Source organism: Oncorhynchus masou, chromosome 1 (assembly GCF_036934945.1).
Source record: "Oncorhynchus masou masou isolate Uvic2021 chromosome 1, UVic_Omas_1.1, whole genome shotgun sequence".
Lineage (NCBI taxonomy): Eukaryota > Metazoa > Chordata > Actinopteri > Salmoniformes > Salmonidae > Oncorhynchus > Oncorhynchus masou.
Genome location: NC_088212.1, coordinates 52,162,026 through 52,306,204, shown reverse-complemented (window position 1 = coordinate 52,306,204; position 144,179 = coordinate 52,162,026). Strand labels below are relative to the sequence as shown.

At 42.7% G+C, this 144,179-nt stretch overlaps 2 protein-coding genes across 2 annotated transcripts; both read left to right on the top strand.

Moving 5' to 3' along the window:
- The first annotated feature begins 39,772 nt into the window (after window positions 1-39,772).
- Window positions 39,773-94,820, top strand: LOC135546339 (rho guanine nucleotide exchange factor 28-like). The gene is made up of 28 exons (XM_064974686.1): window positions 39,773-39,894; window positions 40,085-40,362; window positions 44,301-44,496; window positions 44,746-44,857; window positions 51,690-51,732; window positions 66,742-66,837; window positions 68,125-68,248; window positions 70,837-70,990; window positions 71,261-71,316; window positions 75,714-75,765; window positions 76,235-76,355; window positions 76,436-76,560; window positions 76,860-77,000; window positions 77,249-77,499; window positions 77,651-77,776; window positions 78,019-78,136; window positions 78,489-78,749; window positions 79,205-79,281; window positions 82,743-82,921; window positions 83,240-83,328; window positions 83,623-83,814; window positions 83,950-84,078; window positions 84,309-84,442; window positions 84,621-84,668; window positions 84,846-85,121; window positions 88,884-89,135; window positions 89,843-90,191; window positions 90,636-94,820. Exons 1-28 carry the CDS (start codon window positions 39,781-39,783, stop codon window positions 90,830-90,832), a joined length of 4,290 nt encoding a protein of 1,429 aa, XP_064830758.1. The 5' UTR covers window positions 39,773-39,780; the 3' UTR covers window positions 90,833-94,820.
- A 435-nt stretch (window positions 94,821-95,255) lies between these two features.
- On the top strand, window positions 95,256-134,562 carry osmr (oncostatin M receptor). The gene is made up of 17 exons (XM_064974674.1): window positions 95,256-95,459; window positions 95,616-95,782; window positions 97,697-97,853; window positions 98,455-98,748; window positions 110,874-111,003; window positions 111,183-111,331; window positions 111,537-111,715; window positions 111,889-112,036; window positions 112,127-112,209; window positions 112,353-112,566; window positions 130,426-130,611; window positions 130,792-130,893; window positions 131,027-131,194; window positions 131,292-131,444; window positions 132,156-132,237; window positions 132,357-132,441; window positions 132,672-134,562. The coding sequence occupies exons 1-17, from the start codon at window positions 95,372-95,374 to the stop codon at window positions 133,230-133,232; spliced, it is 2,946 nt and encodes a 981-aa protein (XP_064830746.1). The 5' UTR covers window positions 95,256-95,371; the 3' UTR covers window positions 133,233-134,562.
- The last annotated feature ends 9,617 nt before the right edge of the window (window positions 134,563-144,179 follow it).

The window sequence follows — 144,179 nt, the reverse complement described above, 5'->3', positions numbered from 1 at the left end:
CACAAAAACCAGATAACCAAATAAATAAAATCATTTACCTTTGAAGAGCTTCGGATGTTTTCAATGAGGAGACTCTCAGTTACATACCAAATGCGCAGTTTTTCCTGAAAGCGTCTGTGTGTAGGAGAAATCGTTCCGTTTTCTACATTGCGTCTGGCTACCGAAACGAACCGAAAATTCAGTCACCTACAACGTAAAACCTTTTCCGGATTAACTACATAATATCGACCGAAACATGGCAAACGTTGTTTGGAATCAATCCTCAAGGTGTTTTTTCACATATCTCTTCATTGATATGCAGTTCGTGGAAGCTTGCTTTCCTCTCTGTATCGCATGGAAAAATACTGGCAGGTGACTTTTGCGCACCAATTTCGGCGCAGGACACCGGGCGGACACGTGGTAAATGTGGCCTCTTATGGTCAATCTTCCAATGATCTGCCTACAAATACGTCACAATGCTGCAGACACCTTGGGGAAACGACAGAAAGGGTTGACTCACTCCTCTTGCATTCACAGCCATATAAGGAGACAATGGAAAACAGAGCCTCAAAAATCCTTGTCATTTCCTGGATGCCATCTCATCTTGGTTTTGCCTGAAGCTCACGTTCTAGGGCACGCACAGAGAATATCTTGGTATTTCTGGACACGTCAGAGTGTTTTCTTTCGAATGGTATCAATTATATGCATAATCGAGCATCTTTTTGTGACAAAATATCTTGTTTAAAACGGGAACGTTTTTCATCCAAAAATGAAATAGCGCCCCATAGATGTAAGAGGATAAACAGAGTTACGGTAATGTGGCTGTATTGTCTTTCATGAGGTCACAGCCTGAAACAAAACGGACCAGGTCGTAGCTGGCTATTCCACCGACCGGTTACACATTCTCCAAAACATGGATATTGTTCAGTTCTCAAGTTCTGTGGTGTAGAAGAAGTTATTTTGTTCTACTGTGAAACTCTCTCTATACTGCCTGGCCAGGGGTATAGAGTCTCCTCCAGGAATTTATGACCTGAGATAACAGAACCTGGGTGTATGAGAGGGAGAGAGAGGGGGAAGGTACACCCAAAGAGGGCCACGTCATGATATATATATATATATCCTGATCAGTCTTGGCATACAGACAGACAGGGCAGGGTGAGTTCAAAATGGTACCTTATTCTCTATGTAGTGCCCTACTTTGACAAGGGTCCATAGTGTCTCTAAACGTTCTCCAAATGTCTATTTGTCTGGATCAGGCCTGGCAGTTAGACAGGGCATTTCCAGTGAGAGTTCAAAATAGCACCTTTTTTGCTTTGAAGTGCAGCACTTTGACAAGTGTCCACAGGGTCTGTAAACATTCTCCAAACCTTTATAAAACTGGATTAGGCCTGGCAGGCAGACAGGGCAGGTCCAGCATTAGTTCCAAAATGACATCTTATTCTCTGTGTAGTGTACTTCTTTGACAAGGGTTATTCGGTTCTCTAAACATTCTCTAAACATTCTCCAAACCTTTATAATTCTGGATCAGGCCAGGCAGGCAGACAGGGCAGGCCCAGTTTGAGTTCCAAATGGTACTCTATTCTCTATGAAGTGCACTAATATTACAAGGGTCCATAGGGTCTCTAAACGTTATCCAAACCTCTAAATAACTGGATCAGGGACTGTGAATAGACACAAACAAAGGCATAGACATATGCATACACACACAAGATGACATATGCACTATACACACACGTACACATGGATTTTGTGTTGTAGATATGTGGTAGTAGAGTAGTGGCCTGAGGGCACACACTTATTGTGTTGTGAAATCTGTTGTGAATGTATTGTAATGTTTTTAAAATGTTATAACTGCCTTCATTTTGCTGGACCCCAGGAAGAGTAGCTGCTGCCTACCAAACGGGATCCATAATAAATACAAATACCATGGCTAGAAGAAGATGTCTCTGTGACTTTGAAAGAGGGGTCTCAAAGGATAACAGAGGGTTTAAAGTGTGTGTGTGTGTGTGTGTGTGTGTGTCTCAGTCATCAGATCTCAACCTAATTGAACACTTATAGGAAATTCTGGAGCGGCGCCTGAGGCAACGTTTTCCACCACCATCAACAACCCAACGTTGTTGCCACGTCATTTCAACCCCAAAACTAATTGGATTTGCAAAAAGGAATCAACTTTAGGGCATTTCGTCTTTTTTTCACCCAAATTTTAATCTAAATAAAATGACATGGTGAAATGTTTTGATTTATGTTTTGAAATCACTTTAGTTGACAACTCCACAAAATGTAAATCTAAACTAGACGTTGAACTGACATTTGTACTTCGTGTCAAAACACCAAATAAATGGTGTTGGATCCCTCCAATAGAGTTCCAGACACTTGTAGAATCTATGCCAAAGTGCATTGCATCTGTTCTGGTAACCCAACACCTTATTATGACACTATGTTGGTGTTTCCTTTATTTTGACAGTTACCTGTATGTCATAGAGCAGTCTTTGAACAACCACTGGACTTGTTTTGAATGGCTGTCTGAAATGTTATGATTTCTGTATGACCATATCATCATCATCATGCTTATTTTACCATTTCTTTGTCGAGGTTTGTATCCTGTCATCACTGCAGGCAGTACCGCTAAAGTAGACAATGTGAGTAGTGACTAAGAAATACCTTTTATTCTTTGAGTATTACCTATATTATGACCCCAATGTCTTTACCTTACTCCATGTTACATGCTGTATATGAAGGTGAATTCAACCGGCTAAATGGTAGAATGTTGGGGATTTGTGTTCTGATTCAATAATCTACATTGTTAAATTCTGAAGTATTGTTAGGGTGTTGAAGTTGGCATCAAACTGGTGAAGTGGCTTGTATGAGAGGTGTGTGTGCTCGTGTTTGTGTTCATGCTCATAGTGTGCTTCATCCTTCAGGATAGATTTATGTGATGCAGGTGGTAGGAAATTGACTACACACACACACACACACACACACGAACACACATGAACACACACACACACGTGCACGCACACACAGACATGGGCGCGTGCACAACACACACACAGAGAGTCCAGAGCACAAACTTACTTCTCACTCCCATTTTTCTCAGTGTGTGTAGCATTGTGAAAAGCCTCTTTGTGTCTCCATTCAGGACTTGGAGGAGCATCTCATGTTTTGTCTAAAAGAAGAAGAACAAGAATCACTGACATGCTCTGGTAAGGCTTTTTATGTCTCATCAGATCACAGTATTTCAGGGCCCTTGTTCATAAAGCCTCTGTGAGTAGGAGTGCTGTTCTAGGATCTGCCTGTGTAAATGTATTCATTATAATCTAAAAGGCCAAACTGATCCTAGATCCTTCTCTGAGACGCTTTATGAATACAGGGCCAGGTGTATCATGAAATAATTCACACAAAATGAATGTCACCGTGAATGTGGCCTATAGCTTCCTTCCTACCATAGATTATTATGTTTGTAACTGAACCTAGAAGGAAAAGAGAGAGAGTTGAAGTGTCAGACTTTGACGCTGCTCAAGTGAGGAGACCTCATCTGCAGGATCTAATTGGCGAACGGAAAAGGAAGATTTAAGCTAGCAGACTCCACAAGGGCACCATTACTGTACTATACTTCAGAAAACCACACACTTCTCTCTACCTCTCTTTCACGTACTCTCTCACCACTTCTCTCTCTCTCTCTTCTAGTCTCTCTCCCTCTTTCCTTTCCTTGTCTCCCCTAGCCATAATCTCTCCACAAAATGTAGGATCATGTTTCTGCTTGCTGGCCTACACTGGGCCCTTGCACACATTTCCTGGAGTCCTTTTGCTCTGCATTAGCACAGATATGGGATCAGCTTCCCCTTCCCCAGATTCTTACCTTTACCATTTGAAGAGAAAACACAAAACTCACCTTAGATCAGGGTCGAGTGGTACTGAGTTTGGCTGACCTTTGGTTGGAGACTGTGTGAACATCCTGCGAGTTAATGATTGGCTGGTGAACATCCTGCGGGTTAATGATTGGCTGGTGTGAGCTGCGTCCTAAATGGCCCCTTATTTCCTACATAGTGCATTACCAGCCCTGGACAAAGGTAGCGCACTATGCAGGGAATAGTGCGCTACCATTTAGGAATCAGACACATGTTTCTGGGTAAGAATGTTGTGGCTGCCTGCTCAGGGCTCGGGTTTTAACACTTGGCACTGGCAACTGTAATTGTAATATCCTGCGGTCGGTGTTGTTTTCACCCTGTATGGTTAAGCCATTTTAGTGTGTGCATGTTTGTGTGTCGATGGGTGTGTGTATGTGAGTGCAAGCGTGCGTGCGCATGTGTACATTTTATGTATGTTTTAACAGATTTACTAGTCTCTCTGTTCTTTGTATTGGTTACCACACATACACTATCACACACACAACTGTAGTGGAATAAAGTGGACACACACATGCAATCCAATGAAATTCCTTATCACAAATACCAAACATGACACGTTCAAAATATGTGTCAGGCTCTCAAAGCGTTACAAATGACCTCCAGTATTTTTGTTAACAAGTTTGTGGAGTATGACAAGTATCCACAAAGCAATATGTATACCTGCAATATGGTGCTCTGACTGCACTTAATTTGGTAGCTAATAGACAAACATTACTCCAATAGATGAAGGTTCAGGGGATGAGGTATCTGGAGTGTAGTTTTCATGTTCTTCCTGTTCCTCTCTTAATAAGCTCTCTTTATTGCTCTATACCTCCAATTAACACATGCTGCTCTCTAACCCTCTGTCCCTATCCCTTAGCCCCCTCTTGCTACTACTCTCCCTCCTTTTGTTTGCTCTCATCCTCCTCTACACCTTGATTTTTTCATCACTCCCTCCCCAGGGAAAGACAGCAAGTTGTTAAAGTGCCCGACTTTGACGCTCCCTCTTTCCTCTCCTCGTCTACTCTTACGGTTTTTGTCTGAAGGGTTGTTGCAGCCAACTGTGGTGGAATAGAGTGGACACACATGGTCTCTGTTTTTAACTCTCGATCAGACCTCCAGGGGGAGTACAAACTGTGTTTGGATATAGAATACTGCACTGGCAACTTGGTGTGTATGTGTGTGAGAATCTCTGACAGTCTCTTGGTTTCTTTGTGCTGCTGCTGCCTGTTTCCACTTTACTGACATGGCAATCTGCCTTGAAACCCCTCTTTTTCTCAGTCACTATCCTCTCCAAGAGCTTTCTTCCTTTCTGAAGACTGCTGAAGACTCTGGTTACTTTGACCCTATGGGCCCTGGTCAAAAGTAGTGCTCTGTATCAGGAATAGGGTGTCATTTAGGATACAGCCTCTCTCTGAGGATTCATTTAGAACATTTCTCTGTGCATATGTGTGGTGAGGCCGTGTGTTTAGTGAGTAGTGTTGTGCCCTGGGCTTGTGCAGTAGGGGGATGTGTAGTGTTGCCGTGTGTGTTGTGTTCTCTACACAGCGTTAACTCTAGGACTGAGATTCATTATTCTTATCTCTGACTCGTCTCACTCTAACTGACCTCCTTGTGGATTCCTCAGGTCAGGACCAGCTGTCTGGCCCTGTGTTTGTCTTTCAAGATGGTCTGAGGCGGGCACTCCTCTCTACTCTGTTTCTCTCTCTCTCCTTCGCCTTTAGTCATTTTTATCCCTGTCACTCGTTCCTCCTCCCCTCATGTTCTGGTCTCTCCCCCTCTCTGCTGAGCGTGGTGGGTGAGTGAGGGAAAAGGAAAAAAAGAGAGACTGGACTGGAGAGGGTAGGATAGAGCGAGGGTTGGGGGAAGAAGGGATTAAAAAGAGAAAAGGAGGAGAAGAAGGAAAGAGACTGGACGGGAGAGGGTGGGTTAGAGAGAGGGTTGGGGAAGAAGGGAGAAAGAAGATAACAGAAGGAAATAAAGAGAGACTGGACAGGAGAGGGTAGGATAGAGCGAAGGTTGGGGAAGAAGGGAGAAAAAAGAGAAAAAGATGAGGAGAAAGACAGGACGGGATAGGGTAGGGTAGAGTGAGGGTTGGGGAAGAAAAGGAAAATAAGAAAAGGAGGAAGAGAAGGAGAGAAAGAGAGACTGGATGGGAGATGGTAGGATAGAGCGAGGGTTGCGGAAGAAGGGAGAAAAAAGAGAAACGAAGAAGGCGAGAAAGAGAGACTGGACGGGAGAGGGTAGGATAGAGCGAGGGTTGGGGAAGAAGGGAGAAAAAAGAGAAAATGAGGAAGAGAATGTAAGAAAGAGAGGCTGGATGGGAGAGGGTAGGATATAGCGAGGTTTGGGGAAGAAGGGAGGAAAAAGGAGAGAAGGAAAGAAAGAAAGAAAAAAGAGAGACCGGACAGGAGAGGGTAGTATAGAGCGAAGGTTGGGGAAGAAGGGATAAAAAAGAGAAAAGGAGGTGGAGAAGGTGAGAAAGAGAGACAGGACGGGAGAGGTTAGCATAGAGCGAGGGTTGGGGAAGAAGGAAGAAAAAGGAGAGAAGGAAAGAAAGAAAGAAAAAAGAGAGACCGGACAGGAGAGGGTAGTATAGAGCGAAGGTTGGGGAAGAAGGGATAAAAAAGAGAAAAGGAGGTGGAGAAGGTGAGAAAGAGAGACAGGACGGGAGAGGTTAGCATAGAGCGAGGGTTGGGGAAGAAGGAAGAAAAAGGAGAGAAGGAAAGAAAGAAAGAAAAAAGAGAGACCGGACAGGAGAGGGTAGTATAGAGCGAAGGTTGGGGAAGAAGGGATAAAAAAGAGAAAAGGAGGTGTAGAAGGCAAGAAAGCAAGAGAAAAAAGACAAAGTGAGCAGTCTCGATATGGATGATTTGGAGTTTTGAGGGGAACAGGGTAGGAGGGGCGTTTGGAGTCGGGGAAGGGGGAGGGGAAGATGTGGGAACATGCTGGCTCACTGCTTAAGTGTCAGTGTCTGCACTCTGCTGAGACTCAGACAGAAGGAAGTTCAACTTCAGTCCAACCAAGACTCCTGAAGATCTGAAGAACACACTGAATGTACAAGAGATAGTCAGGAATATCCAACCTGGAGGACAATTGAGGTTCAGTAAAATATGTTTATTTTTTTCATTAAAAACAAAGATGTTTTGGTGTTAAAGCCTTGGTCAGGCTGCATGGTGCTCTGAGACTCATAGACGAAACACAGAGTCATGGATTCATACTCTGACTCTCCTTTTAACTACTCCTGGCCCTCTTTCCCCAAGACGAGGATACACAAGAAGATGGACAAGCAAGGTAACACTGGGACTATTTGACATATTTTCATTTAATTTTATGAAACTTTTATTCATCCAGGTTGGTCCGGAATAACTGTATTTTCAAGAAAGACCTTGGAGTCTCCTGTGCTTTAACTATCCATTGATTGCAATTTACATTGATGGTTAGATGTGGTTCAATGGATTGTGAGAGGATCACTTTCCATGTGGACTAAATGCTTGAATTTGGAATCTTTTTCAGAATGTGTTTTCCCTTTCTAATGTTTTCCCTTAGTGGAGCATCTCCTTGAAAACAATCTGGTCACTGACATGTTGAGAGCAATGTCCAAAGATGTGTGACTGCACCCTTACTTTCTTGCAGAGTATGACCAAGTTGAAGGGATAGTTCACCTAAATTACAAAATGACAAATGGGTTTCCTTACCCTGTAAGCAGTCTATAGACGAGGTATAACAGCCGTCAATGCTTTGGTTTTGATTACCTTGATACTGTCTCCAAATGCTATTTATTTTTGCCCCCAAACCCATTCCAGTCAATATCCCAGATATTATGTTCTGTTTGTAATTAGTTGGTATATAGCAGAAGCTGTGCAGTAAGTCTGTGTTTCCTTGCCTATCCTTCATGTCCCTAAGTCATACAAGGTTTACAGGAAAGCTTAGAGTGGTAGTCACAATGCTATATTCCACAAAGACATCAGCAGAATGAAGAAGATAATCAGTCTTTTTGGCAGTGATGTTTCAATGTTTTTTTCTTCTTCTTGTTACCCATATTTAGCTGTATACAGTTGCAGTGAGAGTGTGTTTGTAACTGGGATAGCTGACAACTAATAGTGGAATGTCAGACATTCTGTCTAGGATAACGGATTGGCTTGTATCTTGTGGACAGACATCTCCTGAGGCCAGATCATACGCACTTCCTATGATGGCAGGGAGAACATAAATGTTGCCCTCTGCATGACTGTTGTACTTCATTGACAGTGACTGACACTGTCTGTGGCTACTCAACCCAGTTGAACTATTTGTATTTTCTTACTATAACTGATGTCCCTGATCAGCTGTTTTACTATGGAATGTTTTCTTGCAATGACTGTGCTATTCGGTTGTCTTACCTCCCGCATTTTAGTTTAGTTTATTAATTTGACACACATAAAAGCCATACATGCACATGAGTAAAATCATTGAGGATGACACAATAAAGTCTGGGATTTATATCAATTGTGGTCATCTTGAGGCAAGATAGCGAGGCAAGATCGAACATGTTTGAACACAGTATGTTTGAAAACATAAAAACAAAGAAGAAGAACATCTATCTCATTGCAGTTACACGGAAGACATCAAACTGTTTTTAACTTTATTTTTAAAGCTGCCCAGAGAGGACATCATTTTTATGGGCAGAGGCAACTCATTCCACACTGATGCTACAAGTACCTTTCCTAGCATTACTCCTGAACTTGTATAAGCACACATTAGCAACACCTGATCTGGTGCTGTGATTTTGTGCATCCCTAACATTGGGAAAGTAATCAGTTAGATATCTGGGTGCAGAACCATACATTCTCCTGTAAACCAAACCCAGTCTTATCTGGGACACACTAACCTCAACATGCAGTAAGTTGAGTTTCTGAAAGCAGCTCCTACCTTTGTGACTATGTGGACTCAACTTCAATACTACCCTGATCAGCTTATTTTGGTTACCTGGAGTTTCCCCTTCAGAAGCTTCAATAAGCCCCCAAACCAGGAAGCGTAGTCAAAATGGCATTGAATGAGAGCAGTGGCACGCACTCAAAGATTCCTTATCAAGCAGCTTGGACATTCTAGACAAAAACTTGTTTCTGGCATAAACCTTCCCTAGCACTTTAGTGACCATGTTCACACCCCCCAAGCAGAAGTAAATTAAAAGAGTTAAATTCATTGGCAACCTCTGCTTTGTCATATACCATCTCCGCCCTGATGCTCAGTCCAATACTGTTTAGTTTGTTTTTTGTAGTAGTACTACAGCCTAGTTCCTTAAATGATTTCCAAAGCTTTTTATGTTAATTTTTGTTCTCAATGATTTTATCAGCAAAATAACCTCTTAGCTTCATCCATCCTGCTCTGTGCTTCATTTCTGTGACGTTTACAGAGCATTCGGAAAGTGTTCAGACCCCTTAAACTTTTCCACATTGTGTTACGTTACGGACTTCTAAAATGGATTAAATGTAAAAAAAAAAAAAAATAATCCTCATCAAGCGACACACAATTCCCCATACTGACAAAGTGAAAACAGGTTTTTAGAAATGTTTGCAAATGTATTACAAATAAAAAAGCTCAGATGCATCCTGTTTCCATTGATCATCTTTGAGATGTTTCAACAACTTGATTAGAGTCCGCCTGTGCTAAATTCAATTGATTGGACATGATTTGGAAAGGCACACACCTGTTTATAGAAGGTCCCACAGTTGACAGTGCATGTAAGAGCAAAAACCAAATCATGAGGTCAAAGGAATGGTCCGTAGAGCTCCAAAACAGGATTGTGTCGTGGCAGAGATTTGTAGAAGGGTACCAAAACATTGAAGGTCCCCAAGAACACAGTGACCTCCATCATTCTTAAATGGAAGAAGTTTGTAACTAACAACACTGTTCCTAGAGCTGGCCGACCGACCAAACTGAGCAATTAGGGGAAAAGGGCCTTGGTCAGGGAGGTGAAGATGGGAGAACCTCCCTCTGTGGAGATGGGAGAACCTTATAGAAGGACAACTGTCTCTGCAGCACTACACCAATCAGGCCTTTATGGTAGAGTGGCCAGACAGAAGCCACTCCTCAGTAAACATCACATGACAGCCCGCTTAGAGTTTGCCCAAAGGCACATAAAGGACTCTCAGACCATGAGAAACAAGATTCTCTGGTCTGATTAAACCAAGATTGAAAAGAGCAAAGTACAGAAAGATCCTTGATGAAACCCTGTTCCAGAGCGCTCATGACCTCAGACTGGGGCAAAGGTTCAACTTCCAACAGGACAACGACTCTAAGCACACTGCCAGGACAACATAGGAGTGGCTTCGGGATAAGTCTCTGAATTTCCTTAAGTGGCCCAGCCAAAGCCCATACATGAACCCGATCAAACATCTTTGGAGAGACCTGAACATAGCTGCGCAGCAACTCTCCCCATCCAACCTGACTGAGCTTGAGAGGATCTGCAAAGAAGAATGGGAGAAACTCCCCAAATACAGGTGTGCCAAGCTTGTAGCGTCATACCCAAGAAGACTCAAGGCTGCTAATCGCTGCCAAAGGTGCCTCAACAAAGTACTGAGTAAAGGATCTGATTACTTATATAAATGGAAATGTATTTAATTTTATACATTTGAAAACACTTCTAAAACCAGTTTTTGCTTAGTCATTATAGGGTATTGATGAGGAAAAAACAATTTTATCAATTTTAGGATAAGGCAGTAACGTAACAAAATGTGGAAAAGTGAAGGAGTCTGAATACTTTCCGAATGCAGGAGAAAATCAGGCTGCTCTTGAGTGTTCTTACACTTCTTAACCTCTTACATCTATGGGGGCGCTATTTCATTTTTGGATGAAAAACGTTCCCGTTTTAAACAAGATATTTTGTCACAAAAAGATGCTCGACTATGCATATAATTGATAGCTTTCGAAAGAAAACACTCTGACGTGTCCAAAACTACCAAGATATTCTCTGTGCGTGCCCTAGAACGTGAGCTTCAGGCAAAACCAAGATGAGATGGCATCCAGGAAATGAACAGGATTTTTGAGGCTCTGTTTTCCATTGTCTCCTTATATGGCTGTGAATGCGAGAGGAATGAGCCTGCCCTTTCTGTCGTTTCCCCAAGGTGTCTGCAGCATTGTGACGTATTTGTAGGCAGATCATTGGAAGATTGACCATTTACCAGGTGTCCGCCCGGTGTCCTGCGCCGAAATTGGTGCGCAAAAGTCACCTGCCAGTATTTTTCCTTGGGATTCAGAGAGGAATGCAAGCTTCCACGAACTGCATATCAATGAAGAGATATGTGAAAAAACACCTTGAGGATTGATTCCAAACAACGTTTGCCATGTTTCGGTCGATATTATGTAGTTAATCCGGAAAAAGTTTTACGTTGTAGGTGACTGAATTTTCGGTTCGTTTCGGTAGCCAGACGCAATGTAGAAAACGGAACGATTTCTCCTACACACAGACGCTTTCAGGAAAAACTGCGCATTTGGTATGTAACTGAGAGTCTCCTCATTGAAAACATCAGAAGCTCTTCAAAGGTAAATGATTTTATTTATTTGGTTATCTGGTTTTTGTGAAAATGTTGCGTGCTAAATGCTACTCAAAATGCTATGCTAGCTTTGCATACTCTTACACAAATTAGTCAATTTCTATGGTTCAAAAGCATATTTTGAAAATCTGAGATGACAGTGTTGTTAAGAAAAGGCTAAGCTTGAGAGCAGACGCATTATTTTCATTTTATTTGCGATTTTCAGAAATCATTAACGTTGCGTTATGCTAATGAGCCTGAGGCTTTAGTCACAAACCCGGATCCGGGATGGGGAGTTTCAAGAAGTTAAAACCTTTTTGGGGATAGGGGGATAGGGGGCAGCATTGATGTTTTATGTTAAAAACATCCTAACGATTGATTCCATACATCGTTTGACGTGTTTCTAAAGGACTGTAATGGAACTTTTTGGGGTTTTGTCTGGATGAAATGCTTGCGCCTCATGAAGATGGATTACTGGGCTGAACACGCTAACAAGTGGCTAGTTGGACATAAATAATGTAAATTTATGGAACACATCAGTCATTTATTGTCGAACTGGGATTCCTGGGAGTGCCTTCTGATGAAGATCATCAAAGGTAAGTGAATATTTATGGTGTTGTTTCCAAAATGGTGGCTATTCCTCTGGCTGTTTTGGGTTCTGAGCGCCGTTCTCAGATTATGCTTTTTCTGTAAAGTTTAAAAAAAATCTCACACAGAGGTTGCATTAAGGAGAAGTCAATCTTTAAATATCTTTTATCAATGTTTATGAGTATTTCTGCTAAAATCACCTGATGTTTTGGAATCAAAACATTACTGCGCGTAAGGCGCCAATGTAAACTAAGATTTTCGGATATAAATATGCACATTATTGAACAAAACATACATGTATTGTATAACATGATGTCCTATGAGTGTCATCTGATGAAGATCATCAAAGGTTAATGATTAATTTTCTCAGTATTTCTGCTTTTTGTGACTCCTATCTTTGGCTGGAAAAATGGCTGTGTGTTTTTACGACTTGGCGGTGATCTAACATAATCATATGTTGTGCTTTAGCTGTAAAGCATTTTTTAAATCGGACACAATGTGTAGATTAACAAGATGTTTCTTTAATTTGCTGTATTGGATTTGTTAATGTGTGAAAGTTACATATTTCTTTAAAATATTTTTGAATTTCGTGCGCTGCCTTTTCAGCGGAATGTTCTCAAGGTGTAAGTAATCTTTAATGTATGATAATGTAATCCCATGTTTTGTTCTAGATGAACTCCACCAGAATAAGGTCAGTTTTGACAAATGACGGAAGGGCTGGTAGTCCTGTGTAAATTGGGGGGTTTGCACAGCATGATCATGACTTGGCTGATAATAGGGGCCTCGAGAAGCCGGTGTGGGGGCCTCAAGGGAATCAACTGGGCTGGTGTCTGTTAGAAATGCACATGTCGATATCTGTAGTGTATGGAAAGAGTTTTGTAGAATCACAGTATTTTGGTGTCAAGATATTCTCTCTGTAATGATTTAAATAGTTCACCTTTGGGAGAGATTAAGTTACTGCCATGTCTGTTTCATCACTGTTGAACTCTCTTCTCCTCCTGTAGCACTGCTGGATGTGATAGGCGATAACACACATTATTGCCTCATAATTGAGAATGATACTGTAAGATGATGCTGTAAGTGGTATTTCTGTTATTCATATGAAAATTAGGTGAATGGAATCCAGCCAACATTGTATTATTCTTAATAAAATGTTATCTGCATAAACATGACTGGCGGACTAAATGATGATATATGTCCAATTTAAGTGTTCATTTTGTGCATGCAAAGAGTGTGGAAATCAGTTTTCCTGTAACATCAGGTGTGCAAAAGTGTATTTCTTAATTATTTGTGAATTTGAGCTTTCCGACTGAGAAATATGTGAAAACGCTTAAACAGACACATTGTAATGATCAGGATTGTTTGACTGCACAGGTGTCATAGCACAGAATAGTTGCTTGGACTTTAGAGGTTGTTTGAACGATTTACCTATTCCCAAGAACAGTTCAAGTGGAAGAATTATAGCTATATTTTATCCAAGATGTTGTTATTTTGCATTCTCCCATTTCAAATTCCATGATGTATGCTGGTCTTGAGCAATTGTAACGATTCACTCTATGATATTGTGATATTGATATTGTGACACTGTGTACTCATTTGATTTCAGAGTCAAATCAGGTTTTTACAGTCTTGATAAACAAGCCCCACAGGTGATCATTGTTTAAATCTTGTGTTTTTCCAAGGGGTTAATTTCTCAAATGAACCACAACATCTTCTAAACAGAACAGAACCTTGGAAAAGGCCCGTGACAGCTCTGCCCCCTCCCTCTCTTTTTCTCCCTCCCTCCATCTCTATCTTTCTCCCGGGGGTCTGTAAGCTGGTTGGAGGGCACGCTCTGTTTTACTGGAAACTCTAGAAACCTGGCTGTCTTTGTCTTTGCCTCTGTTGGCTGTTGGAGCTCTAGAAAACTGGAAAGTTCATGCTCATTCTACAGTGGGGCAAAAAAGTATTTAGTCAGCCACCAATTGTGCAAGTTCTCCCACTTAAAAAGATGAGAGAGGCCTGTAATTTTCATCATAGGTACACTTCAACTATGACAGACAAAATGAGAAAAAAAATCCAGAAAATCACATTGTAGGATTTTTAATGAATTTATTTGCAAATAATGGTGGAAATTAAGTATTTGGTCACCTACAAACAAGCAAGATTTCTGGCTCTCACAGACCTGTAACTTCTTCTTTAAGAGGTTCTCTGTCCTCCACTCGTTACCTGTATTAATGGCACCTGTTTGAACTTGTTATCAGTATAAAAGACACCTGTCCACAACCTCAAACAGTCACACTCCAAAGGCAACCTGTAGTCATTTAGACAGGTTGCCTTTGTGTTCCTGGGCACAGGGACTATGGTGGTCTGCTTGAAACATGTTTGTATTACAGACTCAATCAGGGACATGTTGAAAATGTCCGTGAAGACATCTGCCAGTTGGTCAGCACATGCCCGGAGCACATGTCCTGGTAATCTGTCTGGCCCCACAGCCTTGTGTATGTTGACCTGTTTAAAGGTCTTACTCATGTCGGCTACGAAGAGTGTGATCACACAGTTTGTGTCACTGGGCAGCTCGTGGCTGTGCTTCCCTTTGTAGTCTGTAATAGTTTTCAAGCCCTGCCACATAAGACGAGCGTCGGAGCCAGCATAGTACGATTCAATCTTAGCCAGCGTAGTACGATTCAATCTTAGCCCTGTATTGACGCTTTGCCTGTTTGATGGTTCGTCGCAGGGCATAGTAGGATTTCTTGTAAGCTTCCTGTACCTTGAAAGCGGCAGCTCTACCCTTTAGCTTAGTGTGAATGTTGCCTGTAATCCATGGCTTCTGGTTGGTGTATGTACGTACAGTCACTGTGGGGACGACGTCCTTGATGCACTTACTGATAAAGCCAGTGACTGATTGGGTGTACTCCTCAATGCCATCGGAAGAATCCCGGAACATATTCCAGTCTGTGATAGCAAAACAGTCCTGCAGTTTAGCATCTGCATCATATGACCACTTTTTTATAGACCGAGTCACTGGTGCTTCCTGCTTTAATTTCTGCTTGTAAGCGGAATCAGGAGGATAGAGTTGTGGTCGAATTTACCAAATGGAGGGCGAGGGAGAGCTTTGTATGCATCTCTATGTGTGGAGTACAAGTGATCTAGAATTTTTTTTCCCGTCTGGTTGATGATGACTTGATCATTTGAATACGCTGTGCAGTGCTAAGGCAAAAACAAAGACGACCTTTGAGTTCCCAGAATTAGGACTGAGAAACGCTGCTCTTCATTGGAAACTCTTAGTCTGCATACACGCTTTCATAGCTCTCTGTATCTGAGGACAGAAAACCTCACAAGAAATAGACTTCATTATATTCTCTCTGTCACATGGATGACACTGGAGAGACGAAGCAGGTACGGGGAGCCAAACATTTAATAAGGAACGAACATGGAACGAGACAGTAACAGCGTCAGCATACAAGAAAACAAAGAAAAAACTATCAATGTATCAGCAGGGAATAGAGCAGGGAAACTGACAAATATAGGGTATTAACCAGATAAGTGAGTACAGAGTCCAATATCGCTGAAGCGTGTGACGAGGGAAGGCAGATGTGAGTAATTGATGCCAGGAATGCATGATGCAGGGCAGCCTGGCGCCCTGTTAAAAATATCAGCCTAGTAGCTGGTCATATGTAATTAACTTAGCTAGCTATCTATACAGTATGTAAATTAGCTAGCTACGTAAGTAGCTCATTTGAGTTCAAATGCACTGTGGCTATTTACTGTAGCTAATAATTAATCTCTCAAGACTTCCGCCGAAGTTGGTGCCTCTCCTTGTTCGGGCGGCGTTCTGCGGTCGTCGTCACCGGCTTTCCAGCTGCCACCGATCTACGCTTCTTTTTCTATTAGTTTTGTCTTGATTGTACACACCTGGTTCCCATTACATTATAATTATTTTCCCTATATAACCCTCTGGTTCCCAATATGTTTTGTGAGTGATTGTTCCTTGTTGAGTGTTATTAGACTGCTGTGTTATGGTGTGTTTTCCCTGCGTGGAATTTTATGGTTGTTTCTTTTCGTGTAAAGTATGTTATTTTACTCAGTTCTGTGTCCTGCGCCTGATTCTATCCTCACCGCTGCACACTGACACTTGACAGAATCACGCAACAACTAATATGGAGTCAGCAGGTGCACCCAGTCCTCCGGTACCAGTGGAGGAAGGTGTCCAGCAGCACGTGACGATGCTCCAACATCTTGGCACAGCCATGGATCGCATGCTGCTCACCATGGAACGATGGGAGAGAGGGGGTTATCCCACACCCCCATCAACTTCACCCCGACCAACACCACAACCCACACCGCTGTCCACTCCTCCGTCAAATGGACCCAGTGGGATTCGGCTCTCGCTCCCAAGCACATATGATGGGACGGCTGCCGGGTGCCAAGGGTTCCTGCTACCTGGTGACCATCCACCCAGCTCCCTCGTGATACAAGAGCATGTCCGCCCTCATCCCCTGTCCGTCGGGGAAGTGCTTGAGTGGGCCAAAGCTGAATGGGGAAGTATAGACGCAGCGTTGGTCTGCTATGAGGATTTCACCCGCCGCTTCCAGACGGTCTTCGATCATCCCCCTGAGGGGAAAGCGGTGGGGAAACGCTTGTTCCATCTCAGACAGAGGATGAGGTGCGCACAGGAATTCGCACTGGACTTCAGGACCCTGGCTTCCAGCGCGGGATGGAGGTTTACGTGAAAAAGAAGGATGGAGGTTTACGCCCGTGCATTGACTATAGGGGTTTAAATCAGATCACTGTGAAGTATAGTTACCCGCTGCCTCTCATAGCCAGTGTGACCGACTCATTGCATGGGGCGCGCTTCTTCACCAAATTGGTTCTCAGAATTGCATACAACCTGGTGCATGGAAGACAGCATTTCGTACCACTTCTGGGCACTATGAGTACCTCGTCATGCGTTACGGGTTGATAAATGCTTCATCCGTCTACCAATCCTTTCCAGATGAGATTTTCAGGGACCTGCACGGGCAGTGTGTAGTTGTGTATATAGATGACATTCTAATATACTCCTCTACATGCGCCGAGCATGTGTCTCTGGTGCGCAAGCTGCATGATCGACCGTTGGAGCATGACCTGTATGTTAAGGCTGAGAAATCTCTGTTCTTCCAACAGTCCATCAACTTCCTAGGGTACCGCCTGTCCTAGTCAGGGGTGGAGATGGAGAATGACCGCATTTCAGGGTGCATAATTGGCTGACTCCAACCACGGTAAAGGTGGTGCAGCGGTTCTTAGGGTTTGCCAACTACTACCGGAGGTTTATCCGGGGCTTTGGTCGGGTAGCGGCTCCCATTACCTCTTTGCTGAAGGGGGCACCAGTGCGACTGCAGTGGTCAGATGGGGCGAACAGGGCTTTTGGTCACCTGAAGGCTATGTTTACCTCGGCTCCTGTGTTGGCTCATCCTGATCCCTCCTTAGCGTTCATAGTAGAGGTGGACGCGTCCGAGGCTGGGCTAGGAGCCGTGCTGTCTCAGCGCTCGGGTACGCCACCAAAGCTCCGCCCCTGTGCCTTCTTTTCGAAGAAGCTCAGCGCAGCGGAGCAAAACGATGATGTGGGGGACCGGGAGCTGTTGGCTGTTGTCAAAGCTCTGAAAACTTGGAGGCATTGGCTTGAGGGAGCTAAACACCCTTTTCTCATTTGGACTGACCACTGCAATCTGGACTACATCCGGGCGGCGAGGAGAATGAATCCTCACCAGGCAAGGTGGGCCATGTTTTTCACCCGTTTTGTTTTCACTCTATCCTACAGACCAGGTTCCCAGGCAGACCCACTGTCCCAGATGTATGACACAGAGGAACGGGCCATGGATCCCACTCCCATTCTTCCGGCTTCTTGCCTGGTGGCACCAGTGGTATGGGAGGTTGACGCGGACATCGAGAGGGCATTACGTGCGAAGCCCACTCCCACCCAGTGTCCAGTTGGACGTCTGTACGGTTCCGTCTGATGTTCCTGATCAGAACGGCCATGGTCACACCTATCGGTCACACCTATCGGTGGATTTCGTGACGGATCTTCCTCCTTCACAAGGAAATACCACAATTCTGATTGTTGTGGATTATATTTGAAAGTCCTGCCATCTCATTCCTTTGCCCGGCCTCCTTACGGCCCTACAGACTGTAGAGGCCCTGTTTAAACACGTCTTCCGGCACTATGGGTTGCCTGAGGATCGGGGTCCCCAGTTCACATCAAGGGTCTGGAGGGCGTTCATGGAAAGTCTGGGGGTCTCGGTCAGCCTGACCTCAGGGTTTCACCCTGAAAGTATTGGGCAGGTGGAGAGAGTTAACTAGGATGTGGGTAGGTTTCTGCAGTCTTATTGCCAGGACCGGCCGGAGGAGTGGGCGGCTTTCATCCCCTGGGCAGAGATGGCCCAGAGATGGCCCTACTCCTCCGCTAACCTGTCTCCATTTCAGTGTGTACTAGGTTATCAGCCGGTTCTGGCACCGTCAGCCAGATCGAGGCATCTGCAGTGGATGAATGGTTTCGGCGCTCGGAGGAGACCTGGGACGCTACCCATGTGCACCTGCAACGGGCCTTCAGGGGACAGAAGGTGTATGTAACGGGAGACCGGGTCTGGCTCTCGACCCGAAACCTGCCCCTTTGCCTGCCCTGCCGGAAGCAGGGCCAGCGGTTTGTGGGGCCATTTAAAGTCCTGAGGAGACTGAACGAGGTATGTTATAGGTTACAGCTTCCCCCTGATTATCGTATTAACCTCTCGTTCCATGTGTCTCTCCTCAGACTGGTGGTGGCTGGTCCGCTCCAGCAGTCTGAGGTGCGGGAGGTTCCTTCGCCCCCTCTGGTAATCGAGCGGGCCCCGGCATATATTGTGCGAGCCATCATGGACTCAAGGTGTCGGGCGAGGGGCCTTCAGTACCTTGTGGAGTGGGAGGGGTACGGTCCGGAGGAGAGATGCTGGGTGCCGGTGGAGGACATCCTGGACCCTTCCTTACTGCAGGAATTTCACCGTCTCCACCCAGATCGCCCTGCGCCTCGTCCTCCGGGTCATCCCCGAGGCCGGTGTCTGCGTGCTGCTGGAGGAGGGGGGTACTGTCACGACTTCCGCCAAAGTTGGTTCCTCTCCTTGTTTGTTCGGCGGTCGTCGTCTCCGGCTTTCTAGCTGCCACTGATCTGCGTTTATTTTTCTATATGTTTTGTCTTGATTGTACACACCTGGTTCCCATTACTTTATAATTATTTTCCCTATTTAACCCTCTGGTTCCCAATATGTTTTGTGCGTGATTGTACCTTGTTGAGTGTTATTAAACTGCTATGCTATGGTGTGTTTTCCCTGCGTGGAATTTTATGATTTATTTTCGAGTAAAGTACATTGTTACTCAGTTCTGTGTCCGTCCTCACCACTGACACTTGACAACATTTTATTTTACATTTTCTAAATCCATTTACTTACTTTAATAGGTTCTCCCAGCCATGTGGACAATTGAAAACAGGGCAGCAATGTTTGTTTGTCACCAGAGCAGTTTAGAGCATATTACTATTTGCCTGTGAATAACCAGACCTTCATACAAACTTTCTATGCTGAATTCTTGACTCACAACCGAAGGTGCTGCCAGCCCACAAGCAAGCCACTCAGGTGGAGAATAACGCGTGGAAGACGGCGAGGAACAAGATGGGATATTAGCTGAACAATAGACTATTCAACCTTTACTAAAGAATTGTCTAATAGCCAAGCTAGGTGTGAAAATAAACCCTCCCCAGCTTGCAACAAATCATTTGTTTCGACCTTTCTAAGGCACTGCATCTCAGTGCAAGAGGAATTACTATAGTCCCTGGTTCGAATACAGGCTGTATCACATCCGACCGTGATTGGGAGTGCCATAGGGCGGCGCACAATTGGCCCAGTGTCATCCGGGTTTGGTTGGGGTAGGCCTTCATTGTAAATACGAATTTGTTCTTGCCTAGTTAAATAAAGATTACATTTAAAAAAAACAACTGGCGGCAACCACAGCATAATCAATAGGAGGTGAACAGTGGTGCTGAAAATATACAGAGCCTTGTTTGACAGTGGAGATGGTGTGTTCAGGGTGATGAGCTGTGTTGCTTTTATGCCAAACATAATGTTTTGCATTGTTGCAAAAAAGTTCAATTTTTGTTTCATCTGACCAGAGCACCTTCTTCCACATGTTTGGTGTGTCTCCCAGGTGGCTTGTGGCAAACTTTAAACGACACTTTTTATGGATATCTTTAAGAAATGGCTTTCTTCTTGCCACTCTTCCTTAATAACCTCTTGAAACTCCCCATCCCGGATCCGGGATCGTGAATAAAGCCTCAGGCTCAATAGCATAACGCAATGTTAACGATTTCTGAAAATCGCAAATAAAATGAAAATAATGCGCCTACTCTCAAGCTTAGCCTTTTCTTAACAACACTGTCATCTCAGATTTTCAAAATATGCTTTTGAACCATAGCAATTCACTAATTTGTGTAAGAGTATGCTAAGCTAGCTTAGCATTTTGAGTAGCATTTAGCACTCAACATTTTCACAAAAACCAGATAACCAAATAAATAAAATCATTTACCTTTGAAGAGCTTCGGATGTTTTCAATGAGGAGACTCTCAGTTACATAGCAAATGTTCAGTTTTTCCTGAAAGCATCTTTGTGTAGGAGAAATCGCTCCGTTTTGTACATCACATTTGGCTACCGAAACGAACCGAAAATTCAGTCACCAACAACGTCAAACTTTTTCCGAATTAACTCCATAATATCGACCGAAACATGGCAAACGTTGTTTGGAATCAATCCTCAAGGTGTTTTTTCACATATCTCTTCATTGATATATCTGAAGTTCGTGGAAGCCTGCTTTCTTCTCTGAATTCCATGGAAAAATACTTGCAGCTGAGTTTTGCGCACCAATTTCTGCGCAGGACACCGGGCGGACACCTGGTAAATGTGGTCTCTTATGGTCAATCTTCCAATGATATGCCTACAAATACGTCACAATGCTGCAGACACCTTGGGGAAACGACAGAAAGGGCAGGCTCATTCCTCTCGCATTCACAGCCATATAAGGAGGCAATGGAAAACAGAGCCTCAAAATCCTGCTGATTTCCTGGTTGCCGTCTCATCTTGGTTTTGCCTGTAGCTCACGTTCTAGGGCACCCACAGACAATATCTTTGCAGTTCTGGTCCTGGGGCATGGTCCTCCGGTTACAAATTGAGACAGCAAAGTCATCATGTGTTTTCTTTCCAAAGCTCAAGATTATTTTGGAATCAATTATATGCATAGTGGCCCCACCCGAGACACCTCCGGACAGGGCCAAACAGCATCTTTTTCCAAAGCACAGTGACAAAATATCTTGTTTGAAAAAACAGACAGGATCATCAGTGGAATTTGACGCACCCCTTCATTTATCAGCATGAGATACCCAGCAAGCCAGTTTCCAAAAATGAAAGAAGGCAGAGACAGCAAGCGCTTTAACCTTCCCACCCCTAACGCAAGAGTTTCAAGAGGTTAATTAGCACAACAGTTTTCAGCTGTGCTAACATGATTGCAAAATGGTTTTCTATCTCTTTGTTTCTTAACAACAGTCATCTCACGATTTTCAAAATATGCTTTTGAACCATGCAAATCAACTTCCTTTGTCTAAGGAAACATTGCAGATGATAGCACACAACTTTTCACAAAACCCAGATAACCAAATAAATCAGCTTCGGATGTTTTCAATGAGGAATTAAGCATTTTAAAACGGTAAACTTGGATTAGCTAACACAAAGTGCCATTGGAACACAGGAGTGATGGTTGCTGATAATGGGCCTCTGTATGCCTATGTAGATATTCCATTAAAAAATCTGCATTTTGGGGCTGTAATAGTCATTTACAACATTTTATGCCGTTTTATTTGTGGATTAATTGCCGGAGTAGAGGACCTTGGGCATTTCAGGTAAAATAACAACTCAATGTTTATATCCCAGGACAAATTAGCTAGCAACAGAAAGCTAGCTAAATAGGACAAATTAGCTAGCAAGCGTAAGCTAACTAGCTAAATTGCCATACATGTATAATGCTTTTCGACCTGTCCCCAAATTAATGTCAGTGGTTTGTTTTGATATTTTAACCTGAGTGTCGTGATCGCGTTTGGTGTAGGGGGACAAAATATATTTATGTACGATAGCGCACGATGGCGCACACGCGTAGACGGTTTGGGTTCTGTGTTAGGTTGGAGTCATTAAAACTAATTTTTCAACCACTCCACAAATGTCTGGTAAATAAGCTATAGTTTTGGAAAGTTGGTTAGGCCATCTACTTTGTGCATGACGCAAATAATTTTCCACCAACTGTTTACAGACAGATTATTTCACTTATAATTCACTGTATCACAATTCCAGTGGGTCAGATGTTTACATACACTAAGTTGACTGTGCCTTTAAACAGCTTGGAAAATTCCCAAAATTATGTCATGGCTTTAGAATCTTCTAATAGGCTAATTGACATCATTTGAGTGAATTGGAGGTGTACCTGTGGATGTATTTCAAGGCCTACTGTCAAACTCAGTGCCTCTTTGCTTGACATAATGGGAAACTCAAAAGAAATTAGACTTCAGAATAAAATTAACGACCTCCACACATTTGGTTCATCCTTGGGAGCAATTTCCAAACGCCTAAGGTACCACGTTCATCTGTACAAACAATAGTACTCAAGTATAAACACCATGGGACAACGAAGCCGTCATACTGCTCAGGAAGGAGACGCATTCTGTCTCCTAGAGATGAACGTACTTTGGTGCATAAAGTTCAAATCAATCCCAGAACAACAGCAAAGGACCTTGTGCAGATGCTAGAGGAAACCGGTACAAAAGTATCTATATCCACAGTAAAACAAGTCCTATATTAACATAACCCAAAGGGCTGCTCAGCAAGGAAGAAGCCACTGATGCAAAACCGCCTTAACAAAGCCAGACTACGGTTTGCAACTGCACATAGGGACGAAGATTGTACTTTTTGGAGAAATGTCCTCTGGTCTGATGAAACAAGAATATAACTATTTGGCTATACTATAATGACCATCGTTATGTTAGGAGGAAAAGGGGTTCGGCTTGCAAGCCAAAGAACAACATCCCAACCATGAAGCACGGAGGTGGCAGAATCATATTGTGTGAGTGCTTTGCTGCAGGACGGACTGGTGCACTTCACAAAATAGATGGCATCATGAGGACAGAAAATGATGTGGCTATATTGAAGCAACATCTCAAGACATCAGTCAGGAAGTTAAAGCTTGGTCACAAATGGGTCTTCCAAATGGACAATGACCCCAAGCATACTTCCAAAGTTGTAGCAAAATGGCTTAAGGACAACAAAGTCAAGGTATTAGAGTGGCCATCACAAAGCCCTGACTTCAATCCTATAGAATATTTGTGGGAAGAACTGAAAAAGCGGGTGCGAGCAAGGAGGCCAACAACCTGACTCAGGTACACCAGCTCTGTCAGGAGAAATGGGCCAAAATTCACCCAACTTATTGTGGGAAGCTTGTGGAAGGCTACCCAAACTTTTTTACCCAAGTTAAACAATTTAAAGGCAATCCTTCCAAATACTAATTGAGTGTGTGTATACTTCTGACCCACTGGGAATGTGATGAGAGGAATACAAGCTGAAATAAATCATTCTCTCTACTATTATTCTGACATTTCATATTCTTAAACTAAAATGGTGATCCTAAATTACCTTAGACAGGGAATTGTTACTAGCATTAAATGTCTGTAATTGTGAAAAACTTAGTTTAAATGTATTTGGCTGTGTATGGAACTTCAACTGTATGTAAATGTGCATACATTTGCATAAAATAACCCACCAACAATAAGCCACCAATGTTGGAGATGGCTTATGGTGGAGAAACGAACATTCAATTTTCTAGCAACAGCTCTGGTGGACATTCCTGAGCGCGGGCATTTCAATTGCACACTCCCTCAACTTGAGACATCAGTGGAATTGTGTTGTGTGACAAACTGCCCATTTTAGAATGGCCTTTTATAGACCCCATCACACTTTGTAATGATCATGCTGTTTAATCAGCTAATTGATATGCCACACCTGTCAGGTGGATGGATTATCTTGGCAAATTAGAAATTCTTACTAACAGGGATGTACACAAATTTTTCCACAACATTTGAGAGAAATAAGCTTTTTGTGCGTATGTAACATTTCCGGGATCTTTTATTTCAACTCATGAAACATGGGACCAACAGTTTACATGCTGCTTTTCTGTTTTTTGTTCAGTGTAAATTTAATCAAATAACCTTGTACACACATCAAAACATTTCACATTTTCAAATCAAAAGGCACTGCACATAAAAACATGGACAGTCAAGTGCATCGCAAATTCAGTGCCACTGGACAGCAACATAATACACTAAAGCACTGATCATTGGGAAAGAGATCAGAATTACTACTAAGGCTTAATCCATTAATTAAATAGGTAGTCTAGTCTACCAAACTAAAACAATCAAAATGCTTAAATAAAAAGGCCTGATTAACATTTTATCAGGTAAGTTGACTGAGAATACATTCTCATTTACTGCAATGACCTGGGTTATAGTTACAGGTGAGAGGAACGAGACAATTGGGTAAGCTGGGATGATTAGGTGCCTGTGTGAGGGCGAGATTGGGAATTCAGCCAGGACACTGGGGTTAACACCCCTACTCTTGCGATAAGTGCCATGGGATTCTTTAGTGCCCACAGATAGCCAGGTCACCAATTTTTTATGTCCCATCCAAAAGACTTGTCCCCAAACACCACCATGGGATATTCTTTTAGACCAGACGAAAGGGTGCCTCCTACTGGACCTCCAACACCACTTCAAAACCAGACCTGCTTAGCTTCAGAAGCAAGCCTGCAGTGGGATGCAGGGTGGTATACTGCTGGCTAAATTACATTAATAACACAGCCACACCCCAAGTGTCCGGTGCTGACATATTCAGAAATAAAAAATATGGTTTAGTATTTAATTTAAAAGCTCTGACAAAGGCCAAGAGAACAATAACCACTTTTCAATGAGAAAACAGATATCCACTTTAAAGCTTTAGTTTAAAAAATGGACTTATTTTTTACAGAGATGTAGCTTATGATGCAATACTCGTGATAATTTTAAGGAGAACAAAAACTATTTAGCCTACATTTGAACACCACCGTGGAAGTTTCACTATTCGACGACTTCCTTTTTGTCACTCAACCACAGTAGTTCTGTGGTTAAGGTCACTAGTTTCGTTGTAGTTGTCAGTAGTTTTGGTCAGGAGTTTTGTTCAGTAGTTATGGTCAGTAGTTGTTTGGTTGTTGTCACTAGTTGTGTTTTGTGGTCAGTAGTTGTGGTCAGTAATTGTGTGGTTGTGGTCAGGAGTTTTTTTCCAAAGTTGTGGTCATTGGTTGTGGTCTGTAGTTGTGGTGTTGGGGTTAGTATTTGTGGTCAGTTGCTGTGGTTGTGGCCAGTAGTTTTGTGGTTGTGGTCAATAGTTTTGGTCAGTGATGTTGGTCATTGTTGTGGTCAGGAGTTTTGGTCAATAGTTGTGTGGCTGTGGTCAGTAGTCGTGTGGTTGTGGTCAATAGATGTGATGTTGTGGTCAGTTATTTTGTTAAGTTGTTGTGGTCGGTTTTGTGGTTTTGTAGTTCTGTTCAGTAGTTGTGTGGTTACTGTAAGTAGAAGTGTTGTTGTGATCAGTAGTTGTGTGGTTGTGGACAGTAGTTTTGGTCAATGATTTTGGTCAATGTTTGTGGTCAGTAGTTTTGTTCAGTAGTTTTGTGGTTGTTGTACGTAGTTGTGTTTTTGTGGTCAGTAGTTGTGTGGTTATGGCCAGTAGTTGTGCGAACAGATTTGAGTAGCAGTCAAAAGTTATGTTGTTTATAAAAAATTATTGAAGAAATGCCATTAAAGTGGAGGACGTCAAAAATAAGTGGTTGTGGTCAGTAGTTTTGTTGTTGTGGTCAATAGTTGTGTAGTTGCGCTTGATAGTTGTGGTCAAAAGTTGTGGTCAGTAGTTATTGCCTGTAGTTTTGCTGTTGTTCTCATTAGTTGTTTGGTCAGTAGTTGTGTGGTTGTTGCTGAGGTCAGTAATTGTGTTCAGTAGTTGAAGTCAGTAGTTGTGTGGTTGTGGTCAGTAGTTTGGGGAATTATTTGTGTGGTTGTGGTCAGTCTTGTGGAGTTGTGGTCAGTAGTTGTGGTCAGTAGTTGTTGACTGTAGTTCTGCTGTTGTTCTCAGAAGTTGTTTGGTCAGTAGTTGTGTGGTTGAGGTCAGTAATTGTGGTTAGTAGTTGTGGTGTTGTGTTCAGGAGATGTGGTCAGGAGTTATGGTCAGTAGTTGTGAGTATTGTGATCAGTAGTTTTGCGGTTATGGTCAGGGGTTTTGTTTATGGACAGTAGTTTTGGACAGTATTTGTGTGGTTCAGTAGTTGTGGTCAGTACTTGTGTGGTTGTGGTCAGTAGTTGTGGTCAGGAGTTCAGGAGTTGTGGTCAGTAGATGTGTGGTTCAGTAGATTTGTGGTCACAAGTTGTGTGGTTGGTGTCGGTAGTTATGGTCATGGATTTTGGTCAATGTTTGTTCTGTTCTGTAATTGTGGTCAGTAGCTATAGTCTGTTTAGTAGTTGTGGTCAGTAGATGTGTTGTTGTGGTCAATAGTTTTGGTCAGTGATTTTGGTCATTGATTGTGGTCAGTAGTTCTGTGGTTATTGTCAATAGTTGTGGTCAATGATTTTGGTCAATGTTTGTGGTCAGTAGTTTTGTGGTTGTGGTCAGTAGTTGTGTTTTTGTGGTTAGGAGTTGTGCTCAAGAGTTTTGTTCAGTAGTGTGATTATGGCCATTAGTTGTGTGTTTTTGGTTAGTAGTTATGGTAAGGGATTTTGGTCAATGTTTGTGGTCAGTTGTTTTTGTCAGATGTGCTCAGTAGTTTTGGTCAGTAGTTGTGTGGTTCAGTAGATTTGGGGTCACTAGTAATCTGTTTGTGGTAAGTAGTTGTGTGTTTGTGGTCAGTATTTGTGATCAGGGATTTTGGTCAATGTTCGTGGTCAGTTGTATTTGTCTGTAGTTGTGGTTTTGGTGAGTAGTTGTGGTCAGTTGTGGTGTGGTTATTGTAAGTAGTTGTGTGGTTGTGGTCAGTAGTTGTGTGGTTGTGGTCAGTAGTTGTGGCCAGTAGTTGTGTGGTTTTGGCCAGTAGTTGTGGTCAGCAGTTGTGTTGTTTTGGTTAGTAGTTGTGTGGCTGTGGTATGTGATTTTGATCAATGTTTTTGGTCAGTAGTTGTGATCAGTATTTGTGTGGTTCGGTAGTTCTGTGGTTGAGGTTAGTAGTTTCATCACAGTTGTCAGTGGTTTTGGACAGGAGTTTTGTTCAGTGGTTTTTGTCACTAGTTGTGTTTCTGTGGTCAGTAGTTGTGGTCAGTATTTGTGTGGTTGTGGTCAGGAATTTTTCTTCTGAAGTTGTGGTCAGTAGCTATGGTCTGTGTTGTTGGGGTTAGTTTTTGCGGTCAGTTGTTGTGGTTGTGGTCAGTAGTTTTGGTAAATGTTTGGTCAGTAGTTAAAAGATATCAAAAAGTTGTATGTAAACCCACTGTAAGCCCACTCCTAGCCAGTCTACACATTTTAAAGTTTGAATAGCATTTCCTTCCTGTTAAACAATAACAATAATAATAATAATAAAAAAGTCAAACGTAAGTTGAAGATGTAAGTATTTTGAAGATTTAAGTGGGGGGTTTTGCTTTGCAACCACCAAAATAATAATAATGGATGGAGGGATTAACAGATGAAAGGAGGTTAAATTGGACTGATTGGTACGATAAAGGAATCAATGTATTGTTAAAGGGAGGTTGGGGGGGATTGGTAGTAGTTATTGCTGTTCTGATTTCAGATTTGAATATAATAGAAGTAAAGCAAGGTGTCATACCCTTTACTTTTTGTCTACGAAACGTTGTTGGGAAAGGTGGTCAAGGTAGACAAAGTCACAATGTTTACTCATTGTCTCATGCTTAGAATGTGCTCCCCTGTTGTTATAATTAAGTGTCTGTGTGTTATAATTAAGTCTATGATTTGATAGAGCAGTCTGACTGAGTGATGGTAGGCAGCAGCAGGCTCGTAAGCATTCATTCAAACAGCACTTTCGTGCGTTTTGCCAGCAGCTCTGCTGTTTATGACTTCAAGCCTATCAACTCCTGAGATTAGGCTGGTGTAACGATGTGATGTGAAATGGCTAGCTAGTTAGTGGGGTGCGCGCTAATAGCGTTTCAAACGTCACTCCCTCTGAGACTTGGAGAGGTTGTTCCCCTTGCTCTGCATGAGTAACGCTGCTTCGAGGGTGGCTGTTGTTATTGTGTTCCCGGATCGAGCCCAGGGAGGAGCGAGGAGAGGGACGGAAGCTATACTGTTACACTGGCAATACTAAAGTGCCTATAAGAACATCCAATAGTCAAAGGTTAACGGAATACAAATGGTACAGAGGGAAATAGTCCTATAATTCCTGTAATAACTACAACTTAAAGCCTCTTACCTGGGAATATTGAAGACTCATGTTAAAAGGAAGCACCAGCTTTTATATGTTCTGAGTAAAGAACTTAAACATTAGTTTTCTTACATAGCACATATTGCACTTTTACTTTCTTCTCAAACACTTTGTTTTTGCATTATTTAAACTAAATTGAACATGTTTCATTATTTATTTCAAGCTAAATTGATTTGATTAATTTATTATAATAAGTTAAAATAAGTGTGCATTCAGTATTGTTGTAATTGTCATTATTACAAATACATGTTAAAAATCAGCCGATTAATCGGTATCGGCTTTATTTGTCCTCCAATAATCAGAATCGGTATCGACGTTAAAAAAATCATAATCGGTCAACCTCTAGTTGTGATCATTAGTTGTGTTGTTCAGAAGTTGCTTGGTCAGGAGTTGTGGTCAGGAGTTGTGTGCAGTAGTTTTGGCCTGTATTGCTGATGTTGCAGTCAGTATTTGTGTGGTCGGTAGTTGTTTAATTGGGGTCCGTAGTTGTGTGCTTGTAGTCAGTAGTTGTGGTCAGTCGTTATGTGGTTGTGGTCAATAGTTGTCGTTCAGTAGTTGCACGGTCAGGAGTTGTGTGCAGTAGTTATGGTCTGTAATTGTGTTGTTGCCGTCAGTAGTTGTGTGGTCAGTTGTTTATACAAAAAAATATATGTTTTCTCCGTAATTTTGTGGCATCCAATTGGTAGGTACAGTCTTGTCTCATTGTTGCAACTCCCATACAGACTCGGGAGAAGCGAAGGTCAAGAGCCATGCGTCCTCTGAAACATGACCCTACCAAGCCACACTGCTTCTTGAAACAATGCCCGCTTAACCCAGAAGCCAGCCACTCCAATGTGTCGGAGGAAACACTGTACACCTTGCAGCAGTGTCAGCTTGCATGCACCTGGCCTGCCACAGCACGATGGGACAAGGACATCCCTGCTGGCCAAACCCTCTCCTAACCCTGACGACGCTGGGCCAGTTGTGCACCGGCCCACGGTTCTCCCGGTCTCAGCCGGCTGAGACAGAGCCTGGACTCAAACCAAGATCTCGAGTGGCACAGCTAGCAACTGTGATGCAGTGCCTTAGACCACTGCGCCACTCTGGAGGCCTGTATGTATGTGACCAATACAATTTGACATGATTTGAAATATGAAGAATGGTAGGCAGTGGTATGTTGTGTTTGCCCCAAAAATAACATTTTGTATTCAGGACATAAATTTCTTTGCCACATTTTTTGCAGTTTTACTTTAGTGCCTTATCGCAACCACGATGCATGTTTTTGAATATTTGTATTCTGTACAGGCTTCCTTTTTTTCACTCTGTCATATCGGTAAGTATTCTGGAGTAACTATAATGTTGTTGATCCATCATCAGTTTTCTCCTATCACAACCATTGCCTTCATGATGAAATCCCTGAGCGCTTTCCTTCCTTTCCGGCAGTTGAGTTAGGAAAGACACCTGTATCTTTGTAGTGACTGTGTGCATTGATACACCATCCAAAGTGTAATCAATAACTTCACCATGCTCAACGGGATATTCAATGTTTTTTATTTTTTTTGTCCCCATTTACTAATAGCAGTGGTGGAAAAAGTACCCAACTATCATACTTGAGTAAAAGTAAAGATACCTGAATAGAAAATGACTCAAGTTAAATTCATCCAGTAAAATTGTACTTGAGTAGAAGTATGAAAGTATTTGGTTTAAAATATACTTAAGTTTCAAAAGTATCATTTCAAATTCCTTATATTAAACAAACCAGATGGCACCATTTTCTTTTCTTTTTACGGAAAGCCACAGGCACATTCCAACATTGACATCATTTACAAACGAAGCATGTGTGTTTAGTGAGTCCACCAGATAAGAGGCAGTAGGGATGACCAGGGATGTTCGGTTGATAAGTGCGTGAATTTGACTATTTTCCTGTCCTGCTAAGCATTCAAAATATAACGAGTACTTTTGGGTGTCAAGGAAAATGTATGGAGTAAAAAGTACAATATTTTCTTAAGGAATGTAGTGCAGTAAAAGTAGTCCAAAATATAAATAGTAAAGTGAAGTACAGATACCCCAAAAAATTACTTAATTAGTACTTTAAAGTATTTTTACTTAAGTGCTTTACACCACTGACTAATAGGTGCCCTTTGCGAGTCATTGAAATACCTCCCTGTTCTTTGTGGTTGAATAGGTGTTTGAAATTCACTGCTCGACTGAGGGACCTTACAGATGTATGTGTGGGGTGCAGAGATAAGGTAGTCATAAAAACATTCTCCCGAGTCAAATAATTTCCTACATTTAGTGTATATTTGTACTGCAAGAAATGCTTAATTCTGTGGAAGTTAATAATATTTAGGCTATGAGAAAGGTTATAGACCAAGAGTCAGCGTCAGTTTTCATTTGACCCTTCTGAACAGTAAGCTTCAGGTCCCTTGACTTGACATAGGCCTGTTTGAATTCTTGTGACTGTCGAATTTGTATAGCAATTCGACAGTCACAATCATCTCACATAACATAGCCAGCACCGCTATCATTCTCTTTTAACACTTCAAACATTACTTTTCTGGCTGTACCTTCTCTTTATTTTCAACACTCATTTCACAGATTTTATCTTATTGAATTAAACTCTGACATCGTCCTTTTTGCCTCTGTGAATGACGTTAACTTTTTATGCCCATTCCCAAAATCATTTGGCAATTGTCATGTGGGCTATTTGGCTCGTGTACAGTTAGGCCCTAAGGTTTAGGCTTACAGGCTAAAGCCAGATAGCCTAACATAATGTAAGAAAAAACTAAAGGTAGCCTAAAGACATAAATTGCACAAGAATTACACATTTATGGATTTTTTAAGGTATTGTTTTCTCTGTCCACATATTTCATGACCCTAAACCTTCCCGCCCAGCATATTTAACTGTGGGACTGTGGGTTATGAGTCAACCCATGTATCACTACCCTATATAGAACCGATTTTAGTTCAGTGAATAAGAACTCGTGGGGTTATGATCAAAGAACCCTTCAACATGTGTTCTATATAGAACCATTAGGGGTGCTATATATGAAGCAAGCAAAATAACCCTTTTTGGTTCTATCCATAACCTTTTTTTTCCGAAGAGTGTGGCTGTGGTCAAATGTCTAAACTGCAGTTTTTGCGTGTAAAATTGAATGAAGTGCGATGAGAAGTTACCGGTTGAAATATGAAGTAAGTGAATGGATACAGCTTATCTCTATCTAATCAGAGCAGCAGGATCAATTTACAGCCTGCGCTTCCCTTTACAGACAGGCAAACTAGCGTTTGAGTTATTTCGAGCATGGGGGATGATCCTGGGAAGGAGGACAAAGCTAGTGAGCATTTATACATTTTCTCTGTATCATTCCAAGGACGTTGATTTTTGGTCCGGTCCGGATCAAATCTGAATCAAGCATAGACATCTATTTTCGGTTCAGATTTATTCTGATCCGGAACAAATTACAGACATCTTTGTTTCACAAGTTTGAACAGCACAGTACAGTACAGTAGAACACAGCAGTACAGTCGAGCACTACATCACAATTCAGTACAGTAAAGAAAGGTATAATATAGTACAGTATAATACAGTAAATCAAATCAAAATCAAATGTATTTACATAGACCTTCGTACATCAGCTGATATCTCAAAGTGCTGTACAGAAACCCAGCCTAAAACCCCAAAGAGCAAGCAATGCAGGTGTAGAAGCACAGTGGCTAGGAAAAACTCCCTAGAAAGGCCCAAACCTAGGAAGAAACCTAGAGAGAAACCAGGCTATGACGGGTGGCCAGTCTTCTTCTGGCTGTGCCGGTTGGAGATTATAGCATGGCCAAGATGTTCAAATGTTCATAAATGACCAGCATGGTCAAGTCAGCACCTCAGGAGTAAATGTCAGTTGGCTTTTCATAGCCAATCAATAAGAGGATCTCTACCACTCCTGCTGTCTCTAGAGAGTTGAAAACAGTAGGTCTGGGACAGGTAGCACATCCGGTGAACAGGTCAGGATTCCATAGCCGCAGACAGAACAGTTGAAACTGGAGCAGCAGCACGGCCAGGTGAACTGGGGACAGCAAGGAGTCATCATGCTAGGTAGTCCTGAGGCATGGTCCTAGGGCTCAAGTCCTCCGAGAGAGAGAGAGAAAGAAAGAGAATTAGAGAGAACATACTTAAATTCACACAGGACACCGGATAAGACAGGAGAAGTACTCCAGATATAACAAACTGACCCTAGCCCCCCGACACATAAACTACTGCAGCATAAATACTGGAGGCTGAGACAGGAGGGGTCAGGAGACACTGTGGCCCCATCCAATGATACCCCCGGACAGGGCCAAACAGGAAGGATATAACCCCACCCACTTTGCCAAAGCACAGCCCCCACACCACTAGAGAGATATCTTCAACCACCAATTTACCATCCTGAGACAAGGCCGAGTATAGCCCACAAATATCTCTGCCACAGCAAACACAGGGGGGAGCGCCAACCCAAACAGGAAAATCACGTCAGTGACTCAACCCACTCAAGTGACGCACCCCTCCTAGGGATGGCATGAAAGAGCACCAGTAAGCCAGTGACTCAGCCCCTGTAATAGGGTTAGAGGCAGAGAATCGCAGTGGAAAGAGGGGAACTGGCCAGGCAGAGACAGCAAGGGCGGTTCGTTGCTCCAGAGCCTTTCCGTTCACCTTCACACTCCTGGGCCAGACTACACACAATCATATGACCCACTGAAGAGATGTGTCTTCAGTAAAGACTTAACTTCTTGCATCGAGCAATCCCAGATCCGGGATCCTATTTATAGCCTCAAGCTCATTAGCATAACGCAACGTTAACTATTCATGAAAATCGCAAATGAAATGAAATAAATATATTTGCTCTCAAGCTTAGACTTTTGTTAACAACACTGTCATCTCAGATTTTCAAAATATGCTTTTCAACCATAGCTAAACAAGCATTTGTGTAAGAGTATTGATAGCTAGCATAGCATTAAGCCTAGAATTCAGCCAGCAACATTTTCACAAAAACAAGAAAAGCATTCAAATAAAATCATTTACCTTTGAAGAACTTCAGATGTTTTCAATGAGGAGACTCTCAGTTACATAGCAAAATGTTCAGTTTTTCCTGAAAGATTCTTTGTGTAGGAGAAATCGCTCCGTTTTGTACATCACGTTTGGGTACCAAAAAAAACGAAAATTCAGTCATCAAAACGGCGAACTGTTTTCCAAATTAACTCCATAATATCGACTGAAACATGGCAAACGCTGTTTAGAATCAATCCTCAATGTGTTTTTCACATATCTCTTCATTGATATATCGTTTGTGGTAGTCTCCTTTCTCCTCTGAATCCCTTGGAAAAAGACTTGCAGCTGAAGATGACGCACCAATTTCGAAGGAGGACACCGGGCGGACACCTGGCAAATGTAGTCTCTTATGGTCAATCTTCCAATGATATGCCTACAAATACGTCACAATGCTGCAGACACCTTGGGGAAACGATAGATCGGGCAGGCTCATTCCTTGCGCATTCCTTGTAGCATCAGTTCTGGGGCACTCACAGACAATATCTTTTCAGTTTTGGAAACGTCAGAGTGTTTTCTTTCCAAAGCTGTCAATTATATGCATAGTCGAGCATCTTTTTGTGACAAAATATTGCGCTTAAAACGGGCACGTTTTTAATCCAATAATGAAATAGCGCCCCCATAGATGTAAGAGGTTAAATGTTGAGACCAAGTCTCTCACATGGGTAGGCAGACCATTCCATAAAAATTGAGCTCTATAGGAGAAAGCCCTGCCTCCAGCTGTTTGCTTAGAAATTCTAGGGACAATTAGGAGGCTTGCATCTTGTGACCGTGGCGTACGTGTAGTTATGTACGGCAGGACCAAATCAGAAAGATAGGTAGGAGCAAGCCCATGTAATGCTTTGTAGGTTAGCAGTAAAACCTTAATCAGCCCTTGCCTTAACAGGAAGCCAGTGTAGGGAGGCTCGCACTGGAGTAATATGATCAATTTTTTGGGTTCTAGTCAGTATTCTAGAAGCCGTATTTAGCACTAACTTAAGTTTATTTAGTGCTTTATCCGGGTAGCCGGAAAGTAGGACATTGCGGTAGTCTAAGTAACAAAAGCATGGATACATTTTTCTGCATCATTTTTGGACAGAAAGTTTCTGATTTTTGCAATGTTACGTAGATGGAAAAAGCTGTCCTTGAAACAGTTTTGATATGTTTGTCAAAAGAGATCAGGGTCCAGAGTAACGCCGATGTCCTTCACAGTTATATTTGGGACGACTGTACAACCATCAAGATTAATTGTCAGATTCAAGATCTCTTTGATTCTTGGGACAAAGAACAAGCATCTCTGTTTTGTCCAAGTTTAAAAGTAGAAAGTTTGCAGCCATCCACTTCCTTATGTCTAAAACACAGGCTTCTAGCGAGGGCAAATTTGGGGCTTCACCATGTTTCATTGAAAGGTACAGCTGTGTGTCATAGTCAACATTATGTTTTCGAATGACATCCCCAAGAGGTAAAATATATAGTGAAAACAATAGTGGTCCTAAAACGGAACCTTGTGGAACACCTAAATTTACAGTTGATTTGTCAGAGGACAAAACCTTCACAGAGACAAACTGATATCTTTACGACAGATAAGATCTAAACCAGGCCAGAACTTGTCCATGTAGACCAACTTGTGTTTCCAATCTCTCCAAAAGAATGTGGTGATCAATGGTAGCAAAAGCAGCACTAAGGTCTAGGAGCACAAGGACAGATGCAGAGCCTCGGTCTGATGCCATTAAAAGGTCATTTACCATCACAAGTGCAGTCTCAGTGCTATGATGGGGTCTAAAACCAAACTGAAGCATTTCGTCTTTTGTCTTTTGTCTTCAGGAAGGCAGTGCGTTGCTGCGCAACAGCTGTGCAACAGCTTTTTCTAAAAAGTTTGAGAGGAATGGAAGATTTGATATAGGCCGATAGTTTTTTATACTTTCTGGGTCAAGGTTTGGCTTTTTCAAGAGACACTTTATTACTGCCACTTTTAGTGAGTTTGGTACACATCCGGTCGATAGAGAACCGTTTATTATGTTCAACATAGGAGGGCCAAGCACAGGAAGCAGCTCTTTCAGTAGTTTAGTTGGAATAGGGTCCAGTATGCAGATTGAAGGTTTGGAGGCCATGATTATTTTCTTCATTGTGTCAAGCGATATAGTACTAAAACACTTGAGTGTCTCTCTTGATCCTGAACAACTGAGCTCAGGAGGAATAGGCAGATTTAAAGAGGAGTCCATCATTTGCTTTCTAATTATTATTTACCTTTATTTAACTTGGCAAGTAAGTTAAGAACAAATTCTTAACAGCCTACAAACAGTGGGTTAACTGGCAGAACAACAGATTTGTACCTTGTCAGCTCAGGGGTTTGAACTTGCAAACTTCCAGTTACTAGTCCAACACTCTAACCACCCTGGCTACGTTGCCGCCCAGGGTAGCTTCAAAGAAGTTCTTGAATTTATTACTGCTGATTGGTCTGGCGCCATTTCCGTTACAATTTTCTGGAAGCTTGCTTCAGAGCTTGAGTATTTTCTGTATACCAGGGAGCTAGTTTCTTATGACAAATGTTTTTAGTTTTTAGGGGTGCAACTGCATCTAGGGTATTGCGCAAGGTTAAATTGAGTTCCTCAGTTAGGTGGTTAACTGATTTTTGTCCTCTGACATCCTTGGGTAGGCAGAGGGAGTCTGGAAGGGCATCAGGGAATCTTTGTGTTGTCTGAGAATTTATAGCACGTCTTTTGATGCTCCTTGTTTGGGGTCTGAGCAGATTATTTGTTGCAATTGCAAACGTAATAAAATGGTGGTCCGATAGTCCAGGATTATGAGGAAAAGCATTAAGATCCACAGCATTTATTCCATGGGACAAAACTAGGTCCAGAGTATGACTGTGACAGTGAGTAGGTCCAGAGACATGTTGGACAAAACCCACTGAGTCGATGATGGCTCCGAAAGCCCTTTGGAGTGGGTCTGTGGACTTTTCCATGTGAATATTAAAGTCACCAAAAATTTGAATATTATCTGCGATGATTACAAGGTCCGATAGGAATTCAGGGAACTCAATGAGGAACGCTGTATATGGCCCAGGAGGCCTGTAAACAGTTTCTATAAAAAGTGATTGAGTAGGCTGCATAGATTTCATGACTCGAGCTCAAATTGAAATGTGCTATCGTAAATGTTAGCAACACCTCCGCCTTTGCAGGATGCATGGGGGATATGGTCACTAGTGTAACCAGGAGGTGAGGCTTCATTTAAAACAATAAATTCATCAGGCTTAAGCCATGTTTCAGTCAGGCCAATCACATCAAGATTATGATCAGTGATTAGTTCATTGACTATAACTGCCTTTGAAGTAAGGGATCTAACATTAAGTAGCCCTATTTTGAGATGTGATGTATCACAATCTCTTTCAATAATGGCAGGAATGGAGGAGGTCATTATTCTAGTGAGATTGCTGAGGCGAACACCGCCATGTTTAGTTTTGTCCAACCTTGGTCGAGGCACAGACACAGTCTCAATGGGGATAGCTGAGCTGACTACACTAAGCAGGCAGGCTGGCTAACAGCCTGCTGCCTGGCCTGCACCCTATTTCATTGTGGAGCTAGAGGAGTTAGAGCCCTGTCTATGTTGATAGATAAGATGAGAGCACCCATCCAGCTCGGATAGAGTCTCACTCCTCAGCAGGCCAGGCTTGGTCCTGTTTGTGGGTGAGTCCCAGAAAGAGGGCCAATTATCTACAAATTCTATCTTTTAGGAGGGGCAGAAAACAGTTTTCAACCAGCGATTGAGTTGTGAGTGCTGTAGAGCTCATCACTCCCCCCTAACTGGGAGGGGGCCAGAGACAGTAGAGAACAGTAGAGCTGTAAAGTAAAGAAAGGTCAAGTATAGTGTACTGTATTGTACCCTACCTTACTCTAATGGACTCTCCTCTACTGAACTTTACTGTACTGGACCTTATTGTACACTACTGAATTAAAATACACTGTACTCTACTGTACTGAATAAAACAGAACTGCACCGTACTGTACTGTGTTCTACTGTACTCTACTGAATAAAACTTGACTGTCCTGTACCGTACTGTACTGTACTCTAGTTTGTTCTAATGTACTAAACTGTGCCGTACTGTAATGTGATGTTCAAACTGTTTAAACATAGCCTGGACATTTGGATTAATTCAGATTTGGATCTGGGCCACAACGACCAAATGTGTACTTGTTTGGGAGCTGAGCTCATTGGAATAATTCCCAACATGCTTTGCTTTGTTTGTATTTACATTTTGGTCATTTAGCAGATACTCTTGAGGTTATCTACATTTAAGGTAGTACATTTTCTTCATCTTCATTGGCTTATTGCTCCCAACTCATAGGAATCCCCACCCAGTTGACTCCTCTAAAATGGCAATGTCCATGCTTAAACATGTTATATCCATGATGAGTCCTCTATCTATCTTCATGACAACAGGCACAACCCCGAAATGCCATGTGAATCAACTTATGTCAGTGCATTCGTAACAACCTAACCATTACGAAAATGATTTTAGATCAAATAAGCCTCACGTAGCAAATTAGCAATTACATTTCTATTGACCAAATTCTACACTTATTGAACTCCATTCAAAAAATATTATTATTTATTTTTGTGGACAGACTTTGGGCTCCGTAAAACCTTTCGCTTCGCCTCTTCCGCTATGTGTTATGCTTGAACCAACGAGGAAGTCTGCCGCAGTGTTGAGAGCGGTTGTATGAAACCAATTGGTATATCAAGCAAAGGTCTTAAGCGTGCCAGCCCGTTCTTAATTGACACTGATCAAAAATATAAACGCAATATGTAAAGCATTGGTCCCATTTTTCATGAGCTGAAATTAAAGATCCCAGAAATGTTGCATAAGCACAAAAAGCTGATTTCTCTCAAATTTTGTGCACAAATTTGTTTACATCCCTGTTAGTGAGCATTTCTCCTTTGCCAAGATAAACCATACACCTGAAAGGTGTGGCATATCAAGATGATGATTAAACAGCATGATCTTTACACAGGTGCACCTTGTGCTGGGGACACACACAAAAAAAGCCACACTAAAATGAGCACATATGTGACAAGTTTTGAGGGAGTGTGCAATTGGCATGCTGACTGCAAGAATGTCCACCAGAGCTGTGTCCAGAGAATTTAATGTGAATTACCATAAGCATCCTCCTCCTTTGTTTTAGAGAATTTGGCAGTGCGTCCAACCGGCCTCACAACCACAGACCACATGTGCAACAATTTTACCTGTTTCATATCAGGAAATCAGTCAATTGAAATGAATTAATTAGTCTATAATCTTTGGATTTCATGGGAATATAGATATGCATCTGTTGGTCACAGATACCACAGATAAAAAAAAGTAGGGGGGTGGATCAGAAAAGCAGTGTCTACTGTGACCACTTTTTCCACATGCAGTGCAACACATCTCCTTAGCATAGAGTTGATCAGGCTGTTGATTCAGGATATCGTCACGGTATCTCTGTGCATTCAATTTACCAACGATAAAATGCAATTGTGTTAATTTTCCATAGCTTATGCTTGCCTGCCGGCCCATACCATCTTTTGAGACATTTTTTTTGCTGTACTGTGCTGTCCAAACTTGTGAAACCAGACCCAATCTGAACCAATCATAGACATCTACTGTATGTTTTGGCTAAATCAAGGCTATGTCAGTTGACGTTGAAATCAAGGCCGGTCTGGACCGCACCAAAAAAAAGACCAAATTAAGAAAGGGAACCAGTGACCCTGTTGTGCACAACCTTCTGAGCCATTAATATCAATATCATGTTGGTAGGAGGCCATAGATGAGAGGAGAAGGGAAGTGAGGAGAGGCCACCTACATTACTGAGGTACAGCCCTACTCTGGGTTGGAGTCATGCAGAAACACTGGGTGTCAGCCTCCTGTTCCCAAACAAAGACTAGTTACCGTGCAAGATGTATGATGTCACATCCTGTGTTTGTGAAACATGACAAGGCATTTCTTTGGAAACCACATGGAAAAACAGGACTTTCACATATTGAGAGGAATATACTGTAGTTACATACTGTACTAATGTACTAAACTGACTGTAACTGATGCCTTTAGTGTTTATATTTGTTTTTTATATTGTCAGTGTTGTGTTTGTCCTCTTTGAAGTACCCTGTCAGCCCGGAATGAATTGCCCCTTGGGATTAATGAAGTTGTATTGTACTAGTAGGAAAGGTAACTAATAATGTAATATAAAATGTTTCCCTCTCTCGGTGTGTAGAGAAGAGCCAGTCAATGAGGAGGGCCCAGGCTCTGTCCTCTACTCTGGCTGCTGCCTCCAGACTCTCAGTCATGATCCACCAACCAGGGAAGGACCAGATGCACACTAATGCCATGCTGGTGGACCAGGTGAGTTGTCGTACCCAGGTTTTTAACCAGGTAGAATATGGTGGACCAGGTGATCTCCCACAACGAGGTTACAACCAGGTAGATGCTGGTGGACCAGGTGAGCTGTCATAACCAGGTTATAACCAGCCATAACCAGGGATTGGACAGCTTTTGTCCCAGACACTGACCTCTCACCTGTGCCCCTGCTCAGGTGGATGACCTGGATATAAAGTACCGTTCACCAGTGAAGGAGGAGGTGAGCTCTGTGCCACAGAGGAACAACCCTGCCTGGGACTCCTTCTTTGGAAGTCTCCCTGGCTCCATGGCTCCTCACGGGGACCAGGCCTTCCCCCTTCCTTCCTCTCCCTTGGCCTACCCCTTTCCTTTCTCTGGTGGTGGAAATAGGGGGAAGATCCAGCCGTCCATCTCCCTCTCCTCTGGGCTCAGTCACAGAGGAACCAGTCAGCCTGAGAAGACCTGTGTACTGAGGTAAGTACACACCCAAACACCCGCGCTCTGCTCTACCATGCTTGGTTAGTTATAGTTAAGTAAGGTCAAAAGCCGACCAAAATATTTTGGGTTTCATAATATGTTATTGTTGCATACTTACTGGGGTCTCAAAGATCTCCATGTTAATGTATTTTACAATGTAATTCCTCTAAAGGTGTCAATCAAAAACCAAAACTAACTTAAATGTAAAATAAGATTTTTGGTCCATTACTGTATCCAGCACAGTAGCTGTAACAGCAGTAGGGGTGAAAGTCACAGGAAGTCACAATGAACCATTCTCTTTGGTCAAGATGCTGAGGTGAGCAGACACTGAACAGTGCGATCATTCTGCATCCAAGGACGTGTGGTTTCAGCTTCTTTTACGAAAGACAAAAGTATGAATATTCATCAAGTCAAGTAGAAACTAAATGTACTAAAAAGGAATAGGAAAGTGGAACTTGTCTGTCGGCAATGCATTAAAGACCATAATTGGTTAAAGAAAATTGTGATGAATGAAAAAGTATACCAGTTTCATTTAATGACCAAATAATTGACAGCCGTGTCATGTAGATTGGAAAATATTTGGGAAGAGATTTTCGATGTACCAATTCAATGGCACATGGTTTATGAACTGATATGCAAAATGACGCCGGATTCAAAAATGAATATTCAAAATTCTTGCAACCGAATAGCATATTAGATACAGTTGAAGTCAGAAGTTGAAGAATACATTTAAACTCAGTTTTTCACAATTCCTGACATTCAATCCTAGTAAAAATGCCCTGTCTTAAGTCAGTTAGGATCACCACTTTAATTTAAGAATGTGAAATGTCAGAATAATAGTAGAGAGAATGATTTATTTCAGCTTTTATTCCTTTTATCACATTCCCAGTGGGTCAGAAGTTTACATACACTCAATTAGTATTTGGTAGCATTGCCATTAAATTGTTTAACTTGGGTCAAACGTTCTGGGTAGCCTTGCACAAGCTTCCCACAATAAATTGGGTGAATTTTGGCCCATTCCTCCTGACAGAGCTGGTGTGACTGAGTCAGGTTTGTATGCTTCCTTGCTCGCACAAGCTTGATCAGTTCTGCCCACAAATGTTCAATATGTTTAAGGTAAGTGCTTTGTAATTGCCACTTGACCACCTTGACTTTGTTGTCCTTAAGCCATTTTGCCACAACTTTGGAAGTCTGCTTGGGAAGACCCATTTGCGACAAAGCTTTAACTTCATGATTGATGTCTTGAGATGTTGCTTCAATATATCCTCATAATTTTCTTGCCTCATGATGTCATCTATTTTGTGAAGTGCACCAGTCCCTCCTGCAGCAAAGCACCCCCACAACATGATGCTGCCACCCCCTGTGCTTCACGGTTGGGATGGTGTTCTTCGGCTTGCAAGCCTCCCCCTTTTTCCTCTAAACAAAACGATGGTCATTATGGCCAAACAGTTATATTTTTGTTTCATCAGTTCAGAGGACATTTCTCCAAAAAGCATGATATTTGTCCCCATGTGCAGTTGCAAACTGTATTCTGGCTTTTTTTATGGCGGTTTTGGAGCAGTGGCTTCTTCCTTGCTGAGTGGCCTTTCAGGTTATGTTGATATAGGACTCGTTTTTACTGTGAATATAGATCTTTTTTTTACCTGTTTCCTCCAGCATCTTCACAAGGTCCTTTGCTGTTATTCTGGGATTGATTTGCACTTTTCACACCAAAGTACGTTCATCTCTAGGAGACAGAACGAGTCTCATTCCTGAGTGGTATGATGGCTGTATTGTCCCATGGTGTTTATACTTGCGTACTATTGTTTGTACAGACTAACGTGGTACCTTCAGGCATTTGTAAATTGCTCCCAAGGATGAACCAGACTTGTGGAGGTCTACAATTTTTTTCTGAGGTATTGGTGATTTATTTTCCCATGATGTCATGCAAAGAGGCATTGAGTTTGAAGGTAGGCCTTGAAATACATCCACAGGTACACCTACAATTGACTAAAATTATGTCAATTAGCCTATTAGAAGCTTCTAAAGCCATGACATCATTTTCTGGAATTTTCCAAGCTGTTCAAAGGCACAGTCAACTTAGTGTATGTAAACTTCTGACCCACTGGAATTGTGATGTAATTCACTGTAAGTGAAATAATATGTCTGTAAACAATTGCTGGAAGAATTACTTTTGTCAATCAGTAAGTAGATGTCCTAACCGACTTGACAAAACTATAGTTTGTTAACAAGAAATTTGTGGAGTGGTTAAAAAATGAGTTAAAATGACTCCAACCTAAGTGTATGTTAACTTCTGACTTCAACTATATACAGTGTGGAGAATAAGTATTTGATACACTGCAGATTTTGCAGGTTTTCCTACTTACAAAGCATGTAGAGGTCTGTAATTTTTATCTGTCTGGAACAAAAATTCAGAAAATCACATTGTATGATTTGTAAGTAATTAATTTTCATTTTATTGCATGACATAAGTATTTGATAACCTACCAACCAGTAAGAATTCTGGCTCTCACAGACCTGTTTTTTTCTTTAAGAAGCCCTCCTGTTCTCCACTCAATACCTGTATTAACTGCACCTGTTTGAACTCGTTACCTGTATAAAAGACACCTGTCCACACACTCAATCAAACATACTCCAACCTCTCCACAATGGCCAAGACCAGTGAGCTGTGTAATTACATCAGGGATAAATTGTAGACCTGCACAAGGCTGGGATGGGCTACAGGACAATAGGAAAGCAGCTTGGTGAGAAGGCAACATCTGTTGGCGCAATTATTAGAAAATGGAAGAAGTTCAAGATGACGGTCAATCACCCTCGGTCTGGGGCTCCATGCAAGATCTCACCTTGTGGGGCATCAATGATCATGAGGAAGGTGAGGGATCAGCCCAGATCTACACGGCAGGACCTGTTCAATGACCTGAAGAGAGCTGGGACCACAGTCTCAAAGAAAACCATTAGTAACACACTACACACGCAAGGTCCCACTGCTCAAGCCAGCGCATGTCCAGGCCCGTCTGAAGCTTGCCAATGATGATCTGAATGATCCAGAGGAGGAATGGGAGAAGGTCATGTGGTTTGATGAGACAAAAATTTAGCTTTCTGGTCTCAACTCCACTCACCGTGTTTGGAGGGAGAAGAAGGATGAGTACAACCCCAAGAATACCATCCCAACCGTGAAGCATGGAGGTGGAAACATCATTATTTGGGGATGCTTTTCTGCAAAGGGGACAGGATGACTGCACCGCATTGAGGGGAGGATGGATGGGGCCATGTATCGCGAGGTCTTGGCCAATAACCTCCTTCCCTCAGTAAGAGCATTGAAGATGGATCGTGGCTGGGTCTTCCAGCATGACAACGACCCAAAACACACAGCCAGGGCAACAAAGGAGTGGCTCCGTAAGAATGATCTTAACGTCCTGGAGTGGCCTAGCCAGTCTCCAGACCTAAACCCAATAGAAAATCTTTTGAGTGGAGCTGAAAGTCCGTATTGCCCAGCGACAGCCCCGAAACCTGAAGGATCTGGAGAAGGTCTGTATGGAGGAGTGGGCCAAAATCCCTGCTGCAGTGTGTGCAAACCTGGTCAAGAACTACAGGAAACGTATGATCTCTGTAATTGCAAACAAAGGTTTCTGTACCAAATATTAAGTTCTGCTTTTCTGACGTATCAAATAATTATGTCATGCAATAAAATGCAAATTAATTACTTAAAAATCATACAATGTGATTTTTCTGGATTTTTGTTTTAGATTCCGTTTCTCAAATTTGAAGTGTACCTATGATAAAAATTACAGACCTCTACATGCTTTAAGTAGGAAAACCTGCAAAATCGGCAGTGTATCAAATACTTGTTCTCCCCACTGTGTGTGTGTATGTATATATATGTGTGTGTGTATATATATATATATATTTTTTTTTTTTCTTTCTCTCTCTCTCAGTTCCAGTCTGGAACCAGTAGAGTGTGACAGTTGGGAGGAGGACACCCTGTGCCAGTCTCCCCCCTCCCTCTCCAACTTCTCATCTCCCTGGCAACGCTCCGACCTGCATACTAGCTCTGGGGACGAGAGGGACTCCTTTGACAACTCGTTGCACTTCAACCGTACACACTCTAACTATTCACACACACCTTTCAAGGTATTTCACACACATACACCTCGACTCCACGTACACACACCTGCCAAGTTACTTCACAGATATACACTCAGACTGCACACACTCACCTGCCAAGGTTCCACATAGACAGACATGTGATTGTATTGTGCTGTTATAGTTGTCCCCACATTCGGTTACTGGTTAAATGTGGCTGAAAGCATCACTTACTTTCTCTAATTTTAGTGATACTCCCTTCCCTAATAATCTATGGTTCATGTGTGTTTCGCTCAGGATCAGTCAGACCCGCAGCTTCGTCTGCGCTCTTACTCCTACTCCTCCCCCAAGACCCAGCTTTCACGCCCACTGTTCACCCGAGATGCAGCGATCTCTGACCTGACAGAAGGTCAGTCACCTTAAACCCCTGACCCCTGACTTCTCTCTTCCCAGGGTCATCCGCCATTTGTCAGACAGAAGCCTGTTTAGGATAATGTTGCAGCTGGGTTCTCTCTGTACCTCTTCGGGACCTGGGGTCAACACAGTGAACTCTCTCTCTCTCTGTGTGTGTGTGTGTATATAACTCCTACTCAGTTAGCCATTGTGTGTTATTATCCTGTGTAGGTTGTGCATTCAGCAGCAGTGGCTGCTCCCTTCTTCAGGCTCTCTCTCTAAACTCTCTCCTCAACCCAGTTAGTAAGTACAGTCTTGAACAGCCCTTTTAGAAACACTGGTCCCCCGAGTTCTGCTATATGAATCTATGGTTGCGCTTGCTGATGTATGGAGCTGACCATATTGTCACTATTGTTGCGGTGATGTAGCCTGGTTGCCTGACTTCTACATTCAGCAGTCTATATCATTAACATATCAAGACACAATCAAATCAAATCAAATCAAATTTTATTTGTCGCATACACATGGTTAGCAGATGTTAATGCGAGTGTAGCGAAATGCTTGTGCTTCTAGTTCCGACAATGCAGTAATAACCAACAAGTAATCTAACTAACAATTCCTAAACTACTGTCTTATACACAGTGTAAGGGGATAAAGAATATGTACATAAGGATATATGAATGAGTGATGGTACAGAGCAGCATAGGCAATATACAGTAAATGGTATCGAGTACAGTATATACATATGAGATGAGTATGTAAACAAAGTGGCATAGTTAAAGTGGCTAGTGATACATGTATTACATAAGGATGCAGTCGATGATATAGAGTACAGTATATACGTATGCATATGAGATGAATAATGTAGGGTAAGTAACATTATATAAGGTAGCATTGTTTAAAGTGGCTAGTGATATATTTACATAATTTCCCATCAATTCCCATTATTAAAGTGGCTGGAGTTGAGTCAGTGTCAGTGTGTTGGCAGCAGCCACTCAATGTTAGTGGTGGCTGTTTAACAGTCTGATGGCCTTGAGATAGAAGCTGTTTTTCAGTCTCTCGGTCCCAGCTTTGATGCACCTGTACTGACCTCGCCTTCTGGATGATAGCGGGGTGAACAGGCAGTGGCTCGGGTGGTTGATGTCCTTGATGATCTTTATGGCCTTCCTGTAACATCGGGTGGTGTAGGTGTCCTGGAGGGCAGGTAGTTTGCCCCCGGTGATGCGTTGTGCAGACCTCACTACCCTCTGGAGAGCCTTACGGTTGAGGGCGGAGCATTTGCCGTACCAGGCGGTGATACAGCCCACCAGGATGCTCTCGATTGTGCATCTGTAGAAGTTTGTGAGTGCTTTTGGTGACAAGCCGAATTTCTTCAGCCTCCTGAGGTTGAAGAGGCGCTGCTGCGTCTTCTTCACGATGCTGTCTGTGTGAGTGGACCAATTCAGTTTGTCTGTGATGTGTATGCCGAGGAACTTAAAACTTGCTACTCTCTCCACTACTGTTCCATCGTTGTGGATAGGGGGGTGTTCCCTCTGCTGTTTCCTGAAGTCCACAATCATCTCCTTAGTTTTGTTGACGTTGAGTGTGAGGTTATTTTCCTGACACCACACTCTGAGGGCCCTCACCTCCTCCCTGTAGGCCGTCTCGTCGTTGTTGGTAATCAAGCCTACCACTGTTGTGTCGTCCGCAAACTTGATGATTGAGTTGGAGGCGTGCGTGGCCACGCAGTCGTGGGTGAACAGGGAGTACAGGAGAGGGCTCAGAACGCACCCTTGTGGGGCCCCAGTGTTGAGGATCAGCGGGGAGGAGATGTTGTCACCTACCCTCACCACCTGGGGCGGCCCGTCAGGAAGTCCAGTACCCAGTTGCACAGGGCGGGGTCGAGACCCAGGGTCTCGAGCTTGATGACGAGCTTGGAGGGTACTATGGTGTTGAATGCCGAGCTGTAGTCGATGAACAGCATTCTCACATAGGTATTCCTCTTGTCCAGATGGGTTAGGGCAGTGTGCAGTGTGGTTGAGATTGCATTGTCTGTGGACCTATTTGGGCGGTAAGCAAATTGGAGTGGGTCTAGGGTGTCAGGTAGGGTGGAGGTGATATGGTCCTTGACTAGTCTCTCAAAGCACTTCATGATGACGGAAGTGAGTGCTACGGGGCGGTAGTCATTTAGCTCAGTTACCTTAGCTTTCTTGGGAACAGGAACAATGGTGGCCCTCTTGAAGCATGTGGGAACAGCAGACTGGTATAGGGATTGATTGAATATGTCCGTAAACACACCAGCCAGCTGGTCTGCGCATGCTCTGAGGGCGCAGCTGGGGATGCCGTCTGGGCCTGCAGCCTTGCGAGGGTTAACACATTTAAATGTTTTACTCACCTCGGCTGCAGTGAAGGAGAGACCGCATGTTTCCGTTGCAGGCCGTGTCAGTGGCACTGTATTGTCCTCAAAGCGGGCAAAAAAGTTATTTAGTCTGCCTGGGAGCAAGACATCCTGGTCCGTGACTGGGCTGGATTTCTTCCTATAGTCCGTGATTGACTGTAGACCCTGCCACATGCCTCTTGTGTCTGAGCCGTTGAATTGAGATTCTACTTTGTCTCTGTACTGACGCTTAGCTTGTTTGATAGCCTTACGGAGGGAATAGCTGCACTGTTTGTATTCAGTCATGTTACCAGACACCTTGCCCTGATTGAAAGCAGTGGTTCGTGTTTCAGTTTCATGCGAATGTTGCCATCAATCCACGGTTTCTGGTTAGGGAATGTTTTAAACGTTGCTATGGGAACGACATCTTCAACGCACGTTCTAATGAACTCGCACACCGAATCAGCGTATTCGTCAATGTTGTTATCTGACGCAATACGAAACATGTCCCAGTCCACGTGATGGAAGCAGTCTTGGAGTGTGGAGTCAGCTTGGTCGGACCAGCGTTGGACAGACCTCAGCGTGGGAGCTTCTTGTTTTAGTTTCTGTCTGTAGGCAGGGATCAGCAAAATGGAGTCGTGGTCAGCTTTTCCGAAAGGGGGGCGGGGCAGGGCCTTATATGCATCGCGGAAGTTAGAGTAACAGTGATCCAAGGTTTTTCCGCCCCTGGTTGCGCAATCGATATGCTGATAAAATTTAGGGAGTCTTGTTTTCAGATTAGCCTTGTTAAAATTCCCAGCAACAATGAATGCAGCCTCCGGATAAATGGTTTCCAGTTTGCAAAGAGTTAAATAAAGTTCGTTCAGAGCCATCGATGTGTCTGCTTGGGGGGGGATATATACGGCTGTGATTATAATCGAAGAGAATTCTCTTGGTAGATAATGCGGTCTACATTTGATTGTGAGGAATTCTAAATCAGGTGAACAGAAGGATTTGAGTTCCTGTATGTTTCTTTCATCGCACCATGCCTCCTTAGCCATAAGGCATACACCCCCACCCCTCTTCTTACCAGAAAGGTGTTTGTTTCTGTCGGCGCGATGCATGGAGAAACCCGTTGGCTGCACCGCTTTGGATAGCGTCTCTCCAGTGAGCCATGTTTCCGTGAAGCACAGAATGTTACAGTCTCTGATGTCCCTCTGGAATGCTACCCTTGCTCGGATTTCATCAACCTTGTTGTCAAGAGACTGGACATTGGCAAGAAGAATGCTAGGAAGTGGGGCACGATGTGCCCGTCTCCGTAGTCTGACCAGAAGACCGCCTCGTTTTCCTCTTTTTCGGAGTCGTTTTTTGGGTCGCTGCATGCGATCCATTCCGTTGTCCTGTTTGTAAGGCAGAACACAGGATCCACGTCGCGAAAAACATATTCTTGGTCGTACTGATGGTGAGTTGACGCTGATCTTATATACAGTAGTTCTTCTCGACTGTATGTAATGAAACCTAAGATGACCTGCGGTACTAATGCAAGAAATAACACGTAAAAAAACAAAAAACTGCATAGTTTCCTAGGTACGCGAAGCGAGGCGGCCATCTCTGTCGGCGCCGGAAGTCAAACTGTCTGAAACAGGAACTAGACTGGTGCCCAGGCTATGGTGGGGGTGTAGCTATCGTTACAAAGTGCATGGTCAGCATCCTATTTGGAATGTAAACCTTACATTAACTTGAGGCCAGTCTAATACAATGATAACAGGATATGAAATGAACATGGGCTTGTCCCAAATGGTACCCTATTCCTATTTAGCATAGGGCACTGGTTTACACTACTGTACTATATAGGGAATAGGTTGCCGTTTGGGATGCAGTACATGTGTTTTGTACCTTGAGGCTTGACAGTAATTCTCTTTGAGGGTTGGTTTGATTTTTTTTCGTGGAAATGTTGTGGTTCTTTATGGGGAGATTGTTTTGTTTCTCTCATGGGGAAATGTTTTGGAATTGCTACCATTTGTCTTATCTTTTTCTCCTCCTGTTCTCTCTTTCTGTGATCTGTTCTTCCTCAGCAGCTCTTTCCTGTGTGTGTTTCTTCGCTCTCTGTAGGGGTCTGCTGGACCTGGGGCTTTATAAATGTTCTAGGTTACCTACCAAATGGCACCCTGTTCCCTATATAGTGCACTACTTTTGACCAGAGCCGTAGGGGCCAAGGTCAATGGAAGTGCACAACACACTTGCCTGCCAAGGTTTAACATAGACAGATGTGTGATTGTATTTGTAGCCCTAATGTTGACCTTTTTCTTCACAGATGACATACTCAAACTGTCAATGTTTGTGTCAATCTAAGTAACAAAATTGAAAAAATCCCCATCAAAATCCATCACTTTTATTAAGCTATAGATATATATTTTTGCATGGACTGGTCTAAATCCACTGCATCCGCCTATCTCGGCCTTCCGCATCTGCGGTGGAAGGTGGCCGAGCTACAGTGGTGCTTCAGAACATGAGACATCCCGAATATCACAAAAACGTCTGTCAAAGATGAGATTCTCACAAACACGATCGTGTTCTCCGTTTTTTTCTACGACCCCCACAAGTGTCACTGGACTCGTCTGACGGTAACCAGCTACCGGTTAATAAAACATTACGGAAGTATGAAGGTACAGTTGAAGTCGGAAGTTCACATACACTTAGGTTGGAGTCATTAAAACTCGTTTTTCATCCACTCCACAAATTTCTTGTTAACAAACTATAGTTTTGGCAAGTCGTTTAGAACATCTACTTTGTGCAAGACACAAGTAATTTTTCCAACAATTGTTTACAGACAGATTATTTCACTTATAATTCACTGTATCACAATTCCAGTGGGTCAGAAGTTTACATGCACTAAGTTGACTGTGCCTTTAAACAGCTAGGAAAATTCATGAAAATTATGTCATGGCTTTAGAAGCGTCTGATAGGCTAATTGACGTCATTTGAGTCAATTGGAGGTGTACCTGTGGATGTATTTCAAGGCCTACCTTCAAACTCAGTGCCTCTTTGCTTGACATCCTGGGAAAATGAAAAGGAATCACCCAAGACCTCCACAAGTCTGGTCATCCTTGGGAGCAATTTCCAAATGCCTGAAGGTATCACGTTCATCTGTACAAACAATAGTACGCAAGTATAAACACCATGGGACAACGCAGCCTTCATACCACTCAGGAAGGAGACTTGTTCTGTTTCCTAGAGATGAACATACTTTGGTGCAAAAAGTGCAAATCAATCCCAGAACAACAGCAAAGAACCTTGTGAAGATTCTGGAGGAATCAGGTACAAAAGTATCGATGTCCACAGTAAAACGAGTCCTATATCGACATAACTAGAAAAGGCCGCTCAGCAAGGAAGAAGCCACTGCTCCAAAACTGCCATGAAAAAGCCAGAACTGAAAAAGTGTGTGCGAGCAAGGATGCCTACAAACCTGACTCAGTTACACCAGCTCTGTCAGGAGGAATGGGCCAAAATTCACCCAACTTATTGTGGGAAGCTTGTGCGTGGCTACCCAAAACTTTTGACCCAAGTTAAACAATGTAATGGCAATGCTACCAAATACTAATTGAGTATATGTAAACTTCTGACTGACTGGAAATGTGATAAAAGGAATAAAAGCTGAAATAAATCATTCTCTCTAATATTATTCTGACATTTCACATTCTTAAAATAAAGTGTTGATCATAACTGACATTAATCAGGGAATTTTTACTACTATTAAATGTCAGGGAAAAATGGAGTTTAATTGAATTTGGCTAAACTTCCGACTTCAACTGTAGGTTTGTAGCATCAAAAAAAGGGGTTAAATATGTGTCCAAAACACAAATATTTCCTGAGCTTCTAATATCCCCTAGATGTAGGACAGACACTTCAAAACCTTATTCCTTATGATTTATATTTTGACTGTCTGTTTTGCCATTTATGAATGTGATCTTCAATACATTTCTATGGGATTTAGTAGTAAAGGCCAAATTCAATATTTTTTTTCCCAATTATTTTTTACTACCTACTGGGGTCCTAAAATTCTAAATCAAATAGATAATAATCCATGGTGTGACCATCTTAAAATAATTAGATATGTTAGCTTTGTAGATCCTCCACCAATTTAAAATAAGTATTCCATCTGTGAGTATGTCATCTGTGAAGAAAGAAGGTATACTGTATATGATGAATATGATGCAATATTATCCCAAAATCATTAACATTTTCCATACATTTGCAGTCTTAGCAAATCTGACCTAGGTATAATTGATCATTGCTTGTGATCCAAATGGCATCATATTCCCTATGGAGTGCACTACTTTTGACCAGAGTATTATCTGCCCTGGTCAAAAGTAATGCACTATATGGGAAATAGGGTGCCATTTGTGACATAGAAATGAACTCTGCTTCTGGTGTTTATTAGTTGATGGGGACTCCTGGTGAGTTTCACTTTCCTTGTTACTCACATTACTGTCATTCCTTGTTACCCTTCCAGAGCATAGAGACTTCAACTTGACTGAGACACCCAAAGAGAAGAGGTATGGACAATCTTTCATTCTACTGTATTTATTTTAGTCTTTGCAATGCCCCACCTCTCTAGTGTGTGTATGCATGCATGCGTGCTTGTGTGTGTGTGCGCATTTGTGCGTGTGCCTGTGTAACACGGTCTTAGCTGCCTCTCTAGTTTAGCCCTGTGGTCAGTGACTGGCTGGGCAGGATGTGACATACTCTCTGTTACATGGCCCACGGGTCAGAATAAACTTGGATGACAACCTCAAAATAACCCCAAATACAACACACACAGACACCACAAACAGGGCTTTCCTAAACATCTGAACTCATACACAACTTTTTGAATGCTGTAGTTTTGGAAGTGATACTAATATAATAACAACATGCATCATCATTTGAAACAGATATAGTTGTTGATTTACTTGCAATTATTTACTTGTCCATAATGTTTTATTTATCTGGTGACATTATCAGATTGTTTGTAAAGAGTCTTTTCCATGTACGTTTTTTAAAAATCATTCATGATCACTCATACTTGCGTCTCAGTTCATCTCACTAACGTCTCATAAATATGAGGTCTCATTCCCTAATATATTGCCATCATTGAAGAAACAGTAATGCATTGCTAACAGTACAGAGAGCATATGGGATGATGGTATAGCTAGTTAAACTACAGTGCCTTGCGAAAGTATTCGGCTCCCTTGAACTTTGCGACCTTTTGCCACATTTCAGGCTTCAAACATAAAGATATAAAACTGTATTTTTTTGTGAAGAATCAACAACAAGTGGGACACAATCATGAAGTGGAACGACATTTAACAAGTCAAAAACTGAAAAATTGGGCGTGCAAAATTTTTCAATTATTAAGTTAATACTTTGTATTGCCACCTTTTGCTGCGATTACAGCTGTAAGTCGCTTGGGGTATGTCTCTATCAGTTTTGCACATCGAGAGACTGAAATTTTTTCCCATTCCTACTTGCAAAACAGCTCGAGCTCAGTGAGGTTGGATGGAGAGCATTTGTGAACAGCAGTTTTCAGTTCATTCCACAGATTCTCGATTGGATTCAGGTCTGGACTTTGACTTGGCCATTCTAACACCTGGATATGTTTATTTTTGAACCATTCCATTGTAGATTTTGCTTTATGTTTTGGATCATTGTCTTGTTGGAAGACAAATCTCTGTCCCAGTCTCAGGTCTTTTGCAGACTCCATCAGGTTTTCCTCCAGAATGGTCCTGTATTTGGCTCCATCCATCTTCCCATCAATTTTAACCATCTTCCCTGTCCCTGCTGAAGAAAAGCAGGCCCAAACCATGATGCTGCCACCACCATGTTTGACAGTGGATATGGTGTGTTCAGGGTGATGAGCTGTGTTGCTTTTACGCCAAACATAACGTTTTGCATTGTTGCCAAAAAGTTCAATTTTGGTTTCATCTGACCAGAGCACCTTCTTCCACATGTTTGGTGTGTCTCCCAGGTGGCTTGTGGCAAACTTTAAACAACCCTTTTATGGATATCTTTAAGAAATGGCTTTCTTCTTGCCACTCTTCCATAAAGGCCAGATTTGTGCAATATACGACTGATTGTTGTCCTATGGACAGAGTCTCCCACCTCAGCTGTAGATCTCTGCAGTTCATCCAGAGTGATCATGGGCCTCTTGGCTGCATCTCTGATCAGTGTATGAGCTGAAAGTTTAGAGGGATGGCCAGGTCTTGGTAGATTTGCAGTGGTCTGATACTCCTTCCATTTCAATATTATCGCTTGCACAGTGCTCCTTGGGATGTTTAAAGCTTGGGAAATCTTGTTGTATCCAAATCCGGCTTTAAACTTCTTCACAACAGTATCTTGGACCTGCCTGGTGTGTTCCTTGTTCTTCATGATGCTCTCTGCGCTTTTAACGGACCTCTGAGACTATCACAGTGCAGGTGCATTTATACGGAGACTTAATTACACACAGGTGGATTGTATGTATCATCATTAGTCATTTAGGTCAACATTGGATCATTCAGAGATCCTTACTGAACTTCTGGAGAGAGTTTGCTGCACTGAAAGTAAAGGGGCTGAGTAATTTTGCACGCCCAATGTTTCAGTTTTTGATTTGTTAAAAAAGTTTGAAATATCCAATAAATGTCGTTCCACTTCATGATTGTGTCCCACTTGTTGTTGATTCTTCACAAAAAAAATACAGTTTTATATCTTTATGTTTGAAGCCTGAAATGTGGCAAAAGGTCGCAAAGTTCAAGGGGGCCGAATACTTTCGCAAGAGAATGTACATACATAATCTCAGTTAACACAGACAGTCTTACTCCGTCTCTACAACATCGACATTCTAAATGGTATTCCATTTTAACACAGACGGATGATGTCCATATTATTGCCAATATGCAAGTCTTGCTTAGTGGATGGGTCTTTACAGAAGGTGTAAACTGTTCAGCCAAATGGTTACTTGCATAATAGCAATATATGAAATAGATGGTGTCAATATAAATAAAATAATATGCAGTATGTACAAGAACAATATCAATAACAATATCAGTGATAGACGAGGTAGTTACATTCATAAAGTCAGGGGTAAAGTGTCTGAGCATCAGGATTTAAGGAAAATAGTAGCAGCAACGTATGGCGTGTGTGTTAGGAGAGATTCATTTGAATAGAGGCAATGCAGATAGTGCTGATGACTGGTCCGTCCGAACCACGCATGGACAAGGGAATCTATATTAACAGAGCCTGTTAATGTCCTGCCCTTGACTTTGGTTTAGGGCATGTGATGTCCATAGCTTTTTCGGCGCAAAACTCCCTGATCTTCTCAAAAAATACGTTTGTCTAGGTGTGTTCAGTCCAGGTGGTGCTTGTACAGGCTGACCATCTATGGGAGGAAGAATGTCAGCATTGCGCAGCAGCTGAAATCTCGTCCAGACTGAGTGCGAACACTCCTTGGTGACAACATCACCAGGTTCCAGAGAATCGAAGATGTAAAACAGGGAATAACAACAAATCTGAACACATTACAACCTTGCACAACATCAATTCACCTCCCAAGTTAATATAAGAAGAATAACCTCATACGATGCAATGAAAATTATTTTCACCTGAAGTGCTGGTACTGGTTGATCTGTGGCAGCAGCCTGAAGTATTGAGTCAGGTGTTGTTGCCAGCCGTAGCTTTCCACCAGCACCGTATCATCCTCCAATCCAATCAGCTATGGGATGGGGACCCCTGTGATAGTGCTGTCCTTCACAACACCATGACGTGCCTTCATAAATCAAGTTGTTGACTTGTTGTGGTATTCCTTCCCAGCAGACATCAAACAAGCCGCACTTGCGAGAGTTAAAAAGTAGATTGGACCTGGCTGCATAGGGTCAGAAGGATAGAGCACCTGCAAACAACAAAAGAACAGTAAGACAAATTATATAATTAATTGTCTCACCCCTGTCAGTCTGTCTTTACGCAGCTCAGTAAAAGGGATGGCGCCAACAGAGATGGCAACATCACGACTAGCTCTAAGGAAACTTTGAAGTATTTTTTTTGTGTACTATTTTTACACTATTTGCTCAGGAAATATTTTGTGTTATTACATACAGCCGGAAAGAACTCTTGGATATTAGAGCAGCGGTAACTCGCCAGAACGACCAGCATTACGACCAGGAATACGATGTTCCCGGGAGCAGATCCTTAGTTCACTCTCCCCAGAGCAATTTAACTTATTCCAGAGGCCGACCCAAAATATTGCAGGCAGAGGAGAGTCACTTGAGGTGGCCTGCTGGTTTGACTTAGGAGTATATTACTCGCTAATGTTCAGTCTTTGGATAACAAAGTAGATGAGCTGAGAGAAAGGATTTCTTTCCAGAGAGACATCGGGGCATGTAATATACTTTGTTTCACGGATACATGGCTCTCTCGGGATACTCTGTCGGAGTTGGCAAAGCCAGCAGGAATCTCAGTACATCGCTCAGACAGGAATAAATATTTCTTCAGGAAGCAGAAGGGCGGAGGGGTGTGTTTCATGATTAGCGACTCATGGTGTAATTCTAAGAACTCAAGTCCTTTTGTACACCGACCTCGAATACCTTACAATCAAATGCCGACCATATTATCTCCCAAGAGAATTCTCCACCGTCATTTCCACGGCCATTTACATCCCCCATCAAGCCGATACCACGACCGCCCTCAAAGAACTTCACTGGACTTTATGCAAACTGGAAACCACATATCCAGAGGCTGCATTTATTGTAGCTGGGGATTTTAACAAAGCAAATTTGAGTACTAGGCTGCCGGAGTCTATCAATATACCGACTGTACTACTTGCGCTGCTAAGACTCTCGACCATTGCTATTCATACTTCCGGGAATGCTTACAAGGCCGTCCCCTGCCCTCCTTTCGGCAAATCTGACCACGACTCCATCTTACTCCTCGTTTCCTATAGGCAGATTCTCAAACAGGAAGTACCCGTGCTAAGAACTATTCAAAGCTGGTCTGACCAATCGGAATCCATACTTCAGTATTGTTTTGATCATGTGCACTGGGATATGTTCCGGGTAGCTTGCGAAAATAATGCAGGCACATACACGGATATGGCGACTGATTTTATAAGGAAATAAAAGATCAAACACGAACAATACAAAACAATAAACTTAACTTGAAAACCTAAACAGCCTTATCTGGTGCAAACAAACACAGAGACAGAAACAATCACCCAAGAAACACTCAAAGAATATGGCTGCCTAAATATGGTTCCCAATCAGAGACAACGATAAACACCTGCCTCTGATTGAGAACCACTCCAGGCAAGCATAGGCGACCAAAATATTAAAGAAAACGCAAAATACTAAGACCAGGGCGTGACAGAGACAGAAACAATCACCCAAGAAACACACAAAGAATATGGCTGCCTAAATATGGTTCCCAATCAGAGACAACGATAAACACCTGCCTCTGATTGAGAACCACTCCAGGCAACCATAGGCGACCAAAATATTAAAGAAAACACAAAATACTAAGACCAGGGCGTGACAGAGACAGAAACAATCACCCAAGAAACACTCAAAGAATATGGCTGCCTAAATATGGTTCCCAATCAGAGACAACAATAAACACCTGCCTCTGATTGAGAACCACTCCAGGCAACCATAGGCGACCAAAATATTAAAGAAAACACAAAATACTAAGACCAGGGCGTACACGGATATGGCGACTGATTTTATAAGGAAGTTTATAGGAGATGTAGTACCCACTGTGACTATCAAAACCTACCCTAACCAGAAACTGTGAATAGATGGTACCATTCACCGCATTTAAACATGGCAAGGTAATGTGGAATATGGCAGAATATAAACAGTGTAGTTATTCACTCCGCAAGGCAATCAAACAAGCTAAACGTGTTAAGGTTTTCTTCCGGTGAAGGAGAGGATGACCAAAATGCAGCGTGGTTATTTCGATACATGTTTAATAAAAGATCAAACACGAACAATACAAAACAAACCCCCCCCCCCCCAAATGTGCGGACTCCTGGCCGCACACCTAAACCCATTAGGGGAGGGTCCGGGTGGGCGTCTGTCCACGGTGGCGGCTCCGGCGCGGGACGTGGACCCCACTCCAACATAGTCTTAGTCCACATCGCGTCCTTAGATTGGCGACCCTCACCGCCGACCTTGGCCTACTAGCCCTAACCAAGGGCCCCACTGGACTGAGGGGCAGCTCGGGACTGAGGGGTAGCTCGGGACTGAGAGGAAGCTCCGGCAGGTTGATGAATCAGGCAAATCCTGGCTGACTGGCGGCTCTGGCAGATTCTGGCTGACTGGCGGCTCTGGCAGATTCTGGCTGACTGGCGGCTCTGGCAGATCCTGGCTGACTGGCGGCTCTGGCAGACTGGCGGATCCTGGCTGAATGGCGGACCCTGGCTGAATGAGCTTTTTCCGAGCTTTTGAGCACCGAGCCTGCCCAACCTTACCTGGTTGAATACTCCCGGTCGCCCTCCCAGTGCGGTGAGGTGGAATAGCCCGCACTGGGCTATGCAAGCGAACCGGGGACACCGTGCGCAAGGCTGGTGCCATGTAAGCCGGCCCAAGGAGACGCACTGGAGACCAGATGCGTAGAGCCGGCTTCATGACACTTGGCTCGATGCCCAGTCTAGCCCGGCCGATACGCGGAGCTGGTATGTACCGCACCGGGCTATGCACCCGCACTGGAGACACCGTGCGCTCTACAGCATAACACGGTGCCTGCCCGGTCTCTCTAGCCCCCCGGTAAGCACAGGAAGTTGGCACAGGTCTCCTACCTGGCTTCGCCATACTCCCTGTGTGCCTCCCCCAATAAATTTTTGGGGCTGACTCTCGGGCTTCCATCCGCGTCGCCGTGTTCGTCTCACCAACTCCATTCTCCTATAACCTTCCTCGCACTGCTCCAGCGAATCCCAGGCGGGCTCCGGCACTCTCCCTGGGTCGACCGCCCACCTGTCTATTTCCTCCCAAGTCGTATAATCCATACTTCGCTGCTCCTGCTGCCGCTGCCTGTCACCACGCCGCTTGGTCCTGTTGTGATGGGTGATTCTGTTAAGGTTTTCTACAGGTGAGGGAGAGGAGGACCAAAATGCAGCGTGGTTATTTCGATACATGTTTAATAAAAGATAAAACACCAACAATACAAAACAATAAACGTTACGTGAAAACCTAAACAGCCTTATCTGGTGCAAACAAACACAGAGACAGGAACAATCACCCACAATACACTCAAAGAATATGGCTGCCTAAATATGGTTCCCAATCAGAGGCAACGATAAACACCTGCCTCTGATTGAGAACCACTCCAGGCAACCATAGACTTTTCTAGACAACCCCACTAACCACAATCCCATAACCTACAAAACAAACCTAGACAAAACACACCACATAAATAACCCATGTCACACCCTGGCCTGACCAAAATAATAAAGAAAACACAAAATACTAAGACCAGGGCGTGACAAAATGTCAGTATAGAGATAAAGTGGAGTCGCAATTCAACGGCTCAGACAAAAGACGTTTGTGGCAGGGACTACAGACAATCTTGGACTACAAAAGGAAAACCTGTCACGTCGCCAAGAACAACGTCTTGTTTCCAGACAGGCTAAACACATTCTTCACACAGTTTGAGGGTAACACAGTGCCACCGACGCGGCCCGCTACCAAGGACTGTGGGCTCTGACGTGAGTAAAACATTTAAACGTGTTAACCCTCACAAGGCTGCCGACCCAGACAGAATCCCTAGCCGCGTTCTCAGAGCATGCACAGACCAGCTGGCTGGTGTGTTTACATGCATGTTTAATCTCTCCCTATCCCAGTCTGCTGTCCCCACATGCTTCAAGATGGCCACCATTGTTCCTGTAGCCAAGAAGGCAAAGGTAACTGAACTTAATGACTATCGCCCCGTAGCACCCACCTCTGTCATCACGAAGTGCTTTGAGAGACTAGTCAAGGATCATATAACCTCTACCTTACCTGCACCCGAAACCCACTTCAATTTGCTTACTGCCCCAATAGATCCCATGCTCCAGTACTTTGTATCTGGCCATTTTGAACCTGTAATCGAACCCACAAATGCTGATTCTCCAGATACTCAGCTAGTCTAAAGAAGGACAGTTTTATTGCTTGTTTAAAATTAGAACAACAGTTTTCAGATGTGCTAACATGATTGCAATAGGGTTTTCTTATGGTCAATTAGCCTTTTAAAATGATAAACTTGGATTAGCTAACACAGCGTGCCATTGGAACACAGGAGTGATGGTTGCTGATAATGGGTCTCTGTACGCCTATGTAGATATTCCATAGAAAATCTGCTGTTTCCAGCTACAATAGTCATTTACACATGAACAATGTCTACACTGTATTTCAATTCAATTTGATTTTAATGAACAAAAAAATGTGCTTTTCTTTAAAAAACAAGGTCATTTCTAAGTGACCCCGAACTTATGAACAATAGTGTATATTTGCAAAAATTTCTAAAAACCTGTTTTTGCTCTGTCATTTTGAGGTATTGTGTGTAGATTGATGAGGGGTAAAACTATTTTATCCATTTTATGTACTAAGGTACAGTAATTTATGGAATTGTTTTAAGGTCATAAAATTGATAATTTAGCCATTTGATTTTGAATTAGGCCTTTATTTGATGTAGCCCATAGAAATGCATTGAATATCTTGAAAAACCATGAACAAAGGCTCCAAAAACACTGAAGTACATCATTTTAGAAATGGCAAAATCCTCAGTATAGTGATGCAGGTCTTTAGATGTTGTATACACAGACACACCCGGCCTGCACAGCTGTATAGGGGAAATGGCTCGAGTCGCACAAAATGGAATAAAACATTGCAGATATAGTTCGGAATGAAACAAGCACAACATCTAAGGAACTCCATCACTATACTGAGAGCTTTGTAATTTCTAAAAGGGCGTTATTAGGGTGTTTTTTGAGCCTTTGTTCATGTTGGATGAGGAATTGAATCGTAATAAACGTGTCTAGACCCTTCTATAACATGCCATTTACACGTGAAAATAACAATAATTGTAAAGGGAACTGCAGCTGCAAAGTTAAAACACCCTATCACCCAAATATTGTTGCTTTAAAGGGTAGGAAGCATTTCTAGTTTTACCTCACCAGTGTGTGGTCAAAGACTTTGTGACTACAACTTACTAAGTATAAGTTACTATCTGGTTACTTATAAGTACACACATAATGTTTTTGGGTTATTACATATTTATTAACTTATTTCCGTATATCTTCTAAAATACCCACAATGCGCTATTTCTCAACATCATGTGGAGGATCTACTCTGGGTTACTGACTTCATATGTTTGCTCAGTAGCTAACTCAAGCTAGCTAATGTTAGCCACACCTCATGCTCTTCACACCTCACGCTCTGTATTATCTTGTGGGAACCCGCTCTGGTGCCTTTTTGCCTTGGGCTCAAAACGAAGGAGAAAATCATATCTGCTTGCTCTAATTGTACTAGGAGCCCTCATCGGTTCTCCTTTTATTTATTTGTATTTTTCGCCATTGTTCTCTGTGAAAAAAGCTACGGTAGTTTTGTAAGACAAAGCGGATTTAACTTTATTAAGAAAACAGCCCTAATGTTGGAAACAAACATCTTTATGTTGTCACCCAAAATCACATTTATTTATTTTCCTAGCTGTAGCACACAATATTTTACATATAGCAGTTTTTTTAAGGGCGAACGAGTTTTGTCTGCTTCATGTTTTCATTTTTGCCATGGAACAAATATCGTGATACTCGTATCGTCACATCCCTATCTGGAATCAATCTATTTTTCTCACTATATAGCTAGTTAACGGATTTCCCTGACTTTCCCTAGGCCCGGTGAAGCGCTCGTGAGCCCCTCACTTTGATTGATAACTTGGCCTGCGCTCTATTAAAAGTGTTATCATTGAATGGGCCCTAGCCTTAAATCTGTATGTCTCTGCTCTCTTTGTTTTTGATCTGTGGTTATGTTTTTGTTGTGTTGTGTTCTTGCTGGTCTGCAGTAGTTGGGCTCTAGGCTGGTAGGGCAAACGTTAGCAGGCTAGTTGGCTAGCAACCTTGCAAGTTGATTTGTAACAATAAATTCATAAAGTAGTTGCTTGTAAGTTAGCAGAAAATGTAATTGAAGCCAGTAGTCAAACAATTTAGTTTAATTTGAAGTTACACATTGTAAATTACTGTATTTTTGTTGGAATTTATATTATAGGGAATAGGCTGGCTGGCCCGGGTCCTCTATATTACATCACACCCCAGAAAAACATTTTCTGACATGACGTTGGCATTCTTCAGAATTCTGATTGGCTTTATGTAATAACTTGAAAAATAGAAAAGTGAGGTGTAACTTTGAATTGGGACCTTTGATGCATACACTAATGCAAATCTATCTGTTACATGTGGTTACGTTTATGCTTCCTACCCCTTGACTTTTTCCACATTTTGTTGTATTGAAGTCTGAATTTAAAATTGATTAAATATAGATTTTTGGTTCAATACCCATTTATATAAAAGTGGAATTATGTTTTTATAATTTTTTACAAATTAATTGAAGATTAAATGTCACGGATCCCTCTGGAACTTTCTTCACGCACACCTGTCCCCTATTCCCACTGATTAGTATTTGTATATACAGTGAGGGGGAAAAGAAAAACTGACAAAGAAATGATAAGTCTATCATTTTAATGGTAGGTTTATTTGAACAGTGAGAGACAGAATAACAACAAATAACAACAAAAATCCGGAAAAACGCATGTCAAAAATGTTATAAATAGATTTGCATTTAAATGAGGGAAATAAGTATTTGACCCCCTCTCAATCAGAAAGATTTCTGGCTCCCAGGTGTCTTTTATAGAAGTAACGAGCTGAGATTAGGAGCACACTCTTAAAGGGAGTGCTCCAAATCTCAGTTTGTTACCTGTAAAAAAGACACCTGTCCACAGAAGCAATCAATCAATCAGATTCCAAACTCTCCACCATGGCCAAGACCAAAGAGCTCTCCAAGGATGTCAGGGACAAGATTGTAGACCTACACAAGGCTGGAATGGGCTACAAGACCATCGCCAAGCAGCTTGGTAAGAAGGTGACAACAGTTGGTGTGATTATTTGCAAATGGAAGAAACACAAAAGAACTGTCAATCTCCCTCGGCCTGGGGCTCCATGCAAGATCTCACCTCGTGGAGTTGCAATGATCATGAGAACGGTGAGGAATCAGCCCACAACTACAGGGGAGGATCTTGTCAATGATCTTAAGGCAGTTGGAAACATAGTCACCAAGAAAACAATTTGTAACAAACTACGCCGTGAAGGACTGAAATCCTGCAGCGCCCGCAAGGGCCCCTGGACAACCGCATCAAAGGGACGATGGATGGGGCCATGTACCGTCAAATCTTGGGTGAGAACCTCCTTCCCTCAGCCAGGGCATTGAAAATGGGTCGTGGATGGGCATTCATTACGGCCCATCATTACGCACACCTGTCACCATCGTTATGCATATCAGCGCTTCATTGGACTCATCTGGATTCCATCACTTATTGATTGCCTCCCCTATATCTGTCTATTCCTCAGTTTCATCCCCGTGTCAGCATGAATGTTGTTTTTTTGTTCCCTTTGTCCAGACGCTGTCCTTGTTTTGTTTCATGTCGGTTATATATTAAATGTTCACTCCCTGTACTTGCTTCTCGTCTACCAGCATCTGTCCCTACAGAATGCTGACACCACATACTTGGAAGCATCAGGGAGTTTTTTTGTTGGTGACGTTGGGTCCGGTTGCCCTGCCGAAGGAATCTGGGGGGGCCTCAGCTGGCTCGTCAGACTTCCATGCCTTGGCTGGCTCGAGAGGTTTTCTTACCTTGGTTGGTTCAGCAGGCTCCCATCCCAAGTCATACCTCAGCCGGCTCGTCGGGCTCCCACGCCTCAGCAGGCCTGCCAGGCTCACCCAGGTGGGATGCCGGGTGCCGCTCCTAGGGGGGGGGGTATTGTCACGCCTGCTCCCACTCCCCCTCTCTGGCGCTCGAGGGTGCCAGGCAGCCCGTCATTACGCACGCGTGTCACCATCGTTACGCGCATCAGCTCTTCATTGGACTCACCTGTACTCTATCACCTATTGATTGCTTCCCCTATATCTGTCTATTCCACTGTTTCATCCCTGTGTCAGCATTAATGTCCAGACGCTGTCCTTGTTTTGTTTCATGTCAGTTATTTATTTATTCACTCCCTGTACTTGCTTCTCGTCTCCCAGTGTCTGTCCTCACAACTGGTGACTCTAAAACAACGTTTAATGGCTGTAATTGGTGATAACATTGTTGTTACTCCACAAAACTAACCTATTGACAGTGAATAGAAGAAAGCCTGTACAGAATAAACATTTTCCAAAACATGCATTCTGATTGAAATTAGCCACTAAAGCAACATTTTGGTTTTTGCCCTAACACTACAGAGCTGATGATTATTTGAAGCTGTGTAGTGTAAGGGCAATTACCAAAATGTACTTCCCTTGGGGTCCCGAAGACCGAGTTTCATCAACTCTGCACTAAAGTAATGCTGCAAAAATGTGGCAAAGCAATTCACTTTTTGTCCTGAATACAAAGTGTTATGTTTGGGGTAAATCCAATACACTTTACTGAGTACCACTCCACATATTTTCAAGGATAGTGGTGGCTGCATCATATTATGGGTATGCTTGTAATCGTTAAGGACAGGGGAGTTCTTCAGGATTTAAAATATATGGAATGGAGCAAAGCACAGGTAAAATCCTAGAGAAAAACCTGGTTTTGTCTGCTTTCCACCAGACACAGGGAGATTAATTCCCCTTTCAGCAAGACAATAACGGGGGTTGCTTTCCAATAAGACAGTGAATGTTCCTGAGTGGGCAAGTTACAGTTTTGACTTAAATCTTCTTGGAAATCTATGTCAAGACCTGCAAATGGTTGTCTAGCAATGTTAAACAACCAATTTGACAGAGCTTGAAGAGTTTCGAAAATAATAATGGGTAAATGTTGCACAATCCAGGTGTGTAATCAGTTTTGGTAATCCGTGACTGTATTGGAGGTGGAGTGGTTTCCTCTTTTCCTCCATCTCCATCTCAGTGTGCTTCATTCTATTGCTTGACGACTCCTGATATATCCATATATACGTATACATTTTGTCTTCATCTGTTATTGTCTAGTACTGTTTTTTTGCTAACTAGGTCAATCTACTTTCGTAGGCTGTCTGTCTTCCCATTAGCCTACTTACTGTGTGAACTGCAGACTGCTATTAACTTGCAGATGATTGTTGACACATCAACCACGATTAAGGGGTATGGCAATTTGTGACTATTGTTTTGGTGGCTCGATCTACAAGGCATTCAAAGTTGATCACCAAACATTTCTGTAAAAAAACAACAACGATAAAGCCTTGCGTTCCTAATGATTATTTTTTGCGCTGTTGGCAGTAGGTGCTTTTGATTCAGCAGCCCTAGCGCCGAGAAGGTAAAGTGTTCCCATTTTAAACCATTTCATGTGTCTGAAGGTAGAACAAAATATTTATTTAACTATCCCAAGATAGACCAGAGTCTGTTGTTTCCAATGAGAGCAAAGGAATCACAGTGGGCAGAACAAGGTGGGCAGAGTCAAGCACGAGCTAGTGAGATCCTATTGGCACATTCTAACATGTATTTGCATATTTTCGATAGGGAAGGACTACTCTGTAAAGAGTGTGTGTGCAATAACTAAAAACTATTTTTTGAAACTTTGGAAAAGGTAAAGTCTACAATGCAGTCCACTCTGTTTTGTACATATTATAGTTTTGGAAACAGAAAACTGTATGGAGATCGAATGTTTCAATGATGAGAAAATTTGAAGAACGTCAGCCAAAATCCATCTTCTCCCAGTGCCGGCCACTGGGCTTCCACTAATCACCATATTTGGTAGTGGAAATGCCAATCGGATGCTTCACATTTATTTCTAGTGAAATGTCTGTCTCATTATTCTATCTGTGTTATACCTGGCAGGCCAAAGAGCAAATCAAGTGCACCTATAGGCCTACCGCTGGTCATTCAGATAGCTAAGATCACTGTTTCTCCACAGTTTCCTTGCGCCATGGGCTGTAAAAAGAACAGCAAATTTGATACTGTAGGATTTAAAAACATGTAAAACCATGACTAGAGAGAGACTCAATTAATATAGCAAAAAATATGCTGTTTTTATATGTTTATGTTTAAGTTGTTATTCAGCACTGTCAACAATTTGTTCATCACTTTTATAAGCCATAAAATGCACGTTCTCCCTACTTTCACTAAGGCTACAACCAGCTCTGCAGCTGCAATGAATGAGTAGAACAAAGTGTTTCAATAAGCTTTGGTTGTTATTATTAACACCTTGTGTATTTTTCCACATCAAGGAATATTTCACTTCTGGTCATACGAGTAACAACATGAATTGGTGCATGAGGCAGAAATAATGCGACTTGAGTTTCACCATCAGCTGGAAGACTGTGTCCCCTTTTCTGAGATGAGGAGGAAGGGAGAGAGGAGGGACGGTGAGTCGGGTGAGAGGCAGCCTCACTGCTGCGCTCTCCCTCCCTCCCATCAGATGCAGGCCGTCAGTCCAGTAAAAAAAAAAGCTAATTATTACGCTCACTCAGCTGTGCCTCACAAGTAATACAACAAATTATCCATACCAGTGTGATCATATACTTAACATTTTGAAATAAAATTTCAAAATGGTCTGAGAACAACATTGGCACAGCAGTTCAATCATAGCCAATATGTGGTGATAATGTATTGGGCTTATAGCCTACTGCACAATGTCACGCCCTGACCATAGAGAGCCTGTTATTCTCTATGTTGGTTAGGTTGGGGTGTGACTAAGGTGGGTTATCTAGGTGATTATATACCTATGCTAGCCTGGTATGATTCCCAATCAGAGGCAGATGTTTATCCTTGTCTCTGATTGGGGGATCATATTTAGGCAGCCATTTCCCCTTTTGTGCTTTGTGGGATCTTGACTATGTATAGTTGCCTGTGAGCATATTTGTAGCTTCACGTTTCATTTTGTTTGTTTATTGTTTCGTTTTGCTTTGAGGTTCACATAGCAATAAAGATGTGGAACCCACATCACGCTGCGCTTTGGTCCAGTTATTATGACGAATGTGACACACAATCCTTATTTCTATAGAACTGTTTTTAGTAGATTAATATTGCATAGGTTTATGTTTTTTAAGTCATGTTTAAAAAATCTGAACGGTACTCAAAGTGATCATGACTCAGAAAAGGTTGGTGACCAATGCTCTAATCAAATCCAGACATATTTTAATGTAATATGCTTCAGAATGACAGTTATCGTTTTGGCTGAAAATACCAGGAAAGGTGATTTATTCTCAGGATGGAACATTTGTAAAATACCTGTAAAATATTCAACCCTAGCGTACATGTGCTTAGACCACCAGGGCATGAGGCCTGTGCAGTAGCCTCAAGATCTGTGGAAAAGGGTTCAAGACAGACCTGGTAAGCAGTGACCTCCAGAACTCAGTCATTCAGTGTGTTTCACCATAGGGATGTGGGTTTCCGTAAGAGGGTCCAGTCTGCTGAGGACGAAGGCAGCTCGTCATCATCACTCCAACACCTCACCCTCTCAGAGTTCCTCAAAGAGTATGTCCCATTTCACTAATCTGTCTCCCATGCCACGCATGAGTAGCGCAAGACCCACCTATAATAACCCATTAACCCTAGCCACCATTTTCTTGGACTAAGCCTGGCAGGCTCCATGGTGAAGTTTCCACTGGTTACAGATCTAGGATCAGATTACCCTCAGCCAATCTTAACCTTAACCATTAGTGGGGGAAAGGCAAAACTGACCTATGATCAGTGTCTAGTGGCAACTTCACCTTACTCTGTCTTATTCACCCGATCTAATTTGTTTTAAACTAATCTAATAACAACTCAATATGACACCTACCTCTTTATAAAACTGAAGCATACCGCAACTTCTTAACCAGCCACGATACACTTGTCTTAGCCCTATCCTAAAGTTTTTTATATATCTATATATTACTTTATTTTACCTTATTTTACCAGGTAAATTGACTGAGAACGCATTAGTTACAGGGGAGAGGAGTAACACTTCATCGCTACTTTGTCCATCTGAAGACAGGTGGAGCTCCTACCTGATGTCAACTATGATTCTAGCATGATAGTTAAGGAACCTCAAATGGCATCCTATTCCCTATGTAGTGCCCTACTTTAATTTAATTTTCATTTTACCCTTATTTTACCAGGTAAGTTGACTGAGAACACATTCTCAGTCAACTTAATGACCAGATCCCAACGGGCTTTAGTCTAAAAGTAAGGCACTATATATGGAATAAGGTGCGATTTGGGAGGCAGCCCTTTTCTTTGAAGTCTGTTACACCAGATGTTATCAGTATGGCTCAGTTCTGCTTTGACATGGAAAGACTGTGTATTGCATTGCATGTACTCTAACTGTCCTCTTGCCTCTAACAGAATACCTATCACCTGGAATGTCTACTCTACCTACTAGTAGTGTTATGAATAGCTGACATTATGTGTCAAGGTCATACCTTGATTAGCATCGATGCATAATTTAAGCAGTTGGGTTTTTCCAAACTTTCCTAAGTGTGTTACTAAGAGTGTTGGTCTTTTTGACTAGGGGTGGCCAATCCAGGAGGCCAATCATTTTATCATGGTCTTCAATCTCTACACCCTTTTACTCAGTTTTACTCATGTGTTAAGGTGTTTGAGTTGACCACTCCTGGTCTAGATTAATGATATAAACCTAGCTAGCCTGGTCCCAGATCTGTGTGTGCTCTTGCCAAATCCATGGCTCACTGTCAAGCCAGAAACAGACTGTAACCCAGGCTAAAACCTAGCTTTACTGTACTATGGAATGTAATACTGAAATTCCTTTCATAAAAACAGGATTGAGGACGAGGAGTGGGATAAATACATAATTCCCTCCAAAGTTGAGTCAGAGAAATACAAAGTCAGCAGAACCTTCAGCTTCCTGAAGAGCAGGATGTCCAGCCCACGTAACAAGATCAAGGTGAGCGCTACAGGGTGAAGTTTCCCCTAGGTACAGATCTAGGATCAGCTTCCCCTCCCCCAATCATAACCTTAACCACAAAAAGCAGAAATGCAAGAATGACCCAAGATCAGCATCTAGGGGCAAATTCAACCTACGTACACCCAAGTGAGATAGACAACAAACACTCTGTTGGTTATTCTCCAAGTTACAACAAACTATACTGTAGTACGACAGCAAAATCCAGTTCTTGGGTTAAAAGTTTAAGATATTCCACACCAGATGTGCTACTGGACCTGTTGGACTCTCCCACACAAACCTTTAAACACCTCTGTCAGGATTACTATTCTGCTGGGAGCCATTGTTTGGGAATGGTGCCTTTGCTCGGGGAAGGGAAAATTCCCTTTCCATACAGCTTAGCAACAGGACACAATGAAAACATCCTCTAAAATAATCTACAGACCCCCAGCGCAGGACCGGCATCCAAAACACATCCCATTATACTCAATCAGTCATATACCCATGTGCACTGAAAAGAACACAAAAATCCAATAAACTTTTATTTGTCACATGCTTCCTGAACAACAGGTGTAGACTAACAGTGAAATGGGTACTTAAGGGCCCTTCCGACAATGCAGAGAGAAACAAAGAGAAAAAATAGAAAAAATAATAACACGAGGAATACAATGACAAACAATAACTTTGCTATACATACATTTGAAGTCGGAAGTTTACATACACTTTGGCCAAATACAATTAAACTCAGTTTTTCACAATTCCTGACATTTAATCTGAGTAAATATTCCCTGTTTTAGGTCAGTTAGGATCTCCATTTTAAGAATGTGAAATGTCAGAACAATAGTCAAGCATGATTTATTTCAGCTTTTATTTCTTTCATCGCATTCCCAGTTGGTCAGAAGTTTACATACACTCAATTAGTATTTGGTAGCATTGTCTTTAAATTGTTTCACTTGGGTCAAACATTCTGGGTAGCCTTGCACAAGCTTCCCACAATAAATTGGGTGAATTTTGGCAGAGCTGGTGTAACTGAGTCAGGTTTGTAGGTCTCCTTGCTCCTTCCTCGCTCAAACATTTTCAGTTCTGCCCACAAATGTTCTATGGGACTGAGGTCAGTGCTTTGTGATGGCCACTCCAATACCTTGACTTTGTTGTCCTTAAGCCATTTTGCCACAACTTTGGAAGTATGCATGGGGTCATTGTCCATTTGGAAGACCCATTTGCAACCAAGCTTTAACTTCCTGAGTGATGTAATGAGATGTTGCTTCACTATATCCACGTCATTTTCCCTTCTCGTGATGCCATCTATTTTGTGAAGTGCACCAGTCCCTCCTGCAGCAAAGCACCCCCACAACATAATGCTGCCACCTCCGTGCTTCACGGTTGGGATGGTGTTCTTGGGCTTGCAAGCCTCCCCTTTTTCCTCCAAACATAACAATGGTCATTGTCGCCAAACAGTTCTATTTTTAGTTCATCAGACCAGAGGACATTTCTCCAAAAAGTAAGATCCCCATGTGCAGCTGCAAACCGTAGTCTGGCTTTTTTTTATGGCAGTTTTGGAGCAGTGGCTTCCTCCTTGCTGAGTGGCCTTTCAGGTTATGTCGATATAGGACTTGTTTTACTTTGGATATCGATAACTTTGTACCTGTTTCCTCCAGTATCTCCACAAGGTCCTTTGCTGTTGTTCTTGGATTGATTTGCACTTTTCGCACCCAAGTACGTTCATCTCTAGGAGACAGAACACGTCTCCTTCCTGAGTGGTATGACAGCTCTGTAGTCCCATGGTGTTTATACTTGCGTACTATTGTTTGTACAGATGAACGTGGTACCTTCAGGTGTTTGGAAATTGCTCCCAAGGATGAACCAGACTTGTGGAGGTCTACAATTATTTTCTGAGGTCATGGCTGATTTCTTTTGATTTTTCCATGATGCCAAGCAAATAGGCACTGAGTTTGAAGGTAGGCCTTGAAGTACATCCACAGGTACATCTCCAATTGACTGAAATAATGTAAATTAGCCTATCAGAAGCTTCTAAAGCCATGACATCATCTTCTGGAATTTTCCAAGCTGTCTAAAGGCACAGTCAACTTAGTGTATGTAAACTTCTGACCCACTGGAATTGTGATACAGTCAGGCAACCTGGTATCACACCAGAGAACACACACAGGAAATAAACCTTTTAGCTGTGAGGACTGTGGAAAGAGTTTTATGACATCTAACCATCTTATTGTACACCAGAGAACCCACACTTAATTAAGTGTAATAATCTGTCTGTAAACAATTGATGGAAAAATGACTTGTGTCATGCACAAAGTAGATGTCCTAACCAACTTGCCAAAACTAGAGTTTATTCATATGAAATTCCTGGAGTGGTTGAAAAAGGAATTTTAATGACTCCAACCTAAGGGTATTTAAACTTCCGACTTCAACTCTACATATTACTTTGCAATAGAATATGTCACTGTCTACACAACAGAAGCAGGTAATAGCAACATCTGACTGTGCCTTAATCTCTCTCTCAAGCTCTCTCTTCCTCACTAAAACACCCCCCAACTATGGCTTTGGCTTCTCTGGGGCTTTCTGTACTGCAGGTGAAGGAGGGAAAAGAGAAGGCTGGAAAGGAGAAGACAGGAGCAACTAACGTACACCAGTTTGTGCCAGTCTCTCCCTCAGGACCCTCTGGGCTGTCTGTATATGTGGCCTGTGACAAGCCTGTCCCTGGGAAAGAGTTTCTGCAGTGTACCAGTGAGTACTGTACTTTTTGTCGCTCTCTATTCCCTGTAGGGGACTTTTGCTCAGGTCTTTGGCCATGTCTAATAACAAGGCAATTTGAAAGCAATTCCAATCCCTTAATTAAGATTGCTAATTATAATTTTTTTATAAAATCTTTAATGCTAACATGGAGGATAGTTTGGTCAAACTCTGTGCACAATTGGCTCTGCTGAGCACTAGTATCTGATTACTGTGACAATTAACATACTAAGTGAAAGTCATAAAATGTCATTTCCTCCCTAGACTGCTCTCTGAGTGTCCATAAGGGCTGTCGTGACTCGACTGCAGCCTTTGGGAAGGTATGGGTCACCTACTGAACATATTCTTTCACCTTTGACCCCATTAGTACTGTATATCACTGAGAACTAATGCTACATTCATGCCATGTGTTCGGAAATACAACTTCTAAATTCAGAGCAACAAGTTGTTTGCATTCATGTGCTTTGAATTCGGAGAGAATGACAATTGACTAACACCTGACTAGTTACTTCAACCATAAACGAGAATTACGGCTAACATGCTTGCAAACAAACAAGTTATAGTGTTCGAAAGCATATTTATGTAAATAGGCTGTTTTTGATGAATAACATTTTTTTGTTTATAATTAACTGCCGAAAACATTTTGTCATCAACGGTCATTTCCTTGGTAGGTGATATCAGAGTTCAACATGTTGGAGAAGTGGGAGTACTCTGATCTTATCCGAGTTTCTGATTTGTAATTAAGAGTTGGAGGGCCATTCAAATAGATTTTTTTACCCTCGGAAACTACAATTTCCAAGTTTCAGACATGTTTTGAACGCGTCATAAAGAACATGGAGACCTATGCTAGGATCCTATTCACACTATAGCTGAACTGGGAGAATACATGGCATCCAGTCTAGCTTTGTCTTGTAAATGTACTCACCAGTGTCGATTTTAGCATGTACATCTTGGTGTGGCAAACCAAAAAATGCATGCCAGCAAAGCCAGTACACTACACAACACAGCACTAAACAATACATTAATTGCACTATAACGGTGAGAAACGGTGCCAACAAACTGTTAGGGCCTGCATAGAGCTGTCCAAACAGCAGTCCCAACTTACCACCGCTACACTTGGCTATCAGCGAAGCCTTGTCTAGCAGGGCAACAGTTCATTCAGCCTTATTTACTGCCTTTAAAAAAACATGGCTGATTTGCTTAAAACCTCTTAACCTATACGTCGAGCAATCCCGTATCCGGGAGCGTAATCATAGCCTCAAGCTCATTACCATAACGCAACGTTTCCTATTCGTGAAAATCGCAAATTAAATGAAATAAATATATTCAAACACAAGCTTAGCCTTTTGTTAACAACACTGTCATCTCAGATTTTTAAAAATATGCTTTAACCAAAGCTACACAAGCATTTGTGTAAGAGTATTGATAGCCTAGCATAGCATTAAGCCTAGCATTCAGCAGGCAACATTTTCACAAAAACAAGAAAAGCATTCAAATAAAATCATTTTCCTTTGAAGAACTTTGTATGTTTTCAATGACGAGACTCTCAGTTAGATAGAAAATGTTCATTTTTTCCAAAAAGATTATTTGTGTAAGAGAAATAGCTCCGTTTTGTTCATCACGTTTGGCTAAGAAGAAAAAAAGAAAATGCAGTCAACACAACAGCGAACTTTTTTCCAAATTAGCTCTATAATATCGACAGAAACATGGCAAACGTTGTTTAGAATCAATCCTCAAGGTGTTTTTCACAATTCTGTTCGATAAAAAATCATTCCTGGCAGTCGGTTTCTTATCCGAGGCAAACGGAAAAGTACTGCAGCTGGAGATTACACAATAATTGCGACGCAGGACACCAAGCGACCACCTGGTAGATGTAGTGTCTTATGGTCAATCTTCCAATGATATGCCTACAAATACGTCACAATGCTGCAGACACCTTGGAGAAAACGTGGAAAAGGTAAGCTGACTCCTAGCTCCTCCACAGCCATATAAGGAGTCATTGTCATGAGGCGGTTTCAAAAAATGCGGCACTTCCTGATTGTATTTTTATCTGTTTTTTTTCTGTAACATCAGTTCTGTGGCACTCACAGACAATATCTTTGCAGTTTTGGAAACGTCAGAGTGTTTTCTTTCCAAAGCTGTCAATTATATGCATAGTTGAGCATCTTTTCATGACAAAATATCTTGTTTAAAACGGGAACGTTTTTCATCCAAAAATTAAAATAGCGCCCCCTATATCCAAGAAGTTAAAGTATTAGCCCCGTTTTTCAAATGTTCGCCTAAAATGACATACCCAAGTCTAAGACCCTGGAAGCAAAGATATGCATATTCTTGGTACCATTTGAAAGGAAACTTTGAAGGTTATGGAAATTTGAAAGGAATGTAGAAGAATATAACACAGTAGATCTGGTAAAAGATAGTACAAAGAAAAAAAAACGTTATTTTGTATTTTTTTTGTACCATCTTTGAAATGCAAGAGAAAGGCCATAATGTATGATTCCAACCAGGGGCAATTTAGATTTTGGCCATCAGATGGCATCGGTGTATGTGCAACGGTTTAGACTGATCCAATGAACCACTGCATTTCTGTTCAAAATTTTGTCATAACATTTCATGTTCTTAATTATGCACTCTCCTCAAACAATAGCATGGTATTATTTCACTGTAATAGCTACTTGAAATTGGACAGTGCAGTTAGATTAACAAGAATTACAGACCATTGCTCGTGTTTCTTGGCCCAAGCAAGTCTCTTCTTATTATTGGTGTTCTTTCGAAGTGGTTTCTTTGCAGCAATTTGGCCATGAAGGCCTGAATCACATAGTTTCATCTGAACAGTTGATGTTGAGATGTGTCTGTTACTTGATCTCTGTGAAGCACTTATTTGGGCTGCAATATCTGAGGCTGGCAACTCTAATGCACTTATCCTCTGCAGCAGAGGTAACTCTGGGTCTTCCATTCCTGTGACTAGAGCCAGTGTCATTGTAGAGCTTGATGGTTTTTGCGACTGCACTTGAAGAAACTTTAACGCATTAAGAAGGAAAGAAATTCCACAAATTAACTTTCAACCTCTTGGAACTACCCATCCCGGATCCGGGAGAATTGTCAGCAACTACACTAATTAGCATAGCGCAACGGTCAAATAATCTTACTAGAAAATATTCATATTCATGAAATCACAAGTGAAATATAACGAAACACAGCTTAGCCTTTTGTTAATTAATCACCCTGTCGTCTCAGATTTTGAAATTATGCTTTACAGCGATAGCAAGACAAGCGTTTGTGTAAGTTTATCGATAGCCTAGCATAGCATTATGTCCAGCTAGCAGCAGGAAGCTTGGTCACGAAAATCAGAAAAGCAGTCAAATTAACCATTTACCTTTAATGATCTTTGAATGTTTTCACTGACGAGACTCCCAGTTAGACAGCAAATATATATATAAATATAAAATATATCCCATTTAGCAGACGCTTTTGTCCAAAGCGACTTACAAGTCGGCTGGGGCCACTACTTTTACATATGGGCGGCCCCAGCGGGAATCGAACCCACGACGCTTGGCGTTGCAAGCGCCATGCTCTACCGACTGAGCCACACCCAAATGTTCCTTTCGTTCCATAAATATTATTTTTATACCCAAAATACCTCCGTTTGTTTGTCACGTTATGTTCAGAAATCCACCAGAAATAGCGGTCACGACAACGGCAAAAAAATATATATTATTAATCTTATAATATATTATTACATCCATAATATCGACAGAAACATGGCAAACATTTTTTATAATCAATCCTCAAGGTGTTTTTCAAATGTCTATTCGATAATATATCAACCGGGACAGTTGGCTTTTCAGTAGGACCGGGAGGAAAAATGGCTACCTCTCTCTTTTACGCAAGAATCACTCTGAGAGCCATCAGCTGGCCACTTACGTAATGTGCTCGTTTACGCTCATTCTTCAACATAAAGGCGTGAAACTACGTCTAAAGGCTGTAGACACCTTAGGGAAGACGTGGAAAAAAATGAAAACATTTCAAAAAATGGTCCAAAAACGCACTTTTTACGAGGTAAAATTTATTTTTTAAATTTTGAAGATTTCACGTTTGAGACCTGACTTTCTGACCATTTCATATATGAAATCCTACGGCGGAGCGCGCTCGCCAGCTTATGTATTTTTGGTTTATAACACCTGGCATTTGACATGTTCATCTTGCAATATGTTTTTGACCACCATCCAATTGAGTGGTATTTGCGATTGTGTGTATGGTTGGCCCAATGCCAATAGATGCCATTCATTTTTGTCCATTTCATGGGGTTCTTCCTTTACCAACCCCTACGCTCTGTATTTTCCACTGGCTGCCCCACCAACACAGAAAGCACTGAGCTAGGCTGAAACACCAGCATTTTGGAGCTGCCTTACCCATGAAAGCAAAAAAGACACCTAGTTTGTGTGCAGCTTTATTAACACAATTATTATTATTATTTTTTTATATTGTTTGCAAACTGATATGTGACACATATTAATGGCAAAATAACATGCCCCACCTGCCCTGAATGACGCATCGCCACTGCATTTGATAAACTATGATAAACTACAGATTTATCGGGACCACCCCCATACTGATAAGTCAATCTCATGTGCAAATTAGAGAAGGCTATTAGATGTACTGATAATGAACTACTAAGTGCTACTAATTAATCTTGATTTGATTATCCTGTCCTCAGAGGCCTCTGGAGAAGAATGTGGCGATGTTAAAGTCCAAATCTCTCCCACACAGTAAGTTTGCCATTCTTCCTCTCCTCTACTATCTCCATTCATCAACATCCTCCTCTTCTTCTCCTTCATCTCTTTTGCCGAGTAAGTTACGTATACCTTCTCCCTCCCTCCCCCTTCCTCCCTCCTCCTCTCTGATAATGTGTTAAATTTTAATGGGGGCCAGGTGCGTGTGCCTGCAGTGTGAGGACATTGAGCATTTCTTACACACTGAATGAATGCGCCATTGCGCTATAACTACAGTGTGAGGCTTTGTCCCTGTTATGGGTGTTTGTGACACAGAGGTCAAGTTAAGAAGTCAAGGTCAGATCGGGTGACTGAAGGAGACACTCTCAGTTTTGATCATTTGAAACGCAATTAGTAGAATTGTTGTTGTTATATACAACTCTAATGGAGCTGGATGAATGTTGTCATCTTTGACATGTTCCCTTTTCTCCCCCCTCTCTCTCCTGCCCCCCCCCCCCATATTCAGTGATGAGGGAGGGTTCCCCTGCCTCCCTCACCTCTTCCTCCTCCCTCCTTACCATGCTGCCCCGAGGCAGAAAATATATGACTGCTCCCCTATCTAAGAGCCCCTCTGAGTCTACAGACAGGTGAGTACACACACACACACACATACACACTGCACAAGTCTCTCCAGCTTCACTAATAGATCCCGTCTCGCTCTCTCTAGGAGGCTGAAGGATGCTGTGGGGGTCAGTGTGGACAGTGACGTGTGGAACAGCTGCTCCCTTAATGAAGAGGGTGTACAGGTCACAGGGACCGCATCATCCACAGACTACCATCTCACCACACAGGGTAATGGCTTGAACTGTACAACTGCACAACACCAGGGTATTAGAAGGACCAGACCTGTTAAAGTACATCATCAACACATACTGTAAACATACAAAACAGACAAGATTCAACAGCAGAAGTGTGTGTTAAGTTTCTCAGATGGAGCCTTGTCCAAGCCAGAATGGCCCATAGGGCAGGATCTGTCTCTGTTCCATCTCCTGTTTCTGTAGTGTGAGGCAGCTGAAAGCACAAATACACCCCTGGACAGGACGCTAGTCTATTGCAGTGCCTTTCCTAATAATTTGACCTATCTCCATCAGAGTCGGTTGACACCCCCCTGCTCAGCGACCTATCGGCTGACCTGGTGGGGTTTGAGGTGGAGTCCTGGAGTCTGGCCGTCACAACTGAGTTCTGCAGAAAACACGACAAACACACCGTCAAACGTCAGGATGTCATCTACGGTGTGTTAGTGTGTGTGTGTGTGTGTGTGTGTGTGTGTGCATGTGTGAGAGTGTGTGTACGTACAATGGTCATGTACCCATGACAAAGGAATGGCAACACATTTCAGTGTCTCATATCTATGGTGTGTTGATGTGTGTGTGTGCGCATGTGTTTGTGCATGTGCACCTGTGTGTGCATGTGTGTGTGCGTGTACAAGCATTTATACATAATACTCTCCTTGTCTGTCTCTCTCTCTCTCCCCGTGTAGAGCTGATGCAGACAGAGTTGCACCACATCCAGACACTGACGGTGATGTCCGAGGTGTTTCGTCGAGGGATGCTGGATGAGCTCCAACTGGACTGGGAGTGTGTGGCTCGCATCTTTCCCTGTCTGGATCCTCTCCTGCTCTTCCACAGGAATCTCTTCGGATCTCTACAGGAGCGGCGATACGCTTCAGCTCAGCCCGGACACCCACACAACTACTGCATCCACAGTATAGGGGATATACTGTTGCAACAGGTTGACATGCACACACAACACCAGATGCAAGCACATGCATGTATGCGTATTACTCACAAATGCACATACAAACACCACATCATACAAACACCACATTTACACACTTCTGGACAACTCAAGGCCTATTCATATTCCCTATTTCTGTTGTTAGTTCTCAGAAGACAACGCTGTGAAGATGAAGCAAGTGTACGGAGAGTTTTGTAGTCACCACACGGAGGCTGTCAAAGTCTTCAAAGAGCTGCAGCAGCAGAACAAGAAGTTCCAGGTGTTTGTCAAAGTATGTTTCTGATGGAAGCTTTCTTTTTTAGTCCAACTTGGTTTTTATGTTTGGTCAGTAATGTCCTTAAGGAGGGACTGAACAGGATGATTTTACCTTGGTTTTGTGTGTGTTATTACACTTTTCTTATGACTACCGATGCCACTGAGGCCGTTTTTAACTGGAAAAGTTGTTTGACAACTGCTCCTCTTTAAAATGTCTATCTTTCACTCAACACACACCAGTTGTTGTCTCTTCTTCAGCAACAGAGTAACAACTCTCTGGTCAGAAGAAGGGAGGTGCCAGAGTTCATCCTGTTAGTGACTCAGCGCATCACCAAGTACCCTGTACTACTGGAAAGGATACTGCACTATACACCCGGTCAGTTACAAAGAGTTGGGATGGAGGGATGGAGGGATGGAGGGAGGGAGGGAGGGAGGGAGGGAGGGAGGGAGGGAGGGAGGGAGGGAGGGAGGGAGGGAGGGAGGGAGGGAGAGAGAGAGAGAGAGAGAGAGAGAGAGAGAGAGGGAGAGAGGGAGAGAGAGAGAGAGAGAGGGAGGGAGGGAGGGAGGGAGGGAGAGAGGGAGGGAGCATAAAAGCTAGAGAGGGAGAGAGCATGAGAGAGAAAGTACATGCTTCTTTGCACTATGTATACAATGAAACTTTGTCAAGTATGCCAGTATAGATCATTTTTAGCCGCTGAATTGAAGCGTTTTGTTCCTTCTACCTCCAGAGGGCAGTGAGGAGCACACTGAGCTGTCGCGGGCACTCACTCAGGTGCGTGACATCATCACTGCAGTGGACACGAGTGTGAGCAAGTACGAGAAAGCCCAGGAGCTGCAGGAGGTGTTGAGTCGCGTGGAGAACAAGAGCCTTTCCAAGCTGAAGAGCGGCGAGGTGTTCCGCAAGGATGACCTGCTAGGAAAACACCAACAGAGGGAGCTGCAGCACAAGGGACTTGTCTACTGGAAAACCGCTACGGGACGACTGAAAGGTAGGGGGTGTGTGTGTGTGTGTGTGTGTGTATAACATTATTTATTTTTTCTGTTCTTTTTTTTAGGAATGTGGCAGTCCCACTCTTTTTATATGATAGGATAGATCAAGTGGAAAGATAGAGGAGAGAGTTTCTGAAATCGTATATAGACTTGTTTATACTGTATTATTGGCTGTATGTTTGTTTTACTCCATGTGTAACTCTGTGTCGTTGTATGTGTCGAACTGCTTTGCTCTATCCTGGCCAGGTCGCAATTGTAAATGAGAACTTGTTCTCAACTTGCCTACCTGGTTAAATAAAGGTGAAATAAATAAATAAATAAAAATAGCAGTGGGCCGATTTCGAACCCATGCTGCAGCGGGATGCATTCCAGAGGCAGTGGCTTATACTGTGGCACAAACCTAGGTCGCAACAGTGTCTATTCTAACACTCTCCCTCACCCACTCTCTCTGCAGACACGCTGGCTCTGCTGCTGACTGATGTCCTGGTGTTCCTGCAGGAGAAGGACCAGAGACTCATATTTGCTGCCGTGGTATGCCGGTTTGGTCAATCTCGTTACATTACACTTCATTCATTATTTAATTTACCTCGTGCCTTATCTGCAATTAGATTACATACCTAAAAAATCCCCCAAAAAGTAACAAAAAGGATTTGTTAAAGGGATGCTTCGGGATTTTGACAATCAAGCCCTTTGCCTACTTCCCCAGAGTCAGATGAATTCATTAGTGTTAGCACAATGACTGGAAGTATATGGGGACAGCTAGCATGCTAGCATGATTGGCTCATGAAACTACCTCTAACTGGCATTGCGCATGCCCCGCTCACCCGAGGGTCTATTTTTTTTAGCCATCTATTTCCTGTGTTTGAGGGGTGCAAAATCCACTTGTAACACTGGCTTGATTGCTCTTATTTTAATCCTGCGACTCTTTCATTCTTTTGCTTGTGCCTGTCGATTTTTCCCATCAATGTTTGTAATGACCTCTCAAACACATCCCTGTAATGGCTGAAATGGATTCAATGGGATACATTGGCTTCGTCAGGGATCTAACGCACCATCTCGACACTTACATTACCGTTCAAAAGTTTGGGGTCACTTAGAAATGTCCTTGTTTTTGAAAGAAAAACAAAAAAATGTGTCCATTAAAATAACATCAAATTGATCAGAAATACAGTGTAGACATTGTTAATGTTGTAAATGACTATTGTAGCTGGAAACGGCATATTTTGTAAATGGAATATCTACATAGGCGTACAGAGGCCCCTTATCAGCAACCATCACTCCTGTGTTCCAATCGCACGTTGTGTTAGCTAATCCAAGTTTATCATTTTAAAATGCTAATTGATCATTAGAAAACCCTTTTGCAATTAAGTTAGCACAGCTGAAAATTGTTGTTCTGATTAAAGAAGCAATAAAACTGTCCTTCTTTAGACTAATTGGGTATCTGGAGCATCAGCATTTGTGGGTTCGATTACAGGCTCAAAATGGCCAGAAACAAAGCACTTTCTTCTGAAACTTGTCAGTCTATTCTTGTTCTGTGAAATGAAGGCTATACCTTGCGAGAAATTTTCAAGAAACTGAAGATCTGGAACAACGCTGTGTACTACTCCCTTTACAGGTCTCTCCAGAGATGTTCAATTGGGTTCAAGTCCGGGCTCTGGCTGGACCACTCAAGGACATTCAGAGACTTGTCCCAAAGCCACTCTTGCATTGTTTTGGCTATATGCATAGGGTCTTTGTCCTATTAGACTGGGCCAAAGGTTCACCTTCCGAGGTCTTGAGCGCTCTGGAGCAGGTTTTCATCAAGGATCTCTCTGTACTTAGTTCCATTCATCTTTCCCTCAACCTGACTAATCTCCCAGTCCCTGCTGCTGTAAAAACATCCTCACCACATGATGCTGCCACCACTATGCTTCACCAGAGGGATGATGCCAGGTTTCCTCTAGACGTGATGCTTGACATTCAGGCCAAAGAGTTCAATCTTGGTTTCATCAGACCAGAGAATCTTGTTTCTCATGATCTGAGAGTCCTTTAGGTGCCATTTGGCAAACTCGAAGTGGGCTGTTGTGCCTTTTACTGAGGAGTGGCTTCTGTCTGGCCACGCTACCATAAAGGCCTGATTGGTGGAGTGCTGCAGAGATGGTTGTCCTTCTGGAAGGTTCTCCCATCTCCATAGAGGAACTCTGGAGCTCTGTCAGAGTGACCATCGAGTTCTTGATCACCTCCCTGGCAAAGACCTTTCTCTCCCGATTGCTCAGTTTGGCCGGGCAGCCAGCTCTAGGAAGAGTCTTGGTGGTTCCAAACTTCTTGCATTTAAGAATGATGGAGGCCACTGTGTTCTTGGGGACCTTCAATGCTGCATAAATGTCTTGGTACCCTTCCCCAGATCTATGCCTCGACACAATCCTGTCTCTGAGATCTACGAATGTGCCATCCCAAATCATGTCCAATAAATAGAGTTTACCACAGGTGGACTCCAAGTTGTAGAAACAATGGAAAGAGGATGCACCTGAGCTCAATTTCGAGTCTCTTAGCAAAGGGTCTGAATACTTATGGAAATAAAGTATTTCTGTTTTTACTTTGTAATACATTTGAAAACGTTTCTAAAAACCTGTTTTCGCTTTGTCATTATAGAGTATTGTGTGTAAATTGATGAGGAAAAATATTTATTTAATCCATTTTAGAATAAGGATGTAAAGTAACACAATGTGGAAAAGGGGGAGGGGTCTGAATTCTTTCCAAATGAGTTGTACATGGCATAAGAGCAATTTAAACTCTTCGGGCTTGTGGGCAGTATTTTCATGTCTGGATGAAAAGCGTGCCCAAAGTAAACTGCCCGCTACTCAGGCCCAGAAGCTAAGATATCCATATAATTGGTAGATTTAGATAGAAAACACTCTAACGTTTCAAAAACTGTTAAAATAATGTCTGTGAGTATAACAGAACTGATATGGCAGGCAAAAACCTGAGAAAAATCCATGCAGGGAAAATAAATTGAGGTCACTCTCTTTTCAATGGGAATTCTCTATGGATCTAGATTTCTCTGGCTCTTGCTTGCAGTTCCTATCACTTCCACTAGAAGTCAACAGCCTTTAGAAAGTGGTTGATGTTTTTCCTTTGAGAAATTAAGAAGTAGGGCTGTTCAGAACGAGGGTCGAGTCTAGTGTACTGTTGTGGTTGAGGCGCGCAACCTGAAAGCACGCTCCACTTTGTTTTCGTCCGCTTTTGAACACAGTAATATCCCATCTTAAATTTACGTTTAAAAATACCTAAAGTTGTATTAGGAAAGTTGTTTGAAATGTTTGGAACAAGTTTACAGGTAACTTAGAACTTTTGTAGTCATGTTGCACGAGTTGGAACCAGTGTTTTTCTGGATCAAACGTGCCAAATAAATGGACATTTTCTGAATTTATCGAACAAAAGGACCGTTTGTGATGTTTATGGGACATTTTGGAATCTCAACTAAATAAGTTCTTCAAAGGTAAGGCATGAAATATATCTCTATTTCTGAGATTTGAAATCTGACATGTTGGCTGGATTAACAACAAGTGTAGCCTTAATTTGGTGTATTGCATGTGTGATTTCATGAAAGTTTAATATTTATAGTAATTTAATTTGAATTTGGCGCTCTTCCATTTCACCGGATGTTGTCAAGGGGTTCCGCTAGCGGAACGTCTAGCCGTAACAGGTTTTAAAGGGGTAAACTGTGATTGGTACTATCATTTTAATTTCATGTATAGTCAGTCCTTGCATCCATAGTTCCGTCTATGAATTTAAGAGTGTATACACTTCTCCAGTCCCATCATTTAGCGGTTTACCAAAAACATTTTTTTTGCAGAACTCCGGTACTTCACAGAGAACAGGCTAAAAAAGGAGAACGAAAAAAATGAAGAATTATTCAACTAAACAGGGAGCCAGGGAGAACCATCAGTCAGACAGGACGCCAGTAGTGTTCTTTCCCGGAAAATGACCTTATTTAAACTGTCCCTCTCCAGGACCAGAAGCCCCCAGTCATCCCCCTGCAGAAGCTAATTGTGAGAGAGGTAGCCAATGAGGAGAGAGGGATGTTCCTAATCTCTGCCTCCTCAGTGGGGCCTGAGATGTACGAGGTTCACACCTTCTCGAAAGAAGAGAGGAACGCCTGGATGAGACACATACGACGGGCCGTAGAGAGGTGAGGAGTGTGTGTGAGTGTTTGTGTGTTGATAATATAACAATAATAAGCCATTTAGCAGACACTTTTATCCAAAGTGGCATACAGTCACACATCTTACATAATGGTGGCCCCAGCGGGAATCAAACCCATGATTATTGGCGTTTCAAGTGCTATGCTCTACCGACTGAGCCAAACAGAGCATGTGTGCTTGTGTGTGTGTGTGTGTGTGTGTGTGTGTGTGTGTGTGTGTGTGTGTGTGTGTGTGTGTGTGTGTGTGTGTGTGCGTGTGTGTGTGCGTGGATGATTTTGTCCCTAATCCCCTGTGCTGTGTGTTAGTTGTCCTGAGGAGGAGGAAGAGAGAAGTGTTGAGACTGAGGTCAGACGGAACACTGAGCTGAGAGTTCAGAATATCTACAAACTCCAAGGTAAGACATCAGTCATCCCTACACATTCATCATGGACTTAACCATTCCCATTTTAGACACTTTGTAGCATTTTCCCCCCCAAAAAATGTCTGTGAGCCAGGAGAAACTGTAGTCCATTGTTTGGTTTTCTTATAAATAGCCATTACAAACTTCAGCTGACTTTATTACCATAGATTACATTTTCTCCTGGCCAATAGACCAATTTCAGGTTGAGGAACCATCCAATATTATGTTGCAATTTTCAGGACTTCCCTTTAAACTGAGTGTAATCCATGATCTATATTGTTCTTTCAGACACCCTGGCAAGTCACGACCAGCGTATCTGCAGTGGTCTGGAGGAGAAGCTACAGCTGTATGCCGAGCTGACAGAGTTAACTCTTCATACACCAGAGCCCCTGCCACAGCACCACCTACTGGTCCAACCAGACCCTGATGCTCAAATGCCACCGCAGACCACTGCACTACTCACAGCTGCACTCACAGAGGGTGAGAACCACACACACAGGCACACTACGCACAGCTGCATCCTCTCCTTTTATATTAGAGAGTATATTGAGAGATATCTCTTCTCTCTTTCCTCACTCGCTCTCTTGTTCCCTCTCGCGCTCTCTTTGTATGTAGCGGAGAAGCTGATGTCTACCTTGCAGGCCAGTGAGGCCCACACTGAGCCCAGCCACAGCCCCCCTGTCAGAGTCCCAGAGTACTGCAGCTACAACAGCCATTGCAGGATCCAGGAGTCACCCGCTGAGTGTGAGTCAATGCACTAACCCTAATAACCCCCTAACTCTAACCCTAACCACGACCCCCAACGACTATGAAATTACCCAGGAATCGCCTACAGAGAGTGAGTATGAGACACACAACCACACAGTAAAGGAGTAGTTTACCCCAAAATAGAAAGAATGTCAAATGTGTTCGATTCTACTATAATCATGAACATTTTCTTTAAATGGACTGTTTTTGGTGTCCTCTTACTGTAGTGGACTATCCGAGCACGCTCAGTGTGTGCTCGGCTTCTCTGGTGTCGGATGGCGAGTGGGCAGGGCCAGACACCATCTTGTGGCACTCTATAACCGAGCTGAGGAGAAGAGACACCAATGGAGCACCAATGAAGGTGTGTGTGTGTGTGTGTGTGTGTGTGTGTGTGTGTGTGTGTGTGTGTGTGTGTGTGTGTGTGTGTGTGTGTGTGTGTGTGTGTGTGTGTGTGTGTGTGTGTGTGTGTGTGGCAAAAGAGTGCCAACAGATTTCATAGTTTTGTCTGTCCTCTTGTAATGGCATATTTTATCCTGCAGGTGGCAGAGAGTGTCCTGAGCCTGACCCAGCTGCTCTACAGTCTGCAGGTGAGAAACGTCACACACTCTTTAACCTGTGTGCCCAAACAACCACCAGGCAGTAGCATCCCTTAGCCTGGAAGGCTACTTATAGCCATCCCCAAATTACTTAAACCTATTTTGATAAATTCAGATCCGCCTACACCAAAGGGTCTGTTTGTAAATACCATGCATTGGTGTGTGCAGGCAGCTGTGACCATCCAGGACAGCTGGTATGAGGTTCAAAAGCTCCTCCTACTGGAGCTAGAGCACCCGCTCCCGCACACGCCCTCCTGTCTCCATGGCAATGTGGCCCAGGAGCAGGAGAAACAGCGGAGTACTGAGAAGAAAAAGGAGGAGGTAGAGAGGATGAGTGTGGAAAGGAGGAGAGAGGAGGTGGAGGGGATTCAGAAGCTACAGGGGAGGCTGAGACAGGACCAGCAGCGCTGGGAGAGAGAGTGCCTGGCCAGGGAGAGACAACAGGTAAGCACTCACAATACATAATCTTGTCATAACACTGACTTTAGAATTACATAGGGTGACATCGTACTGTCAAAGCACAATCTGATAGGAGATTTAGGTCAAAGAGAACACTACGTAAGCCCCTCATACCAGTCAAAAGTTTGAACACACCTTCTCAATCCAGGGTTTTTCTTTATTTTTACTATTTTCTACATTGTAGAATAATAGTGAAGACATCAAAATTATGAAATAACACATATGGAACGATGTAGTAAACAAAAAAGTGTTAAACAAATATTTGAGACTCTTCAAAGTAGCCAACCTTTGTCTTGATGATAGATTTGCACACTCTTGGCCTTCTCTCAACCAACTTCATGAGGTAGTCACCTGGAATGCATTTCAATTAACAGGTGTGCCTAGTTGAAAGGTAATTTGTAGAATTTCTGTGCTTCTTAATGCGTTTGAGCCAATCAGTTGTGTTGTGACAAGTTAGGGGTGGTATGGAGAAGATAGCCCTATTTGGTAAAATACCAAGTCCATATTATGGCAAGAACAGCTCAAATAAGCAAAAATAATCGACAGTCCATCATTACTTTAAGACAGGTCAGTCAATGCAGGAAATTTGAAGAATTTTTAAAGTTTCTTCAAGTGCAGTCACAAAAACCATCAAGCGCTATGATGAAACTGGCTCCCATGAGGGCCGCCACAGGAAAGGAAACCCAGAGTTACCTCTAATGGTATTGTCAAATTATTATTTACATTTTTGGAAAGCAATAACAGGGTGGAACCAGTTGAAGATCCTCAGAAGAGGAAGGGGAGGACCATCCTCTTCAGTGAATTTCAGAAAAATATCAATTGTAAAACATTTAAAAAGTTGTCCTTAGATATAACTATACTGAATATATTTACGTCACCAAACAATTGATTAAAACACACTATTTTGCAAAGAAGGTCTACAGTAGCCTCAAACAGCACACTGTAGAGTAGCACAATTATCTAGCTGGAGGACAGATGAGTAGGTGAATGGATGATCTCTGCATTTGTTGTTTCCACTGCGAAGCATGGAGGAGGACGTGTGATGGTGTAGGGATGCTTTGCTGGTGACACTGGGATTTATTTAGAACTCAAGGCACACTTAACCAGCATGGCTACCACAGCATTCTGCAGCGTTACGACTTCCCATCTGCTTTGTACTTGGGACTACTCTATTTGTTTTTCAACAAAACAATGACCCAACACACCTCCAGTCTGTGTAAGAGCTATTTGTCCAAGAATGAGAATGATGGAGTGCAGCATCAGATGACATGACCACCACAATCACCCAACCTCAAACCCAATTGAGATGGTTTGGGATGAGTTGAACCGCAGAGTGAAAGAAAGGCAGCCACCAATTGCGCAGCATATGTGGGAAATCCTTCAAAACTGTTGGAAAAGCATTCCAGGGGAAGCTGATTGAGAGAATGCCAAGAGTGTGCAAAGCTGTAATCAAGGCTAAGGGTGGCTACTTTGAAGAATCTCAAATATATTTAGATTTGTTTAACACTTTTTTGGTTGCTACATCGTTCCATATGTGTTTTTTCATAGTTTTGATGTCTTCACTATTATTCTACAATGTCGAACATAGTCAAAATAAAGAAAAGCCCTTGAATGAGTGGGTGTGTCCAAACTTTTGACTGGTACTGTAAGAATGACATAGGGTGACATAAGAGTGCCAAAGCACATTATGTTCATTTTAAGCCTTTATTAAAACCTCTTAGAGCTCCTCCCCTACTTTGAGCAATTTCCGCCTGAAGACATACCCAAATCTAACAGCCTGTAGCTCGGGTACAGAACCAAGGATATGCATATTATTGGTACCATTTGAAAGAAAACACTCTGGAGTTTGTGTAAATGTGAATTGAATGTAGGAGAATATAAGACAATAGATCTGGTGTAGATAAAACAATGGAAAAAAACATACAATTTTTATTTTTGTATCATCTTTAAAATGAACAAGATAAAACAAACATTCAGATAGGATGATGGGGACAATTTCAGTGAAAAATATAAGAGGGCAAGAGTACTTGTGCAAGGTTTCAGAATGATAGCTTCCAAAATGAGTGTGCTACATGACATTTATCATGAAGTCACCCAGGTGTCCCTCACAAGTAGCCCAAATGTACCCAAGTGGCCAAATTGGTGAAATTGGTCCTCTATCATCCTCTATCAAATCAAATCAATTTATATAGCCACAGCCTAAAACCCCAAACAGTAAGCAATGCAGGTGTAGAAGCACAGTGGCTCGGTAAAACTCCCTAGAAAGGCAAAAACCTAGGAAGAAACCTAGAGAGGAACCAGGCTATGAGGGGTGGCCAGTCCTCTTCTGGCTGTGCCGGGTGGAGATCACAGTGGTTGTAGAGGGTGCAACAGGACAGCACCTCGAGTAAAAATTAACAGTTTAGCGTTCCATAGCCGCAGGCATAACAGTTGAAACCAGAATAGCAGCAAGGCCAGGTGGACTGGGGACAGCAAGGAGTCATCATGCCAGGTAGTCCTGACCTATGGTCCTAGGGCTCGAGTCCTCCGAGAGAGAGAGAGAGAGAGAGAGAGAGAATTAGAGAGCGCATACTTAAATTCACATTTCATGACATTACATGTTTATATATTGCTTCTAAAATTAAAAAAAAAATCACAAATAATATTTTATATTATTAATTTCAAACAAGGGCATTAGCATGATTTAGAACTTACCAGTCCAAAACGATGTCCTCTCCCGTTCAAAAAATATTCCTCCACAATCGCTAAATGAATCATCCTACAACAATCTCTGTCTCACTTTCCCAATCAATTTATTCTAAAATTGTGTGTACATCTGTATATCTAGACTTAGATTTAGCTTTCCCTGACTTAGTCGCCAAACTGATTGATATATAAACAGCTGAATCTGCGCGTTTACCAAACAATGCAGTGCGTAATATGTGTTTCTCCTTCCGGTATGAAACTTCAATAGCTAATGACTCTCTTTACGCTGGAGCTTACTACATGGGTTGGTCTTGCAACACATAAACTAGACCTATTGCCATTTAACTCAGCTCATTGGCTATCTACCCAGCTGGATTTCAAGACGATCAGTGGTCATTGGGTTAAAAAACAGTCAATCAACGAAACAGGGGGCAAATCATTGGTGCACAATGATATCAGGAATTGTTGTCTTCAAATCGGTTTCTTTCAGTCAATACGTCCCGCGAAATGGCCCATCAGGTTTGATTGTGTTACAAACAAACCAGTTGACTGCAGTGAAACCAAACATGACCGAAAAAGTCACGTTCTGTGTGAGTTATTTACCTGGAATGTGTCGTTGAAAATGGAATGAGACGGAATTCACGACACAAGCGGTTCACAAAATGTTTTGTGTTAGGCTATAAAAACGGATTTTATCAAACAAAAGATCATTCACTGTGTAACAACAAACAGACGAAGATCGTCAAAGGTAAATTTATTTTAATGCAGTTTGTGATTATGTTACGCCTGTGCTGGTTAAAATTGTTGTTTTTTATGGGGCTCTATGCTCAGATAATCGCATTGTATTCTTTCGCAGTAAATCCTTTTTTAAGGATTCGCAAGATTCTAGGCTTTGTATACATGTGAGACACTTGTATTTTCATGAATGTTTACTATGACTATTCATGTAGCGATCACCGTATGTTGTGGAATTTCAGCCCGCTTGCAGGTTCCGTGTGCAGAGAGGTTTTAACTTGCTATCATCCCATCTCTCTGATGCCAATACTATTCTTCTGCATATAGGGGGAGAAGGTGAGTCTGTTGAAGCAGCGCGAGCGACAGTGCCACCTGGAGGCTGAGAGCCTGCGCCGCGAGCGGGAAGAGCTGGAGCAGCAGCTGTTGGAGTACCAGCAGAACCTAGAGAGGCTGAGGGAGGGTCAGAGGAGCATGGAGAGGGACAGGGACAGGGTGGAAGCCGAGCACAGGCTGCTCCAGAGCTGGAGACACAACCGCCAGAGCTCCCTGCCTATTATGATATCGCTGGACCTGGAACAGGTGGGTGGTAACCTTCCCAAGGCTAATTGGTGCAAATAAGCCTGGAAGAACAATGACTCAAATTTGGCCTATGTGGGAGTACATTTTTTTAAATAATAATAATATCTGAACATGCAAGTCATGGCTCTGATTCAGAAAACGTGTGTGTGACACTAAAAGCATTCCCCTAAATTTGAGATGCTAAACAGTAGTTCGCTGACTTAATGTAGATGCCTTGCTGGCTATACATCGAAATCTGTGTGGTCAATGTGTGTCAATCTTGGGGGAGAAAACAAATGCTCCTAATAAAAATGACAGAATGGCCTCAAACAGCTGAAATCTCCTTGTTGCATCATTACTAATTTGTAGCTTCTGGTATAATCAATGGCTATGGATCAGGACTTTTTCTATTGGACTGGGACTTTTTTCCATTCTTTCTTTGGGTTAACGAAGGTCAGGGTTGACACATTGATCTACCAGACCTTCCGAGCATTGGGTGGAAGTGTCTGGTGAACAAGATTAGGTGGGTGGGGAAGGTACAAGGAGGGAAAGGGGAGGTGGGGGTTGAGACATAGAAAAGGAAGGAGTGAGTGAATAAGTGTGACAGAGAAAAATATGAACGAATGTGAAGGTTGGTAGGATTGTGTGTGTCTGTGTTTGTGAGTGTGCTCTGCTGAGATTTGCAACTACTTTCTTCTCCCCACCCTCTCCCCCTCCTCTCCCCTCAGGTGTCCAACCACAGTCGGTCAGGCAGCCTGGACGGCAACGAGGCTGCTCTTCTTCATTCCCTCCAACAGAATCGTCTCCACCACAACCAGCACCAGCACCAGAGCCTCCACTCTGGCCTGAGAAAGAGCCAGGACAGCCCACTCCATAGCCCCAACCTGAGCCTCAGGCCCAGCCTCTATAACAGCCTCAACACTCTGCGCAGCCAGGCCCACAGTAAACCAGCCACAGAATTACTGACACACCAACACTATGCTCACCCCCAGCACAGTCACCTCCAGTCAGGAAGCTCCCCAAACAACCCCTTTAGGAGCAGGTTCACCACAGGACATGAGAGGCCCAACAACAACAGTGAGTATGATGCTGTCATAGACAGCAAATCTTTGTGGTTCTCAGAGGATTTTAAGCCAGGGGTTCTCAAAGTGGGGTCTGTGGGTACTGCAGATATATTTTTATTTATTGTTATAATTTATTATATGAACATTACTAACAACATATTAAATTAATTCTGGCCAAGGGACACGTGGAATACGTTTAAAGAATGTTATACAATGTAATATTATTAATCTATAATTGATGTTCTTAATTTTGGGAGGCTCACAGCGATATTGGTGGATCCGTAGTACTCCACCAATTATGCATTCCCCCCCAAGAAAAAAAAACAACCCATAAATGCACTGTAATTTAAGCTTTAAAACAACATAGACATATTTCTTACAAATATCAAGAGGTTGATGCAGGTGCAAGGGGTTGATTTGGGATTGGCCGATAACGTTCCTTGTTTTCTTCTGTTAGATTTCAGCCCTCCACAGGACAGGCTGACCCTGGGGTTGTTGGGTTCATTGGGGTCAGGGGTCACAGGCCTGGGTCTGTACGAGGAGAACTTCCCCACCTCGGCATCCATCACTCCTCTCCTCACCCCACAGGCCTACTTCTCTTTGAATGGAAAGAACAGTGAGGATGCGGGAGAGGAGAACATTGTGTACCTCTGAGGAATGACAAGACTGATGGAATGATGGGAGAGAAGTGTGCAGTTCCAACTGCCTTATGTACATCTATCAATGTACCCCCTCTCTGCCTTTGTGTGTGTGTGTGCATGTAAATGTTTTTTTACCAAAAAAATGGGTTTGAGATTCGTCCGGAAGCGACGAAACAAAAAAGCATTACATTTTTACCTGTATTGTACTGTATTGTTTGCATTTTAATGTAGGCCTTTAGGGAAGATATGCCATTTGAATGTTTATACTGAAACATTTAAGTTCATAGCTTGTTTGATAAGATTAGTACAGATTTTCTCAGGGGACACCACTTTGGGCCTTGACCCCAACTTTAGGAACCACTGTACTAACCTCCCTCTCTGCTTGCTCCCTCTTCCATCTGCTTCCGCCTTGCAGCCTGCCTTAGCCTCACATCACTGTCTGTATCAGTAGCTTACTCTATAAAGCAAAGTTACAACTTTGTGGGGTTTTTTCTCCTGCTGAGGTAGGCTCCATTTAACGTTAGCTTCTTACTTCATCCTTCCAGCTGGCTAAGTAAAACTAGCCAGAGCCCTTCAACTTACTGCAATAAGTCTCTGCCAGCAGATGGCCACCGGACTGACATATCTATAAGCGACTATTTACCAGTTGTGCACTCATTCTCTGATAATCGTTTTTTGTTTGGGGGATGTCTGTAGACGCGGCTGGAGTGCGGGACAGTTAAATTGCCTTTAGTCTGACATCTCGCAAACACTGTCAACATTGTCTCTAGACTAGTTTCCTATTGAGCCGATTGCAAGCTGGGGTAGTTAATTTCACGTCGCTCTCGGCCTGTGCAGCGAAAGGGCAGAGTTAACCGTTTGAGAGAGTGGAGAATGAGCTGCTAAAAAGGCAAATCCAGGCGTACATAATGGACAAACCACTGTTCATGAATCCACTCATTCGCAAAGATGCAGGCGTGATTGGAATTCAGTCAGATCAATGATATAAGCATTCTGAGCTTTGATCAACGCTGGAGCAATATTTAGATGTTGACCCTTAATAGAGCTTTATACACTGAGTATACCTGTAATAATGGAGCTGTGAGTCGGGAAGCAGATGCAGTTGAAACGTTTAATAAAAAAAAAAAACATTTCCATATGGCTACACTCCGGTACACAAGAATAATACCAACTGGTGAGTGAACATAGGAGAGTGACTTAAAGGGGAAGAAATTATGAATGAAGTCCAGGTGTGAATCATAATGATTAACAGGTGCAAGTAATGATGAGTGCCAGGTGTGCGTAATGATGAATCCCAGGACCGATGGTTAGTATTCCAGCGACGTCGTATGCCAGAGGGGAGGAGCAAGAGAAGATGTGACAATACCAAACATTAGGAACACCTTTCTAATATTGAGTTGCACCTCCTCTTTTGCCCTCAGAACAGCCTCAATTTCTTAGGTGCATGGACTCTACATGGTGTCGAAAGCATTCGACAGGGATGCTGACCCGTGTTGACTCCAATACTTTCAGTTGTGACAAGTTGGCTGGATATCCTTTGGGGGGTGGACCATTTTTGATACACACGGAAAACTGTTGAAAAACCAAGCAGCGTTGCAGTTATTGACACACTCAAACTGGTGCACCTGGGACCTACTATCCATACCCCGTTCGAAGGCATTTTAATCTTTTGTCTTGACCATTCACCCTCTGAATGGAATGCACACAATCCATGTTTAAATTGTATAGCTTTCACCTGGATTCACCTTTTTATTTATTATGTCATGGAAAGAGCAGGTGTTCTTATTGTTTTGTATACTTTTTCATTTTTTGGCCCTCATATTTAGCTACTGCCATGACTGAAAGTATGATCTTTAAGAAAATACAGGTGTATATTGCCCATTTTTGAGTTCCTGTATGTAATCAGAAATAAGTGCCTGTTCGTACACACTGTTAGAAGTAAACCTGCCTGGAAGAACCTTTTTGAGCGGAACCTTTCCAGTTCAGAGGTTGTTTGAGGAACCCCTCTTCGAGGAACCCCTGTGTAAAGGTTCAAACCGGAACCTTTTTGTGATGGGAGGGGTTCAATTCTGAATCAATTTAATAATATACGATAGGGCCTCTCGAGTGGCGCAGTGGTCTAAGGCACTGCATCACTACAGCCCAAGTTCGATCACGGGCTATATCCCAATCGGCCGTGATCAGGAGTTCCATAGAGCGGCCCAGCGTCGTCCGGGTTAGGGGAAAGTTTGGCTAGGGGGCTTTACTTGGCTCATTGCGCTCTAGATCCTCCTTGTGGCGGGCCGGGCACCTGCAGGCTGACCTCGATCATCAGGTGAACAGTGTTTCCTCCAACACACTGGCTTCCGGGTTAAGTGGGCGGGTGTTAAGAAGCGCGGTTTGGCGGTTCATGTTTCAGAGGTTGCATGATTTGACCTTCACCTCCCGAGCCTGTTGGGGAGTGGCAGCAATGAGACAAGATTGAAATTGGGGAGAAAAAGGGGGTATATATATATATATATATATATATTGTAGAGGTGGCAGCCTATTTGAAGATTTGAGGCGTGGTTTCAGATAGTTATTTTTGGGCACCCATTACATTAAATGTTATTCCTGTTAAACATGTTAAGTTTGTACACTGCAAATTTCAAATTTCCTTCAATATTTATGCATGTTACATATTCTAATATAATATTAATAAGAATTTCATCATAATAATATAAACATAGCTGATTACATATAGTAATAAATTGTAACTATTCCAACTTTGGGAATTGCGTAGGCTCTCGAGGAACTCCTAAATCTCTGTACACCTCAATGAAGCTACAAAACTGTCAGTGTTCAACTTTAACATTTGATGACAATAGGTATGAACAGAAATTACATTTAAAAAATATATAAATCGTATAGCCACGCCCTTACTAAGCCACGCCTCCACTACATGGTTCCTCCAGGAACCTGTTGTTACATTGCAACGTTAAAGGTTCCTCCAAGGATCTTTCAACTAACCAAAGGTGCAAATATTGACTAGCAAATATTGACTAGCAATGATTCCTTGAGGAACTCCAGGTGATCCTTGAGGATCTCCGGGATTCCTCGAGTCGCCATTAATTCTAGGAGTGCAGTATGTGTTCTATGTAAGTAACCCTCTCTTTAGTGGATACTCAAACCAATTTTCCTTTGTGCCCAAAAGCTCCTTAAAACTATAGGTATTTTAATTTGGTGCCAATTTGTGTTATTGTGCTTTCCTTGTCAAAACTAGTTGCACTTTTATGATGGTCTTAATTTCCCTCGTTGAAATACAGGATTGCAGGGCACTCCCATAAGAGGTTAGGACACACTCTCATAAGTGTTAAAGGTGTAGTTTGTTCAAAAACTATATTTTAGTATTTTGTTCACTAATCAGCTGTTAAAAAAGTCAGCAGTTAAGTTTTCAAGATAAAGCACTTTCAGTGCACAGCAAAAAGATGTAACAAAACAATTAACTGACGGCATGCACATTTTGGGGGGAGTTTTTGGGATCTCTTTGAGTTTTTATCTACTAGGGGCAAGGGGAAGATGTGGGGGGGTGCTGTGATCTTGTTGTTGTTGCATGCGCTATAGATGGCTATATCGGTCCGCTAATACAGGACTAGTAAAGGCCAAGTGCACTACTTTTGTGGAAATGTTTATTAATATTTTTATTTTTATCCTGATTTTTTGCAGGGTGCTGCAGCACCCTCAGCACCCATACTCTGCTATGTGCCAAATGTCCATTGTCAAGGTGTAGTGTGTTTAATAGAGCTTGCTTATTACTCTAAAGAGAAAATACAGATTACATGTTGGTTTGTTTGTTATTTATTGTGACGTATTCATGCACTGTCAGAGTGGTTGGGTTAAATGCGGAAGACACGTCGTATAATGTTATGTTTTTGTTGATGTTGTGTAATATGGATGTTTTCCCCCTTAAGTTGTAATATATGTATAATTGAAAGAAACCTGTGCCTTGTTTCCATATTAACCATATACCATAAAATGCATAACCAGCAATTGTATAGTATTTTTATTTTGCGTGAATAGTTCACAGTTTTACATAGGCTCTACCTCATGGTAACTAGTCATGTTGTCTTGTTCCCATTCGTGCCAGGATACTATCAATATAATAGCTTATGCAATTACTCAGTAATAATACATTTTCAACATCATGACGTCCTCCCCACATCATTTACTGACCTTAGATCAGTTTCCAGGGGCAACTTCATGCTACTCACACCATCAACAGGCTGCCATTGGACAGATTTCGTCCTGAAGGCTGCTTTACCACAGTGCCCTCTAGTGTCCCCCCCCCCATCTCATACTCAAACAATCATAATATTGCTCAATACTGAGCCCGTCAGCTGACAATGACAGTGCCCAATGTTAATATCATAACTACTTCTGACTCAGTCCTGGATGCCAACTCAGTCAGTCAGCGTGGACTGTGAATGAACACCGGTCTGCAGGAACAGAGGCTACAATAACCTTCAACATTAGACCTGTACTTTTACTAGTATCATTAATTTGAACAGCACAGTTTGCTCTGAGAGGTTAGAGGATGCACTGCGGTATATCCTGGTTTATGCATGTGTTTCTGTTCCTTTTAACTTCCTCTGTATATCTAAATGGATCCTGCTTGGAATCAGGTAAGACCTTTCTTGTATGAAGTCAAAGGTCAACTCAAAGTTGTATAGTGTACATAGCAATTAACAGCCAGATGAAATGTATGATCTACACAGAAACAGATGGGATTGTTAAATTGAGAGCATGCCTATAAGTGAGCTAGCTATATGTTGTTTTAGCAGGCAGTAAACTTCCTCGGCCAATAATTGCTGAGCTGCAGGCTAATGTTGCTACACAGAGCCTTGTGGTGAAGTGGCTGGTCAATCACACTGGTTTAACAAGGGAAAGCGGTGATACTTATGAAATACAGGTCGGACGCACTGACAACCTCACTATCGTTCACAACGTGAGTAACAGTTCAGGCCATTTGTCCAATTGATTGATTATGTATGTGTTTGTTTCCAAGGAGAACCATTGTCTTGTATTACTGTATACAGTGCATTCGGAAAGTATTTAGAACCCTTGACTTTTTCCACATTTTGTTACATTACAGCCTTATTCTAAAATTGATTGTTTTTCTCCCTCATCAATCGACACACAATTCCTCATAATGACAACGCAAAAACAGGTTTTTAGATGGTTTTGCAAATGTAAAAAAAATATATTAAAAAAGAAGTATTGCATTTACGTAAGTATTCAGACCATTTACTCAGTACATTGTTAAAGCACCTTTGGCAGTGATTACAATCTTACATTTACATTTAAATGTAAATGTAAATTACAACCTCAATTCTTCTTGGGTGTGACACGACAAACTTGGAGCACCTGTATTTCGGGGGTTTCTCCCATTCCTCTCTGCAAATCCTCTCAAGCTCTGTCAGGTTAGATGGGGAGCGTCACTGCACAGCTATTTACAAGTCTCTCCAGAGATGTTAGATCGGGTTCAAGTCTGGGCTCTGGCTGGGTCACTCAAGGACATTCAGAAACTTGTCCCGAATTCACTCTTGCGTTGCCTTTTGCTGTGTGCTTAGGGTCGTTGTTCTATTGGAAGATTAATCTTCGCCCCAGTCTGAGGTCCTGAGCGCTCTGGAGCAAGTTTTCATCAAGGATCTCTCTGTACATTTCTCCGTTCATCTTTCTCTTCGATCCTGACGAGTCTCCCAGTCCCTGTCACTGAAAAACCTCCCCACAGCATGATGCTGCCAGCACCATGCTTCACCGTGACGCTTGGCATTCAGGCCAAAGAGTTCAATCTTGGTTTCATCAGACGAAAGAATCTTGTTTCTCATGTTCTGAGTCCTTCGGGTGCCTTTTGGCAAACAATTGGTAGTTACAGTCTTGTCTCATCGCTGCAACTCCGGTATGGACTCGGGAAAGGCGAAGGTCGCGAGCCATGCGTCCTCCAAAACACAACTCAACCAAGCTGCACTGCTTCTTGACACAATGCCCAATTAACCCGGAAGCCAGCTACACCAATGTGTCGGAAGAAACACCAGACACCTGTCGACCGTGTCAACGTGCATGCGCCTGGCCCGCCACAGAAGTCCCGAGAGCGAGATGGGACAAGAACATCCCTGCCGGCCAAACCATCCCTTAACCTGGACGACGCTGGGCCAATTGTGCGCCGCCGCATGGGTCTCCTGGTCGCCGCCGGCTGCGACAGAGCCTGGACTCGAACCAGGATCTCTAGTGGCACAGCTAGCACTGCAGCACCTTAGACCACTGCGCCACTCGGGAATCTCATTGTTGGTAATATCCCCAGATCTGTGCCTCGACACAATGCTGTCTCGGTCCTCTACTGACAATTCCTTCGAGCCCATGGCTTGGTTTTTGCTCTGACATGCACAGTCAACTGTGGGACCTTATATAGACAGGTGTGTGCCTTTCCAAATCATGTCCAATCAATTTAATCTACTACAGGTGGACTCCTATCAAGTTGTTGAAACATCTCAAGGATGATCAATGGAAACAGGATGCACCTGTTCTCAATTCCGAGTCTCATAGCAAAGAGTCTGAATACTTGTGTAAATATTTGCAAACATTTCTAAAAACCTGTTTTATTGTGTGTAGACTGATAAGGAAAATTTTATCAATTTTAGAATAAGGTTGTAACGTAACGAAATGTGGAAAAAGGGAAGGGGTCTGATTATTTTCCAAATCCACTGTATGTACACAGGAAAGGACTTGACAGCAAGACAATAAACAAATACATGACAAAAGGACAATAAACATGACAAGACAGTTAAAATCAATACTACCAATCAGATTTGACTGTTCTGTGTTTTCATGATTTGTTTCATTTCTGATTTCCATCATATAGAGTAAAGTGAGTAGCTGTCCTTTGGGTAGTGACTCTACGTTAACATGGACCTGGGTGTCTACTCTGCCTTTACAATGTGCTGACCATTCAATCAGAATACGACGTTTCTGCAGCCATGCAGACCCAAGTGACTGGAGCCAATGGAAGACAAATTATGGTGAGAAATGTAGTTGTTCATGTCTGTTAGTAAAGGCTATGCTTCTAACACTTGTCATGTTATCAGATCTGTGTGAGTTGCCATTTTTAAGAAAAGACCTCTTCCTTTTCCTCTTCTTTGTAACTATCATCTCGTCAAAGTTGCTCAATCAAGACTCTTGCTAGAGGCTGGGGATTTTTACTTGATTCATTTTGTCATATTTATGTAAAGGAGGCTAAACTAGTAAAGTTTAACCTCATCCCCAGGCTTATTGCACAAATGAATTGGACTGAAGTTTCATATTGTAACTTGAAATGTTTGTTTTGGGTATGCTTGGAAATAGTACAAAAATAAAATCATGTTAATTGGTGAAACAACAGACATGATAGGCCCAGGTCAAGCTACCATACAGCAGATAGGGTCACAGACCTGCTCACTGCAGCCTTGAGTAATGAGATATAGACTTGATTATGTCATGTTTAAAATCACATGGGTACATACATCATTCATATCAATATTTGTTACATTTGAATAAACATTTTAGGAAGAGTAGCCAGAATTGTTTTTAGCCCCCCTGGGGCTTGGACCCCTAATAATCTATATCTCCAACTTCCCCAACCAGGTGCCCAAGACACAGTGGACAGAGTTTGGAAAAAGACCAAGATGTTTCCCTACCAGCAGGTGTTAAAGGAGGGCTCCACTATATTGTTCTGCTGTGTCCCTCCTAGAGGCATCCACGTCACCAATATGACCTTCAACTCCACCACCAGCTACCCCCTGATCAACATCACTCACAGAGTCACAGCCATTGCTGTCCACAACCTAAACATCACACAAGCATCCGGCTCCGGGGTGTACTCCTGGTGTGAGGATACAACAGAGAAGAGGAACAACTACTGCTCCAACTTCATCAGCTGTTAGTATGGAGGAGTGTTTTCTCTCCCATCTTGACCTCTGTCATAAGGCCTTCATAGCAATGTTATAGCAGATTTAACAAACGTTAAAGCACTTCACATTGTCCTAGGCATATGTTAGCCGGGTCATTGTGGTGCCTTTTGGACCTCCTAACTTTTACGGAAAAATTATAAATACAATATATATATACAGTTGAAGTCAGAAGTTTACATACACTTAGGTTGAAGTCATTAACCTCTTGGAACTCCCCATCCCGGATCCGGGATCGTGACTAAAGCCTCAGGCTCATTAGCATAACGCAACGTTAACGATTTCTGAAAATCGCAAATAAAATGAAAATAATGCGTCTGCTCTCAAGCTTAGCCTTTTCTTAACAACACTGTCATCTCAGATTTTCAAAATATGCTTTTGAACCATAGAAATTGACTAATTTGTGTAAGAGTATGCAAAGCTAGCATAGCATTTTGAGTAGCATTTAGCACGCAACATTTTCACAAAAACCAGATAACCAAATAAATAAAATCATTTACCTTTGAAGAGCTTCTGATGTTTTCAATGAGGAGACTCTCAGTTACATACCAAATGCGCAGTTTTTCCTGAAAGCGTCTGTGTGTAGGAGAAATCGTTCCGTTTTCTACATTGCGTCTGGCTACCGAAACGAACCGAAAATTCAGTCACCTACAACGTAAAACTTTTCCGAATTAACTACATAATATCGACCGAAACATGGCAAACGTTGTTTGGAATCAATCCTCAAGGTGTTTTTTCACATATCTCTTCATTGATATATCGTTCGTGGAAGCTTGCTTTCCTCTCTGAATCCCATGGAAAAATACTGGCAGCTGACTTTTGCGCACCAATTTCGGCGCAGGACACCGGGCGGACACCTGGTAAATGTGGTCTCTTATGGTCAATCTTCCAATGATCTGCCTACAAATACGTCACAATGCTGCAGACACCTTGGGGAAACGACAGAAAGGGTTGATTCACTCCTCTCGCATTCACAGCCATATAAGGAGACAATGGAAAACAGAGCCTCAAAAATCCTGCTCTTTTCCTGGATGCCGTCTCATCTTGGTTTTGCCTGAAGCTCACGTTCTAGGGCACGCACAGAAAATATCTTGGTAGTTTTGGACACGTCAGAGTGTTTTCTTTCGAAAGCTATCAATTATATGCATAGTCGAGCATCTTTTTGTGTCTTGTTTAAAACGGGAACGTTTTTCATCCAAAAATGAAATAGCGCCCCCAGAGCATCAACAGGTTAAAACGTTTTTTTCAACCACTCCACACATTTCTTGTTAACAAACTATAGTTTTGGCAAGACAAAAAATAAAATTCCAACAACTGTTTACTGACAGATTATTTCACTTATAATTCACTGTATCACAATTCCAGTGGTTCAGAAGTTTACATACATACAAGTTGACTGTGCATTTAAACAGCTTGGAAAATTTGAGAAAATTACATCATGGTTTTAGAAGTTTCAGATAGACTAATTGACATAATTTGAGTCAATTGGAGGTGTGTACCTGTGGATATATTTCAAGGACTACCTTCAAACTCAGTTCCTCTTGGTTTGATATTGTGATGGGAAAATCAAAAGAAATTAGCCAAACCTCAGAAAAATAAATATAGACCTCCACAAGTCTGGTTCATCCTTGGGAGCAATATCCAAATTCCTGAAGGTACCACTTTCATCTGTACATACAATAGTACACAAGTATAAACACCATGGGACCATGCATCCGTCATACCGCTCAGGAAGGAGACGCATTCTGTCTACTTCAGATGAACGTACTTTGTGCAAATCAATCCCAGAACAAAGTGCAAATCAATCCCAGAACAATAGCAAAGGACCTTGTGAAGATGGTACAAAAGTATCTATATTCACAGTAAAACGAGTCATATATCAACATAACCTGAAAGGCCACTCAGCAAGAACGAAGCCACTGTTTCCAAACCGCCATAAAAAAAGCCAGTCTACGGATTTCAACTGCATATGGGGACAAAGATCATACTTTTTTGGGAGAAATTACTTCTGGTCTGATGAAACAAAAATAGAACTGTTTGGCCATAATGACCATCGTTATGTTTGGAGGAAAAGGGGAGGCTTGCAAGCCTAAGAATACCATCCAAACAGTGAAGCATGGAGGTGACAGCATCATGTTCTGAGGGTGCTTTGCTGCGGGAGAGACTGGTGCACTTCACAAAATAGATGGCTTCATGAGGACAGAAAATTACATTTACATTTAAGTCATTTAGGAGACGCTCTTATCCAGAGCGACTTACAAATTGGTGAATAAATTATGTAGATATATTAAAACAACATCTCAAGACATCAGTCAGGAAGTTAATGCTTGGTCACAAATGGGTCTTCCAAATGGACAATGACCCCAAGCATATTTCCAAAGTTGTGGCAAAATGGCTTAAGGACAACAAAGTCAAGGTATTGGAGTGGCCATCACAAAGCCCTGACCTCAATCCCATAGAAAACTTGTGGGCAGAACTGAAAAGCGTGTGAGCAAGGAGGCCTACAAACCTTACTCAGATACAACAACTCTGTCAGTAGGAATGGGCCAAAAATCACACATCTTATTGTGGGAAGCTTGTGGAAGGCTACCCAAAACGTTTGACCCAAGTTAAATAATTTAAAGGCAGTGCTACCAAATACTAATTGAGTGTATGTAAACTTCTGACCGACTGGGAATGTGACAAAATAAATAAAAGCTGAAATAAATAATTCTCTCTACTATTATGCTGACATTTCACATTCTTAAAATAAAGTGGTGATCCAAACTGACCTTACTAGGATTAAATGTCAGGAATTGTGAAAAACTGAGTTTAATGTATTTGGTTCAGGTGTATGTAAACTTAAGGACTTCAACTGTATGTATATATATATATATATATATATTATATATAATTCTGTCGGAAAAGGACATGTTTGAAATTTAGAAAAACATGTTGGTCAAACACATAAATCCTAATAATTATAGGCAGATTATTTATTTTTTATTTTTTATTTCACCTTTATTTAACCAGGTAGGCTAGTTGAGAACAAGTTCTCATTTACAACTGCGACCTGGCCAAGATAAAGCATAGCAGTGTGAACAGACAACACAGAGTTACACATGGAGTAAACAATAAACAAGTCAATAACACAGTAGAAAAAAGAGAGTCTATATACATTGTGTGCAAAAGGCATGAGGAGGTAGGCAAATAATTACAATTTTGCAGATTAACACTGGAGTGATAAATGATCAGATGGTCATGTACAGGTAGAGATATTGGTGTGCAAAAGAGCAGAAAAGTAAATAAATAAAAACAGTATGGGGATGAGGTAGGTAAAATTGGGTGGGCTATTTACCGATCGACTATGTACAGCTGCAGCGATCGGTTACCTGCTCAGATAGCAGATGTTTGAAGTTGGTGAGGGAGATAAAAGTCTCCAACTTCAGGGATTTTTGCAATTCGTTCCAGTCACAGGCAGCAGAGAACTGGAACGAAAGGCGGCCAAATGAGGTGTTGGCTTTAGGGATGATCAGTGAGATCACCTGCTGGAGCGCGTGCTACGGGTGGGTGTTGCCATCGTGACCAGTGAACTGAGATAAGGCAGAGCTTTACCTAGCATGGACTTGTAGTTGACCTGGAACCAGTGGGTCTGGCGACAAATATGTAGCGAGGGCCAGCCGACTAGAGCATACAGGTCGCAGTGGTGGGTGGTATAAGGTGCTTTAGTGACAAAACGGATGGCACTGTGATAAACTGCATCCAGTTTGCTGAGGAGAGTGTTGGAAGCTATTTTGTAGATGACGTCGCCGAAGTCGAGGATCGGTAGGATAGTCAGTTTTACTAGGGTAAGTTTGGTGGCGTGAGTGAAGGAGGCTTTGTTGCGGAATAGAAAGCCGACTCTAGATTTGATTTTCGATTGGAGATGTTTGATATGAGTCTGGAAGGAGAGTTTACAGTCTAGCCAGACCCCTAGGTACTTATAGATGTCCACATATTCAAGGTCGGAACATTAAACATTGACCATCAGATATTTCCTCCATGTTAGGGACATACACTAACTATCTGAATGTACAGCTAGATTTAGATTTTCTAAGACATCAAATGTCCCTTAACCCATAACACTAATTTTTCCCCCTTAAAATAATTATAAAACAATGATTATTGAGTGAAATGTATGCTATTATCAGAACCAGCCTATTTTTCTCAAATAATAGTGAATAACAAAAGAACTTGGTCAACCTTTTTACATGTTCAGTTGACCTCTTCTATCTCTACAAGTTGCCAGAAAAAAAACTTGGTGGGACTACCATCTGCATCAAAACTATGAAATAACACATGGAATCATGTAGTATCCAAAAAAGTGTGAAACAAATCAAATGTTTCTTGGCCCAAGCAAGTCTCTTCTTATTATTGGTGTCAGTTTGTAGCTGTTTCTTTGCAGCAATTCTACCATGAAGGCCTGATTCACACAGTCTCCCCTGAACAGTTGATGTTGAGATGTGTCTGTTACTTGAACTCTGTGAATCATTTATTTCTGAGGCTGCTAACTTGTCTTCTGAAGCAGAGTTAATGCTGGATCTTCCATTCCTGTGGTGGTCCTCATGAGAGCCAGTTTCATCATAGCGCTTGATGGTTTTTGTGACTTCAAATGTTCCGGATGGACTGACCTTCATGTCTTAAAGTAATGATGGACTGTCATTTCTCTTTGCTTATTCGAGCTGTTTTTTACATAATATGGGCTTTGTCTTTTACCATTTTATTTTTACTAAATACCACCCCTACCTTGTCAAAACAGAACTGATTGACTCAAATGCATTATGAATGAAAGAAATTCCACAAATGAACTTTTAACAAGGCGTACCTGTTAATTGAAATGCATTCCAGAATGCCAAGAGTGTGCAATGCTGTCATCAAGAAAAGGTTGGCCACTTTGAAAAATTTCATTTAAAATATATTTAGATTTAACACTTTTTTGGTTACTACACCGAATCAAACTTTATTTGTCACATGCTCCTAATACCAGAAGTGTAGACTTTAACGTGAAACTTACAAGCCCTTAACCAAACAGTGCAGTTCAAGAAGAGTTAAGAAAATATTTACCAAGTAGACTCAAGTAAAAAATAAAGTAACACAATAAGAAAAACAATAACGAGGCCATATACAGGGGGCACCGGTACTGAGTCAGTGTTCAGGGGTACAGGTTAGTTGAGGTAATTCATTGGTTATTACTGCATTGTTGGAACTAGAAGCACAATCATTTCGCTACACTAGCATTAACATCTGCTAACCATGTGTATGTGACAAATACATTTGATTTGATTTGGATTTGATTTACATGTAGTTGGGGGTGAAGTGACTATGCGTAGATAATATACACACAGCGATAATAAACAGTGAGTAGCAGCAGTGTACAAAAGGAAGGGGGTCAATGTAAATTGTCCGGTGGTGATTTATTTGTTCAGCAGTCTTATGGCTTGGGGGTAGAAGCTGTTGTGGAGCCTTTTGGTCCTAGACGTTGTGCTCCGGTACCTCTTGCCGTGCGGTAGCAGAGAAAACAGTCTACTGGAGTCTCTGACAATTTTATGGGTTCGCCCCAATTCTCGCCCCGAGAATTGAACCCTGTGGTACCCCCATAGAGACTGCCAGAGGTCCGGACAACAGGCCCTCCGATTTGACACACAGAACTTTGTCTGTGAAGTAGTTGGTGAACCAGGCGAGGCAGTCATTTGAGAAAACAAGGCTATTCAGTCTGCTGATACAAATACGTTGATTGACAGAGTCGAAAGCCTTGGCCAGGTCGATGAAGATGGCTGCACAGTACTGTCTTTTATTGATGGCGTGGCTGAGGTGCACCTGTGACCAGCTCGGAAAACGGATTGCACAGTGGAAAAGGTACGGTGGGATTCGAAATGTTCAGTGATCTGTTTATTAACTTGGCTTTCGAAGACTTTAGAAAGGCAAGGCAGGATGGATATAGATCTATAACAGTTTGGGCCTAGAGTGTCACCCCCTTTGAAGAGGGGGATGACCGCGGCAGCTTTCCAAACTTTAGGGATCTCAGACGATACGAAAGAGAGGTTGAACAGGCTGGTAATAGGGATTGCAACAATGGCGGGGATCATTTTAGACAGAGAGGGTCCAGATTCTCTTGCCCTGCTGATTTGTACGGGTCCAGGTTTTGCAGCTCTTTCAGAACATCTGCTATCTGGTTTTGGGTGAAGGAGAAGCTGGGGAGGCTCAGACAAGTTGCTGCGGGGGGTGCGGAGCTGTTGACCGGAGTTGGGGTAGCCAGGTGGAAAGCCTGGCCAGTCGTAGAGAAATGCTTATTGAAATTTTCGATTATCATGGATTTATCAGTGGTGATCATGTTACCTAGCTTCAGTACAGTGGGCAGCTGGAAGGAGGTGCTCTTGTTCTCTATGGACTTTACAGTGTTCCAAAACTTTTTGGACTTAGAGCTAGAGGATGCAAATTTGTGTTTGAAAAAGCTAGCCTTTGCTTTCCTGACTGACTGTGTGTATTGGTTCCTGACTTCCATGAGCAGCTGCATATCACGGGGACTATTCGATGCTATTGCAGTCCGCCACAGGATGTTTTTGTGCTGGTCAATGGCAGTCAGGTGTGGAGTGAACCAAGGGCTATATCTGTTCTTAGTTCGACATTTTTTGAAAGGGGCATGCTTATTTAAGATGGTGAGGAAATTACTTTTGAAGAACGACCAGGCATCCTCTACTGACAGGATGAGGTCAATATCCTTCCAGGATACCAGGGCCAGGTCGATTAGAAAGGCCTGCTCGCAGAAGTGTTTTGGGGATCATTTGACAGTGATGAGGGGTAGTCGTTTGACCGTGGACCAATAGCGGATGTAAACAATGAGGCAGTAATCGCTGAGATCCTGGGTGAAAACAGCAGAGGTGTATTTGGAGGGCAAGTTGGTCAGGATGATATCTATGAAGGTGCCCAGGTTTATGAATTTAGGGTTGTACCTGGTGGGTTCCTTGATAATGTGTGTGAGATTGAGGGCATCTATCATAGATTGTAGGACTGCTGGGGTGTTAAGCATATCCCAGTTTAGGTCACCTAACAGAACGAACTCTGAAGATAGATGAGGGGCAATCAATTCACATATGGTGTCCAGGGCATAGCTAAGAGCTGAAGGGGGTCTATATCAGGCAGCAACAGTGAGGGACTTATTTCTGGAGAGATTAATTTTAAAAATTAGAAGCTCAAACTGTTTGGGCATAGACCTGGAAAGTATGACAGAACTTTGCAAGCTATCTCTGCAGTAGATTGCAACTCCTCCCCCTTTGGCAGTTCTATCTTGACGGAAAATTTTGTAGTTGGGTATGTAAATCTCAGAATTTTTTGTGGCCTTCCTAAGCCAGGATTCAGACATGCCAAGGACATCAGGGTTGGTTACAGAGCTTACGGCAAGTATCAGGTGGAGTTGTGGATTCTAGCCGTGTTGGGGGTAGAGTCCGGGAGGCAACGGTTGAGTAGCCGGGTGATCACATTGTTGGCCGGGTGGTGGGCCTGGCTCAGGGCTAGCTTCGGGGCTGGGTCACTCGGTGGCAGCTAGCTAGCTGTGATGATCAGGAGTAATGGTCCAGGGTTTACGGCAGGAATTAGGGGCTGTATTGGAGAGAAAACTGTCCGAGGCTGGCAGGTATTATCCAGGCTAAAAAAACGTCTGGTGCCAGTGCAGAAGGTAAAGGATGCTAGCGATGGCTAACAATGAGTAAATAGCTAGTAGCTAATTAGCTGGTTAGCCTCTGATGGCTAGCTTCTGATTGAGGTTCTGGCTATATGGTCTTTAAAAAATAGCGGATCCGTGTCACATTGAGTGAGGCAGGTTACCGGAAGGTATATTTAATTTGTAAAATAAATTGAAATGTATACAAAAAAGACGAAAAATAAGAAAAGTAACTGAGAGGACAACAAACCACGTCTGCACTGCTACCCCATCTTGGAAATAAGTTAGTCCTAAATATTTCAAAAACTTAAAGCATTGTATTTGGGACAAATCATTCACTAAACCCTAAACCTCAACTAAATCTTGTAATGAATAATGTGGAAATTAAGCAAGTTGAGGTGACTAAACTGCTTGGAGTAACCCTGGATTGTCAACTGTCATGGTCCAAAACAATTGATACAACAGTAGCTAAGATGGTGAGATGTCCATAATAAATCCCTGCTCTGCATTAACAGCACTATCAACAAGGCAGGTCCTACACGCTCTAGTTTTGTCGCACCTGGACCACTGTTCAGTCGTGTGATCAGGTGCCACAAAGAGGGATTTAGGACAATTGCAATTGGCTCAGAACAGGTTAACACGGCTGGCCCTTGGATGCACACAGAGAGTTAACAAGTCAATCTCTCCAGGCTCAAAGTGGAAGAGATATTGACTTCATCACTACTTGTATTTGTGGGAGGCATTGACATGTTGAATGCGCCGAGCTGTCTGTTTGAAATACTGGCACACAGCTCAGACACCCATACATACCCCACAAATCATGCCACCAGAGGTCTCTTCACAGTCCTCAAGTCCAGAGCATACTATGGGAGATGCACTGTACTACATAGTCAGAACTTTATTCCACATCAAGTAACTCATGCAAGCAATAAAATTTAATTTAAAATACAGATCAAAACACACCTTATAGAACAGAGGGGTCTGTGAAGCAACATAAACATAGGCACAGACACATGCATACAAACACACAATAACATGCAGTATGCACTATACACACATGGACACCTGAATTTAGTGTTGTAGATATGTGGTAGTAGAGTAGGGGCCTGAGGGCCCACACTTAATGTGTTGTGAAATCTGTTGTGAATGTATTGTACTGTTTTAGCTTTACCCCAAAAAGAGTAGCTCCTACTTTGCCAGCAGCTAATGGGGATCCATAATAAATACAAATACAAAGAGTACTGTTAGCTAGCTAGTGAACATTAGCTTGCTGGCTCGCAAGCTAACGTTGCAAGTATAATCTGTGTAGTAATATTATTTGATTCTCAGAAATCTATTTGCATTGCTTATAAGGGCACAAGGCGAGACCCAGATGCAGACATGGGAGGCAGGTGGTCTGAGTCTTTGATATTTATTAATCAATCCAAAAGGGGTAGGCAAGAGAATGGTCGTTGACAGGCAAAAGGTCAAAACCCGTTCAGAGTCCAGGAGGTACAGAGTGGCAGGCAGGCTCGAGGTTAGGGCAGGCAGAATGGTCAGGCAGGCGGGCACGGAGTCCAGAAAACAGGCAAGGGTCAAAACCGGGAGGACTAGCAAAAAGAGAATAGAAGCAGGAGTACGGGAAAACGCGCTGGTTGACTTGAAAGACATACAAGACGAACTGGCACAGAGAGATAGGAAACACAGGGATAAATACACCAGGGAAAATAAGCGACGCCTGGAGTGGGTGGAGACGATCACAAGGACGGGTGAAAGAGTTCAGAGTATGACATTGCTTGTTGTAGCCTAATGTTAGCTAGCTTGCTAAAACTGAACCTCATTGGTTAGCTTTAGCTACATGCAAAATCATACTCCAGCATTTCATGCATGGTAGCTAGCTATGACACTCCATTTGTACTGTAGCTATGGGTTGGGATTTTGGTTCATTATGGCTGGGGGGCAGTATTGAGTAGCTTAGATTAATAAGTTGCCCAAAGTAAACGGCCTGCTCCTCAGTCTCAGTTGCTAATATATGCATATTATTATTAGTATTGGATAGAAAACACTCTAAAGTTTCTAAAACTGTTTGAATGATGTCTGTGAGTATAACATAACTCATATGGTAGGCAAAAACCTGAGGAGAAATCAAAACAGGAAGTGAGAAATCTGAGCTTGGTATGTATTCACCACAGTTCCCATTGAAATCCCCTTGAGATATTAATGATGTTGCACTTCCTAGGGCTTCCACTAGATGTCAACCGTCTATAGAAATTTGAATGAGACTTGTACTGTGTTGTGGGACTGAATGAGAGCAGAATCTATCAGGTGACTGGCAGTCAGCCATTTTCTGATCACGCGCATTCCTCATGGTATCATCAAGACACACAGGAATACTCCAGTTGGAAGTTTATTGAAGCTATATGTTAAAAACATCCTAATGATTGATTCTGTACTTAGTTTGAAACGTTTTTTCGACCTGTAATATAACTTTTTGAAGTTTTTGTCCGACCTCACGTTGACCAGAATGAGCGTTTGGATATGTATACCAAACGTGCTAACAAAAGAGGGTATTTGGACATAAATAACGGACATTATCGAACAAAACAAACATTTATTGTGGACCTGCGATTCCTGGAGTGATTTCTGATGAAGATCATCAAAGGTAAGGGAATATTTATCATGTAATTTCTTGTTTATGTTGACGCCAACATGGCGGCTATTGTAACTCTTTTTCTGAGCGCTGTCTCAGATTATTGCATGGTTTGCTTATTCCGTAAAGTTTGCATTAAGGAGAGGTATATCTATAATTCCATGTGTATAACAGTATTTCTGTTGAATGATGTGACTATACAAAATCACTGGATGTTTATGTAACTAGTGAATGTAATGCGCCAATGTAAACTCATATTTTGATAAATATGAACTTTATCAAACAAAACATACATGTATTGTGTAACATGAAGTCCTATGAGTGTCCTCTGATGAAGATCATCAAAGGTTAGTGATTAATTTGATCTCTATTTGTGCTTTCTGTGACTGCCATCTTTGGCTGGAAAAAAATGGCTGTGTTTATTGTTGTTTGGTGGTGCCCTAACATAATCGTTTGTGGTGCTTTTGCTGTAAAGCATATTTGCATCGGACACTGTGGTGGGATTAACAACAAGATAACCTTTAAAATGGTATAAAATACATGTATGTTTGAGGAATTTTAATTATGAGACTTTTGATGTTTTGAATTTGGCGCCCTGCACTTTCACTGGCTGTTGTCATATCAATCCCGTTAAGTGTTAAGAGAGCTAGCTAGCTACATGTCTAAACAAAAGACATCCCATCAAGTTAGCCAGTTGTGTCTGGGGGTGATTACGGCCATCTACTGTATTCATGGACATGTGTACATGTCTAAACAATAGTGAGTGGGTGGTTATAGCATTTCTTTCACATGACCAATCAATGTCTGGGTAAGCATCATCTAATAATTATAAAATATTTATATCGTATTTTTATCTGGACACTTTCAAAATCAGATTAGGATATAGGCCAAGGACTAGATAAAGTATATTTTTACCTTAAAGCACTTTTAGTCTTGAAAGCTTTGGTTGTTTACTACACTACCTTAGTCACTCTGTTTAGCCTGACATGAATCCTTAAAGAGATGGGTGGGGCTAAGTCTTAAGAGGGTGTTAACAATGCTGAATAGGTGTAAACAAAGAGCAGCTTTCCGGTAGATGTACCAAAACATTCAAGGGGGGCTATTTTTTTATTAAAGGATTTACTACAAACTCACAGGGTGGAAAGTGAAATCAAAGACACACAGAAAATCTTAAATATAATAATAATAAATACAATAATCATGAAAAAAGGATCATAAGAGAGATTTTAAGTAGGATTATAAAAAATTACTAAAGATTTTGAATATTATATTTTGAATGGCTTATTTCTCATAATTTAGAAGTTGATGAATAGCGGGGACGTGGCAAAAATGCCTTCGTCCACTAAAAACAAAATGCATCAAATTCTATTTGAGATCCATAGCTTTTTGTTTTATGCTGAACGACACCTAATTTTATATTTAAAGGCCTTTGGAATCCACATTTACACTAAATAAGAGGTGATATTTCCTGGGGACAGAAAAGGTACTGGATTGTAGGAATGACCTAGTCAAGTAAATACGTTTCATGACTGTGTTAAGTCAGTTGCTCCATTCTAATTCCACATACGCCAATGCAGGCGGTCTTTCCAAACAGCTCTTACACATAAGGGCATTATTATAATTTGCACAATTTCAAACTTCATAGTTTGGATACATATATACATACACAGGAAATCACGTTTTTGACTGCACTGGGCCTTTAAGACAACTTAATTAAGCAAGAACATACATTTCTTCAATTTTTTTTACTTTTTCTAGTTCACCTCACCATTACTTTATGTTTGTGATCTAGTTTCTCCCCAGAGGCCGGAGAACCTGAGCTGCGGGACTGAGGACATGAGAACTGTTATCTGCACCTGGAACCCTGGTAGACCTGCTAACCTGTATGAACCCTACAAACGCACACACACCCTTCACATAAAGTGAGTCCACACACACACACATGCACACACACACACACACACACACACAAACTTGTATAGCTCCACCCACCAGCTTCCTCTGGTGTTCTCTCTCTCAACAGATTATTAGCACGTGGAGGCATAATGATCATACTGTGTCAGACACATCTCTTACCTCTCTCTCCACTGTGTTTGTGCAGGAACACTGTTGAGGATCCTATCAAGTGTGGTGAGTGGTTCTGCAGGTTCCAGGCTGTCCCAGGCTTAGAGTGGTATCATGTCTCAGTGGTAGTCAAAAACCAGCTAGGAGAGGAGAAACAAAGCTACAGCTTCAACATCACTGACAGAGGTGAGGACAGGAAATACTGAGATAAATGTCATACAGCTCTTATATTACAACACTGTTTATGGCTAACATTCGATGAGTAATGTTGGTGTGCACACACAACATTGGAAAAAAGTCTCCATTTGCTCCTATACCACCTTTAGTGTCACAATGTTTTGATCATCAGTGGTATCTAGATCTATTGTATTTGCATGCTGTGTGTGTGAAGTGTTCCCAGTCCCAGAGGGAGTGAAAGTGAGTCCAGGGGTGACTGAAGCCAACGTGTCCTGGGTTGTGAGGGGGAACCTGTCTGGGGTGGAGCTCTTCTGCCAGGTCACAGCAGACCCAGTAGAGCCTAGGAGACCGACACACCTGGCTGAAGCAGCAGACCTACAGAGCACATCCATGGTGAGAAAAACAATCATTGACAGGTGACAAAATGTAATTATCAATATAGCTCACACTAGCTCATCAGCTCAACTGTTTTCCATTGCAAAATGTTTTGCTGCAGTTTGCATTAATGAATGTTCCACATGGGTCTGATATAAACCCAGTGACATTCTGTCTTGTGGCTGTGTTAGCATCAGGTGTGCAATGGAGGCTCGGACGAACGTTGTGATGTCAGCCTGAAGCAGCTCTCGCCCAACACCCGTTATGCCACCAGGGCGCGCTGTGCTGTGAGAGGGAACCTAGAGGGAGAGTGGACACAACCCACGCACTTCACTACCTGTGAGTCCTATCATAGTGGAGTGGTGAAGTTATTTCTTTTTGAAGGTTTATTGATGGGTTGATGAACCCACTTCCTGCTTCTTTGTTCAGACCCCCTGGTGAGGCTGGATGTGTGGAGGAGGGTCAGATTGCTGTCCCATGGTCAGCGCAATGTCACTCTGCTCTGGACCCCGGTGAGGCCTTACTGCTGGATGATAAAGGAGAGGAGACAAGAAGAAAAAGACAGTTCAGATTATTGGTTTATTGAGTGTTGAACCCGGTCTTACATTGTGCTGATCAAATCTCAGCACATGAACATCTCTCTCTTTCTCCTCAGCAATTAAGTGGCTCGGCATCTAGTGTTAAAATCCAGGGCTACAAGGTACGCTGGAGGCAGGAGGGGTGCCAGTGGATCCTGTGGAAGGACAGAGAGCAGACACAGACTGAGATCTCCATTGGCCCAGGGCAATGTGACATGATCATCCAGGCTGTTATTCAGCCTGGCTCCTCCCCCCCAGGCCACATCACCATACCTCCGGTGGAGAGAAAAGGTCAGTTATCAACACGTGTGGCAATAGAGGGCTCGCAGTTGCATCACAAATCAACTAGCAAACACACCAGGCGCCATGTTGGATGACTAGAGTCAATATGGTGGAAGTCCTCCAATCGTCTACAGAATAGCTGCGTTTTGCTACCACCGGAAATTTCTGGAAGATTGCCTTTTATTTCATCTCTCTAAGGACCCAGAAAACAGAGGCAGTAGGAGAACCTATTCAAGTAAGTAAATATATATATATATATATACAGTGCCTTGCGAAAGTATTCGGCCCCCTTGAACTTTGCGACCTTTTGCCACATTTCAGGCTTCAAACATAAAGATATAAAACTGTATTTTTTTGTGAAGAATCAACAACAAGTGGGACACAATCATGAACTGGAACAACATTTATTGGATATTTCAAACTTTTTTAACAAATCAAAAACTGAAAAATTGGGCGTGCAAAATTATTCAGCCCCCTTAAGTTAATACTTTGTAGCATCACCTTTTGCTGCGATTACAGCTGTAAGTCACTTGGGGTATGTCTCTATCAGTTTTGCACATCGAGAGACTGAAATGTTTTCCCATTCCTCCTTGCAAACCAGCTCGAGCTCAGTGAGGTTGGATGGAGAGCATTTGTGAACAGCAGTTTTCAGTTCATTCCACAGATTCTCGATTGGATTCAGGTCTGGACTTTGACTTGGCCATTCTAACACCTGGATATGTTTATTTTTGAACCATTCCATTGTAGATTTTTCTTTATGTTTTGGATCATTGTCTTGTTGGAAGACAAATCTCCATCCCAGTCTCAGGTCTTTTGCAGACTCCATCAGGTTTTCTTCCAGAATGGTCCTGTATTTGGCTCCATCCATCTTCCCATCAATTTTAACCATCTTCCCTGTCCTTGCTGAAGAAAAGCAGGCCCAAACCATGATGCTGCCACCACCATGTTTGATAGTGGGTATGGTGTGTTCAGTGTGATGAGCTATGTTGCTTTTACGCCAAACATAACGTTTTGCATTGTTGCCAAAAAGTTCAATTTTGGTTTCATCTGACCAGAGCACCTTCTTCCACATGTTTGGTGTGTCTCCCAGGTGGCTTGTGGCAAACTTTAAAAGACACTTTTTATGGATATCTTTAAGAAATGGCTTTCTTCTTGCCACTCTTCCATAAAGGCCAGATTTGTGCAATATACGACTGATTGTTGTCCTATGGACAGAGTCTCCCACCTCAGCTGTAGATCTCTGCAGTTCATCCAGAGTGATCATGGGCCTCTTGGCTGCATCTCTGATCAGTCTTCTCCTTGTATGAGCTGAAAGTTTAGCGGGACGGCCAGGTCTTGGTAGATTTGCAGTGGTCTGATACTCCTTCCATTTCAATATTATCGCTTGCACAGTGCTCCTTGGGATGTTTAAAGCTTGGGAAATCTTTTTGTATCCAAATCCGGCTTTAAACTTCTTCACAACAGTATCTCGGACCTGCCTGGTGTGTTCCTTGTTCTTCATGATGCTCTCTGCGCTTTTAACGGACCTCTGAGACTATCACATTGCAGGTGCATTTATACGGAGACTTGATTACACACAGGTGGATTGTATTTATCATCATTAGTCATTTAGGTCAACATTGGATCATTCAGAGATCCTCACTGAACTTCTGGAGAGAGTTTGCTGCACTGAAAGTAATTGAATAATTTTGCACGCCCAAAGTTTGAAATATCCAATAAATGTTCTTCCACTTCATGATTGTGTCCCACTTGTTGCTGATTCTTCACAAAAAAATACAGTTTTATATCTTTATGTTTGAAGCCTGAAATGTGGCAAAAGGTCGCAAAGTTCAAGGGGGCCGAATACTTTCGCAAGGCACTGTATATATATATATATATATATTTAAACTGTGTATTATAAGATAGCTACAGGAACTTAATGTGTAGGCTAACCCAAATGAGCTGTTAGCTTTACATGCGGCATAGCTAGCTAAGTGAATTAAATATCACCATCTAACAATGAGCTTATCATTGTAACTTAAAAACACAAGCTGGAAATGCATTTGTAGCTTGGTAGCTAGCTAGCTAACAGCTACTGGATAGGGTGATTAGCTAGCAGTTCCAGCTGTCAAAGAAGGGAGAGTAGGCTACTCTGGATAGGGGGGGGGGTACCTTTGTGGGAGGACGTTATGAAAAAAATATTCACTTCCAGTCCCTAGTGAGAAACTATAAGGACGAGAGATATAGAAACATTCAGTACTGTATCATTTGAGTATAATGCAGTCTGTTTCTTTATGATGTTTTCTGTCCTCAGATACAAAGCACCTCAGATACAAAGCACTCTTCACCCTGAAGAGGTGAACAGGTCCCAATGAATGTCCCAAGAGAATAAAGGAGCATCCTTGAATACCAAGGGTTACATGTGTACATGTGTTAGCAAATTGTGTAACGAAAATACAGTTCTAAAGTCTGGAGCAGGTCAACCCTGCTGGGTGTGCAAGCTTGGGTTCCAGCTCCGCACTAACACACCTGATTCAGTTTATCAAACCTTAAAGGGTTAATTATCAAGTGTGCTATTTCTGGGCTGAAATAGAAGTATGCTCATCAAGTAGATCAGGGAGAGAGGTTGGCCACATCTGGTATTGACTTTCTTTGGTAACACTTTACATGACACCCAGCGTCATAACACTTTGTGACACGGTCATAGCCATCTCATAATATGGCATAACAGCTGACATAACTTGTCATAACCTGTCAAGATATGGTCATAACACTCTCATTTGACATATAGTACCAGTCATGATAACAGCTTTGCACACTCTTGGCATTCTTTCAACCAGCTTCATGAGGAATGATTTTCCAACGGTCTTGAAGGAGTTCCCACATATGCTGAGCACTTATTGGCTGCTTTTCCTTCACTATGCAGTCAAACTCATCCCAAACCATCTCAATTGGGTTGAGGTCAGGTGATTGTGGAGGCCAGGTCATCCGACGTAGCACTCGATCACTTATTGGTCAAATAGCCCTTACACAGCCTGGTGGTGTGTTTTGGGTCATTGTCCTGTGCAAATCAAATAATAGTCCCACTAAGCTCAAACCAGATGAGATGGCGTATCGCTGCAGAATGCTGTGGTAGCCATGCTGGTTAAGTGTACCTTGAGTTCTAAATAAATCACAGACGGTGTCACCAGCAAAGCACCCCCACACCATCACACCTCCTCCTCCTTGCTTCATGGTGGGAACCACACATGCGGAGATCATCCGTTCACCTACTCTGCGTCTGACAAAGACACGGAGGATGGATCCAAAAATCTCCAATTTGGACTCATGTGACCAAAGGACAGATTACCACCTGTCTAATGTCCATTGCTCATGTTTCTTGAGCCAAGCAAGTCTCTTCTTATTATTGGTGTCCTTTAGTAGTGGTTTCTTTGCTGCAATTCGACCATGAAGGCCTCCTCTGAACAGTTGATGCTGAGATGTGTCTGTTACTTGAACTCTGTGAAGCATTTATTTGGGTTGCAATCTGAGGTGCATTCAACTCTAATGAATTTATCCTATGCAGCAGAGGTAACTCTGGGTCTTCCTTTCCTTTGGCGGTCCTCATGAGAGACAGTTTCATCATAGCACTTGATAGTTTTTGCGACTGTACTTGAAGAAACGTTCAAAATTCTTGAAATGTTCCGTATTGACTGACCTTCATGTCTTAAAGTAATGATGGACTGTCATTTCTCTTTGCTTATTTGAGCTGTTCTTGCCATAATATGTACTTGGTCTTTTACCAAATAGGGCTATTTTCTGTATACCACCCCTACCATGTCACGACACAACTGATTGGCTCAAACGCATTAAGAAGGAAAGAAATTCCACAAATTAACTTTAAACAATGCACACCTGTTAATTGAAATGCATTCCAGGTTACTACCTCATGAAGCTGGTTGAGAGTGGCAAGAGTGGCAAAGCTGTCATCAAGGCAAAGGGTGGCTACTTTGAAGAATCTCAAATATAAAATATGTTTTGATTTGTTAAAAACGTTTTTGGTTAATACATGTTTCCATGTGTTATTATTCTAAAATGTAGAAAATAGAAAGAAAAATAAAGAAAAACCCTTGAATGAGTAGGTGTGTCCAAACTTTTGACTGGTACTGTATATTGTTATTTTGTGGCTGGTTATGACACCTACATAAGAGTGTCAGAACCTACCAATGTAGTAATTCTATGGCTGGTTATGACACCTCCATACGTGTCAAAACCCACAAAACCTACCACAAAAGGCAAAACATTCCATTACACCATAGCCTACTTGTCAACAGTATGTTTATGTCATATAACATTTTCTGAAATTATCATTGTAATTGCGCATACAATGATGTCAGACATGCACCTACCCTAATGCTCTGTTGCTGATGACTGGGATGAATGTAGGAGCAGATTTCAGGAAACCCTCTTTTTTGACTGATACTATCATAAGGACATGTATGGGAGGCCTATCTCCCTTATATAATTGTGATGTCATAATGCTTCTTCATCAGAGTGCAACGAATGTTTGTTGTTGAATGTATCAAGGCACAAGGCGAGACCCAAATGCAGACACAGGAGGGAGATGGTGGGGGTCTTAAAATGTTTATTACTTCAAAGGGGTAGGCAAGAGAATGGTCGTGGACAGGCAAAAAGGTCAAAACCAGATCAGAGTCCAGGAGGAATAGAGTGGCGGGTAGGCAGGAGAACGGGAAAAACGCTGGTTGACTTGGAAACTTACAAGACGAATTGGCACAGAGAGACAGGAAACACAGAGATACACTGGGGAAAACAAGTGACAATAACGAGGACAGGTCCAACTGATCAGGGTGTGAGAGTAGCCCCCCCCCGCTAAAAGGGACGCCACCTGGTGTCTTACCTGTTGTGCATACTTGGTTAACCGGGGTGTCGGCGGTGGAAGTCTGTGATGAGGGCTGGATCCAGGATGTCTCTAGCAGGAACCCAGCACCTCTCCTCCGGGCCGCAACACTCCCAGTCAACCAGGTACTGGAAACCCCTGCCCCGTGGTCGAACATCCAGGAGATGTTTTACCATGTAGGCCGGATGGCCATCAATGACACAGAGAGGTGGGGGGCCTATGGACAGAAGACAAAGAACAGTGAGACATGGGCTTAATCTTAGACACATGGAAGGTAGGGTGGTAGGGTGAATATGGAAGGGTACGGGGAAAAGGACCAATGACCCGAGGGGACAGTTTGCGGGACTCACTCTACCCGAAGGGGCAGGTCCCGTGTGGACAGCCATACACTCTGCCCAATGCAGTAGCGTGGAGCTGGGGTCTAGCGATGGTCTGCTTGTCGACGATACCTGGAGTTGTTCTTGAGAATAGCCGCCCTTGCTCTTCTCCAGGTACGTCGACAGCGGCGGACAAACATCTGGGCCGAGGGTACGCTGACCTCCTGCTCTTGTTCAGGGAAGAGTGGAGGCTGATACCCCATGGAGCACTCGAGAGGAGAGAGTCCCGTGGCAGAACTGGGAAGAGTGTTCCGGGCATACTCCACCCAGACCAGTTGACGGCTCCAGGTAGTGGGGTTGGTTGAGACCAGGCACCTTAAGATGGTCTCCAGGTATTGGTTGACTCGCTCCGACTGACCATTAGTTTGGGGATGGAATCCAAATGACAGGCTGGCCGATGACCCAATAAGGGTGCAGAATGCCTTCCAGAACTGAGACGAGAACTGAGGACCCCGATCGGAGACCATGTCTACCCAGAGTCCATGGATCCGGAAGACATGCTGCACCATAAGCTGGGCCGTCTCCTTGGCAGAAGGTAGTTTGAGGAGAGGGATGAAATGGGCGGCCTTGGAGAACCGGTCGACTACCGTCAGAATGACAGTGTTGCCATCAGACGGAGGGAGCCCAGTGACAAAGTCCAGAGATATATGAGACCAGGGACGATGAGGAACCGGTAGTGGCTGTAGGAGGCCAGAAGGAGCTTGTCGTGGAGTCTTGTTTTGAGCACACACAGTGCATGTAGTGACGAAGGCAGAGACATCAGGGATCATTGTCGTTCCCAAACTGCCGCAGTCCAGACGAGCGTCCTTCCCGACATTAGCGTAATTATATACGCTAACTTCGAAGAAAATGAAGATGGCTGTAGCTCAAAAATAAGCGAGCACTGAGTAAGAAAACCCCGGCAGGCACCAGGATTCCCAGAATATCGCTCTGGACCACAGATAGGGAAAAAAATTACAGGGTGATTGGGGTTTTTCAGAGGTGGCAGACAGTCTCTGAGCTAACTCCCTGATTTGCTCCATAATAGCCTTTAACCTGTTGCGTCGCGCAATCCCGGATCCGGGATTCTATTTATAGCCTCAAGCTCATTAGCATAACGCAACGTTAACTATTCATGAAAATCGCAAATGAAATGAAATAAATATATTTGCTCTCAAGCTTAGACTTTTGTTAACAACACTGTCATCTCAGATTTTCAAAATATGCTTTTCAAACATAGCTAAACAAGCATTTGTGTAAGAGTATTGATTGCTAACATAGCTATAAGCCTAGAATTCAGCCAGCAACATTTTCACAAAAACAAGAAAATCATTCAAATAAAATCATTTACCTTTGAAGAGCTTCGGATGTTTTCAATGAGGAGAAAATCATTCAAATAAAATCATTTACTTTGAAGAGCTTCGGATGTTTTCAATGAGGAGACTCTCAGTTACATAGCAAATGTTCAGTTTTTCCTGAAAGAATCTTTGTGTAGGAGAAATCGCTCCGTTTTGTACATCACATTTGGCTACCGAAACGAACCGAAAATTCAGTCACCAACAACGTCAAACTTTTTCCGAATTAACTCCATAATATCGACCGAAACATGGCAAACGTTGTTTGGAATCAATCCTCAAGGTGTTTTTTCACATATCTCTTCATTGATATATCGTTCGTGGAAGCCTGCTATCTTCTCTGAATTCCATGGAAAAATACTTGCAGCTGACTTTTGCGCACCAATTTCGGCGCAGGACACCGGGCGGACACCTGGTAAATGTGGTCTCTTATGGTCAATCTTCCAATGATATGCCTACAAATACGTCACAATGCTGCAGACACCTTGGGGAAACGACAGAAAGGGCAGGCTCATTCATCTCGCATTCACAGCCATATAAGGAGACAATGGAAAACGGAGCCTCAAAAATCCTGCTGATTTCCTGGATGCCGTTTCATCTTGGTTTTGCCTGTAGCTCACGTTCTAGGGCACGCACCGAGAAGATATTTGTATTTCTGGAAACGTCAGAGTGTTTTCTTTCCAAAGCTATCAATTATATGCATAGTCGAGCATCTTTTTGTGACAAAATATTGCGCTTAAAACGGGCACGTCTTTTTATCCAAAAATTATATAGCGCCCCTAGAGTTTCAAGAGGTTAACCCATGGTTGTGGCATTCCGTCAAGGAACTGAGCCCTTCCAGTGTGGCGGAGCTGGTCCAAGTCTGCTGGGTCTGTCATAGCCAGTTCTTACTTTCAAGGCACAAGGCGAGACCCAAATACAGACACATGAGGCAGATGGTTGGAGTCTTGCAATGTTTATTAATTCAAAGTGGTAGGCAAGAGAATGGTCATGGACAGGCAAAAAGGTCAAAACCAGATCAGAGTTCAGGAGGTACAGAGTAGCAGACAAGCTCATGGTCAAGGCAGGCAGAATGGTCAGGCAGGCGGGTACAAAGTCCAGAAACAGGCAAGAGTCAAAACCGGGAGGACTAGAAATAGGAGAATGGAAAAAGCAGGAGAATGGGAAAAACACAGGTTGACTTGGAAACATACAAGACGAACTGGTACAGAGAGACAGGAATCACAGGGATAAATACACTGGGGAACACAAGTGACCCCTGGGGGGGTGGAGACAATAATCAGGACAGGTGAAACTGATCAGGGTGTGGCAGAACGCTGTTGAATGCCGAAAACTGAACTAAAGACCTCGGTTAAAAAGCTGACAGTGTTTTTATATGTTTTTATTTATTTGGGATCCTGCGGCTCTTAGGCTAAGTTGCTGTGAGTGCTGCTGTCTGTCCCGGGATCCTGTCAGATTCCGCATAGGGGGAGAGACACAAATACCCAGCTAACCTAGTTGGCTCGGCGGTCTCAAATGGAAGCCGCTATTGAACGTTTCCAGCACTGCAGCAGCTGTGTTTACTTTGCTTTGTTCCAGGACAATGTGGACCCGTGCTGACTTTCAATGTAGCAACTGCTTGCTTGCGGAGGGTTACAGGAGTGAAGCAGCTACTCTTAGCAAGCAAGTAGCAAACCTACACAAGCTACTGGGGAACCCACAGCCGCCTACTTTTTCATTTTCTTCCACCCCAGTAGCAGGATTCCGCTCTGGTCTGGTGGCAGTTTGGCCACCGTTTCAGCTCTCCACAGCTGACTGGCCAGCACTCGACAGGGTTTCATACCTAAAGAGGTCTTCCCTTTCCTGGAGAACGGAGCTGTTCTCGACCCAACCAACCAACAATAGAGGTACGTCACTCGCTGTGGAAATCAAAGAAAGCGTGGTAGCAATACATGGTGATAACATCTACCGAAAATACAGAAATTATGACGGGGGCGGTGTTGCGGTCTATATTCAGAACCACCTTCCCGTAAAGCTTAGAGACAAACTAATGTTAAATACTGTTGAAGCCATATGGCTACAGGTTCATCTTCCTCACTTAAAGCCCAATCTTGTGGGAAGCTGCTATAGACCACCAAGTGCCAACAGTCAATATCTGGATAATAAGTGTGAAATGCTTGATTATGTATGTGATATCAACAGAGAAGTATATTTTCTGGGTGATTTAAATATTTACTGACTATCATCAAGCTGCCCACTCAAGAAAAAACTTCAAACTTCAAAGTGCCTGCAACCTGGTTCAGGTTGACAGTCAACCTACCAAACATCACAGGAATTAAATCAACATGTATTGATCAAGCACCCATTAAGAAAATGACTGTACAAACTGTTAAATACCCTTTGACTGATAAGGAATTGAAAAAGTGTATGGTTGAGAGGAATGAGGCAAAAGATATGGAAAGTAAATCTGGCAGCCCAACTGATTGGCAAATGCACAGCAAATTAAGAAATCATGTGTCTTAACTAAATAAATAAAAATAATAAACTATACTATGAAACAAAGATCAATTATATAAAGAATTATAGTAAAAAGCTTTGGGGCACCTTAAATGACATTTTGGGTAAAAAAAGACTCATTGAATCACATGGCTCATTCATCACAAAGCCCACTGATATTGCCAACTACTTTAATTACTTTTTCATTGGCAAGATAACTTCTCTAGGGTAGGGGGCAGCATTTGGAATTTTGGATGAAAATCATGCCCACATTAAATGGCCTGCTACTCGGGCCCAGAAGATTTGGATAGAAAAACTCTAAAGTTTCCAAAACTGTTAAAATACTGTCTGTGAGTATAACAGAACTGATTTGGCAGGCGAAAACCTGAGAAAAAATCCATTCAGAAAGTAGTTTTTATTTGTTGATTTTGTAGTTTTCTATTCAATGCCATTACAGTATCCATTGACTTAGGACTCAATTTGCAGTTCCTATGCCTTCCACTAGATGTCAACAGTCTTTAGAAATTGTTTCAGGCTTGTATTCGTATAAGTGAGGGAGTAAGATCAGTCTGAATGAGTGGACCCTGACGTGTCACAGAGCTTTTTCATGCTCAATCCCGAGAGAGTGCATTTCTTGTTTACCTTTTGTATTGACGACGTTATTGTCCGGTTGAAATATTATAGATCATTTAGGCTAAAAACAACCTGAGGATGGAATATAACATTATATGACATGTTTCTATGAACTTTACAGATACAATTTGGATTTTTTTGTCTGCCTGTTTTGACTGCGTTTAAGCCTGTGGATTACTGAAGAAAACGCACAAACAAAACGAAGGTTTTTGGATATAAAGAGACTTTATCGAACAAAAGGAACATTTATTGAGTAAATGTATGTCTTCTGAGTGCAACCATATGAAGATCATCAAAGGTAAGGGATTCATTTTATCTCTTTCTGAGTTTTGTAATGCTTCTGCTTGGCTGGTTACTGTTTGTAATAATTTGTCAACTGGGTTGTGTTCTCAAATAATCGTAAGGTATGCTTTCGCCTACAGCATTTTTTAAATCTGACACCGTGGTTGGATCACAAGAAGTTCATCTTTAAACCTATGCAAAATATGTTTTGTTTTCTGAATTTTTACAATGAGTATTTTTGTATTTGAATCTGGCGCTCTGCAATTTCACTGGATGTTGGCCAGATGGGACGCTAGCATCCCACATACCCCAGAGAGGATAAGGAAACTTAGGGATGACATGCCAGCAACAAACGCTGACACTACACATCCAAGTAAATCTGACAAAATTTTGGAAGACAACAATTGTACTTTTGAATTCTGTGTGGAAGAAGTGGAAAAAATTATTGTTGTCTATCAACAGTGACAAGCCACCGGAGCCCAACAATCTGGATTGAAAATGACTAAGGATAATAGCAGACGATATTGCCACTCCTATTTGCCACATCTTCAATTTAAGCCTACTAGAAAGTGTATACCCTCAGGCCTGGAAGGAAACTAAAGTCATTCGGCTTCCCAAAAATTGTAAAGCCCCCTTTACTGGCTCAAATTGCCGACCAATCAGCCTGTTACCAACCCTTAGTAAACTTCTGGAACAAATTGTGTTTGCCCAGATACAATGCTATCTCATAGTAAACAAATTGACAACAGACTTTCAGCATGCTTATTGGGAAAGACACTCAACAAGCACAGCACTTACACAAATGACTGACGATTGGCTGAGAGAAATTGTGTTGGCTGTCTAGTTAGACTTCAGTGCAGCTTTTGGCATTATTGATCATGGAAAAACATATGTGTTATGGCTTTACACCCTCTGCTATAATGTGGCTAAAGAGTTGTATAATAGAACACAGAGGGTGTTCTTTAACAGAAGCCTCTCAAACATAATCCAGGTAGAATCAGGAATTCCCCAGGGTAGCTGTTTAGGCCCCTTGCTTTTTTCCATTTTTACTAATGACATACCACTGGCTTTGCATCAAGCTAGAATGTCTATGTATGCGGAGACTCAACACAATACGTGTCAGCTACTACAGCAACTGAAATGACTGCAACAGCTAACAAAGAGCTGCAGTTATTTTCAGAGTGGGTGCAAGGAATAAGTTAGCCCTAAATATTTCTAAAACTAAAAGCATTGTATTTGGGACAAAACATTCACTAAACCCTAAAACTCAAATAAATCTTGTAATAAATAATGTGGAAATTGAGCAAGTTGAGATCAAATCAAATCAAATTGTATTAGTCACATGCGCTGAATACTGTGAAATGCTTACTTACGAGCCCCTAACCAACAGTGCAGTTTAAAAAAAATACGGATAAGAATAAGAGATTAAATTAAGAAGTAATTAAAGAGCAGCAGTAAAAAATAACAATATGTACAGTGCCGGTACAGAGTCAACGTGCGGGGTCACCGGTTAGTTGAGGTAGTATATACAGTATATGTAGGTAGAGTTAATTAAAGTGACTATGCATAGATGACAACAGAGAGTGGCAGTGGTGTGGAGAGGGGGTCTTATGGCTTAGGGTAGAAGCTGTTTAGAAGCCTCTTGGACCTAGACTTGGCGCTCCGGTACCGCTTGCCATGCGGTATCAGATAGAACAGTCTATGACTAGGGTGGCTGAAGTCTTTGACAATTTTTAGGGCCTTCCTCTGACACCGCCTGGTATAGAGATCCTGGATGGCAGGAAGCTTGGCCCCAGTGATGTACTGGGACGTTCGCACTACCCTCTGTAGTGCCTTGCGGTCAGAGGCCAAGCAGATGCCATACCAGGCAGTGATGCAACCAGTCAGGATGCTCTCGATTGTGCAGCTGTAGGTCCCTTTGAGGATCTGAGGACCCATGCTAAATCTTTTCAGTCTCCTGAGGGGGAATAGGTTTTTTCGTTCCCTCTTCACGACTGTCATGGTGTTCTCAGACCATGTTAGTTTGTTGTTGATGTGAACACCAAGGAACTTCAAGCTCTCAACCTTTTCCACTGCAGCCCCGTCAATGAGAATGTGGGCGTGCTAGGTCCACTTGACACAAGAGGTCTCTTCACAGTCCCCAAGTCCAGAACAGGCTATGGGAGGTGCACAGTACTACATAGTCATGACTACATGTAACTCTATTCCATATCAAGTAACTGATGCAAGCAGTAAAATTTGATTTAAAAACAGATTAAAAAAACACTTTATGGAACAGCGGGGACTGTGAAGCAACCCAAACATAGGCACAGACAGACACATTTATACACACATACACATGGATTTTGTACTGTAGATATGTGGTAGTGGTTTAGTAGCGGCCTGAATTACACAGTGTGTTGTGTATGGGTGTCAAGTAAACTGTTACCCTTTTTTTTGTTCACCTGAAATAATTTTAATTATTATTATTTTTTATTTTTATTTTACTAGGCAAGTCAGTTAAGAACAAATTCTTATTTTCAATGACGGCTTAGGAACAGTGGGTTAACTAACTGCCTGTTCAGGGGCAGAACGACAGATTTGTACTTCCTCAGCTCAGGGATTCGAACTTGCAACCTTTTGGTTATTAGTCCAACGCTCTAACCACTAGGCTACCCTGCTTTAGTAATAATAGCCTTCTTGTTACTAACATGTCTAACCTTTAGATATGAGTTATCTTACTGTACATTTTGACATTTATATGAGTGTTGATTCTTTGAAGGGAACTTTTTTAAATTGCTGCCTTAAAACTATTATTCAAGATAAACTAGTGTCAATGTTGGTTAATCATCTATATTCATGTGGTTTAAATTAAGGGGCACTTTTATTGTGATGACAAGTTGAAGTTGCTCTACTCAAATGGCACAACAGAATCATTCAGATTGACCAAAGCACAGCCAATGACACCGTCTCCTTCCATATTTAGAAAAGGGCGAAGTAAAGTCAAAACTGATGCTGTTGCAGCATTGCTCATCTTCTCCGTGGGAATCCAGTCGACATGGGTGTCTTGATAGAGGTCAGCTGGTGAACCTACCATAAATAAATGAAAAGCACACCAGCTGTTAGAATATCACTTTTTCAGGTCAACTATACCATCAGGGCTCTTGATTATTTTGGTTGTGTTTAATTCATTCAGGTGTTTTGGTGTCATATAAAGATTCAATCTATTGTTGGGCTGGAACAACCAATGGGCAACACAGCAGGTTGTCTTATCCCATTGAGGCATTTGTCCCATGCGGTGATGTCCATACATTTAACCTCCTCAGTTGAATAAAGTTCAAATCATCATTGGTTCAGTGCAACTGAATTTTTTTGGGACAATAATGTCCTCCTCCAGGGTAGATTGATGTGTTATTGTACAATTTGTGTATCCCCTTTTCATAGGCCTAGATTACATGGTTGCATTCAATGACAAGGTTGTTTTAATTGATCTGTTGTCAGTGTCAAATCAAATCACATTTTATTTGTCACATGCGCCGAATACAACAGGTATACCTTACAGTGAAATGCTTACATACAAGCCCTTAACCAACCATGCAGTTGTAAGAAAAATATGTGTTAAGTAAAAAAAATATATTAAAGAGCAGCAGTAAAATAACAGTAGTGAGGCTATATACAGGGGGTACCGGTCAAGAGTCAATCAATGTGCGGGTGCACCGGTTAATCGAGGTAATTGAGGTAATATGTACATGTAGGTAGAGTTAAAGTGAGTATGCATAGCTAATAAACAGAGTAGTAGCAGCGTAAAGGGGGGAGGGGCAATGCAAATAATCTGGGTTGTCAACAGAGTAGGCCTTGGCCTCTACCCTGTGATTTACCGTATTAAAAAATATTCTGCTAGTTGTTTCCAGTCATATAAAGTATGGTAAAATTGCATGTTTATCAAATGCCACATTTTTCTTGTGCAAAGGAAAGAAACGACTCTGATATAGCCTATAGGCCTACACCACCAAGCTCTCAATTATGACTATCCAATCTACTCAATCAAGGAATAGTAGACTTACATTAGTATGCAAGTGCAATGATAGATGCATGCAATGCTTTATTAAAGGTGAATTTTTTGGGTGAAAAAGTTGCTTCCCCAAAACTTAACTCATGCACTGCCTATGTTTGAGACACATGCTAATAGCTAGACTACAAGCTTTCTAGCTAGCTAATGTTGGCTAACTTGGTCTTGTTTTTAACACCTGTTTAGCATAACATCTAACAATTAAACTTGAAATCAGACTTACCAGTGATGAAATGATTGGAGCAGACCCTGTAATGACAGCTGTCTGGGTTCAGGTCTTGACAGGCAAAACAGTTTCTTTGCTTTTCTACATTTACATTTACATTTAAGTCATTTAGCAGACGCTCTTATCCAGAGCGACTTACAAATTGGTGAATTCACCTTCTGACATCCAGTGGAACATCCACTTTACAATAGTGCATCTAAGTCATTTAAGGGGGGTGAGAAGGATTACTTTATCCTATCCTAGGTATTCCTTGAAGAGGTGGGGTTTCAGGTGTCTCCGGAAGGTGGTGATTGACTCCGCTGTCCTGGCGTCGTGAGGGAGTTTGTTCCACCATTGGGGGGCCAGAGCAGCGAACAGTTTTGACTGGGCTGAGCGGGAACTGTACTTCCTCAGTGGTAGGGAGGCGAGCAGGCCAGAGGTGGATGAACGCAGTGCCCTTGTTTGGGTGTAGGGCCTGATCAGAGCCTGGAGGTACTGTGGTGCCGTTCCCCTCACAGCTCCGTAGGCAAGCACCATGGTCTTGTAGCGGATGCGAGCTTCAACTGGAAGCCAGTGGAGAGAGCGGAGGAGCGGGGTGACGTGAGAGAACTTGGGAAGGTTGAACACCAGACGGGCTGCGGCATTCTGGATGAGTTGTAGTGGTTTAATGGCACAGGCAGGGAGCCCAGCCAACAGCGAGTTGCAGTAATCCAGACGGGAGATGACAAGTGCCTGGATTAGGACCTGCGCCGCTTCCTGTGTGAGGCAGGGTCGTACTCTGCGGATGTTGTAGAGCATGAACCTACAGGAACGGGCCACCGCCTTGATGTTAGTTGAGAACGACAGGGTGTTGTCCAGGATCACGCCAAGGTTCTTAGCGCTCTGGGAGGAGGACACAATGGAGTTGTCAACCGTGATGGCGAGATCATGGAACGGGCAGTCCTTCCCCGGGAGGAAGAGCAGCTCCGTCTTACCGAGGTTCAGCTTGAGGTGGTGATCCGTCATCCACACTGATATGTCTGCCAGACATGCAGAGATGCGATTCGCCACCTGGTCATCAGAAGGGGGAAAGGAGAAGATTAATTGTGTGTCGTCTGCATAGCAATGATAGGAGAGACCATGTGAGGTTATGACAGAGCCAAGTGACTTGGTGTATAGCGAGAATAGGAGAGGGCCTAGAACAGAGCCCTGGGGGACACCAGTGGTGAGAGCGCGTGGCGAGGAGACAGATTCTCGCCACGCCACCTGGTAGGAGCGACCTGTCAGGTAGGACGCAATCCAAGCGTGGGCTGCGCCGGAGATGCCCAACTCGGAGAGGGTGGAGAGGAGGATCTGATGGTTCACAGTATCGAAGGCAGCCGATAGGTCTAGAAGGATGAGAGCAGAGGAGAGAGAGTTAGCTTTAGCAGTGCGGAGCGCCTCCGTGATACAGAGAAGAGCAGTCTCAGTTGAATGACTAGTCTTGAAACCTGACTGATTTGGATCAAGAAGGTCATTCTGAGAGAGATAGTGGGAGAGCTGGCCAAGGACGGCACGTTCAAGAGTTTTGGAGAGAAAAGAAAGAAGGGTCTGTACTGGTCTGTAGTTGTTGACATCGGAGGGATCGAGTGTAGGTTTTTTCAGAAGGGGTGCAACTCTCGCTCTCTTGAAGACGGAAGGGACGTAGCCAGCGGTCAGGGATGAGTTGATGAGCGAGGTGAGGTAAGGGAGAAGGTCTCCGGAAATGGTCTGGAGAAGAGAGGAGGGGATAGGGTCAAGCGGGCAGGTTGTTGGGCGGCCGGCCGTCACAAGAAGCGAGATTTCATCTGGAGAGAGAGGGGAGAAAGAGGTCAGAGCACAGGGTAGGGCAGTGTGAGCAGAACCAGCGGTGTCGTTTGACTTAGCAAACGAGGATCGGATGTCGTCGACCTTCTTTTCAAAATGGTTGACGAAGTCATCTGCAGAGAGGGAGGGGGGGAGGGGGGAGGAGGATTCAGGAGGGAGGAGAAGGTGGCAAAGAGCTTCCTAGGGTTAGAGGCAGATGCTTGGAATTTAGAGTGGTAGAAGGTGGCTTTAGCAGCAGAGACAGAGGAGGAAAATGTAGAGAGGAGGGAGTGAAAGGATGCCAGGTCCGCAGGGAGGCGGGTTTTCCTCCATTTCCGCTCGGCTGCCCGGAGCACTGTTCTGTGAGCTCGCAATGAGTCGTCGAGCCACGGAGCGGGAGGGGAGGACCGAGCCGGCCTGGAGGATAGGGGACATAGAGAGTCAAAGGATGCAGAAAGGGAAGAGAGGAGGGTTGAGGAGGCAGAATCAGGAGATAGGTTGGAGAAGGTATGAGCAGAGGGAAGAGATGATAGGATGGAAGAGGAGAGAGTAGCGGGGGAGAGAGAGCGAAGGTTGGGACGGCGCGATACCATCCGAGTAGGGGCAGTGTGGGAAGTGTTGGATGAGAGCGAGAGGGAAAAGGATACAAGGTAGTGGTCGGAGACTTGGAGGGGAGTTGCAATGAGGTTAGTGGAAGAACAGCATCTAGTAAAGATGAGGTCGAGCGTATTGCCTGCCTTGTGAGTAGGGGGGAAGGTGAGAGGGTGAGGTCAAAGAGGAGAGGAGTGGAAAGAAGGAGGCAGAGAGGAATGAGTCAAAGGTAGACGTGGGGAGGTTAAAGTCGCCCAGGACTGTGAGAGGTGAGCCGTCCTCAGGAAAGGAGCTTATCAAGGCATCAAGCTCATTGATGAACTCTCCGAGGGAACCTGGAGGGCGATAAATGATAAGGATGTTAAGCTTGAAAGGGCTGGTAACTGTGACAGCATGGAATTAAAAGGAGGCGATAGACAGATGGGTAAGGGGAGAAAGAGAGAATGACCACTTGGGAGAGATGAGGATCCCGGTGCCACCACCCCGCTGACCAGAAGCTCTCGGGGTGTGCGAGAACACGTGGGCGGACGAAGAGAGAGCAGTAGGAGTAGCAGTGTTATCTGTGGTGATCCATGTTTCCGTCAGTGCCAAGAAGTCGAGGGACTGGAGGGAGGCATAGGCTGAGATGAACTCTGCCTTGTTGGCCGCAGATCGGCAGTTCCAGAGGCTACCGGAGACCTGGAACTCCACGTGGGTCGTGCGCGCTGGGACCACCAGATTAGGGTGGCCGCGGCCACGCGGTGTGGAGCGTTTGTATGGTCTGTGCAGAGAGGAGAGAACAGGGATAGATAGACACATAGTTGACAGGCTACAGAAGAGGCTACGCTAATGCAAAGGAGATTGGAATGACAAGTGGACTACACGTCTCGAATGTTCTGACAGTTCTTGAGTCTTGAGTCTTATCTCCTCGGTGTACATTTTTTAGGCACTGTTATCATGCAATTTGGGGTAGCTACTCAGCTGTTGATGTCGTAAGAATTCATGCGGTGGTCTTCCAACATGGCCGCCAGGAGGCACCATACGTCAACTGCAAGCCCTCTATACCTGCCTGCTTTGTGCCAACACCTGTTCCAAAACGGCTGTACCAACATATTTTCCAATTCTTGTGCTGATACCTGTGCTGATAACTGAGCCAACATTCTTGTCTTATTGCTGTTACAGTTGTACACAGGTTGCTCTTCTTTGGGCCTACAGCAGTTCTGTGAGTGAGACTGTCTCTAGCTCTCTTATTGTCTTTTGTCCAGAGTATCTTTGGAATGACACGCGTGTGAGTGGGAGTGCCAGCGGAGGCTTCCACCTCATCTGGAAAGAGCAGGAAGGTGTCACTTGTGGGTACACTGTGGAGTGGTGCACAGTAGGAAGCGGAGTTTCCTGCACTCTGCAATGGAGGAGGGTGCCAGTGGGAAACACATCAGTGTCCCTACCAGCAGGTATCACACAACAGGTTTACACACACCACCATTACTCTTTTAGGTAACATCGTACATGAAGTCGCTGTGTAGTAATACTGTCATTACAGTAATAACAAAGAAAAGGGAAACTGACCAAAATCAATTTCAACTTAAAACCTACTGGCACTACCTTTTAGTTACAATATATATATTTTGCAGGGGATTTTAAAGCGGGTCATAGGTACACCTTTGATATATATGGCTGCACTGACGAAGGAGACAAACTACTGGAGATTCTCACTGGCTACTCCCAGGAACTCAGTGAGTGGGTTACGTTGTGATTATGTATTGTGACAAGTAAGAAATGGGTTGTGAAAGTGGTAGGGGATGTCTCTCTCTCTCATGTTCAACCCCTTCCCATCTCTCTCCCTTCCTCCTTTCTCTCAACCTATAGAGCCTGTCCAGACTCCCAGGCTGGTCGGGCCCATTCGAACAACTTCCTCTTCTGTGACACTGGAGTGGCATTACCATGAGGATGACCACTCTCACCCAGGGTTCATCACTGGTTACTTGGTAACCGTGCACAAGACAGGGTCTCAGAGGTCACCAGGTCATGTGCCAAGTGGGTATCATCAATGTCAACATGGGTAACAAGCAATTCAATTTAAAAGAAGTCATGAAAGGATTTGTTCCTCTGACACAGTGTTTCCTGTATCTAGATCCTTTTACCAAGACGGTGGCAGACCCCCACAATAAGTCTCTAACCATAGTAGGACTGCAGGAGCACCAGAAGTACACCTTCCATCTGAGTGCACTCACTAATGTTGGACCAGGCCCACATACTACTGTAACTGTCAAGACCCAGACAATCCGTGAGTCAAACTCCGGCTGAAGCACTCTAGGGTTAGGGGCAGACTGGGTCATATTAAAATGTATTAATTAAAACCTCTTAAACGACTTTGAGTGGTTCTGGACTGATTTCAGACCAACGTTTCTGTGTACAGAACGTTCTGTGAACGGCACAGCACACCGTAAAGGCTCTGGTTGTCCCGCTTCACATGCCGCTCTGTCATAAGTTATATGAAATGGTGCCAATTTTGCACTAAGTATGATCATATTTATTTGACAGTTAAAAGGGAAGTGGAAATATTATAGTAATTTATTTATAATTTGATTGTTACTATATTTAGAAAGCATTTCAATCATTTCATGCCCTATACCCCCACTTTTGTTGAATAGGAAAAAATTCATAGGGTGTACCTTGTGTCCTCAAAAGTGAATACACCTCCGCAATGTATACATATTTTTTAACAGAAAGGGGAGATTTTGATCTTTCTGGCAGTACAATAATTACTAGGTATTGTTTATGGCTCTCTCAAGATAAATAATAACTTTTGAGTATGTCTATTTAGGTGGAATTCTATATTTTGACATAAAATTTTACCTGTAAAATAAAGCCTAATGTCCCGTAGGCACACAATTATTTTTAAATCTGAAAGCATATTTATATTTTAGATCATGACATTCTGAGCCCAGTAGTAATGACCTGGTGTTACAGTATGTGCTGCTGTGTCCTGTGACAGCCTCTATTCTCCTGGCTAAGATCTTAACTCCTCTCCTGCTGCTGTTGGGGCTCGCCATCCTCCTGTGTCTATTCTGGAAAATGTGAGACGCTTTAAACACTATCCATTCAACATTATCACGTACAATTTATTTTTCGAGATTAACATTACATCAAAGTGTAATGTGAACCCTGTCTAACCTCCTCTGTGGCTATCCTCCAGGCTGAGGAGTTGTATAGTGGAGCTGTTTGGGTACCCGGCTGTGATGAACATCAAACCAATTGAACTGGACCGCCACATACATGAGGTACTGTGCAGTTCTGTACAGGCATTCATATGTCTCATGTGTCTGAAGTTGATGAGTACTGCCTCATTGTCCGCGGTGTTTTCTCTCATTTGGATTTACCTTAAACAGATGGCAATAAACGGATGTACAATATGTTATAGTCACAATTATTGTTTTGCAATCTGATAGAATGACTGTGCAACTTCTCACCTGATTACATTCATCCTCTATTCTGTCCATCACATCTACAGACCAGTGAGAGGCTGCGGTGTCTCAAGGTGGGGGACTGTGTCTGCAGTGACATAGAGATCCTGAGCGTCAGGCCAACCATGTCAGAGAGGATGCCTCTCATTCACCCCAAACTCCCCCGCCTTTCTTCCTCTTCCACCACCATTCCCTCCTCTTCATTCTGCCCTGTGCACCCTTCCTCCTACTCTTCATCCATGTCTTCCTCCTTGCCCTCCCTCTCACCTTCCTCCCCATCCTTTTCTACTCAACACCTGCACCAAAAAGGGTACTGTCCACAGTCACCCACAGAAGTCTGGGATTGCTCAGTCCAGACAAGCCTCACCAACAGAAGTTATTTCCCCTCTGTGGGGGCGGTGCAATCCATTGAGTTGAAACCAATCAGATTTACAGACATCAGTGACTTCTCCAGCTCACCAATCAAGCTCTCCAATCTCATCACCAGCGAGACTTCTGAGGGGCCGCAGTTACGACCAGGGGCATTATTGGAGAATATTGATGGATACATTACCACTGACTCATTAGTTAAGTCAATGACTGTATATATGAATGGACAAAGCCATTGATTACATTTACATTTACATTTATTACATGACACCATTCATTCCTATGTGAAGACTTAATAGCGCACTGAAGCCAAATTTAGTCAGTCATGTAGACATAACATGCTCAGTTTGAGCTACTCCTGGAAGTTACTTTGCTGGTTAGCTTAGTGCTACCCTTCTCATTGAATAACTCAGCTTGAAGCCCGACCGGTGTTGGCTGCCACTAGCAACTAAATTATACTTCTAAATCAAATTGTATTTGTCACATGCACTGAATACAACAGGTGTAGACTTTACCTTGAAATGCTTACTTACGAGCCCTTAACCAACAATTCAGTTAAAAAGTGAGAAAAAAATGTAACTAAAAAAGAAAAAAATGGAAATAGTAACACAATAAAAGAACCTGTAACGAGGATATACAGGGAGTACCGGTACCGAGTCAATGTGCAGGGGTATGAGGTAGATGAGATCATTGAGATCAGTGGTGTAAAGTACTACTTAAGTAGTTTTTGGGGGTATCTGTACCTTACTTCACTATTTATATTTTTGGCAACTTTTACTTTTACTTCACTACATTCCAATAGAAACAAATGTACTTTTTACTCCATGCATTTTCTCTGACACCCAAAAGTACGTGTCACATTTTGACAGGAAAATGGTCCAATTCACACACTTATCAAGAGAACATTCCTGGTCATCCCTAATGCCTCTGATCTGGCGGACTCACTAAACACAAATGTTTTGTTTGTAAATTATGTATGAGTGTTGAAGTGTGCCCCTGGCTATCTGTCAAAAAAATGGTGCAGTCTGTTTTGCTGAATATAAGTGTCACGTTCTGACCTTTATTTCTGTTGTTTTTGTCATTATTTAGTATGGTCAGGGCGTGAGTTGGGATGGGCAGTCTATGTTTGGTTTTCTATGATTTTGGGATTTCTATGTTTCTGCCTAGTATGGTTCTCAATCAGAGGCAGGTGTCATTAGTTGTCTCTGATTGAGAATCATACTTAGGTAGCCTGGGTTTCACTGTTTGTTTGTGGGTGATTTTCTATGTTAGTTGCATGTGTCAGCACAGGTCTCATTTATAGCTTTACGGTCCTTATTTGTTTATTGTTTTTGTATAGTTTGTATTCAGTGTTCAGAGCTTTCCTTTATTAAATATTCATCATGAACGCACACCACGCCGCATTTTGGTCCTCTGATCCTTCTCGCCTCTCCTCTTCAGACGAAGAGGAGGACGACCGTGACTATAAGGAACTTGAAATGATTTATACTTTTATTTTTTGATATATTTTTGTGATTACTTTTGATGCTAAAGTATATTTAAAACCAAACACTTTTACTAAAGTAGTATTTTACTGGGTGACTTTCACTTTTACTTTAGTCATTTTCTAGTAAGGTATCTTTACTTATACTCCACCACGTTTGAGTACTTTCTCCACCACTGATTGAGATATGTAGGTAAGGGTAAAAGTGTCTACGCAATCATGATAGATAATAAACAGAAGAGAGTGAAAGTATGTGTCTGTGTGGCATCAATATGTATGTGTGTGTCAGTGTAGTAGGTGTGAGTGTGTACAGAGCCAATGTAAGAATGTCAGTGCTAAGTAAAGGGGGGGGGGTATAATGCAAATAGTCTGGGTTTTCCATTTGAATAACAGTCTTAGAATCAGATCAAGAGCCTGGGCCAATTGTGCACCGCCCTATGGGACTCCCGATAACGGCCGGTTGTGATACAGGATCGAACCCGGGTCTGTAAAGACGGCTCTAGCACCTCTGCGCCATTCAGTTGACCAGGGCAACTCTAGAGGGGCAGAAATGTGATAAACTGACTTGACGAACTGACTGCCAATGTTTCTCTATGGAGATTGCATGTCTGTTTGCTCGATTTTATACACCTGTCAGCAACGGGTGTAGCTGAAATGGCCGAATCCACAAATTTGAAGGCGTGTCCACATACTCGTGTGTGTGTGTATATATATAGTGTACATCTGGTGTGTTAGACACAATTATTGGTACCATGATTGTATTCTAAGTATTATTTTGTTTACACAAAGACAGACCACGAAGATTGCCATTTTTCCATTCACTATAATGTGGGTCTTGTTTTCTGCAAACAATGCCTAAAGTACCCCGCTATTCAGTGAGGGGGGGGGGGGACAGTCGTTCTCCCCTGAGTTAAGTAGTCAGTCTGATTCTGAAAGGTCAAGGTGATGTTGGTGGGATTTTTTGCTGGGAAGATGACAAGATGATGTGTACGTGTAGGGTTCAAATATCACTTGAAATCATTTGTGCTGCTCTGACAAAAGTGGGTTGCACCAAAGTTTTTACTGTGGTTTTTATGCTTATGATGATGTCCTGATTTGTACTAGTGCCATGCACACCAGAGTACTTCCATTATTTGAACCTGGACTGTGTGTTGTGTTTAGGGCAATGAATAATGTGCATAATGCATTCTCTTTATATTGTGTGACTATATCTCATGTAAATAGACTCATTCACTTTCTCAGTTAAAGTATGTTAAATCCATGCCAACATCACTACCACACCATCAGCTCCATGCTCTTAAGCAAATATGATTGTCTGTAGAAATGTATCCGTTAGCATTTTGAGGACCTCCAGATCTACACAGCTTACTCAATACTCATGTTACTCATACTCCTCTCTCCACATTGTCAATCTGCAGCGGCAGACTTTTGAAAAGGCTGTGGTTGTGAAACCGAGAGAATGTTGCCTCAACAGGCTGATTAGCGCACATCCTCTCAGTATCAAATGGATGATCTAAGGGGAAATGGTTCAATACAAACCGCTGGGGTGAATGTGAATCGTAAATGCAACTTCAATAATATATTTTTTAAGGTCTATCTAAGCTACTGTATACTCTCACATAGGGGCTAGGCTTGAGGGTTAATTGTAGCCTAGATTATTTTTTTGAACAGCCGTTACAGTTCATAAACCAAATAAATAAATTCAAGTGTTATTTGTCACACGTGCCGAATACAACAGGTGTAGACATTACCATGAAATGCTTACTTACAAGCCCTTGACCAACAATTCAGAGTTAAAAAGCAAGAAAAAATGCAAATAAAGAAAAAAGGGAAATAGTAACTCAATAAAATAACAATAACGAGGATATATACAAGGAGTACCGGTACCGAGACAATGTGCAGGGGTATGAGATAGTTGAGGTAATTGAGATATGTACACTACAGTTCAAAAGTTTGGGGTCACTTAGAAATGTCCTTGTTTTTGAAAGAAAGCACATTTTTGGTCCATTAAAATAACATCAAATTGATCAGAAATACAGTGTAGACATTGTTAATGTTGTAAATGACTATTATAGCTGGAAATAACAATTTATGGAATATCTACATAGAAGTAGCCACTGCCAGCTAGCCTACTCCAGCAGTACTGTATCATTTCAATCATTTTAGTCAATAAGATTCTTGCTACGTAAGCTTAACTTTCTGAACATTCGAGACGTGTAGTCCACTTGTCATTCCAATCTCCTTTGCATTAGCGTAGCCTCTTCTGTAGCCTGTCAACTATGTGTCTATCTATCCCTGTTCTCTCCTCTCTGCACAGACCATACAAACGCTCCACACCGCGTGGCCGCGGCCACCCTAATCTGGTGGTCCCAGCGCGCACGACCCACGTGGAGTTCCAGGTCTCCGGTAGCCTCTGGAACTGCCGATCTGCGGCCAACAAGGCAGAGTTCATCTCAGCCTATGCCTCCCTCCAGTCCCTCGACTTCTTGGCACTGACGGAAACATGGATCACCACAGATAACACTGCTACTCCTACTGCTCTCTCTTCGTCCGCCCACGTGTTCTCGCACACCCCGAGAGCTTCTGGTCAGCGGGGTGGTGGCACCGGGATCCTCATCTCTCCCAAGTGGTCATTCTCTCTCTCTCCCCTTACCCATCTGTCTATCGCCTCCTTTGAATTCCATGCTGTCACAGTTACCAGCCCTTTCAAGCTTAACATCCTTATCATTTATCGCCCTCCAGGTTCCCTCGGAGAGTTCATCAATGAGCTTGATGCCTTGATAAGCTCCTTTCCTGAGGACGGCTCACCTCTCACAGTCCTGGGCGACTTTAACCTCCCCACGTCTACCTTTGACTCATTCCTCTCTGCCTCCTTCTTTCCACTCCTCTCCTCTTTTGACCTCACCCTCTCACCTTCCCCCTACTCACAAGGCAGGCAATACGCTCGACCTCATCTTTACTAGATGCTGTTCTTCCACTAACCTCATTGCAACTCCCCTCCAAGTCTCCGACCACTACCTTGTATCCTTTTCCCTCTCGCTCTCATCCAACACTTCCCACACTGCCCCTACTCGGATGGTATCGCGCCGTCCCAACCTTCGCTCTCTCTCCCCCGCTACTCTCTCCTCTTCCATCCTATCATCTCTTCCCTCTGCTCATACCTTCTCCAACCTATCTCCTGATTCTGCCTCCTCAACCCTCCTCTCTTCCCTTTCTGCATCCTTTGACTCTCTATGTCCCCTATCCTCCAGGCCGGCTCGGTCCTCCCCTCCCGCTCCGTGGCTCGATGACTCATTGCGAGCTCACAGAACAGAGCTCCGGGCAGCCGAGCGGAAATGGAGGAGAACTCGCCTCCCTGCGGACCTGGCATCCTTTCACTCCCTCCTCTCTACATTTTCCTCCTCTGTCTCTGCTGCTAAAGCCACTTTCTACCACTCTAAATTCCAAGCATCTGCCCCTAACCCTAGGAAGCTCTTTGCCACCTTCTCCTCCCTCCTGAATCCTCCTCCCCCTCCCCCCTCCTCCCTCTCTGCAGATGACTTCGTCAACCATTTTGAAAAGAAGGTCGACGACATCTGATCCTCGTTTGCTAAGTCAAACGACACCGCTGGTTCTGCTCACACTGCCCTACCCTGTGCTCTGACCTCTTTCTCCCTCTCTCTCCAGATGAAATCTCGCTTCTTGTGACGGCCGGCCGCCCAACAACCTGCCCGCTTGACCCTATCCCCTCCTCTCTTCTCCAGACCATTTCCGGAGACCTTCTCCCTTACCTCACCTCGCTCATCAACTCATCCCTGACCGCTGGCTACGTCCCTTCCGTCTTCAAGAGAGCGAGAGTTGCACCCCTTCTGAAAAAACCTACACTCGATCCCTCCGATGTCAACAACTACAGACCAGTATCCCTTCTTTCTTTTCTCTCCAAAACTCTTGAACGTGCCGTCCTTGGCCAGCTCTCCCGCTATCTCTCTCAGAATGACCTTCTTGATCCAAATCAGTCAGGTTTCAAGACTAGTCATTCAACTGAGACTGCTCTTCTCTGTATCACGGAGGCGCTCCGCACTGCTAAAGCTAACTCTCTCTCCTCTGCTCTCATCCTTCTAGACCTATCGGCTGCCTTCGATACTGTGAACCATCAGATCCTCCTCTCCACCCTCTCCGAGTTGGGCATCTCCGGCGCGGCCCACGCTTGGATTGCGTCCTACCTGACAGGTCGCTCCTACCAGGTGGCGTGGCGAGAATCTGTCTCCTCGCCACGCTCTCACCACTGGTGTCCCCCAGGGCTCTGTTCTAGGCCCTCTCCTATTCTCGCTATACACCAAGTCACTTGGCTCTGTCATAACCTCACATGGTCTCTCCTATCATTGCTATGCAGACGACACACAATTAATCTTCTCCTTTCCCCCTTCTGATGACCAGGTGGCGAATCGCATCTCTGCATGTCTGGCAGACATATCAGTGTGGATGACGGATCACCACCTCAAGCTGAACCTCGGCAAGACGGAGCTGCTCTTCCTCCCGGGGAAGGACTGCCCGTTCCATGATCTCGCCATCACGGTTGACAACTCCATTGTGTCCTCCTCCCAGAGCGCTAAGAACCTTGGCGTGATCCTGGACAACACCCTGTCGTTCTCAACCAACATCATGGCGGTGGCCTGTTCCTGTAGGTTCATGCTCTACAACATCCGCAGAGTACGACCCTGCCTCACACAGGAAGCGGCGCAGGTCCTAATCCAGGCACTTGTCATCTTCCGTCTGGATTACTGCAACTCGCTGTTGGCTGGGCTCCCTGCCTGTGCCATTAAACCCCTACAACTCATCCAGAACGCCGCAGCCCGTCTGGTGTTCAACCTTCCCAAGTTCTCTCACGTCACCCCGCTCCTCCGCTCTCTCCACTGGCTTCCAGTTGAAGCTCGCATCCGCTACAAGACCATGGTGCTTGCCTACGGAGCTGTGAGGGGAACGGCACCGCAGTACCTCCAGGCTCTGATCAGGCCCTACACCCAAGCAAGGGCACTGCGTTCATCCACCTCTGGCCTGCTCGCCTCCCTACCACTGAGGAAGTACAGTTCCCGCTCAGCCCAGTCAAAACTGTTCGCTGCTCTGGCCCCCCAATGGTGGAACAAACTCCCTCACGACGCCAGGACAGCGGAGTCAATCACCACCTTCCGGAGACACCTGAAACCCCACCTCTTCAAGGAATACCTAGGATAGGATAAGTAATCCTTCTCACCCCCCTCCCCCTTAATGATTTAGATGCACTATTGTAAAGTGGCTGTTCCACTGGATGTCAGAAGGTGAATTCACCAATTTGTAAGTCGCTCTGGATAAGAGCGTCTGCTAAATGACTTAAATGTAAATGTAAGTACAGAGGCCCATTATCAGCAACCATCAATCTTGTGTTCCAATGGCACGGTGTGTGAGCTAATCCAAGTTTATCATTTTAAAAGGCTGATTGGTAATTAGAAAACCCTTTTGCAATTATGTTAGCACGCTGAAAACTGTTGTCCTGATTAAAGAAGCAATAAAACTGGCCTTTTTTTAGACTAGTTGATTATCTGGAGCCTCAGCATTTGTGGGTTCAATTACAGGCTCAAAATGGTCAGAAACAATTAACTTTCTTCTGAAACTCGTCAGTCTGTTCTTGTTCTGAGAAATGAAAGCAATTCCATGCGAGAAATTGCCAAGAAACTGAAGATCTCGTACATAGACTCATTCATTTTCTCAGTTAAAGTAACCTCTTACATCTATGGGGCGCTATTTCATTTTTGGATGAAAAACGTTCCCGTTTTAAACAAGATATTTTGTCACAAAAAGATGCTCGACTATGCATATAATTGATAGCATTCGAAAGAAAACACTCTGACGTGTCCAGAAATACCAAGATATTCTCTGTGCGTGCCCTAGAACGTGAGCTTCAGGCAAAACCAAGATGAGATGGCATCCAGCAAATGACAAGGATTTTTGAGGCTCTGTTTTCCATTGTCTCCTTATATGGCTGTGAATGCGAGAGGAATGAGCCTGCCCTTTCTGTCGTTTCCCCAAGGTGTCTGCAGCATTGTGACGTATTTGTAGGCAGATCATTGGAAGATTGACCATAAGAGACCACATTTACCAGGTGTCCGCCCGGTGTCCTGCGCCGAAATTGGTGCGCAAAGTCACCTGCCAGTATTTTTCCATGCGATACAGAGAGGAAAGCAAGCTTCCACGAACTGCATATCAATGAAGAGATATGTGAAAAAACACCTTGAGGATTGATTCCAAACAACGTTTGCCATGTTTCGGTCGATATTATGTAGTTAATCCGGAAAAAGTTTTACGTTGTAGGTGACTGAATTTTCGGTTCGTTTCGGTAGCCAGACGCAATGTAGAAAACGGAACGATTTCTCCTACACACAGACGCTTTCAGGAAAAACTGCGCATTTGGTATGTAACTGAGAGTCTCCTCATTGAAAACATCAGAAGCTCTTCAAAGGTAAATGATTTTATTTATTTGGTTATCTGGTTTTTGTGAAAATGTTGCGTGCTAAATGCTACTCAAAATGCTATGCTAGCTTTGCATACTCTTACACAAATTAGTCAATTTCTATGGTTCAAAAGCATATTTTGAAAATCTGAGATGACAGTGTTGTTAAGAAAAGGCTAAGCTTGAGAGCAGATGCATTATTTTCATTTTATTTGCGATTTTCAGAAATCGTTAACGTTGCGTTATGCTAATGAGCCTGAGGCTTTAGTCACAAACCCGGATCCGGGATGGGGAGTTTCAAGAAGTTAAATCCATTAGGCATGTTAAATCCATGCCAACATCACTTCCACAACCATCAGCTCCTTGCTCTTAAGCAAATATGATCGTCTGTAGAAATGAATCCTTCAGCTTTTTGAGGACCTTCAGGTCAACACAGTGTACTCAATACTCATGTTACTCTCTCCACATTGCCCATCTGCAGTGCAGACTTTTAAAAAGGTTGTAGTTGTGAAACTGAGAGAATGTTGCCTCAAAAGGCTGATTAGCCAACATCCTCTCGGTATCAAATGGAAGATCTGAGGGGAAATGGCTCAATACAAACCGCTGGGGTGAATGTGAATCGTAAATGCAACTTCAATCATATTTTTCTCAGGGCTATCTAAGCTACTGTATACTCTCATATAGGGTCTAAGTTCGAGGGTTAATTGTAGCTTACATATTTTTTAACAGCCGTTACACTTCATAAACAAAATAAATCAAATGTTGTTTGTCATATTGGGCGGCAGGGTAGCCTAGTGGTTAGAGCGTTGGACTAGTAACCGAAAGGTCATATCCCCGAGCTGACAAGGTACAAATCTGTCGTTCTGCCCCTGAACAGGCAGTTAAACCATTGTTCCTAGGCCGTCATTGAAAATAAGAATTTGTTCTTAACTGACTTGCCTAGTTAAATAAAGGTTTAAAAAAATTTAAAAGACCTTACTGTGAAATGCTTACTTACAAGCCCTTAACCAACAACACACTTAAGAAATAGAGTTAAGAAAATATTTACTAAATAAACACAAGTGGAAAAAATAGAATCAAATCAAAAAGTAACACAAGAAAATGACAGAACAATAACACGGCTATATACAGGAGGTACCAGTACCGAGGTAATTTGCTAAGAGACTATGCATAGATCATAAATAGTGAGTAGCAGCAGTGTAAAAACAAAGGGGGGTCAATGTAAATAGTCAGTCTGGACATTTGATTAATTGTTAGGCATTCTTATGGCTTGCAGGTAGAAGCTGTTAATACTTTAGGTGATTAGATGTAATTTCATGCAACCTGGAATCAGGGGTACACCTAACATATTAAATGTAAATCCAACACAATCCAATTAGTATGATATGTTATGTTTCGTATGGTATGTATTCATGTGTGGATGTCCATCATCCATTTTCTATATGTTACGAATTCCAATTTGCTGTGGCTAATCCTTGGTGTCCACTTCACCAACAAACTACCATGGTCTAAACACACCAAGACAGCCGTGAAGAAGGCACGACAATGCCTATTCCCCCTCAGGAGACGGAAAAGATTTGGCATGGGTCCTCAAATCCTCAAAAATGTCTACAGCTGCACCATCGAGAGCATCCTGACTGGTTGCATCACCGCCTGGTATGGCAACTGTGCGGCCTCCGACCAGAAAGGCATTACAAAGGGTAGTGTGTACGGCCTAGTACATCACTGGGGCCAAGATTCCTGCCATCCAGGACCACTATACCAAGCCGTGTCAGAGGAAGGCCCAAAAAAATTGCCAAAGACTCCAGCCACCCTAGTCATAGACTGTTCTCTCTGCTACCGCATGGCAAGCGGTACCGGAGCGCCAAGTCTAGGTCCAAAAGGCTCCTTAACAGCTTCTTACCCCAGGGATATAAAACTCCTGAACAGCTAATCAAATGGCTACCCGGACTATTTGCATTGTACCCTCCACCTCCATTTTTACGCTGCTGCTACCGTCTGTTTATTATCCATGCATAAACACTCTACCTACATGTACAGTGAGGGAAAAAAAGTATTTGATCCACTGCTGATTTTGTACGTTTGCCCACTGACAAAGAAATGATCAGTCTGTAATTTAAATGGTAGGTTTATTTGAAGAGTGAGAGACAGAATAACAACAAAATAATCCAGAAAAACGCATGTCAAAAATGTTATACATTTTATTATTATTTATTTTTGCATTTGTCTTATTTAACTTTTAGATTTTTTTGATTTTACTTCCGTTTATTTTTGTAAATACTTTCTTCAGACTTTTTTTTTCTTAAAACTGCATTGTTGGTTAAGGGCTTTGTAAGTAAACATTTCGCTATTCGGGCGCATGTGACAAATACGATTTGATTTAATTTAACTAGGTGGATAATGCTAACATGTGGATTTTTTTCATTGTTTAACACAATACCGTATGTATTTCATAAGGCCTTATTTTGAGGGCCTAGCTGTGCCCTAGTACAGGGGCCTGAAAGCCACAAAGTCAAATCAAATCAAAATCTTATTTTATTTGCCGCGTACACATATTTTGCAGATGTTATCGCAGGTGCAGCGACATGCTTATGTTTCTAGCTCCAATAGTGCAGTAATACATAACAAAACAAAACCCCGAGTTCAAATAATAAAGAAATATAGAAATATCAGAAAGACCAATGTCAGAGTCTGGCATTGGTGTGAAATAGACAGTATGGAAAGGATATGAATAGAAAAAGCTGTGTACTGTACAGCAGCAGCTACATAGGTTAGAATAGAGTATATAAATATGAAGTAGGTAAAACAGTGTGCAAACATTATTAAAGTGACCAGTGTTCAATGACTATGTACAAAGGGCAGCAGTTTCTATGGTGCAGAGTAAAACATCGGATGGTAGCCGGCTAGTAACAGTGACTAAAGTTTATCACAGGTTAGTTGGTGGAGGCTGGCTCGTAGTGACTATTCAACATTCTGATGGCCTGGAGATAGAAGCTGGTTTTCAGTCTGTTGGTCCCAGCTTTGACGCACCTCTACTGTCTCAACCTTCTAGTTGGTAATGGGGTGGACAGGCTGTGTCGCGGGTGGCTGACATCCTTGATGATCTTCTTGGCCTTCCTGTGACAGTGCGACTGTAGATGTCCTGGAAGGTAGGCAGTGTGCCCTCAGTGATGCGTTGGGCTGACCGCACCATCCTCTGGAGAACCCTGCGGTTGCAGACAGTGCAATAGCAAAATACAG

Bases quoted from the DNA above. Each gene is read 5' to 3' on its own strand.
- LOC135546339 (XM_064974686.1), top strand. From the start codon at position 39,781: ATGAGGAGGGCCCAGGCTCTGTCCTCTACTCTGGCTGCTGCCTCCAGA. The intron at 76,356-76,435 runs GTGAGTACACAC...CGCTCTCTCTAG, and splicing joins CCCTCTGAGTCTACAGACAG to GAGGCTGAAGGATGCTGTGG. The intron at 77,500-77,650 runs GTTGACATGCAC...TTCTGTTGTTAG, and splicing joins GGGATATACTGTTGCAACAG to TTCTCAGAAGACAACGCTGT.
- osmr (XM_064974674.1), top strand. From the start codon at position 95,372: ATGCACTGCGGTATATCCTGGTTTATGCATGTGTTTCTGTTCCTTTTA. The intron at 95,783-97,696 runs GTGAGTAACAGT...TCCATCATATAG, and splicing joins ACCTCACTATCGTTCACAAC to AGTAAAGTGAGTAGCTGTCC. The intron at 132,442-132,671 runs GTACTGTGCAGT...TCACATCTACAG, and splicing joins TGGACCGCCACATACATGAG to ACCAGTGAGAGGCTGCGGTG.